The sequence below is a fragment of the Halichoerus grypus genome, chromosome X, assembly GCF_964656455.1.
Source record: "Halichoerus grypus chromosome X, mHalGry1.hap1.1, whole genome shotgun sequence".
In the NCBI taxonomy this organism is placed as follows: domain Eukaryota; kingdom Metazoa; phylum Chordata; class Mammalia; order Carnivora; family Phocidae; genus Halichoerus; species Halichoerus grypus.
In genome coordinates, this window is record NC_135727.1 from 65162017 (window position 1) to 65306195 (window position 144179).

The window sequence follows — 144179 nt, forward strand, 5'->3', positions numbered from 1 at the left end:
GGAATGGGAGAGGCTATTTATAAATAATGTATCTGATAAAGGGTGAGTATCCAAAATACATAGAGAACTTATGAAACTCAATACCCAAAAAACAAATAGTCCAGTTTAAAAAAATGGGCAGGGAACATGAATAGCCTTTTTTTCCAAAGAAGATATACAAATGGCTAACAGACCCATGAAAACATGCTTGACATCACTGATCATCAGGGAAATACAAATCAAAACTTCAATGAGATATCACCTGACACCTGTCAGAATGGCTAAAATTAACAACACAGGAAACAACAGATATTGACAAGGATGTGGAGAAGAGGAAAACTCTTACACTGTTGGGGGGAATGCAAACTGGTGCAGCCATTCTGGAAAACAGTATGGAAGTTCCTCAGAAAGTTAAAAATAGAACTACCCTATGATCTAGCAATTGCACTATTAGGTATTCACCCAAAGGATACAAAAATACTAATTAAAAGGGATATGTGCACCCTGATGTCATAGCTGCATTGTCCACTTATTGAAAGAGCCCAAAAGTCCATCAAGTGATGAATTGATAAAGAAGAGGTGGTGTATATCTACAATGGAATATTACTCAGCCATCAAAAAGAATGGAATCTTGCCATTTGCAACATGGATAGAGCTAGAGTGTATTATGTTAAGTGAAATAAGTCAGAGAAAGACAAATACCATATGATTTAATTTATAGGTGGAATTTAAGAAACAAAGCAGATGAACATAGGGGTAAAAAAAGAGAGGCAAACCAGAAAACAGACTCTTAACTATGGAGAACAAACTGAGGGTTACAGGAATGGAGGGTGAGGGGATGGGTTAAATGGGTGATGGGTATTAACGAGGGCACTTGTTGAGATGAGCACTGGGTGTTGTATGTAAGTGATGAATCACTAAATTCTACACCTGAAACTAAAATAATAATAATAATAATAATAATAACTCCAAGTTTTTAATGTGTATTGTTATCTTTTAAGCTTAGAGAAATCTTTTAGATTATAATATTCCAGCAATTTCATTTCTCTTAAACTCAAATTTAAATTTGATATTGTTATTTGGACTATAATCTCATTAAAAATTACTTCCACACAAAAAATTTAAAAATTGCTGAGAGTGGATATCCTTGTATTTTTTCTGACCTTAGGGGAAAAGCTCTCAGTTTTTCCCTATTGAGGATGATGTTATCTGTGGATTTTTCATATATGGCCTTTATTATGTGGAGGTAGTTCCCTGTAACCATACTTTGTTGTGGGCTTTTATCTTGTATAGATGTTGCACATTGTGAAATGCTTTTACTGCATCTATTGAAATGATCATTTTTATCCTTTATCTTCTTGATATGATCTATCATATTGATTGATTTGCAAATATTAAAACACCCTTCCATCCCAGGAAAAAAATCCCACTAATTATGGTGAATAATTTTTTAAATATATTGTTTGATTCAGCCTGCTAATATTTTGTTGAGGATTTTTGCATCTGTGTTCATCAGAGATATTGGCCTGTAGTTCTCTTTTTTTGTAGTGTCTTTATCTGTTTTTGTATCAGGGTAATGCCGGCCTCATAGAATGAACTTGGAAGTTTTCCTTCCTCTTCTATTTTTTGGGATAATTTGAGGAGAATAAGTATTAACTCTTCTTTAAATATTTTTTAGAAATAACCTGTGGAACCATCTGGTCTGGCAATTTTGTTTGTTGGGATTTTGTTCATTAGAGATTCAATATCATTACTGGTAATTGTTCTGTTCAAATATTCTATTTCTTCCTGATTCAGTTTTGGGAGGTTATATGTTTCTAGGAATCTATACATTTCTTCTAGGTTGTCCAAATTATGGCATATAGTTTGTCTTAATATTCTCTTACAATCCTTTTTATTTCTCTGGTGTCAGTTGTTATTTCTCCTCTTTCATTTTTGAATTTGCTTATTTGAATTCTCTCTCCCCTCCCCCCCCCTTTCATGTCTCTGGCTAGAGGTTTATTGATTTTGTTAATCTTTTCAAGGAACCAGTCCCTGATTTCATTAATTTGTTGTTTTTGTTTGTTTTCTTATTTTTTTTTTATATTTCTATATCATTTATTTCTGCTCTAATCTTTATTAATTTCTTCCTTCTACTGGTCTGGGGTTTTGTTTGTTCTTTTTCTAGCTCAATTAGGTGTAAGTTTAGGTAATTTATTTGAGATTTTTCCTGTCTCGAGGTAGGCCTGTATTGCTATAAACTTCCCTCTCAGGACCACTTTTTCTGCATTCCAAAGATTTTTGGACCATTGTGTTTTCATTTGTCTCTATGTATTTTTTTATATTTTTTCACTGGAAAATAATTTTTTCCATGTATTTTTTTTAAAGATTTTACTTTTAGGTAATGTCTACACCCAACATGGGGCTCAAACCCACTACCCCGAGACCCAGAGTTGCATGCTCTACTGACTGAGCTAGCCAGGCCCCCCCATGTCTACACATATTTTTTTATCTCCTTTCTCACTTCTTGGTTGACCCATTTATTGTTTAGTAGCATGTTATTTAATCTCTATATATTTGTGGTCTTTCCAGATTTTTTTCCTTCGTTGATTTCTAATTTCATAGCATCATGGTCAGAAAAGATGCCTGGTATGACTTGGATCTTTTTTTAATTTGTTGAGACTAGTTTTGTGGCCTAATATGTGATCTATTCTGGAGAATGTTCCATATACACTTGAAAAGGATAAGTATTCTGCTGTTTCAGGATAGAATGTTCTGAATATATCTGTTAAGTCCATTTAGTCTAATTCAAAGCCAGCATTTCCACATTGATTTTCTGTTTAGATGATCTGTCCATTGATATAAGTGGGGTGTTAATGTCCCTTACTATTATTGTATTACTATGGATTTGTTCCTTTATGTTTGTTATTAACTGTTTTATGTATTTGGTTGCTTCCATGTTGGGGCATAAATATTTTCAATTATTATATCTTCATGTTGGGTTGTTCATTTTATGATTTTTGTGTCCTTCTTTGTCTCTAGTTACAGTATTTGTTTAAAGTCTATTTTGTCTTATATAAGTATCACTGCCCTAGCTTTCTTTTAACACCCACTTGCTTGATAAATGTTTTACATTTTGTCTGTAGCAATAATTATTGCTATACTGGGGGTTTTTCACATCCATTTGCATGATAAATACTTCTCCATCCCTTCACTTTCAATCTGCCTGTGTCTTTAGGTCTAAAGTGAGTCTGTTATAGACAGCATACAGATGGGTCTTGCTTTTTTATCTGTTCTTTCAAACTATGTATTTTGATTGGAGCATTTAGTCCATTTAGATTCAAAGTAATTATTGATAGAGATGTATCTATTGCCATTTTGTTACTTGGTTTATGTTTGTTTAGTTCCTCTCTGTTCCTTTCTTCCTTTGCCCCCTTCTCTTGTGATTAGTTGGCTTTCTTTAGTGATAAACTTGGATTCTTTTCTGTTTTTTTGCATATTTATTACAGGTATTTGATTTCTGGTTGCTGTTAGTTTTGTATATAACATCTTGTGCATATAGCAGTGAATGTTAAGTAATGGTCACTTAAGTTTGAACACATTCTTTATTCCTTTCCCCCACATATTTTAGGTATATGGTGTCATACTTTACATTCTTTTATTTTGTGAGTTCCTGGGCTGATTTTTACAGATATACTTATTTTTCTGTTTTTGTGCTTCCTACTATTCATACTCTTATATTTGGTCTTTCCTTTCCACTCATAGAGTCCTCTTTAGCATTTCTTGTAGGGTTGGTTTAGTGGTCATGAATTCCTTTAACCTTTTTGTCTAGGAAACTCTATCTCTCCTTCTATTTTGAATCATAGCCTTGCTAGATAGAGTATTCCTGGCTGTAGATTTTTCCCTTTCATCACTTTGAGTATATCATGCCACTCCTTTGTGGCCTGCAAGGTTTCTGCTAAAAAAAAAAAAAATGTGCTGATAGTCTTATTAGGTTTCCCTTGTATGTAAGTGTTTTTTTTCTCTTGCTGCTTTTAAATTTTTGTCTTCATCACTACTTTTTTCCATTTTAATTAATACGTGTCTTGGTGTGGACCTACTTTGGTTGATTTTGTGGGAGATCTCTATGCCTCCTGGATCTGGATTTTTTTCCTTTCCCAGATTCAGGAAGTTTTCAGCTATTATTTCTTCAAATAAATTTTCTCCCCTCCCCCTTTCTCTCTCTTGTCCTTCTGGGATCCCTATAGTGTGAATTATAATATGCTTAATGGTGGTGCTGAGCTCCCTAAATCTATTCTTACTTTGCATTACTTTTTTCTTTCATGTGCTCAGCTTGTTTACTTATCATTACTCTGTTTTTCAGGTTGCCTTCTCGTTTTTCTGCTTTTCTGCTTCCTCTAGTCTACTATTTATTCCATCTAGTGTATTTTTAATTTCATTTATTGTGGTTTTCATCTCTGATTGGTTCTTTTTGTCTCTTTGTTAAGGGTCTCACTGATGTCCTGCACTCTTTTTTCAAGTCCAGTGAGTATCTTGGTGATCATTACTTTAAATTCTCTATCAGACATATTACTTTTCTCCATTCTGCTTAGATCATTTGCTGTGATTTTGTCCTGTTCTTTCATTTGAGACATATTCCTCTGGCTACCCATTTTGTCTAACTCTCTGTGTCTCTTTCTTGTGTTAGGAAAGTCAGCTACATGTCCTACTCTTGAAAGTAGTGGCCTTATGAAGAGACCCCGTACTGCCCTGCAGTGCAGTGTCCCCTGTTCACAAGAACCTGGTGTTTCAGGAGTGTCTACTATGTGTTTTGCATGTGCCCTGCTATTGTGGCTGAGCCACTTTTTCATTCAGTCCAAATGTCTGCAATGACTCTCTTTGCCTGTTGTGGGCTGTGTTTGGTTCCTGTGTTGTTAGTGGACCAGTCTGGGGTAGCCTTGGGCTTGATTTGAGTTTGACCAGGCATTTTTCAGAGATGCAGTAGCACCAAACTGCAGGGCCCTTTCCCTGGTTGTCCCCTGAGAAGCTTTTTTTGGTGGGCAGGGCCTGAAGTCAAACCATCTGTCTACCCCCAGCCCACTGCTGGAGCCACAGTCTTCCTTGTGTGTGTGGTTGTCTTTCCCTCTCCCTGGGGCAGAAGTCACTTTGGAGTGGTATTGGCCTCTGTCAAGGCTGCTTGCATACTGCCAGGCTTGTGGCATTGCTTTGGATGTGTCCTGGCCACAAGTTTATTGAAGGGGGCAGAACTTCAATGTTTGCAGTGTTGAGAGTTGCAGTATTAACAAGGATTTGGTGCCAGTCCTTTGCGAGAGGGGACCTGCCGTTGCAACCAAGGCTGGTTGGGTTAGAGGGGGTGGATCCACAAAGCTCATGGAGGCAGGAGGTGTGGTGTTAACAAAATGTGCGCCAGTCTTCTGTGGGGGGGAAGACCTGCACTGCCAATACTGAGTCAGGTCTGCCTGGAGGGGGTAGATTCTCTGAAAAGGGGGCAGGATGTGTGGTGTTAGCAATTTAGATAGTGAATGTTGGCACCATGCTGGTTCCTGTAGGTGGTCATGTGTTTATGCTGGAGGTTGGGTGAGGGAAACAGCACCTACCAGCTACTTTGTTCCTGGAAGTCTCTCAAAGAGCTTTGTCCCTCCAGGACATGATCTGAGATTAGTTAACAGCTCTCCCTCCCATATGACTGAAGTGTTTTTCAAATTGCTGCTTCTGTGCTGTATCTCTGGGGGCTCTTTGCTGTACTGTCTTTTTAAGTGTGGGGACTCAGTTTCCTCTTGCACTCCCAGCTCTCCCAGAACTAAGATGGCTGATTTTTAAAATTCCAGGTTTTTAAGACCTGCTGGTTGTAGGAACTCATGAAATTCAGCCCCTCTGGTTTTCAAAGCCAAATGTTATGGGAATTCTTTTTTCCTATGTGGGCTCCCCAGTGTGATAGTCTATTTTTCTTCCATCTCTGCCCTTGTGGGTCCCTCCCTCTCACAGACAATCCAGCAAGTCTGTTTAGCTCCACATCCCATGTGCACCCATCCTACCTTCTTCAATGTCACCTCTTTACTACATTAAGTTGTGGAGTTTGTTCTGCCAATCTTCAGGTCATTTTCTGGGTTATTTATACTTATGTGAGTGTTATTTAGTTGTGTCCATGGGATTAGGTGAGGTTAGTGTCCTCCTACTCTGTCTTCTTCCCAGCAATCCTCCCCAACATATAATTTTAACTTTAAAAAATTTTAGCACATTTTCCCACCAACATGTGCTTTGTGACTGGTGAGGGGGTGACCTCACTTCCTGAGCTACATTCATTCAGGGGAGAGCAGCTTTCTGCACCAGATCCTGTCCTGGTGCACAGTGGGAAACACTGAGCAGCATCAGAGGTGGAGGGTCCAGCTATCTGAGGCCAAACCAAGCTGTATAGCCCTTCCATATAATGCCTCCTGGGTGGGATTCTAACTTAGAAGCATTCAGTCATAATCCCACAAATGGTAGCTTAGCGCCATAGGCTCCTCAAATAGGCACATACAACATGAAAATTTTTTTAATTTTTTGTTTTAATGTTTTCATTTTTTTAGAAACCTTTGTATGGAGAGAGGTGACTTTCAATAGATTGCAGCAAGAAAAATGCTCTGTAGGTGACCTAGAAAATACCAAAAAATTTAATGAAAATAAACCCAAATAGAGAAAAAAGAGAGAGATTGTATTTGATGTTATAGAAAAATAATAATATTTGCTAAATAAAAATAACAGGTTGAAGAGTCCATTGATAGACAAATAGATAAGGAAGATATAGTATATATATACACGATGGAATGTTACATAGCCATAAAAAAGATGAGATTATGCCATTTGCAACAACATGGATGGATGGACCTAGAGAGTATTATGCTAAGTGAAATAAGTAAGACAGAGAAAGACAAATACCATATGATTTCACTCATACATAGAACCTAAAAAACAAAATAAATGAATAGGCAAACAAACAAAAAGCAGAATCAGACATGTAAATACAGAGAACAAAACTGATAGTTGCCAGAGAAGAGGGGGTTAGGGCAAAATGGGTGAAAGGGAGTGGGAGATACAGGTTTCCAATTATGGAATGAGTAAGTCATGGGAATAAAAGGCATATCATAGGGAATATAGTCAATGATACTGTAATAGTGCTGTATGGTGACTCATGGTAGCTACACCTGGGGAGCATAGCATAGTGTATAGAGAAAATGAATTACTATGCTGTACACCTGAAACTAATGCAACATTGTGTGTCAACTATACTCAAATAAAAAAATGTAAAGAAATCAATAACTGAAAGAAATAGGTTGATAAACAATATGTATAATGTAATCCTATTTTGATGAATATACCTATGTATATACATAAAGAAAAAAGCATAAAAGGCTATAACACATAAATATTAAGAGTGGGTTAATTTGGAAAAGTGAGATCATGGATGATTTCCATAATTGGTTTTTTATTTTTGTTTAGTGATATTTGTAATTTCATATAACTAAAATAAAATAGTCACTTCAGAAAAAAAGAACAATTTAAATTTCTTTACACTGAAATGTTAGCAATTTCTCAGATCCATTTTCCTTCAAACCTTTGGAACTCAGCATAAGAAGAGAAGCACCGGATGCCTGGAAAGCTAAAGAGATAAAGAAGGGAAAAGAGAAAGAGGATTAAAAGGTACAAACTTCCAGTTATAAAATAAGTAATTCACAGGGAGGAAAAATACAGTGTATGGAATATAGTTAATCATATTGTAATAACCTTGCAATGATGACAGATAGTAGCTACATTTATGGTGAGCATTTAAGAATGTATAAGATTATTAAATCACTGTGATGTACACCTGAAACTAATAAAGTATGTCAACTATACTTTAATATAAAATTAAAATCTAAAAAGAGAAAAGATATTTTTAAAAAAAGAAGTCAAGAAGTGCTCACTTCATTTATTTCCTAATTTTCCTCAGGGCTGATCCTTTTGTACTGACAACTTCTGAGTTAATATCACATGTGTGATAGACAAACCATGCCCCCAAGAAAAATGCAGTATGAAGAGATTTTTAGGTTTATAACCCCTTTCTTCTTTGTTTAAAATGTTCTTCTGACTTGCTGTTCTAAGTACCCAATAAGTACAACAAAACTATCTGATACACTCTTAAAAGTCTGAAAGGAGGCAAGAGTTATGCAACATGGAGTGCTTATTTATATATAATGCTATCAGTACTTCCTGCTTAAAACAGGAAGGAAGAGAAGGACTGATAATTATAAAACCAAAATGAGTAAAATGATGAGTCCTCTTTATCTTAGGAACAAAAATACAGACTCTTACAGGTACAATTTTTACTACTCCTGATGACTGCTTGTTTGTTTGTTTAAATGATATTGTATTCAAGACAGCCTGGAGATTGAATAGTCATCAGATACAAAAACAAAAAGCAGAATCAGACATGTAAATACAGAGAACCAAATGATGGTTACCAGACGGAAGGGTTACGAGAGGGGATAGGCAAAATGGGTGAAGGAGAGTAGGAGACACAGGTTTTCAGTTATGGAATGAGTAAGTCACAGGAATAAAAGGCACATCATAGGGAATATGGTCAGTGATAGTGTAATAGCATTATCTGATGACAGACGGTAGCTACACTTGTGGTGAGCATAGCATAACATAAAAAATGCAAATCACTATGTTGTACACCTGAAACTAATGCAACATTGTGTGTCAACTATACTCAAATAAAAAAAATTGAAGGTTTTATTTATTTGACAGAGAGAGAGCACAAGCAGAAGGAGCAGCAAGCAGAGGGAGAAGCAGACTCCATGCTGAACAGGGAGCCCAACACGGGGCTCAATCCCAGGCCCCTGGACCCTGGGATCATGACCTGAGCTGAAGGCAAATGCTTAAACGACTGAGCCAAGCAGGCACCCCAAAGAAAAAAAAATTTTTTTTAATTTTAAAAAGAAGTCAGTAATTCTTTAATCTATTTACCAATTGAATTTGACCTCAATATAGTTACCATCTGATTGTGTTGTGCATGTAGAAATTTTATTGACAATAAGAATAAACAAATAATATTAATGAAAAGTCCAAAGAGGAAAAAAAAGTGCTTCATTTAGAAATCAAGTGGGCATGAGAACCATTTCAGAGGAGGGAAGACACAAATAATATCTTTATGCAAATGAGAAAGTTCAACATTCTCTAACAAAAGCATTTCTCCACCAACACTAAGCTCATAACAAAAAATAATCTCAGAATTTGACAATGAATTCCTATTTTTAAAGTGCTTTCACAAACTTCATTTGAGCAACAGTGAGAAACTGAAAAACAACAGTTCAAACTCTATGTTAAGAGATGTAACAAAAGTGATCAGTTTATGTTCCTGAACACCAGATAAACCTTTACTCCTCATCCTATTAAGTGTATTTTCCTTCTACATGGAAAATGTTCAACCAACCAAGAACCACACATTTGTCCTCTTTCCTTTCCCACAAATTTTCTCTATGGGTAAGAAATTAATTGTTATGTACAATTTCATGGAAACAAAGGCAACCTGCAAACTGACAAAGTGAATTTGAGGTTGATCCATAAAAGTATGTTCCAAATCAAAAATCATGAAATAAACAAACTAACCCTTTTGTTCCATAACCATATCTATTATACTTCCAGGGATTCAGCTTAGCCCTATAAGACAAATACTATCTTTTGTGTTCTTTTAAGAACAGGGGGAAAAAATCTTCATTTTTGTTAATTTGTTTTAGTCAAGGTCAAAGCTTTGACCAGCCAATCTATGTACCAACTATTCAATAGTGAGGAGCCTTCTGGACTAAATAGAGATGCACATATTTATTAGGATATAATCAATATCAAGTAAAGCACTTCTGATCACCTGAAACCAACAGTAAAAAAAAAAATTACAGGGGCGCCTAGGTGGCTCAGTCAGTTAAGCTTCTGCCTTCAGGTCAGGTCATGATCCTGAGGTCCTGGAATTGAGCCCCACATTGGGCTCCCTGCTCAGTGGGGAGCTTACTTTTCCCTTTCCCTCTCCTCCTCCTCCTTGTTCATGCTCTCTCTCCCTCGCTCACTCTCTCTCTCACATAAATAAATAAAGTCTAAAAAAATTTACAAAAACATGTAAATTGGAAAGGCTGCGGAAATATCACTGAAAAAAAATCAAGCTTTTATTTTTATTCAAATTTGTGCCTAATATTTCCTGAGGGTTAGTTCACTTGTACAAACCACTGAAACACCAAACCAGCAAGCTTAAGATGTGGGAAAGTTCTTCACACTCCAAACCAGAAGTCATTCTTTAGGACAGTGTCTACTTCCTGGTTGGTAACTTTAAAATGTAATAACTCTGAGTGAGCAAAACCATAGTTTGAATATAAATAAAGCTATATTTATTGGAAACATCATTTGTGCCAAACACTATTGCATTGAAGCCTTGTAACAACCCCATGAGGAAATGTAATTATTGGCCCCATTTTACAGACGAGGAATCTAAGGAGCTTAGAAGTTGGATAACTTATCCAAGATCACAAATAATAAATGATGGAACCAAACTGAATTCAGTCCAGATCTGTCTGTCTCCAAAGTTCACACTATTAACTATTAGTGCATACAACCTCTAAGAATATAGTTACTTCTGCTACCCAGTACAACCTCTAAAGGAGGTGTTCTGAAAGGGATAAGGGGAATCATTGAAAATATGATTTACTTGCTTCAAAATTTTCCCCGGGCTAGTTCTTCTTGCATTTTTTGAAAGTAAGGGTGTCCCAGTAACAGAGGTGAAGCTAGGTTAAGGGCTAGACCCCTAAGTCAAATGTTTAAGTCACTTTCCCTTCTTGGCTGGAGAATTGATTGGTCCCTATTGAAATAAAGGAAATATACCAAAGGCAGCTTCTAAGCATGTCCCTGGATGATTTCTCCTGATACTTGGAAATAACAATGAATAGCTATTTACAGTTCACAAGTGCTTTCACATGCATTAGCTCACTCTGATTCTCAGTGAAGTGACATGGTGACAATTATTAATCCTTTATTGTTGTTAATTACAAACAAGAAAACAGGCTCCGAAAATTCAAATGGCTTGCTCTCTTCCAAGTCACACCAAAAGTGACGTAGCCACAATAAACCCAGGTCTTGGGACTCCATTTTCAAGTCAAATGAATGTTTTCACTTTACCTTCAGAGATCTCCAGTAACATAGACAGTTTTACAAATAACACTTCATTGGCCCATACACACAACACACACACACAAATACCCCTGGCAGACAGTGTCATTGTGGCAAACTTACCTCCAGATATAAAAAAGTGGGCTTTTGCAACTAGATCCTCAATGGCATTAATTCCCTGCCCTTGGATTATAACACCCTACAATGTCCAAAATTATGCCAAAGTTACCCAAATCTCTCTCAAAAAAATTTTATTTATGAGAACTCATGCAATATTTCAGTATTCAATATGAGATATCACCTCACACCTATTGAAATGGCTAAAATTAATAACAAGGACACAACAGATGTTGGGGCGATGCAGAGAAAGGGGAACTCTCTTACACTGTGGGAATGCAAACTGGTGCAGCCACTCTTTTTTTTTTTAAAGATTTTATTTATTTATTTGACACACAGAGAGAGCGCGCGCACAAGCAGGGGGAGCAGCAGGCAGAGGGAGAGGGAGAAGCAGAAGATGAAGGAGAAATAGTTAATGGAATAATTTTATCTGCATATTACCTTATAGTTTATAAAGCCTTTTTATGGTCCTCATTTTAATATTTTTCTTCCAAATCATTTAAATTCTTGTTAGTTAACCTATACTGTAATACTGGTTTCAGGAATAGAATTAAGTGATTCATCACTTACATATAATACCCAGTGGTCATCATAACAAGTGCCCTCTTTAATTCCCATCACCCATTTAGCCCATCCCCCACCCACCTACCCTCCATCAACCCTAGTTTGTTCTCTATCTTTGAGTCTCTTATGGTTTGCTTCCCTCCCTCTCTTTCTCTTTTTTCCCCTTCCCATATGTTCATCTGTTTTATTTCTTAAATTCCACATATTAGTGAAATCATATGGTATTTGTCTTTCTCTGACTGATTAATATTGCTTAGCATAATACACTCTAGCTCCATCCATGTCTTGAAAATGTCAAGATTTCATTCTTTTTGATGGCAGTGTAATATTACATTATATATATATATTCATATATATATACACACACACACACCACCTCTCCTTTATCCGTTCATCAGTCAGTGGACACAGATTCTTTCCATAGTTTGCCTATTGTTGATAATGTTGCTATAAACATTGGGGTGCGTGTACCCCTTTAAATCTGTATTTTTGTATCCTTTGGGTAAATACCTAGTAAGGCAATTGCTGGATCATAAGGTACTTCCATTATTAACTTTTTGAGGAATATTCACACTCTTTTCAAGACTCGCTGCACCAGGGTCTCCCAGGTGGCTCAGTTGGTTAAGCATCTGCCTTCAGCTCAGGTAATGATCCTGGGGTCCTGGGATCGAGCCCCACGTTGGGCTCCCTGCTCAGCAAGGAGTCTGCTTCTCCCTCTCCCTCTGCCTGCTGCTCCCCCTGCTTGTGCGCGCGCTCTCTCTGTGTGTCAAATAAATAAATAAAATCTTTAAAAAAAAAAAGAGTGGCTGCACCAGTTTGCATTCCCACAGTGTAAGAGAGTTCCCCTTTCTCTGCATCGCCCCAACATCTGTTGTGTCCTTGTTATTAATTTTAGCCATTTCAATAGGTGTGAGGTGATATCTCATCATGGTTTTGATTTATATTTCCCTGATGATGAGTGATGTTGAGCATCTTTTCATATGTCTCTTAGCTGTCTGTATGTTCTCTTTGGAAAAATGTCTACTCATGTCTTCTCCTCATTTTTAACTGAATTATTCAGTTTGGGGGTGTTGAGTTTGATAAGTGCTTTATAGATTTTGGATATTAACCCTTTATCATCAGATATGTCATTTGCATATATCTTCTCCTATTCCACTGGCTGCCTTTTAGTTTTGTTGATGGTTTCCATCATTGTGCAGAAGCTTTTTATTTGAGGAAGTTCCAACAGTCTGTTTTTGCTCTTGTTTCCCTTGCCTAAGGAGACCTACCTACTAAGACGTTCCTACAGCCAATGTCAAAGAGGTTGCTGCCTTTGTTCTCTATTTTAATGGTTTCCTCTCTCACAGTTGGATCTCTCATCCATTTTGAATTTATTTTTGTGCATAGTGTAAGAAAGTGGTCCAGCTTCATTCTTCTGCATGTTGCTGTCCAGTTTTCCCAAACAATTTGTTGAAGAGACTGTCTTTTTTTTATTTCATAGCTTTATGTTTTTAATTTGATTTTCTTATGTTAGTCACCATATATTACATCATTAGTTTTTGAAGTAGTGTTCCATGATTCATTGTTTGCATATAATACCCAGTGCTCCATGCAATACGTGCCCTCCTTAATACCCATCACCAGGCTAACCCATATACCCACACCCTGAGACTGTCTTTTTTCCATTGGATATTCTTAGCTGCTTTGTCAAAGATTAGTTGGCCATATAGCTGTGGGTCCATTTCTGGGTTCTATTCTGTTCCATTGATCTATGTGTCTGTTTTTCTGCCAGTAACATACTGTCTTGATCACTTCAGCTTTGTAATATAACTTGAAGTCCAGAATCATGATGCCTCCAGCTTTGCTTTTCTTTTTCAGGATTGTTTTGGCTATTTAGGGTCTTCTGTGGTTCCATACAAACTTAAGGATGGTTTGTTCTAGTTCCACGAAAAATGCTGATGGTATTTTGATAGGGGTTGCATTGAATGTGTAGATTGCTTTGGATACTATGGACACTTTAATAATGTTCTTCCAATCCATGAGCATGGAATGATTTGCATTTCTTTGTGTCTTCCTCAATTTTTCTCATAACTATTCTACAGTTTTCAGAGTACAAATATTTTACCTCTTTGGTTAGGTTTATTCCTAGGTATCTCATAGGCTTTAGTATAATTATAAATGGGATTGATTCCTTGATTTCTCTTTCTGCTGCTTCATTAATGGTGTATAGAAATGCAACAGGGAGGAGGAAAAGATGGTGGAGGAATAGGGGATCCTATTCCAACTGGTCCCCATAATTGAGCTGGATATCTACCAGACTACTGTGAACACCCACAAAATCAGCCTGAGACGTAAGAAGATACATCTGGATCTCTACAAACAGAATATCGCAGGCAGTTGGTTTTGAGGTATGAAGTGATGCCACAGGCACATATCCAAAGATAAATGGAAGGGGGAGAGAGCCATGGGGATCCTACACCGCTGGTGAATGATAGCCTCCCACACTGGGGACAGGGCACAGACTCACAGACCAGTAGCAATGGGGAAAGGACTTTAGGCCAGCCTCCGGACTGAAACCTGGAGTGGCAGGGCCATGCATGCAAACTGGGGGAGGCTGTGGTTTTAGAAGCACAAAGGGCAGAGACTTGCGCCCATGCCCCAACCTGGAGGCGAGGACTGGGAACCCCCTGGGGTGTACAACCGAGGATGCTGCAGTTTATACCAGCACAGATAAAAACAGAGATAATGTGGCATGCAGAGCTCACTGAAGAACAGACAGCAATCTCTCTGCTCTGAGGCAGAGGGTTGAAAACGATCTCTTCTGCTCTGACTCTTGGAAGAGAGGCAGAAAACCACCAGAGAAAGCCGCCAGAGAACAAAAGCCCGCCAAAACCAGTTTTAACTGAGCCCAAACACCCCCCAAACAGGGGGCAGGGCAACTCTGCCCAAACAGGATTGCCTGAGTAACAGCATGGCAAGCCTCTCCCCCAGAAGACAGGCTGCGAGAACAAGAGGCCAACAACCCTAAGGTCCCTATAAAACAGGTGCATCTTGCTTGGGTTATGATCAATAATTTAGACTGTGTACATTCCCTCAACCACCACTCAACGGAATGACTAAAACAAGGAACCCCAAAAATAGAAAAGACTCAGAGAATGTGACTTCTGCCACAGATTTACAAATGGATACAGATATAATCAAGGTGCCGGAAATGGAATTCAGGGTAGCAATTGTGAAGACAATAGCTAGAATGGAGAAATCAATTAATGGCAACACAGAGTCTCTAGGGGCATAAATGAAAGCTGCACTGGCAGAATTTAAAAATGCTATCAATGAGATCCAATCTAATCTAGATAATCTAACAGCTAGGGTAAGCGAAGCAGAAGAATGAATTAGTGATCTAGAAGACCAACTGATAGAAAACAAAGAAAAAGATGAGGCCAGGGAGAAAGAACTCAAAATCCATGAAAACAGAATCACAGAAATAAGTGACACCATGAAATGTTCTAATGTCAGAATTATTGGGATCCTAAAGGCGTGGAGAGAGAGAAGACTAGAAGATATATTTGAGCAAATCGTAGCTGAGAAGTTCCCTAATCTGGGGAATGAAACAAACATTCGTGTCCTAGAGGTAGGGAGGACCTCTCCCAAGATCAAGGAAAACAGGCCAACACCCCTGCATGTAATAGTAAAACCCGCAAATCTTAGGACAAAGAAAACCATTTTAGGGCAGTTAGGGGGAAGAGATTCCTTACGTACAGAGGGAGGAACATCAGAATAACGTCGGACCTATCCACAGAGATTTGGCAAGCCAGAGAGGGCTGGCAAAACATACTCAGGGTACTAAATGAGAAGAACATGCAGCCAAGAATACTTTATCCGGCAAAGCTGTCATTTAGAATGGATAGAGAGATGCAGAGCTTCCAAGACTGGAAGAAACTGAAAGAATACGTGACCACTAAGCTGGCCCTGAAAGAAATATTAAGGGGGGCTCTATAAAAGGAGAAAGACCCCAAGAGTGATATAGAACAGAAATTACGGAGACAATCTATAGAAAAAAAGACTTCACAGGCAACATGATGACAATAAGTTCATATCTTTCAATAATCACTCTCAATGTGAACAGCCTAAATGCTCCCATAATACGGCACAGGGTTGCAGATTAGATAAAAAGACAGGACGCATCCATATGCTGTCTACAAGAGACTCATTTGGAACCTAAAGTTACATCCAGACTGAAAGTGAGGGGATGGATATCCATCTTCCATGCCAACGGACCTCAAAAGAAAGCTGAGATAGCAATTCTTATATCAGACAAATTAGATTTTAAACTAAAGACTGTACGTAGAGACACAGAAGGACACCATATCATTCTTAAAGGGTCTATCCAACAAGATCTAACATTTGTAAATATCTATGCCCCCAACATGGTAGCAGCCATCTACATAAGCCAGCTGTTTGCCAAAATAGAGTCATATTGATAACAATATGTTAATTGTAGGAGACCTCAATACTAAACTCTCAGCAATAGACAGATCATCTTAGCAGAAAATCAACAAAGAAACAAGAGCTTTGAATGACACACTGGACCAGATGGACCTCATACATATAAACAGAACGTTCCTCCCTAAAACCACAGAATACACATTCTTCTCGAGCGCACACTGAACTTTCTCCAGAATAGACCACATACTGGGTCACAAATCAGGTCTCAACCAATACCAAAAGATTGAGATGATTCCCTGCATATTCTCAGACCATAATGCTCTAAAATTGGAACTCAGTCACAAAAAATTTGGAAAAAATTGAAGCACTTGGAAGCTAAAGACTACTCTGCTCAAGAATGTTTGGGTCAACCAAGAAATCAAAGAAAATCTTAATTAATGGAAACCAGTGAGAATGAAAACACATCAGTACAAAACCTATGGGATACTGCAAAGGTGGTCCTAAGAGGGAAATACATAGCCATCCAAGCCTCACTCAAAAAAACAGAAAAATCCAAAATTCACCAACTAACTTTACACTTTAAAGAACTAGAGAAAAACAACAAATGATGCTTAAGCCACCCATTAGAAGAGAAATAATTAAGAATAGAGATCAATGACTTAGGAACCAGAAACACAGTAGATCAGATCAACGAAACTAGAAGTTGGTTCTTTGAAAGAATTCATAAGATCGATAAACCACTGGCCAGACTTATCCAAAAGAAAAGAGAAAGGACCCAAATTAATAAAATTATGAATGAAAGGGAAGAGAACATGACTAACACCAAGGAAATAGAAATAATTATTAGAAATTTTTATCAACAACTATATGCCAATAAACTGAGCAATCTGGAAGAAATAGATGCCTTCCTGGAAACCAATAAACTGCCAAGACTGAAACTGGAAGAAATTGACAACCTGAATAGGCCAATAACCAGTAACGAGATTGAAGCAGTGATTAAAAACCCCCCAAAAAAACAAGAGTTCAGGGCCTGATGGATTCCCTGGGGAATTCTACCAACCATTCAAAGAAGAAATAATACCTATTCTACTGAAGCTGTTTCAAAATATAGAAACAGAAGGAAAGCTTCCAGACTCATTCTATGAGGCCAGCATTACCTTAATCCCCAAACCAGGCAAAGACCCCATCAAAAAGGAGAATTTCAGACCGATATCCCTGATGAATATGGATTCCAAAATCCTCAACAAAATCCTAGCTAATAGGATCTAACAATACATTAAAAGGATTATCCACCAGGACCAAGTGGGATTTATCCCCGGGATGCAAGGGTGGTTCAACATTCGCAAATCAATCAATGTGATAGAACACGTTAATAGGAGAGAGAAGAACCATATGGTCCTCTCAATTGATGCAGAAAAAGCATTTGACAAAATACAACATCCTTTCCTGATTAAAACAGAGTATAAGGATACAGGGAACATTCCTCAAGTTCATAAAATCCATCTATGAAAAACCCACAGCAAATATCAACCTCAATGGTGAAAAGCTGAGAGCCTTTCCTTAAGATCAGGAAGACGAAAAGGAAGCCCACTCTCGCCACTGTTGTTCAACATAGTACTAGAAGTCCTAGCAATAGCAATCAGACAACAAAAAGAAATAAAAGGTATTCAAATTGGCAAAGAAGTCAAACTCTCTCTTTTCGCAGACAACATGATACTTTATGTGGAAAAACCAAAGACTCCACCCCCAAATTACTAGAACTCATCCAGCAATTCAGTAATGTGGCAGGATACAAAATCAATGCACAGAAATCAGTTGCTTTCTTATACACTAACAATGCAACTGCAGAAAGAGAAATTAGAGAAATGATTCCATTTACATTAGCATCAAAAGCCATTAGACACCTCGGAATAAACCTAACCAAAGAGGTAAAAGATCTATACTCTAGGAACTACAGAACACTCCTGAAAGAAATTGAAAAAGACACAAAAAAGATGGAAAATCATTCCATGCTCATGGATCGGAAGAATAAACATTCTTAAAATGTCTATGCTACCCAGAGCAATCTATACCTTCAATGCCATCCTGATCAAAATTCCAATGACATTTTTCAAGGTGCTGGAAGAAACAATCCTAAAATTTGTATGGAATCAGAAAAGACCCCAAATCACCAAAGAAATGTTGAAAATGAAAACCAAAGCTGGGGGTATCACGCCTGATTTCAAGCTATATTACAAAGCTGTGATCACCAAGACAGCATGGTACTGGCACAAAAACAGACATATAGACCAATGGAACAGAATAGAGAAGCCAAATATGGACCCTCAACTCTATGGTCAAATAATCTTTGACAAAGCAGGGAAAACTATGCAATGGAAAAAAGACAGTCTCTTCAGTAAATGGTGCTGGGAAAATTGGACAACCACATGCAGAAGAATGAAACTGGACCACTTTCTTGCATCACACACAAAGATAAACTCAAAATGGATGATAGACCTCAATGTGAGACAAGAATCCATCAAAATCCTAGAGGAGAGGAGAAGGAAAGATGGCGGAGGAGTAGGGTACCCTATTTCAACTGGTCCCAGGAATTCAGCTGGATATCTACCAGACCACTCTGAGCGCCCATGAAACCAGCCTGAGATGTAAGAAGATCTGGATCTCTACAAACAGAATATCTCAGGCCATTGGTTTTGAAGTACAAAGCAGGGAGTTGTGATTCTGCGGGCAGATATGGGAGGATAAATGGCAGCGGGAGGGTGCCTGGCTGTGGGGATCCTACACCGCCAGTGAGCAACAGCCTTGCACACTGGGGACGGGGCACAGACTCGCAGACCGGTAGCAGCGGGAAAAGACTTTAGGGCAGTCCCCAGGGCGGAAATCTGGAGCGGCGGGGTCGCACGTGAGAACTGGGAGTGGCTGGCAGTTTTAAAAGCACAAAGGGGAGAGACGTGCCACGTCCTGGAGGCAGGACTGGGGGCGCTGCTGAGGGGTGCACAACCCAGGACGCTGCAGTTCATAGCAGCACGGACAGAAACGTAGACAGTGTGGCCTGGAGAGCTCACTGAAGAACAGACTGCAGTCTCTCTGCTCTGAGGTAGAGGGTTGGAAACAGTCTCTTCTGCTCTGACTCGTGGAAGACACGCGGAAAGCCGCCAGGGAAAGCCGCCAGAGAACAAAAGCCCCAAAAACTGATTCCCGCTGAGCACATCCCCCGCCACAGGGGGGCAGGGCAACTCCGCCCAAACAGAGTTGCCTGACTAACAGCGTGGCAGGCCCCTCCCCCAGAAGACAGGCTGGGAAAACAAGAGGTCAGCAACCCTAAGGTCCCAAGAAGACAGGTGCATCTTTCTTGCGTTCTGGTCAATAATTTGGACTCCATACATTCCCTCAAACACCCATCAACAGAATGACTAGGAGGAGGAGCCCCCAAAACAGAAAAGACTCAGAGATTATGACTTATGCTGCAGATTTACAAATGGATGCAGATATAACGAAGATGTCAGAGATGGAATTCAGGCTAGCCATTGTGAAGACAATGGCTCGAATGGAGAAATCAATTAATGGCAACATAGAGTCTCTAAGGGCAGGAATAAAAGGTGAATTGGCAGAAATTAAAAATGCTATAAATGAGATCCAATCCAATCTAGATAACCTAACAGCTAGGGTAAGTGAGGCAGAAGAACGAATAAGCGACCTGGAAGACAATATAATAGATAAAAAGGGAAAAGAGGAGGCCAGGGAAAAACAACTCAGAATCATTGAAAATAGAATCAGAGAAATAGGTGACACCATGAAATGTTCCAATGTCAGAATAATTGGAATCCAGGAGGGAGTGGAGAGAAAGAGAGGACTAGAAGATGTATTTGAGCAAACTGTAGCTGAGAACTTCCGTAGTCTGAGGAATGGAACAAACATTCATGTCCTGTAGGCAGAGAGGACTCCTCCCAACATTAAGGAAAACAGGCCAACACCCCGGCATGTAATAGTAAAACTTGCAAATCTTAGAACCAAGGAAACCATCTTAAGGGCAGTCAGGGGGAAGAGATTCCTTACGTACAGAGGGAGGAACATCAGAATAACGTCAGACCTATCCACAGAGACCTGGCAAGCCAGAAAGGCCTGGCAAGACGTATTCAGGATACTAAACGAGAAGAACATGCAGCCAAGAATACTTTATCCGGCCAGGCTTTCATTTAGAATGGACGGAGAAATGCAGAGCTTCCACGACCGGCAGAAACTGAAAGAATATGTGACCACTAAGCTGGCCCTGCAAGAAATATAAAGGGGGGTTCTATAAAAGGAGAAAGACCCCAAGAGTGATCTACAACAGAAATTTACAGGGACAATCTATAAAAACAACGTCTTCACAGGCAACATGATGACAATTAATTCATATCTTTCAATAATCACTCTCAACGTGAATGGCCTAAACGCTCCCATAATACGGCACAGGGTTGCATTTTGGATAAAAAGACAGGAAACATCCATATGCTGCCTACAAGAGACTCATTTGGAACCTAAAGATACATCCAGACTGGAAGTGAAGGGATGGAGATCCATCTTCCATGCCAGCGGACCTCAAAAGAAAGCTGGGGTAGCAATTCTTATATCAGACAAATTAGATCTTAAACTAAAGACTGTACATAGAGACACAGAAGGACACTATATCATTCTTAAAGTGTCTATCCAACAAGAAGATCTAACAATTGTAAATATCTATGCCCCCAACATGGGAGCAGCCATCTACATAAGCCAACTGTTAACCAAAATAAAGAGTCATATTGATAACAATACGTTAACTGTAGGAGACCTCAATACTCCACTCTCCGCAATGGAGAGATCATCTAAGCAGAAAATCAACAAGGAAACAAGAGCTTTGAATGATACACTGGACCAGATGGACCTTATAGATATTTACAGAACATTCCACCCTAAAACAACAGAATACTCATTCTACTCGAGCACACATGGAACTTTCTCCAGAATAGACCACATACTGGGTCACAAATCAGGTCTCAACCGATACCAAAAGATTGAGATTATTCCCTGCATATTCTCAGACCATAGTGCTTTAAAAATGGAACTCAATCACAGGAAAAAACTTAGAAGAAATTCAAACATTTGGAAGCTAAAGACCACTCTGCTCAAGAATGTTTGGGTCAACCAGGAAATCAAAGAAGAACTTAAACAATTCATGGAAATCAATGAGAATGAAAACACATCAGTCCAAAACCTATGGGATACTGCAAAGGTGGTCCTAAGGGGGAAATACATAGCCATCCAAGCCTCACTCAAAAAAACAGAAAAATCCCAAATTCACCAACTAACTCTACACCTTAAAGAACTAGAGAAAAAGCAACAAACGATGCCTAAGCCACGCATTAGAAGATAAATAATTAAAATTAGAGCAGAAATCAATGAATTAGAAGCCAGAAACACAGTAGATCAGATCAACGAAACTAGAAGTTGGTTCTTTGTAAGAATTAATAACATTGATAAACCTCTGGCCAGACTTATCCAAAAGAAAAGAGAAAGGACCCAAATTAATAAAATTATGAATGAAAGGGGACAGATCACGACTAACACCAAGGAAATAGAAACAATTATTAGAAATTATTATCAACAACTATATGCCAATAAACTGAGCAATCTGGATGAAATGGAGGCCTTCCTGGAAACCTATAAGCTGCCAAGACTGAAACAGGAAGAAATTGACAACCTGAATAGGCCAATAAGCAGTAACGAGATTGAAGCAGTGATCCAAAACCTCCCAAAAAACAAGAGTCCAGGGCCTGATGGATTCCCTGGGGAATTCTACCAAACATTCAAAGAAGAAATTATACCTATTCTACTGAAGCTGTTTCAAAAAATAGAAACAGAAGGAAAACTCCAAACTCATTCTATGAGGCCAGCATTACCTTAATCCCCAAACCAAGCAAAGACCCCATCAAAAAGGAGAATTTCAAACCGATATCCCTGATGAATATGGATTCCAAAATCCTCAACAAAATCCTAGCTAATAGCATCCAACAATACATTAAAAGGATCATCCACCACGACCAAGTGGGATTTATCCCCGGGATGCAAGGGTGGTTCAACATTCTCAAATCAATCAGTGTGATAGAACATATTAATAAGAGGAGGGAGAAGAAACATATGGTCCTCTCAATTGATGCAGAAAAAGCATTCGACAAAATACAACATCCTTTCCTGATTCAAACTCTCCAGAATATAGGGATAGAAGGAACATTCCTCAAGTTCATAAAATTCACCTATGAAAAACCCACAGCGAATATCATCCTCAATGGGGAAAAGCTGAGAGCCTTTCCCTTAAGATCAGGAACACGTCAAGGATGCCCACTCCCCCACTATTGTTCAACATAGTACTAGAAGTCCTAGCAACAGCAATCAGACAACAAAAAGAAATGAAAGGTATTCAAATTGGCAAAGAAGTCAAACTCTCTCTTTTCGCAGATGACATGATACTTTATGTGGAAAATCCAAAAGACTCCACCCCCAAATTACTAGAACTCATCCAGCAATTCAGTAATGTGGCAGGATACAAAATCAATGCACAGAAATCAGTTGCTTTCTTATACACTAACAACGCAACTGTAGAAAGAGAAATTAGAGAAACGATTCCATTTACAATAGCACCAAAAACCATAAGATACCTCGGAATAAACCTAACCAAAAAGGTAAAGGATCTATACTCTAGGAACTACAAAACACTCATGAAAGAAATTGAAGAAGACACAAAAAGATGGAAAAATATTTCATTCTCATGGATCGGAAGAATAAACATTGTTAAAATATCTATGCTACCCAGAGCAATCTATACTTTCAATGCCATCCCGATCAAAATTCCAATGACATTTTTCAAAGTGCTGGAACAAACAATCCTAAAGTTTGTATGGAATCAGAAAAGACCCCGAATCGCCAAGGAAATGTTGAAAAAGAAAAACAAAGCTGGGGGCATCACGTTGCCCGATTTCAAGCTATATTACAAAGCTGTGATCACCAAGACAGCATGGTACTGGCACAAAAACAGACATACAGACCAATGGAACAGAATAGACAAGCCAGATATGGACCCTCAACTCTGTGGTCAAATAATCTTCGACAAAGCAGGAAAAAACATGCAATGGAAAAAAGACAGTCTCTTCAATAAATGGTGCTGGGAAAATTGGACAGCCACATGCAGAAGAATGAAACTCGACCATTCTCTAACACCATTCACAAAGATAAACTCAAAGTGGATGAAAGACCTCAATGTGAGACAGGAATCCATCAAAATCCTAGAGGAGAACATAGGCAGTAACCTCTTTGACATCGGCCACAGCAACTTCTTTCAAGATATATCTCCAAAAGCTAGTGAAACAAAAGCAAAAATGAACTTCTGGGACTTCATCAAGATAAACAGCTCCTGTACAGCAAAGGAAACAGTCAACAAAACAAAGAGGCAACCCAAAGAATGGGAGAAGATATTTGCAAATGACACTACAGATAAAGGGCTGGTATCCAAGATCTATAAAGAACTTCTCAAACTCAATACCCAAAAAACAAGTAATCAAGTCAAAAAGTAGTCAGAAGATATGAAGACACTTCTCTGAAGAAGACATACAAATGGCTAACAGACACATGAAAAAATGTTCATCATCATTAGCCATCAGGGAAATTCAAATCAACACCACATTGAGATACCACCTTACACCAGTCAGAATGGCAAAAATGGACAGGGAAAGAAGCAACAAATGTTGGAGAGGTTGTGGAGAAAGGGGAACCTCTTACACTGTTGGTGGGAATGCAAGTTGGTACAGCCACTTTGGAAAACAGTGTGGAGGTTCCTCAAACATTTAAAAATAGAGCTACGCTATGACCCAGCAATTGCACTCCTGGGTATTGACCCCAAAGACACAGATGTAGTGAAAAGAAGGGCCATATGCACCCCAATGTTCATAGCAGCAATGTCCGCAATAGCCAAACTGTGGAAAGAGCCGAGATGCCTTTCAACAGATGAATGGATAAAGAAGATGTGGTCCATACATACAATGGAATATTACTCAGCCATCAGAAAGGATGAATACCCAAGTTTTACATCAACATGGTTGGGACTGGAGAAGGTTATGCTAAGTGAAATAAGTCAAGCAGAGAAAGTCAATTATCATATGGTTTCACTTATTTGTGGAACAAAAGGAATAACATGGAGGACATTAGGAGAAGGTAGGGAAAAATGAAGAGGGGGATATCGGAGGGGGAGATGAACCATGAGAGACTATGGACTCTGAGAAACAAACTGAGGGTGTTAGAGGGGAGGGGGTTGGGGATATGGGTTAGCCCAGTGATGGGTATTAAGGAGGGCACGTACTGCCATGGAGTACTGGGTGTTATACGAAAACAGTGAATCGTGGATCACTACATCAAAAACTAATGATGTATTGTATGGTGACTAACATATAACATAGTAAAACTAAATTAAAAAAAATAAATGTCTGGTAGAATTCCCCTGGGAAGCCATCCGGTCCTGGACTTTTGCTTGTTTGGACATTCTTGATTACTGATTTGATTTCTTTTGTGGTTATGTGTCTGTTCAAATTTTCTATTTCTTCCTGTTTCATTTTTGGTATTCTGTATGTTTCTAGTAGTAATTTGTCCATTTCTTCCGGATTGTCCAGTCTGTTGGCATATAATTTTTTATAATGTTCTCTTCTGATTATTTGTATTTCTGTGGTGTTGGTTGTGTTCCCTCTCTTTCATTCATGCTTTTATTTTTTTGGGTTATTTCTGTTTTCTTTTTGATAAATCTGGCTAGAGTTTTATTAAGTTTATTAATTCTTTCAAAGAAACAGCTCTTAGTTTCATTTATCTGTTCTATTATTTTGTTGTTGTTATTTCTATATCATTTATTTCTGCTCTAATCTTTATTATTTCCATTATGCTCCTGTATGTAGACTTTATTTGCTGTTCCCTTTCTAGCTCCTTTAGGTGTAAGTTTAGGTTTTGTATTTGAGACTTTTCTTGCTTCTTGAGGTAGGGCTGTATTGCAATATACTTCCCCTCCTAGGACTGCCTTTGCTGCAATACAAGGATTTGGGACTGTCATGTTTTCATTTTCATTTTCTTCCATGTAGTTTTTTATTTTTTCTTTAATTTTCTGGTTAACCCATTCATTCTTTAGTAGGATGTTCTTTAACATGCATGTATTTGTGGTCCTTCTTAATTTTTTCTTGTGGTGGAGTTCAAGGTTCATAGTGTTGTGTTCTGAAAATATGCATGGCATGATCTCAATCTTTTTGTACTTGTTGAGGTCTGATTTGTGACCCAGTATGTGATCTATTCTGGAGCATGTTCCATGGGCACTCGAAAAGAATGTGTATTCCTCTGCTTTAGGATACAATGTTCTGAATGTATTTGTTAAGTCTATCTGGCCCAGTGTATCATTCAAAGCCATTCTTTCCTTGTTGATATTCTGCTTAGATGATCTATCCATTGCTGTAAGTGTGGTGTTAACGTTCCCTACTATTATTGTGTTAATAACAATGAGTTTCTATATGTTTATTATTAATTGATGTATATATTTGGGTGCTCCCAATTTGAGGGCATAAGTATTTACAATTGTTACATCTTCTTGATGTATAGACCCCTTATTTATGATAATGCCCTTCTTCATCCCTTGTTATAGTCTTTGGTTTAAAATCTAGTTTGTATGTCTCTCATTTTATTTAATTTTTAAATTCTATAAAATAGGGAGAGCTGACCTTATCATTTTTTTCTAATAAGAACACCTAAACTCCCCATCCATAATGGATGACTTCTCTTATGAGAGTCAGTCCTTGACGGTCCTTAGTGGACCTGAATTTAAATGCATTGAAATAAAAAAGGACTCTCACTATGAAATACATTTAACAGTATTTCAGGCTTGGGGTGCCTGGATGGTTCAGTCAGTTAAGCATCCAACTCTTGATTTTGGCTCAGGTCATGATCTCAGGATTGTGAGATAGAGCCACATATCAGGCTCCATGCTCAGCGTGGAGTCTGCTTAAAATTCTTTCTCTCCCTCTGCCCCTCCCCCCCACTCACATGCTCTCTCTCTCTCTTAAATAAATAAAATCTTTTATAAAAAGGTATTTCAGGTTTGTGCTAACATATTTGGAGTAGCAAGAGCTTTGAGGAACTGTGGCTTTCTTAGATACTCCTAAAATTACTCAGTAGTCACCACTTTCAACAGAAATTTATAGTACTGTGATTTCACAGAAAATTTTTTGTTTCCCTGGAAAAACCTAAACTAGTGCACTTTTACATGGTTGTAAATAATCCCTCCAATTAAAGAAAGGCCTACTTCTCACTAAAGATCTTTGCCTAATTCCTCCATTAGTGGTCCTCCCTTGGAGCAAAAGCTGAGGTGGTTTCAAGTCCAACCAGCACCAGTTCCTAGGTTTGGAGGCTATTTGTAGGTTCCCTGACCACACACTCTCAGCATACTCTCTCTCACTTCAGTTGCCAAACTGACCCAGGCTGTTTCCCCACAAACATCCATCTCCACCTGAACTGAGGGGTATTAAATATAAGGGAGTAAAGCTGGAGTTGATCATCAATACTATACCTTCCATTTGTATAACTTTCTTTTCACTCCAGTTTTATGTATCTCTTTTTGTCCTGTTGGGGAAGAATGGTAAGAACTGTAGAAATCCATGTAAAGGAGCTCCCTCATCCATGCTAACTAGATGCTTTCCTCCTAAAACTTCAAGCCCACAAATAAAGTCACATACACACCTCATTTATGCCCATAGATCTACACTGAGATAGAAATAACTACATAGGGTGTAGAAATGAATCTGCTTACTCTTGATTGGCAATCCAGAAACCTGATTATTTTTCAAATTTTGGCACTTAATTATATGATCTTGTACTTGTGATACTTCCTATTGAACCTAGATATTAATTTTAAAATCTATTCTATTTTTTTATTTTAATTCCAGCATAGTTAACAAAGTGTTATATTAGTTTCAAGTGTACAATATAGTGGTTCAACAATTCTATATATTACTCAGTGTTCATCAAGATAAGTGTATTCTAACTCCCCTTCACCTATTTCACCCATCCTCTGACCCACCTCCCCTCTGGTTTCTGGTCTGTTTCTTCTCTACAGTTAAGAGTCTGTCTCTTAACTTTGGTTTGCCTCTTTTTTCTTCCTTTTTTTTATTTGTTTTGTTTCTTAAATTCCACATATGAGTAAAATCATGTGGTATTGGTCTTTCTCTGACTTATTTAACTTAGCATTAACTTAACATTTAACTAAGCATTAACTTAGACTAATTTAACTTAGCACTATACTCTCTAGCTCCATCCATGTTGTTGTGAATGGCAACATTTCATTCTTTTTTATGGCTAAATAATATTCTGTTATATATATATTGTCTATAAACATGTAAAAGTGTATTAGTTTAGGTTTTTCCAGGGAAGCAAAAAATTTTCTGTGAAATCATAGTACTATATATATATATTATATCACATCTTCTTTATCCATTCATCTGTCAGTGGACACACATTGGCTGCTTCCATAATTTGGCAACTATAAATAATGCTGCAATAAGTATAGGGGTGCATGTATCCCTTTGAATTAGGGTTTTTGTACTTTTTGGGTAAATAGTAATCAGTTTCCTGGATCATAGGGTAGTTCTATTTTTAGCTTTTTTTAAAGATTTATTTATTTATTTTACAGAGAGACAGAGCACGAGTGGGGGGAGGGGGAGATGGAGAGAGAGAATCTCAAGCACACTCCTCACTGAGCACAGAGCCTAACACAGGGCTCGATCCCATGACCCTGAGACCATGACCTGAGCTGAAATCAAGAGTTGGACACTCAACTGACTGAGCCACAAAGGCGCCCTTATTTTTATGGAACCTCCATACTGTTTTCCACAGTGACTGCACCAGTTTGCATTCCCACCAACAGTGCAAGAAGATGCCCCTTTCTCCACATCCTTGCCAAAACTTGTTTTTTTTTTGTGTTGCTGATTTTAGCCATTCTGATAGGTGTGAGGTGATATCTCATTGTAGTTTTGATTTGCATTTCCATGATGATGAGTGATTGAGCATCTTTTCATGTGTCTATTGGCCATCTGGATGTCTTCTTTGAAAAAATGTCTGTTCATGTCTTCTGCCCATTTTTAAATTGGATTATTCATTTGGGGGGTGTTGAGTTTCATAAGTTCTTTATATATTTTGGATACTAACCCTTTATCAGATATGTCATTTACAAATATCTTCTCTTATTATGTAGGTTGTCTTTTACTTTTGTTGGTTGTTTCCTTTGCTGTGCAGAAGCTTTTTATTTTTGATGTAGTCCCAGTAGTTTATTTTTGGTTTTGTTTCGTCTGAGGAGACATATTAGAAAAATGTTGTTAAAGAAGATGTCAGAGAAATTACTGCCTGTGTTCTCTTCTCTCTTCTTTAATCCATTTTTAGTTTATTTTTGTGTGTGGTGAAAGAAAGTGGTCCAGTTTCATTCTGTTGCATGTAGCTGTCCAGTTTTCCCAACACCATTTGTTGAAGAGACTTTTTCACATTGCATATTCTTGCCTTCTTTGTCGAAGATTAATTGACCATATAATTGTGAGTTTATTTCTGGGCTTTCTGTTCTATGCCATTAATCTATGCATCTATTTTTGTGCCAATACCATACTGTTTTGATTACTACAGCTTTATAGTATAACCTGAAATCTGGAATTGTGATACCTCCAAATTTGTTTTTCTTTTTTAAGATTGTTTTGGTATTTGGGGTCCTTTGTGGTTCCATAATATTTTAGGATTTTTTGGTAGTTCTGTGAAAAATGCTGTTGGTATTTTGATAGGGGTTGTATTAAATCTGTACAGTGCTTTAGGTAGTATGGGTATTTTAACAATATTTATTTTTCCATGGGCCTCCTGGGTGGCTCAGTCATTAAGCATCTGCTTTTGGCTCAGGTCATGATCCCAGGGTCCTGGGATCGAGCCCCGCATTGGGCTCCTTGCTCAGCGAGAAGCCTGCTCCTCCCTCTCCTACTCCCCTGCTTGTGTTTCCTCACTCACTGTCTCTCTGTCAAATAAATAAATAAAATCTTAAAAAAATACATTTATTTTTCCAATCCATGAGTATGGAGTATCTTTCCATTTGTTTGTGTCATCTTCAATTTCTTTCATCAATGTTTTAGAGTTTTCAGGGTACAGGTCTTTCGTCCTAGGTATTTTATTATTTGGGGTGCAATTATAAATGTGATTACTTTCTTAACTTTTCTTTCTGCTGCTTCATTATCAGTGTGTAGAAATGCAACAGATTTCTGTACATTGATCTTGTATCCTGCAACCTTACTGAATTCGTTTATCAGTTCTAGTAGTTTTCTTGGTGGAGTCTTTAGGGTGTTCTACATACAGTATTGTGTCATCTGCAAATAGTGAAAATTTTCCTTCTTCCTTACCAACTTGGATGCCTTTTATTTCTTTTTCTTGTCTGATTGTTGTGGCTTGGACTTCCAGTACTATGCTGAATAAAAGTGGTGAGAGTGGACATCCTTATCTTCTTCCTGACTTTATGGGAAAAGCTCCTAGTTTTTCACCATTGATTATGATTAAAATCTGTTTTAAAGCCATGCTATTCAATGCAGTAGTCACTAACCACATGTGGCTATGAGTATCTGGAAGGTGGCTAGTGTGATTGAAGGACAGAATTTTTTTATTTTATGTTATTAATTTACAATATAGTTTAAATAACCACATGTGGCTAGTGGCTACCATATTGGACAGCACAGAATAATGTAGGGATGTTGGCTTCAATGATCTGTACAGTCTGTCCTAAGTGGTTTATGTTATTCTTTTCAATAAATTTCATTCAAACTCATCTGAAATTCTGGTATTAATTTGGTATTAATGCAGGGCTCGATCCCAGGACCTCTCCAGAAATGATAAACCAGGATTGCTTTATACTCATGGGGTAGGCCCTGAAGCAGAGGGAAAGGGTTCAAAGCCGTATTTTCACAGCTAGACTGATAGTTTTTCTTCCTTATTTAAATTCAATTTAGTTAACATATAGTGTATTATTAATTTCAGAGGTAGAATTTAGTAATTCATCAGTTGCATATAACACCCAGTGTTTATTACATCAAGTGCCCTCATTAATGCCCATCACCCAATTACCCCAACTCCCCACCTACCTCCCCCTCAGCAACCCTCAGTTTGTTTCCTATAGTTAAGAGTCTCATGGTTTTCCTCCCTCTCTGTTTTTATCTTATTTTATTTTTCCTTCCCTTCCCCTATGTTCATCTGCTTTGTTTCTTTAATTCCACATATGAATGAAATCATATGGTATTTACACTGATATTTTTTATTGTCTCTGGGTTTCCACAAACTGAAATGAAAGAATGAATCAAGTCTATCCCAGTCTCCGTGAATGAATGTACATGTGTGTATATCACTGTGCTATGAGTATGGTAACATTCTTTATCTTCCTTTCAAAAGTGCCATTAGTATTGATTGTGAAATTATAATTGAAAAAGAATTTCAGTTCTGGAAGGAAAAAAATGAGTCCTCTTGATTTTGTGGTAAAATGAAGACATCTTGAGAAAGTTTCTTTCTCTCTGGACTCAGTTTCCTCATCTCTAATATAAGAGAGTTGGACTAGATTTATTTATTTGACAAACCAAACAAGGCAGTAAGCTAACTTCTTGGGACAAAATCATCAGTTAGACCTGTGTTACCCTCAGGAAATCAATTGAATAAAAAATCTAAACAAAATTATTTTAAGATCACTTTTCAGCTCTGTGAGCCCATGTAAGCTATGAATCTTGTGGCTCATAGTTAACATGTGAATGTTATATGACTGAAAATCCTTCCTTCTACCTAAGTCCTACTTCATTAAGACAGAGTCCCCATCCAGCTATATGTTATTCCCCCTCTTCCTCACCATTCCCTACTTTAGCCTCTCCAACTCAGTAATAAAGTAAGAATGGATAGAGTCTGGGGAAATGAGAAAGAGTAGAGAAAAAATAGCAGAAAGGCATCAGTTTGAGTATTTCACCATTTCCTGGAATGATAGAAGATGTTAGGATAAGTATGTAATGAAGATAAACAGAAAGGATAATAAAAGATGGAAATGTGAAGGAAAGAGATGAGTAATCTGCAGTCAATTATATCAAACATGGTATAAACTGATACAGCTATACAGGGGAAAGACCCAATTAGGGATAAGTGGAGCACTACCCTTCCCATCACTCAGGAAGCAGAGAAGCAGCTAAGGGAGGAAATAGGTAGGGGAGCACACAGGAGCAGCACAGGGCAACCCCTCTCTGTTACAGTTATTGTGGTCCTATCTTGAAGATCAAATATATAACCCCTTTCTCTTTACTTCCTTACCTGGGTATAAACTACTTTTCCACCATAGCTCAAGATGACTCTAACAGTCCAGACTAGAGGGGAAGTGACAACTCATCCTCTGCCTCCCTTATTAACTTTCCCCTGGGTCTCTGAGGATCCAAACTCAGCTGAAGAAATTCTAGTTATAATGTCACTTTAGTTAGTAAAACTCCCCAGGGGAGGATTAAAGAGTCTGGTCTTAGATCCAAATGTTATCTCCCCCTTTAATTTGCTTAGATGGCCTTTTCCTCCACCCACCCACAGCTAAGAATTCTATGAAAGAAAAAGATTTCAGAACCCTTAGTGCCCTGGCCCCAGGTTTCCTGTGATATAATTCAGGAATCTACAGATGCAAAGTTTGAGTAAATGGCTTTGTTTCTGCAGCAAGTATCAAGCCAGAAGGCTATTGCTGGGCTCCTGTTTCACTGAGTACCAAATTAATTATTAATTATTAGTTATGGGACCATGTTTAAAAGGTGTTAAAATGAACATATTTTTACCCATCCCCATATAGTCCGCCTTAATGTAACTCAATATAATTGATGTAATCAACTCACACCAGGGTCTCATCCATTTTGTTCATAACATCAAGGTGCCACCCCAAGCTCCAATCAAGACATAGCAGACTGCTATGTCCTTATTCTCCAGAAGACAGATAGAGCATCCCATTATTTCAACACCCCAGAGCCTGGCCAAAATCTAGAGTATTTACTTGCCTTCCAAATTCCTAACACAGGACCACTGACAGCAAGCCCAGTCATTCCAGGTTATTCTCAGTGTGACAGAAGTAAAATTACCTTTAATCCAGTGGAGGCAATGTCTGTTGTGGAGATTTCGTGAAATGAAACTCAAACTAAGACAATTATTTTCCAGAACATAAGGCACCAAAAAGAAAAAGGCTCTTTAGAGTGTGGATAGAGCCACAAGTATAATAAAGGAAAGAGACAGAGAGTGAAATAGAGAAAGGGGGAGAAGGGGATGAAATTTATCTTGGCTAAAATCAAGTTTCACATAATGGCAGTTAGATTAGCATATACTGGTAAGATTATCTTTCTCCGCCTAAAAATACTCTAACCACCCCCCCTCAAGTCATAAAAATTAGAGAGAACTAAGCTGGACAGAGTATACTCCTTCCTGCTTCCCATCTCAGAGCAGCTACAAGATTTCCTGAGGATTCTGTTGCTGGAGCTAAGCATAAAAGCTTATTTATATACACAACAACTTGCAAGTCTCCAATTTCTATTCTTCTTCCCTCTTTCTGCCTTCCCCTCCCCCACTTTGCACCGAGAAGCCAAATTTAGGCATGCTTTACAGTTTGAGGACTAATCTGAAAGAGGAAGAAGAATCTGTATACATTGGCTAGCAAATGTGCCCTGCCCTCTTTCTTCTTGAAAATTGCAGCAACCCATCTTTTCAAAAAAGCTTGCCTAAAGAACAGTCACCCTGTAAATGGATTGTGCTTTCAGGACCCTTCAGGGTATTCAGATTCACTGTGCAGCTAACCAAAAAGGTTAGCTCTCCAAGGGACAAGCAGATTGGATTTAATGAAGACTTGGCGCTTGCTTCTGAAAATAAATGCAAAAGGACCCCAAACTGTCAATCTTCAAGGTAGAAGGTAAGATTTGATATTTCAATGCTATGACTAAAACAGTATGTAGTAAAATTCCTGGGATTTTAACAAATTCCCAGGAGTTTAGGCATAACTAATCTACCTTGCCTGCTTTAAATTAAGCTGCTACTATGAATTCTTTCTGCTTTATTTATTGGCCAGATATTTGATAACTAATCAGTCTGTCAATAAGTATTGCTCCATTCTTCTGCTAGGAGCTCAATGTGGCAAAATATAGAGGGTACACTACCCAAGCCTCCAGCACCTTTGCAATTAAGTTAGAAATAGATGATATAGCTTAGAATCCTATTTTAAGGGCTCAGTGGGGTTTGTCTAATCTGTAGTGGCAGTTTCTTTCCTTTATGGAAAGAAAATAGTGACTGATAAAAGTAAAACAAATACTGAAGAATGACCTGGTATATTTACAAAGTAGTTTCACATTCATTATCCCACTTGAACCTCTCAACATCCTGCATTTTAGACAGGGTGAGTGTTACTATCCCTGTTTTGCAAATAAGGAAATAAACTCAGAGGCATTAACAAATTTTCTAACAAACACCATACAACTAGAAATTGACCAGCTCCAACTAGCCACTGAATAGAAAGCTCTCACAACTATAAATGAATATAAGGAAATTGCATGATCTATTTAGTAACTTATACATATTTGACATAGTCCAGGTTTACACAGAGCCAACACTTTATACATTTCAATCAAAAATCTTGGCCAGGAGCATAATTCTATCTAGCGGCAAAGAAGCTGTTTTCAAGGGTAAACAAATAAAAGAAAAAAAACTTATATCTGGTAGTTCTGCCTTGCAGTGCTCTGATTGTTTTGAAGGCTAGAAAGAGGCCATGACATCATATATTTATCAGCTGATTATTCTAAAATAAAATGTAAGTAAACCGGGACTTGGGACTGCAGTGTGTTTCAAATATATCAGTGAAATTTGCTTCTAGGTAATTTTAAGTTTACGGTATCTATTGCAATCATTCAAAAATGTTTTCTATTGTTGTTTTACTATTAATTGCCCAATTAGAACTAAAGGTGGTCTCTGTTTACATAGCAAATAAATGACCTCAGGTACCACATTTATATCTTTAATACACCCTTAATAAAAACTGCTCCCTAGGTCCCCATAATATTTAAATGACTGCACTAGCTAATCAGCTCCTGCAAATGGCATAAATCATCCTGGGAGTGAGTGAACCCAAACAGAATAGGTTAAAGAAAGTTTTCAGATTGAGTCTAGTCCAAATTCAGCATTTTGGTGTCTTCCTAGCCCAGAATCATCAATTTCATTTTTTACTACTTTTTCTCTCTTACCCTTAATCAAACTTTTGATGTGTTTAGGAAATACTTATCTGGGATAAAAGCAAGATTCTTCCATGATGCAGAAAATTATAAATTTGCCTTTGCAGGATCACTGGCTGATAATAAGGGATTAAAAGGATAGCACTGATCCTTAAGAAACATATCTAATTTTGTGGATTTGATGCCATGAAAACTAAGTATCATAATCTCTTAAATAACATAGCTCTGCATGGACCTCTACTTTGATCCATTTTGTTATTTCTTATGTTCTTATTAAAATATCTCAAATCTGCTGTAATCCAGTTAAACAAGTGTCACTTAAGCTCATTACATTATGTGGCACAAAGGCAAGATGTAGTTCCTGCCCTTAGGGAATTTACAATGTTGGTGGGCATACAAGACCTACAGAACATAAAAATATGAGACAGTAAACCAATGTTATGCTGTTTTGGGGGGGTTGTTTGTTTTGTTTTATTTTATTTTATTTTAAAGATTTTATTTATTTATTTGACACAGAGAGAGACAGCGAGAGGGGGAACACAAGCAGGAGGAGTGGGAGAGGGAGAAGCAGGCTTCCTGCCGAGCAGGGAGCCCGATGCGGGGCTCGATCCCAGGACCCTGGGATCATGACCTGAGCTGAAAGCAGACGCTTAACGACTGAGTCACCCAGGCGCCCCTGTTTTATTTTAAAGATTTTTATTTATTTGTCAGAGAGAGAGCACAAGCAGGGGGGAGGGGCAGAGGCAGAGGGAGAAGCAGGCTCCCCGCCAAGCAAGGAGCCTGATGTGGGGCTCGATCCCAGGACTCTGGGATCATGACCTGAGAGGAAGGCAGACGCTTAACTGACTGAGCCACAAAGGCATCCCACAATGTTATGTTTTTAGTGGTAAAGGAGTTTATGGAAGAAAGAGAGCACTAGGCTAGGCTGAATGGAGAAAGCTTCATAGAGGAAGTAAAATGAGATAGGCCTAAAAGAATAGTAGTAAAAGTCCTGGGATTTTAACAAATTCCCAGGAGTTTAGGGATAACTAATCTGCCTTGCCTGCTTTAAATTAAGCTGCTACTATGAATTCTTTCTGCTTTATTTATTGGCCAGATATTTGATATAAGATATGGGACCATGCTAAGCAAATTTTCTGTGCCCATAATAAGGGGTCAATATATGTTGTTTGAATTCAATTCTAGTCACAGAAATGATGTCAGAAATATATTGTATCAAGAATGAATTTGACACTTGCAGTGATTTTGACACTTACAGGGTACACCAAAGAGCCTAATCTGGCTAGGGTGAAGGGATTGATTTGAGGAGTAACAGAAAATAAATTTGGATAGAAATGTAAGACCAGATCATTAGACATCGAATTCCAGGCACTTTTTAATAGGAAATCATATCAGCAAAGTTTGAATAAATGAGAATATGATGGAAAAATGTTTTTAGTAGATGAATCTGGCAGAGTTTCATAGGCCTGACTACATTTGAAAAAACTGGAGCTGGAAAAGCTCACTTAAAGAGTAGAAATTAATGCAGCTATAAGGTTAGGTTGGTGGCAGTGGAAATGGAATGGAGAAAAACTCAAGGAGACATTTAAGAGGAATAATAGATGGAAGGTGGTGAGTGATTAGATATAGGCAGCACAGGAAAGTCAAAGCTATCACTGAAATTTTGAACCCATGGGATCTGGGCAGTGGTGCTACTACTATTCATAGAATTAGGTAACTTGGGGATGGAAGTGGGGAGTGTAGGACGTGATGAGTTGTTTCTGATCTATTGAGTTTAAGAAGATGGCAAAAATTCCAAGAAATAATGTCTTATGATGGTTGGAAACAATGGCCCTGAATATGAGTGATGAGTAAGTGGTAGAGGCCAAAGTTAAATCTGGGGAGTGTGACAGCCAAGGCCATAAGATTGGCTCCTCTTAGAGAAAGCAAATCTGAGATGACCAAAGACTGAAATTTGTGCATACAAATTTGGTCATACAGTTTTGGTCAAGAGAAAGAAGAGAGTCCTGAGAAATAAGAGCCACAAAAATATAATTCTTCTCAAAATATACCAAGAGTCTTGAGAGAAGGTATAAGGTTATTTATTCTTTTAAATTCCCTCTTCCCGACAATAACTAGCATGGTGCCTTATACATACCATGATCACCCAATAAATATTAAGTTATTCTAATATAAATAAGCATGGAGATATTTTACTTCAAGTTATCTTTCAAATTGGACTCTGTCATAAACTCTGCAACATAACAGTGGCATCTTTAAACTACCTTGCCACATGGATTTCAATGGGAAGGAAATTGGGCCAGGATGACTGGGAGTTCATCCTAGATTTGCCTTTTAATCAGCTGTGTGTTCTTTAGCAAGTTATTGAACATCAGTATTTCTTGGTTTCCTCATGTATCCAATGCAATAATGAGATTATAGAGATATTTTTTAGATCTGTTAAAATGATAAATATGAAAGCAACTTGAAAATACAAACCACCATCTAAAAGGATATTGTTTAAATTCCATTCTAGGAGAATAAGACACATAACAAAATTGATTGCATGTGGAGGGAGCAGGGCCAGTTACTTTCTGCTCCCAGTTCTACACCTCTAAACAGGGACCTCATTCTAAGTAAGCATTAGCAATCTCATCCTACTTTTAGGATGTCAGTAGGAGCCAACTCTCTGGTTACCACTAATTCTACCATACCTGTGCAAGTCTCAATGTTAATGCCAATTTGTTCATTTGCATTGAGGAAATACAACTGCTAAGAAGTCTAATGTACTCATAGCAGGTGGTGGTACATCTTCATCCTTACAGAAAAGGCAACAAAGTAAGCCTTTTAACCTGATTTGATAAATCCAGACATCTTTGGTCATCTATCTTGCTTCTTCATTCCATCCCATTCCACTCCCTCCCATCATAATTCCTCTTTTCTTTATGCCCCACCAGTTTTTCTTCAGTATTTAGGAGAGAAAATAGAAAGAAAAATATTTAAATGTTTGGGAGAAGTTAGTTAGAGAGGGGCCGTGGCAGAAATAGGGGGAAAGAGAAAAAATAGAAAAGTAAACATAGACCTTTGAGCACTTTTCCTTTTGATGAATAAAATGTCATTACCATATTTACAGTGTTTGTAGAATCAATACATCCCAGACATTTGAGCGTCTACTTAAATGTAGCTAATGGAAAAGGAAAAAGGAGCTGAGATCTAGACTTAGAATCCCCTGGAACATTCAGGCTTTCTTCTATTTTCTATCAATCCCTCTTTAAAAAAAGGAAAGAAAAATCCAATTTGGAATAACATTTTGAGATATCTAACATGTAAGACTTACCGAGATTTCTCATCTATTTCAGATTAACAGTCTTTGTTTTTACATACAGTTGTCCTTACATACAGTTGTCCTTGTGTCGTCATGGATTTAACATAAGTGGAATTAAGCTAACAATAATAGCACTCAAACATCTCTGACACTTCTTATGTACTTATTGAAAAGTTCCTAGGAAGTTCAGGTCTCAGAAAATGTAAAAAGCTTCTTTTCATTCCAAATTGGTTACCTATTAATGTTTAGTCTGACTTGAATTCTGATTTAAGACAAAGGCCTTCAATAAAAAACAGTCTCCTACAGAACAATTATCCTGCTTCTAAAATCCAGGTATCAAATTCCTAGAAGTTAGAGGCAAGCCTCAGAGTCAGCTGTGAGCAATGGCCTCAGAACTTAGGGGGATTCCAAGTTGCTGGTAATTAGGTAGAGACTTAACAGGTATCCCTGTAAGAAAGTAGGCCCTCTAGTTAGTGCTTTACAAAAAGTTTAGGAGTATGTAAGCTGTCTGTAACATATTTCCAACACCCAGACTAAGGGTAGAACTATCTTCCCACTGTGCAGTCCCACCAAACCCATGCATTCCTCAATACCTTTATTGCTATTTTGTAACTTGCATTGCCCTTCAGGTCTGTTCTTATGCAACACTTTATTCTGATTATACAGGATAAAACATTTGTGTCACAGTATTATGTAAAGGGACATACTGTGTCATTAGCTCTGAATTCCACAGTCCAGGTTCTTTTAGGGCTTAACACTGTCCTTGATTTGGAATCCAGCTGTCTGGCAAGAGTGGCCCAATTTGGTTGGTGCAATGTTCTCCCCTTAATGATAAATAAGCTATCCAAGAAAAAATATCTTAGAGTTGTCAACAATACAGTATTGACTCCCCTGTAGTTTCTAATACCAGTGAGAATGCTGCTAAGCATTTTCATGGAAATGCCAAGTTAAAAATCTACTTATTGTGACAGTAAGGCTATCATGATGACAGGCAGGTCTTTCTACTCCTCTCCCCAAAATTATTTATTGCCATGGAGGAAAGCCTCTGGAATCAAATCATTAGTACAACCCTGGTTGTTTATAGATTAAAACCCCATAGGGGATGTGTAGCTTTGCTCCAATTAATGACCAATCACTCAATAAACATTTATTGTACATTTTCTATGTGCAAAACATTGTGATAGGCTAGGTTTTGTGTTCACAGAGCTTAAGAAAAAAAAAGGCTGGACTTTTTTTTTCTTCCACCCTATAGAAGTTCACAATTTACCTAGGGAGACAAGATTCCTACACATTACAAGCTACACAATAGTAGAGTACTGACTGCCATATTATTGGTACAGGCAATAAACATAATACAAATTGAAAGAAGAGAGATATAAGTGTAGAGTGGGGTTGTCAAAGTAGGTGTCAAGAAGTGGAACCTGAGCTGAGCCTAGTATGAGTAGGAAAGAGAGTCATAAACATTTACATTTATATAGTGCTTTACAGTTTATGAAACACTTATATTTGCTGATTCTATTTATTATGCATCCATTCAACAAACACTTGCTATATCAGAAGATTAACAAAATATTGTCCCAGTTTATTAACTTGATGGGGGGACTCTCTTCACAATGTGTATGCATGTGTGTATATATACCAAGTCACCACGTTGTACACTTTAAATATCTTATGATTTTATTTCTCAATTATACCTCAATAAAGCTGGGGAAAAAATTGTCTCACCTCCTTGAGCTTACCTTTATAGGATAAACAGCACAACTAACTTTTTCCATTTGACAATAATAGGATACATGGAGAATACCAAAAAGGGCACTGGGGAGTTGGCCAAATAAAAGTAGGGCCCCACTGAGCTGTACTTTCATGAAAATTAAGCTTCCTGCATCTTGCCACTGCTCAGCAGAAGTATCTGCCTCAGAAGACTGAGCCCCAAGTCCCAACCTCCCCCACTTCCTCTTCTGCTTTGGCCCTGCCCTCATCACCCCATTCTTGTTGGCAGTCCTCCAACACATGCAGACCATCCGGTGCATGCTAGCATTTACTAGAAAGGTAAAGGAAGTCTTGGGGGAGGCATTAACTTAATACAATCATAAAACTACATCCAAATACTGATTTAATCTTTCAGTCTCTCCTGTCGGCTGAATTCAAAAACACTCATCCTCAGTTTCACCCAAACCTCATGGTCAGACACATCCTTGGGTCTTTGAATTCTCATCAATCTCTGGCCTAGACCACTTTTGAACTCTCCTTCAGTCCCAAGAAACTATGTTTCCTTTTTTTACATTTAAATGCAATTATCCAATGTATAGTACATCATCAGTTTTTGATATAATGTTTTGCTTTTTTTGTTTTAAGCTCTTTGCCTTCTGTCCCTTCCTAAATGTGTGGATTCATCTGCCCCACCCCCTTTACTTTCTTCTCCAGTGATTTGTAGTGTTCATCCACAGGTCATGGTCCCCTATACTCTTTTTGATTTTTCAGGTTTCTTTTTAATAGACTTTACCCTGCTAGTGGAGTCCATATTTCACTTCTACTCTATGCCATTATCTAGATTCCTGCACAATAGCACCTGTGCTTCCATACCAAAAACTTGCTTCTCCCTCCACCTCCCCAGACACATACCTTGAAGAATTAAGGCACTGTATTACTCAAAAACACCCAATACCACACAGTTATTTTTCAAAAGTTGCTCAATTATGAGGGGAAGAGAGCAAAACTGAATGAAGCAGACTCACTGTCATTAATAGGGCCACTGTCTAAATGGATATGACAGACATGTAAATCAAAAAGAGTGATTACAGCACTGCAATAAATAAGATAATAGAACCACAAATGAGGGAACATTTGTAACGAATAACAACTTCAACTTGAATCTTGAAGTATAAGTAGAAATTTACCAAGCTCACCTCTTTGACTATGTAAGGGTGAAATAGGATACATAGTTTGAGTATCCTCAGGTAGACAAAGCATGATGAGGTAAGGACTCTGATCTAAATTGGTGGGAGAAGGCCAGGAGATATTGAAAAATAAGAATCAACAGAACTTTGGGTTCACACATGAGGAATGAAGTCAGGGAAGATCAAATATGACCACTTGATCATATTTGCCAAAGTAACTGGAAGACATTTAATGTCAATGGAAAAAAAAAAAACAGAAAAGTCAGTTGGAACAGTTGATTTGGGAGGGAAGATAATATATTTGTCTTTAAGCATGTTGAAATTGAGGAAAAAGCATAAGATCCAGGAAGAGCAATCTTATAGGCAGTTGAAAATGAGACTAAATTTCAGGTGAGTAGTTTGTGGCTGAGACAGAGATTTGAGTCATCCACATGAAAGTGCTCTTTTTAAACCATGGGAGTTGGTAGTTATTTAAGGGAAAGAGAGAAGCAAAGAGCTAAACACCAAAACACCGAACATTTGCATTTCATAGATCTTGGATTCACTAAAAACCTCAATTGGCTATCTGAAAAACCTGTCATTGATGAAGGGAGACCAAAAAGAAGAGTAGCAGTGTGGTAGCAGAACTGGACTGAAGGTTGTAATGCCTGGGTTCTAGTTCCAGCCCTGTCATTAGCCATACAATCTTGAGCAAGTCATTGCCACTCCACTCACATTCCCAGGTTTCATTTTTTCACATGTAAAAGTCCATTGGAACAAGATTTCCAAGATCTCTTCTGACTCAAGCTGGCACTTCTTGGAATAACAAAAAGGTGCATTCTACTAATATGGCTCAATAATATAATTATCTTTTAAAAGAATGGTAACATTCTTTTTCAAAGGTCTATTCTTAGATATAAAACAAACTCACTTTAATTAAAACCTTTGCTTATAAACACATTTCCTGAGTAAGTAAAGCCTAACAAATCCAATATGAGTGAAACACTGTACCCTGGAAACAGAAAAGTGGTTGACAATGGTCATGTCATATAACCTATTGTCACTCCCACCACAACATCAAACATGCAACCTTAAACTAAGCAAAAGTTTCTAAATTTAGATACTTCCAAATAAGGCATTTAAGTTATACATAAAAGTTTAGTAAATTATTGATTATGTCTCTTAACTTTAATAATGGAATATCATGTTTAACTTGTAATCAAAATGGAAAGAAAGTTGTTATATCATGTATTACTGTACCAGGACTCAGAATTTCCAGTCTATATTTAGTTCACATTAAAATGGAAGCAAAGAGGCAAACCAAGCTAAAAATAAAATGTTCTACAGAGATGAAAAAAAAAAAAACAAGAATAGCATAGAATCTCACTAGACATTTATTATGTTCCTGCTGTGTATGCAAAGTACTATGCTAACCACTCTAGAAAAAAACTCGGAAAGTATAAAAGGAAGTAAAATGGGAAAAAGAAAACATAAAGATGTAATCCCTGTTTTCAAGGAACTTGCAATCTAGTTGAATTTACTGGCCTCCCTTTCAGCTGATCCACAGTAAATCATAACTCTGTTGTCAGACTTGTGTATCACCTTAGTTGGATGAGAAACAAGCTGTTTAAATTTAGCTCTCATACAAAGTTGTACTTATTAATTTTCTTGCTTTGGTAAAATGTTCTGAAAAAAATCCCTGTTCCTGTTTCAAAAGTTACACCAAAGGAAAAATAAGAAGTAATATAATAAAAGAACTATACATCTAAGGTGACTCAGTAAAACAATTTTGAAATGAGTTAGTCTGATTCAACACATTTATTGAGCAACAAGTGTAATGTTCCTTGCTAAGCTCTAAAGAAACTATTCATATTAATTAGATCTGGTCTTTGTCCTCAAAAAAGTCCATAATTTAGTAGTAGAGATTATGTAAATATACAAATTACTATAAGAAAACGTTTAAAAAGGTAGAAATACAAAATTGAATTCTGCAGTTGAACCACTGGCCACTGTGGTCAAATGTTCTCCAAGGTTCCAACATCTTGAGAATACCCTGTACTTTCTCCCTCCTAATTCTTCCTTCCACATCTAACCTTTCTACTAACCTCTCCTCACTATGCCCTCTAGAACCTTCTTTTTCATTATGAGTTCCCCTATATCCTAAATCTCTTCAAATAATTCTCCCACCACCTCATTGCCTTATGTGAAACCTGATCCTCCCCATCAAAAGTAAGCTGCTTATTTTTCTACATTCTATCTACTGTGAAACCTAAAGAGTCTGTTGGATGTCTCCTGGCTCCCTGGTGCCACATTAAACCATTACTCTTCTACCATAACACAAAAGCCATTCACCTATGCCACCCTTTAATCTTCCTTATTAATATCACCACCTATTGATCTTCTGGTTATTTTTCCTTAGCTCACTGAATAATTTAGCATTTGGCTTGTGGTCTCCCTCTCTACCCCAAATCCTTCTATCACCTTTGTAACTTCATCTTCCATGTAAACAACCAACCCAGTAAACTGACTTGAAATTCCTTGACTTCCTTATCTAGAGCATCCATTCACATTCCACCTTGCCTACTCATTCCATGGCCACACTTGGAGCCTCATTTATTATCACACAACTGAAATCTTAAATTCCAGTGTACCACACTCTGACCACAGACTCCTAGACTTTCAGTTCTCTCACACTCTTATTGCCACTACACCACTTCTTAAATTTCAGTAAATCTTCCAGTCCCTTGGTCACCCCCTTTTTTCCCAAACTGTTAAAATTTCTTCATAGTTTCACTGTTAACCACTCTTTTAGTAGCATCATCATTCAACTTCCTTACCCTATTGTCCTTCCATAAATTTTCTCTATTACTCTCAATCTTATATCAATGTAAGCATTTATATATTTTTTTCTCTCCTAAATCCAGGCTGTTGATAAATCCCAGGCTGGGATAAATCACACAATTGTGCAGACTAGGGCCATTAAAAACCCACACTCTCCAATTTCTCTTGGGCCTACAGTCTCTTCTTAGTCATATTTCTCTCCCATTTCCCAGAGCTACCATTCAAACCTTCACCAACTTTCCGAAGACCTGAACCCAAGTGAAGCCCTCTTTTTCTCAACATTATTTTTTTATTTTACCAAGAAAATTAAACCTCTCAGGATGACCAACCTCTATCTTTTCTGCTCCACTTCCTCTTTCCTTTATATGTCAGTATTTTTTATCACTCTGCACCCTCTAATAGCTCCCTATTCCCTAGAGGATAAACTCGAATTCTCCAGAATAGTATACAAGATTTTTAATGATCTAGTTCCTGCATTTTTTTCCAACTTGTTTTCTCACTTTTAAACCCATAGTCCAATAACATACAGATACATATACCCAAACATGCACACCTGCACACACCTTTATCTTATATTTCATCCCTATCACACTGTTATTTTTCCCTACACATGTCAGGCTATTTCTTATCTCCAAGCCTTTGCTTATTCTACTTTCTTCCCCTGCCTAAAATGCTCTTCCTACCTGCCATACTCTTCTATATTTTATGAAGCCTTTACTAACATACACACACCACTTATATTCCCATTCTGTGTCCTTTATATACTTCTATTACTGCAGCTGTAATGATGCAGTGAATTAATTTGTTAACACATCTGTGTCTCCCTCTAGTGGAGTGTAAACCTTAAATTGGCAGGGCTTGTATCTTATTTTCCAAAGGTCTAGCACAGAATTGATATATAGTAAGCAGCTAATACATCCCTTTTAATATGACTAACATATCACTGTAGTACAGAGGATCAGGAAATTTTTTTAAGGGAGAGATGATGTAAGAGATCATCTTAAAGATGGTTAGAATTACATCTGATGACAATGAGGAAAAAGCATATCAGATGAAAAAACGGCCTGAGCAAAGGAAAAGAGACGAAATAAGGGATGAAGCTGGTCATAAGTTCACATTTATATAATATACATATAATAAGCAATGGAGAGTGATGCTGTAAGGTTAAGATAGAAAATTATTGTGGTCTTAAATGGTGCATCAGGCTTAACTTAATAAGTCACTGAAGACCTTTGAAAGGGAAGTGATATGACTCGAACTGTGCTTTAAGATGCATAATCTGGCATAAGTGATAAGGACAGACTGAACAGAAGAGACACAAGAAAATTAAAAAGAAAGTTGTAACTTCTAATACTCACTAAAAACCAGTCCTATATTATAACCAAAAAGAGGACCAAGAAGTGGATCAATTCTTGGCTTTTGTGCAGTTTTTTGTTCAACTGTCATTATTTGTACCAGTATATGAGTTTGTCTTATATCAGTGTTTAGTGATAGATCTTGTGTTATCTGAAACTCAACAGTGTTGTGTATTGAAAATAGCAATGGACTGTGAGTCAGGCATCCTGACTTTGCCACTGATTCTGTGTGTTATTTTTGGCAATCATTTTATCTTTCTGGGTCATAAAGGGACTGGGGTTGGATTAGATGCTTTCTAAGTGCTATTCCACCTCTAACATTCTATAAAACTAGGTTATTCAATCACAAATAGAGATTTTAATGCCATTTCTGGAAACTTCAGTCAAGGAGTAGCTCTGTTTAAAAATTGTTTTCAGTATCATGAGACATACTTCCTTTTTATTGAAATGATTACAGTGACCTGACCTAACACTTGTGTGGGAACATAGGTATTGTCCCTTCTCATATGACTCATTCTGTGATCATGTCTGGTCTCAAATCTTCATGAAAGCCTGAACACTAGGACACTGCTAAGTTACTTTTTGTCTTGTCATTTCCTTTGTAAAGAGTGCCCAGGTATCACTGCTAGAATTTTTCAAATAATTGAATACACCTTAGAGAAGCAAATTTGTATTATGTTAAGAGATTTACAGTAACAGAAGAGACTTTTTTAAAAAAGATTTTATTTATTTATGTAACTCAGAGAGACACAGAAAGAGAGGGAACACAAGCAGGGGGAGTGGGAGAGGGAGAAGCAGGCACCCCACTGAGCAGGGAGCCCAATGAGGGGCTTGATCCCAGGACCCTGGGATCATGATCGGAGCCGAAGGCAGACGCTTAACAACTGAGCCATCCAGGCGCCCCCAGAAGAGACTTTAAGAAGCAATTTAGTATAGACTAGTGGGAAGAAATTTATATTTGCTTCTATGGTAATCAGGAAATTCTGAGGAAGGAGAATGTATGATCAAGATGGTATTAGTGAGAGCTACTTCCTCACTGCTCATTTATGAACAAATTAAAGCTTTCTTTCCACATGTATACCTAGTCCATTCTTTCTTTCTTCCTCCCTCCCTTCCTTCCTTCCTTCCCTTCTTTCTTTTTAGCCCTAATTTCAATAAAACAATACGTTTCATGGCTCATATTTAAGAAACTACACAAACTTAGGGGCAGGAGCTAAGATGGTGGAGGAGTAGGACCCTAGTCTTGCCTCATCCCTCAAACACAACTGGATAAATATCAGATCATTCTAAACACCCAAGAAATCAATCTGAGGACTGACAAAGCAAACTGCAAAACTAGAAAGAGAGAAGAGGCCATGTTGTGGAAGGTAGGAGGTGTAGAGACGTGATTTGGGGAAGAAATGGATCACAGGTGCTGTAGAGAGGAAGGAGCCCTGGTCACAGAGAGAGGGGAAAGAGAGAGAAAGAAGAGAAAGAGAGAGAGAAAGAAGCATAAAGGGGATAACACAAGGAAAACACTTCCCCAAAGCCATTAGCTGGGAATACAAGAGGGGCTGAATTTAATGAGTTTTTACAACCAGTGAGGTTCAAAGACTGGAGTTTAAGAGGTCCATAGCATGGCTAGTGTGGAGCCCTGAGGGCACAGCACTGCTCCTGTGGAGAAGGAGGGCAGATAGCCCATAGCAGATGACATGATCTGAGAATCCCCTGGAACACATTGAGAGAGACAGTTCCCCCTTCTTGCAGTGCATCTGGGAGATGTGGCATTGCCTCTGTGAGGACAAGAGAGCCAGCAGGAGCCATTACCCTCCTCTGCCTCTTAGCATGCGTGCAGAGACACCTACTGAGGACAGTTAACCTGGACACTGGCTCTTTGCTGTGCTTTATTCCAAATTCCAGGCCCCTGTGCTTTGGTGTCATTGCCCTTCTGGGACAAACGTGCATCACTCCCTGCATGGTGACTCCCTCCCCCAGAGGACCAGTATGGGTCCCCGTGATGTTAAGTCCCTAAAGCTTGGGGTTTTAAAACTCAGCCTGCCTGCCTGGGATAAAACACATGTGCAGGCAGACAGCCCAGACACAGACAGGGTGAAGGCATGGATCTGAGGGATGCCTGGAACACATGAGGGAAGACTGTACACTCATCTGGGAGGGCTTCCCAGACATTGGCAGAGATGAACACCCTTCTCCAGAATGAAGGTGGGGCTCATCATTCCTCTCTTCTGCCCCTCAGCATAAACTAACTTCAGTAAACAGCACAGTACCAACAGTAGCGACCAAAACCACTTGCATCAAGCCCTAGTTCCCTGTGCTTTGCAGGTACTACTTTTCTGGGCAAGTGTGCCTGTGAACCAGAGCAGTGGGCCACTCCACCAGAAGACCACCACAAACTCCCTTAACACAGCATGTCTACTGACCATAGAGTTCTGCAAAGCTTCAGCTCTAGTGGAAATAAAATCAAGTATCTTTTAACAAGCAGAGCAGAGCACACCTACTTAAAACTCACCCCATTCTGGCCACGGTCCAAACACTCACCTCTCCAGGCAAGGAGAAACTCTTCAGAGGACTGACCTGAGTGAAAGAGCAGCTAAAACACAGGAGCAGAGTGCACACAGAATACACCAGAGATATTTCCTGAAGTGCCAGGACTGGGATAGTATATGACCTCTTCTTTTCAAAGCCATTACTCTCAGGAGGAGGAAACATAACAGGTTTTCCCAACACAAAGAGGAAGACAGAGACCTAGACAAAATGCCAAGATGGAGGAATTCATCCCAAAAGAAAGAACACAAACAGGTCATGGCAAGGGATCAAATCAAAACAGATATAAGTAATATGCCTGATCCAGAATTTAAAGCGACAATCTTAAGGATACTAGCTGGGCTTGAGAAAAGCATAGAAAACACCAGGGAGTCCCTTACCACAGAGATGAAAGATCTAAAATCTAGTCAGGCTGAAATAAAAAATCCTGTAACTGAGATGCAAAACTGACTGGATGTAATGAACACAAGGATGGAAGAAGCAGAGGAATGAAAAAGTGATGTAGAAGGTAAAATTATGGAAAATAATGAAGCTGAAAAGAAGAGGGAAAGAAAAATATTGGATCATTCATGTAGCCTTAGGTAACTCAGTGACTCCATCAAACACAATAACATTCATATCATAGGAGTCCAACAAGAAGAAGACAGGGAAAAGGGGGGGCAGAAGTTTTATTTGAGGAAATTATAGTTGCAAACTTCCCTAATCTAGGGAAATAAACAGACATCCAACTCCAGGAGGCACAGAGAACTCCCCTCAAAATCAACAAAAGCAGGCCAAACCAAGATATATTGCAGTTAAATTTGCAAAATATAGAGATAAAGAAAAAAGTCCTAACAAAAGCAAGACAAAAGTAGTCCCTAACTTATAAGAGAAAGCAAATAAGGTTAACAGCGGATCTCTCAACAGAAACTGGCTACACCAGAAGAGAAGGGCATGATATATTCAATGTGCTGAATGGGAAAAATATGCAGCCAAGAATACTCTATTCAGCAAAGCTGTCAAGCAGAATACAAGGAAGATAGTTTCCCAGACAAAAAACAAAAAACAACAACAACAAAAAAAACACTAAAGGAGTTCAAGACCACTAACCCAGCCCTACAAGAAATACTAAAGGGGATTCTTTGAATGGGAAAGAAAGACCAAAAGCAAAGAAGACTCTAAAGGAAAAGAGAAAATCTCCAGAAACAACAACAAAGCAAGTAATAAAATGGCACTAAATTCATAACTATCAGTAATCACTCTGAATGAAAATGGACTAAATGCTCAAATCAGAAGACATAGAGTGTCAAAATGGATTAAAAAAAAAAAAAAACAAGACCCATCTATATCCTGCCTACAAGAGACTCATTTTAGGCCTAAAGACACTTGCAGATTGAAAGTAAGGGGATGGAGAAATATTTATCTTGCAAATGGACATCAAAAGAAAGCCAGAGTAGCAATACTTATCTGACAAAATACATTTTAACCAAAGACTGTAACAAGAGATGAAGAGGGTACTATAACCAAATAAAGGGGCCTATCCAGCAAGATCTTACAATTGTAAATATTTATGCCCTCAACTTGGGAGAGCCCAAATATGTAAAACAACTAATACAAATATAAGGGAATTCATTGATAATAATACAATAAGAGTAGGGGACTTGAGCACTCCACTTATAGCAATAGAGATTATCTAGCAGAAAATCAACAAGGAAACAATGGCTTTGAGTGACACACTGGACCAGATGGACTTAAGAGATATACTCAAAACATTTCATCCCAAAGTAGCAGAACACATTCTTTTTAAGTGCACATGGGACATTCTTCAGAAAAGACCACATACTGGGTCACAAATCAGGCCTCAACAAGTAAAAAAGATTGAGATTATACAATGCATATTTTCCAACCACAATGCTATGGAACTTGAAGTCAACCACAAGAAAAAAATTGGAAAGACCACAGATACATGGAGACTAAGGAACATCCTACTAAAGAATGAATGGGTCAACTAGAATATTAAAGAACAAATAAAAAAATACATGGAAAAAATGAAAATGAAACATGATGGTACAAAACCTTTGAGATGCAAGAAAAGCAGTCTTAAGAGGGAAATATATACCTATACAGACCTACCTCAAGAAGCAAGAAAAATCTCAAATACACAACCTAACCATACACCTAAAAGAGCTGGAAAAAGAATAAAAATTATAAGAAGAATTAAAAAAGAAGCCTAAAACCAGCAGAAGAAGGGGAATAACAAAGATTAGAGCAGAAATAAATTATATAGAAACAAAAAAACCCAGTAGAACACAACAATGAAACCAGGAGCTGGTGGTTCTTCTTAAGGATTAATAAAATTGATAAACCCCTAGCCAGGCTTATCAAAAAGAAAAGAGAAAGGACACAAATAAATAAAAATCACAAATAAGAGAGGAGAGATCACAACCAACATGAAGGAAATACAATTATAAGAGAATATTATGAAAAAATATATGCCAACAAAATGGGCAATGAGGAAGAAATGAATAAATTCCTAGAAACATATTAACTACCAAAACTGAAACACGAAGAAATAGAAAACTTGAACATACTGATAACCAACAAAGAAATTGAATCAGTAATCAAAAATATTCCAAAAAACAGAAGTCCAGAGTCAGATAGTTTCCCAGGGCAATTCTTTTTTTTTTTTTTTTTTTTTAAAGATTTTATTTATTTGACAGAGAGTGAGAGATAGTGAGAGCAGGAACACAAGCAGGGGGAGTGGGAGAGGGAGAAGCAGGCTTCCCGCGGAGCAGGGAGCCCGATGCGGGGCTCGATCCCAGGACCCTGGGATCATGACCTGAGCCAAAGGCAGACGTTTAACGACTGAGCCACCCAGGCGCCTCCCAGGGCAATTCTACCAAGCATTTAAAGAAGAGTTAGTACCTATTCTTCTCAAACTGGTCCAAAAAATAGAAATGGAAGGAAAACTTCCAGTTTCCTTCTATGAGGCCAGAATTACCTTGATTCCAAAACCAAAGACCCCACTAAAAAGGAGAATTACAGGCCAGTATTCCTGATGAACATGGATGCAAAAATTCTCCACAAAATACTAGCAAATTGAATCCAACTGTCATTAAAAGAATTATTCACCACAATCAAGTGGGATTTATTCCTGGGCTGCAAGCATGGTTCAATATTCGCAAATCAATCAAGGTGATACACCACATTAATAAAAGAAAGGATGAGAAACATATGATCCTCTCAATAGATGCAGAAAAAGAATTAGACAAAGTACAGCACTGATTCTTGATAAAATCCCTCAATAAAGTAGGGATAGAGGGAACATATGTCAACATCATAAAGACCATATATGAAAGACCCACAGCTAATATCATCCTTAGTGGGGAAAAACTGAGAGCTTTTACTGTATGATAAGGAACAAGACAGGGATGTCCACTCTCACCTTTATTAGTTAACATAGTACTGGAAGTCCTAGCTGGAGCAATCAGACAACAAAAAAGAAATAAAAGGCATCCAAATTGGCAAGGAAGAAGTCAAACTTTCACTATTTGCAGACGACATGATACTTTATGTAGAACACCTGAAAGACTCCACCAAAAAAAAAATTGTTAGAAGTGATACACAAATTCAGCAAAGTCATAGGATACAAAATCAACATACAGAAAACTGTTGCATTTCTACATAGCAATAATGAAGCAGCAGAAAGAGAAATCAAGGAATCGATCCCATTTACAATTGCAACAAAAACCATGAGATATCTAGGAATAAATCTAATCAAAGAGGTAAAAGACCCGTACCTGAAAACTGTAGAACACTATGAAAGAAGTTCCATTTTTTGTGTTTATCTTCAATTTCTTTCATAACACAAAGAAATGGAAAAACATTCCATGTTAATGGATTGGAAGAACAAATATTGTTTAAATGTCTATATGATTCAAAGCAATCTACACATTTAATGCAATCTCTATCAAAGTACCACCATCATTTTTCACAGAGCTGGAACAATCCTAAAATTTGTATGGAACCACAAAAGACCCCGAATAGCCAAAGCAATCTTGAAAAAGAAAAGAAAGCTGGAGGTACGACAATTCTGGAATTCACATTATATTACAAAGCTGCAGTCATCAAGACAGTATGGTACTGGCACAAAAACAGACACATAGATCAATCGAACAGAATAGAGAACCCAGAAATGGACCCTCAACTCTATGGTAAAGTCATCTTTGACAAAGCAGGAAAGAATGTCCAACGGAAAAAAAGACTGTCTCCTCAACAAATGGTGTTGGGAAAAATGGACAGCAACATGCAAAAGAATGAAACTGGACCACTTTCTTATACTATACACACAAATAAATTCAAAATGGATGAAAGACCTAAATGTGAGATAGGACACTATCAAAATCCTAGAGGAGAACACAGGCAGTAACCTCTTTGACATCAACTGTAGCAACTTTTTACTAGATATGTCTCCTGAAGCAAAGGAAACAGGCAAAAATGAACTATTCAAACTTCATCAAGATAAAAAGCTTCTGCACAGCAAAGGAAACCATCAACAAAACTAAAAGGCAATCTTTGGAGTGGGAGGAGATATTTGCAAATAACATATCTGATAAAAGGTTAGTATCCAAAATCTATAAAGTCCTAATCAAACACCAAGAAAACAAATAATCCAGTTAAGAAATAGGCAGAAGACATGAATAGACATTTTTCTGAAGAAGACATAGAGGGCCATCAGACACATGAAAAGATGCTCAACATCACTCATCATCAGGGAAATACAAATCAAAACTACAATGAGATATCACCTAATCCCTGTCAGAATGGCTAAAAACAACACAGGAAACAACAGATGTCAGCGAGGATACAGAGAAAGGTGAACCCTCCCACACTTGTTGGGAACACAAACTGGTTCAGCCAGTGTGAAGAATAGCATGGATGAATACTAAATATAGACAATTAATGACATTTGATATAGCCTTTCTTATATTTTTCAATTTTTTATTTAAATTCCAGTTAGTTAATATACAGTGTAATATTAGTTTCAAGTGTACCATACAGTGATTCAACACCTCCACACATCTCCTGGTGACTTCACAAGTGCATTCCTTAATCTCCCTCACATATTTAACCCATCCCCCCACCCAACTCCCCTCTGGTAACCATTAGTTTGTTCTCTATAGTTAAGAGTCTAAAAAAAAAGAGAGAGAGAGAGTCTGTTTCTTGGTTTGCCTCTCACTTTTTTTCCCTTTGCTCATTTGTTTTGTTTCTTAAATTCCACATATGAGTGAAATAATACGGTATTTGTCTTTCTCTGACTGGCTTATTTCACATAGCATAATACTCTCTAGCTCCATCATGTACTTGCAAATGGCAAGATTTCATTTTTTATGGCTGAATAATATTCCATTGAATATATATACCACATCTTTCTTATCCATTCATTGATCAATAGACACTTGGGCGGTTTCCATAAATTTTTTTGTTTACATAATTTGGCTCTTGTATATAATGCTGCTATAAACATCAAGGGGCATGTTTCCCTTTGAATTAGTATTTTTGCATCCCTTGGGCAAATACCTTTTAGTGAGATTACTGGATCATAGAGTATTTCTATTTTTCACTTTTTGAGGAACCTCCTCACTGTTCTCCACAGTGCCTAAAATAGTTTGCATTTCCACTGACAGAGCAAGAGGGTTCCCCATTCTCCACATCCTCACCAACATTTGTTGTTTCTTGTGTTCTTGATTTTAGCCATTCTGATAGGTGTGAAGTGATATTTCATTGTAATGGAATTTTGATTTGCATTTCCCTGTTGATAAGTGATGTTGAGCATCTTTTCATGTACCTGTTGGCCATGTGTATGTCTTCTTTGGAAAAACGTCTATTCATATCTTCTGCCCACTTGTGAATTGGATTATTCATTTTGGAGGTGTTGAGTTTTATTATCAGATATGTCATTTGCAAATATCTTCTCCCATTCCACACATTGCCTTTTAGTTTTGTTGATTATATCCTTTGCTGTAAAGATTTTTATTTTGATGTAGTCCCAATAGTTTATTTGTGATTTTGCTTCCCTTGCCTGAGGAGACATATCTAGAAAGAAGGTATTATGGTCAATGTGAAAGAAGTTACTGCTTCTGTTACCTTCTAAGATTTTTATGATTTCAGATCTCACAGTTGGGCCTTTCATCCATTTTGAATTTATTTGTGTGTATGGTGTAAGAAAGTGGTCCAGTTGCATTCTTTTGTATATTCCTGTCCATTTTTCCCAACACCATTTGTTGAAGAGACTGTCTTTTTCCCATTGGATATTTTTTGCTGCTTTCTCCAAGATTAATTGACCATATAATTGTGGGTTTACTTCTGGGTTTTCCATTCTGTTCTATTGACCTATTTGTCTATTTTTGTGCCAGTACCATACTATTTTGATTGCTACAGCTTTGTAATATAACTTGAAGTCTGGAATTGTCATGCCTCTGGCTTTGCTTTTCTTTTTCAAGGTTGCTTTCGCTATTTGGGGTCTTTTGTGGTTCCATACAGATTGTGGGAGTGTTTGTTTTAGTTCTATAAAAAATGCTACTGGCATTTTTTAAAGATTTATTTATTTTAGAGAGCATGATCAGGGGGAGAGGGAGAGGGAGAGAATCTCAAGCAGACTCCCCACTGCGTGTGGAGCCCAGTGCCAGGCTCGATCCCACAACCCTGAGATCATGACCAGAGCCTAAATCAAGAGTCAGATGCTTAAGTAACTGAGCCACCCAGGCACCCCAGAAATGCTGTTGGTATTTTGATAAGAATTACATTAAATGTGTAGATTGCTTTGAGTAGTATAAACATTTTAACAGTATTTCTTTTCCAATCCATGAGCATGAAATGTCTTCCATTTCTTTGTGTCATCTTCAATTTCTTTCATCAGTGTTTTGCAGTTTTCAGAGTACAGATCTTTCACCTCTTTGGTTAGGTTTATTCTTAGGTATCTTACAGTTTTTGGTGCAATCGTAAATGAAATTGATTCCTTAATTTCTCTTTTAGCTGTTTCATTATTGCTGTATAGAAATGAAACAGATTTCTGTACATTGATTTTGTATCCTGTGACTTTACTGAATTCATTTATGAGGTCCAGCAGTTTTTTGTTGAGTCTTTCAAATTTTCCATATCGAGTATCATGTCATCTGCAAATAGTGAAAGTTTTACTTCTTCCTTGCCAATTGCAATGCCTTTTATTTCTTTTTGTTTTCTGATTGCTGTGTCTAGGACTTCCATTACTATGTCGAATTAAAGTGGTGAAAGGGGACATCTCTGTCTTGTTCCTAACCTTAGAGGGAAAGTTCTCAGTTGTTCCCCATTGAAGATGATATTAGCTGAGGGTTTTTCATATATGGTTTTTATTATACTGAGGTATGTTCTTAATGTGATGTATCATGTTGATAGATGTGCAAATATTAAACCACCCTTACAACCCAGAAATATATCCCACTTGATCATGATGAATGATTTTTTAAATGTATTATTGGATTTAGTTTGCTGATATTTTATTGAGGATTTTTGTGTCTACGTTCATCATTTTAGTTCTATTCATTTAGTTCATTTAGTTCTCATCATTTAGTTCTCTTTTAAGTGGTGTCTTTATCTGGTTTTGGTATCAGGGTAATGCTGGCCTCATAGAATGAATTTGGAAGTTTTCTTTTATTCTCCATTTTTTGGAATAGTTTGAGAAGAATAGGTATTCACTCTTCTTTTCATGTTTGGTAGAATTCCCCTGTGAAGCCATCTTCTCCTAGAATTTTGTTTCTTGGGAGTTGATTACTGATTCAATTTCTTTGCTGATTTTCAGTCTCTAAGTTTTTCTATTTTTTCTGTGTCAGTTTTGGTGGTTTTTATGATTCTAGGAATTTGTTCATTTCTTCCAGTTTATCCCATTTGTTGGCATATAGTTTTCATAATATTCTGATTGTATTTCTGTGGTGTTGGTTGTTATTTCTCCTCCTATTCTGATTTTATTTGAGTCCTTTCTCTTTTTTTCTTGATAAGTCTGGATAGACGTTTATCAATTTTATTAATTGTTTCAAAGAACCAGCTCCTGGTTTCACTGATCTGTTCTATTGTTCCTTTAGTTTCCATATCATTTATTTCTGCTTTAGTCTTTATTATTTCCTTCCTTCTGCTGTTTTAGGCTTTGTGTGTTGTTCTTTTTTCTAGCTGCTTTAGGTGTAAGGTTAGGTTGTTTATTTGAGATTTTTCTTGCTTCTGTAGGTAGGCCTATATTGCTACAAACTTCCTGCTTAGAAATGCTTTTGCTGCATCCAAAAAGTTTTGGATCATTGTGCTTTCATTTTCATTTGTTTCCGTGTACTTTTAATTTCTTCTTTGATTTCCTGGTTTATCCATTCATCATTTAGTAACATGTTGTTTAACCTACATGTATTTGTGGTCTTTCCACACTTTTTCTTGTGGTTGACTTCTAGTTTTACAGCATTCTTGTCAGAAGAGATGTATGGTATGAGTTTGATATTTTTGAATTTGTTGAGGCTTGTGTTTTGACCTAATATGTGATGTATTGTGGGGAATGTTCTGTGTGTACTTGAAAAGAATGTGTATTCTGCACTTTTAGGATGGAATGTTCTGAATATATCTATTAAGTCCATCAGGTCCAATGTGTCATTTAAAGCCATTGTTTTCTTGTTGATTTTCTGGTTAGATGACCTGTCCATTGATGTAAATGGGGTGTTAGGGTCCAATACTATTATTATGTTATTATCAATGAGTTCCTTTGTGTTTGTTATTAATTGTTTTATATGTTTGGGTGCTCCCATACTGGGTGCATAAGTATTTACAATTGTTTTATCTTCTTGTTGGATTGTCCCCTTGATTATTATATAGTGCCCTTCATTGTGTCTTGTTACAGTCTTTGTTTTGAAGTCTATTTTGTCCAATATAAATATTGCTACTCCTGCTTTCTTTTGACATCCATTTACATGATAATTTCTCCATTCCCTCACTTTCAATCTGCAAGTGTCTTTAGGTCTAAAATGAGTCTTTTGTTGGCAACATATACTTGGGTCTTGTTTTTTATCCATTCTGACACCCTATCTCTTTTGATTGGCATGTTTAGTCTATTTACATTGAAGTAATTATTGATAGGTATTTATTGCCATTTTATTACTTTTTTGTGCTTGTTTCTAGAGATTTTCTCTGATCATTTCTTGTCTTTCTCTCTTTCATGTTTCCTGATTTTCTTTGGTGATATATTTGGATTTCTTTCTCTTTATTCTTTGCATATTTATTAGTGGTTTTTGATATATGGTTACCATTATATGTGTATATAACCTCTTTTGCACATAGCAGTCCATATTAGGTTGATGGTCATTCAAGTTTGAACCCATTCCTTTTTCCTCTCCTCATCACATTTTTGGTGTGTATTTTTATATTTTATATCCTTTTTGTGTGTGAGTTCCTTGACTGATTTTTACAGAAATGTTCATTTTTACTGCTTTTGTGTTTCCTGCCTTTATATTGTCACTTCTGGTCTCTCCTTTCCACCAAAGAGCCCCCTTTAATATTTCTTGTTGGGCTGGTTTAGTGGTCACAAACTTCTTTAGGTTTTGTTTGTCTGGGAAACTATTTCTCCTTCTATTCTGAATGATAGCCTTGATGGATAGAGAATTCTTGGCTGCAGATTTTTCCCATTCAGCACTTTGAATATATCATGCCACCTCCTTCTGGATTGCCAAGTTTCTGTTGATAGATCTCCAGCTAGCCTTATGGGTCTTTCCTTATAAGTTAAGGAATTCTTTTGTCTTGCTGCTTTTAAGATTTTTTCTTTATCACTTTTCAAATTGAATTACAATATGTCTTGGTGTTAACTTACTTTGTTGATTCTGATGGGAGTTCTCTGTGTCTCTTGGATCTGGATGTCTCTTTCTTTCCCCAGATTAGGAAAGTTTTTCAGTTGTTATTTCTTCAAATAAATTTTCTGCCCCCTTTTCTCTTTCTTCTTCTGGGACTCATAACACAAATGTTATTACATTTGATGGAGTCACTGAGTTCCCTAGGCTTATTTTCATTTTGCATAATTCTTCTTTCTCCTTTTTGTTCAGTTTTATTGCTTTTCATTACTTTGTCTAGGTCATTAATTTGTTTCTCTGCCTCTTCTAGCCTGCTGTTCATTCCATGAAGCTTGCTTTTAATCTCATTTGTTGCATTCTTCATCTCTCTGATTCTTTTTTAACTCTTTTATCTCTATGGTAAAGGTCTCCCTGATGTCTTCTATTCTTTTCTCAAGCCCAATGACTATCCTTATGATCATTTTTTTAAGTTCTTTATCAGACATGTTACTTATATTTGTTTCACTTAGATCTCTGGCAGTGGCCTTATCTTGTTCTTTCTTTTGGGACAAATTTCTCTGTCTTCACATTTTGTCTCAGTCTCTGCTTTCTTCTCTATGTTAGAAAAACCAGTTATATATCCTGCTCCTGAAAATAATGGCCTTATGAAGAAGAGATCAGGTAGTCCCCAGGGCCTGGTGCTTCAGGATGTGCCTCCAGTGTGTGTTTCATGTTCTCTGCTGTTCTCTTCTGGCTTCTCTATCCTTCAAGCCTGTCATCTGCAGAGGATTTCCTTGACTGCTGTGGGCAGGGTTTGGTCCCTGGCTTTTGTGGAAATTTTTAGCTAGGTGTGCTCTGGTCTGCTTGTGAAATGAGACTTGTCACCACCTCTACTGGAACTGAAGCCTTGCAAAACTCTCTGGTCTGGAAAATGGTGTGGGCAGGGATTTGTGCCGGTCTTCTAGTGGAGGGGTCTGCCCCACTGGGACTGAGGAAAGCATGACCAAGAAGGGCAGTTCCACCAGAGTGTAGGGGAGTAGGGCTTGGTGTAAGCAATTTAGGCAGCCAGTGTCGGTACCAATCTCCATGAATGCTGCCTCTCAGTGATGTGCTCTGAGAAAAGCAAATAATCTCCCCACTTTGTGCCCCAAGTGATCTTTGCACTCTATTTTTTTTAAAGCTTGTATTTATTCATTTGAGTGGGGGACAGAGAGCACACAAGCAGAGGGAGAGGCAGGGGGAAAGGGAGAATCGGGCTCCCCACTGAGCTGGGATCCCTATGTGGGGCTCGATCCCAGGACCTGGAGACCATGACCTGAGCTGAAGACAGATGCTCAACCATCTGAGCCACCCAAGCACCCAGGTGCTCTTTGCGCTCTTTAGATAGCTGTTCCCACCCTGTCTGCCCACCCCCACCCCCAGGTTGTTTGCCTGTCTTCTCTGCAGGAGCAGTGCAGTGCCTTCAGGGCTCTATCCCAGCCAAGCCTGGTAAACTTTTAAATTCTAGGCTTTAAGCCCTACTGGTTGTAAGGACTCATGAAAATCAGCTCCTCTTGTTTTCCACACCAATGACTTTGGGAAAACATTTTCCTTGTGCATTTCCTTGTGTGCTCATCTCTCTCTTGCCCTTATCCAAGCACCATGGCTCCTTCTCCTCCACAACACCTGCAATCTGTTTCTTCCCTAAGCCACGTCTCAGCACTTCCTGCCTTCTTCAATATGGTGTTTCCTCTCCCTTTTTTTGTGGGTTTTTTCTGTCCTTCAGGTCAATTTCTGGAGTATTTAGGATGATTTGAGAGCTTTCTAGTTGTGTTTGTGGGACAAGGCAAGCCTAGGGCCCTCCTACTCTGCTGCTATCTTCCTGCTCTTCTTTCAGTATTTACTAAAACTGATCTTGTATTTTTACCAATCTCTCATATATATATATATATATATATATATATATATATATATATATATAATATATATATATATAATTTACCAATATTTATATAGAAGTTAAACTTAGAGATTCAGTTTCTAGCCCTATCCTTCAAAAATTTCTGTTTAACCTCAGTAAGCTTAGCTGAATATCTAATAGTTTGAGGTAATTTAGACATGATGCAGCAGACATTTCATTTTTTCATTAATCAAATAATTAAAACCAGAAGAGTTTTGCTCAATTAAATTAAATTTAGTTAACTTTTCATCTACCATTTACTTACATAGTCATAGACCACTTCCAATCCACTTTATTCACTAAGAGTAGATACCTGGGGATGTACTTGCCGAAGTCTCAAAAATGTATATATTCCTGAGAAGAATGTAACTGCATTACTGTTCTGTAACATTTATGGAAATAAGGTATAGTCTGTTCCTCCACACTAAAGGCTACCCATTATTGAGCAACTGGATGATCTATTTCCCCATTGAGTACTTCTTTAATGGCATTTTGTGCCTTTTTAAAAGAGCTTCTTTCCATACTGAAAAATCTTGCCTTTATCTGGAAACCTTCAGTTGCATTCCTAGCTTTTCCTATAAGTTAGCCAGGAGACTTCACCTGGACTCGAGGCAAGATTTCCGATCATCTTTTCTGTTAGAGCATTTATATACAGACTACAACTGTTTCACTCCCACCTTGCCAGGAAAAAAATGTCTGAGATGAAATGAACACCCACTTGAAGAACTTTAACCAATCATCCTTGCATTTCTATGTATAAATCCACACTTCTAAGGCTGCCACTCTTTTGCAGATTTTTCTAGCTTGCCTTTGGACCACACTTTCCTCCCTAGAAAACCCCTCCTAGACATTTCGTCTTTGGTAGGTGGAATTTAAAGATGGCTCCAGGATTCTTTCTCCCTTGTGAACAAGCCCTATATAATCAACTCCCTTTGAGTGTGGATGGGACTATGAATATGAGAGAATTTAATTCATGTGTTAGTGTACCAATCAGTTGGTTTTCAGTTAACGAAACAAGAAGTTATCCTGGGTGGCACTACTTAATCAGGTGAGCCCTTTAAAAGAAGACCAGGCCCCCCCACCCCCACAAAAGACCTAAAGTTCATGGAAAGAATTCAGAAAGATCTGAAGAGAGAAATCACTCTCCTGATATCCTGGAAGCAAGCAAATCAAATAACCATGTTGTGAGAGAAGGGGCTTATGTGTCATGGGCCTGAGGGTAACCTCTAGGAGCTGAGAGTGGTTCCTGGCCAACAGTCAGCAAGAAAACAGGGCCTCAATCATAACAAGGAATGAATTCCGCCAACAACCAGTGATCTTGGAAAAGGATCCCTAGCCTCCAATGAGGTCAGAGTCCTGGCTGACTTGATTGCAGCTGTGTGAGACCCTAAGCAGAGGACCCAGATAACTCATACCTGAACTCCTGAACCATGGTAACTAAGAGAAAATAAGTGAGTGCTGTTTTAAGTTTATGATAATTTGTTATACAACAATAGAAAACTAATATATCTTCTTTCATCCTTTTTCTCTTTTTATTGATGATGATTATCTAAATGAGACCAAAAAGTCTGATTAAATGTTTTAACCCTTGTATTTTTGTTCTAAATTCAATATTTTATTGGAAATGTATTCTGTAATGTCACCACTGGCCTCCTAATTACCAAATCCAATCACCATTTTATGAACTTCATTCTCTTTCGTCTTTTGGAAACATTTAAAATCAATGACCACATTCTTCCTTAAGATTGTTCTTAAATCTAAATATTTTCTATTTGGACATTTTTTCAAATTCTAAACTTTTATTTTTAGATTTTATTTATTTATTTGACAGAGAGAGAGAGAGCATGAGCAGGGGGAGTGGCAGGCAGAGGGAGAGAGAGAAGCAGACTCCCCGCTGAGCAAGGAGCCCGATGCAGGGCTTGATCCCAGGACTCTGGAATCATGACTTGAGCTGAAGGCAGATGCTTAACCTACTGAGCCACCCAGGCACCCCTCAAATTCTAAACTTTAAAATAAAGTGAATTTATAACCTCACGGTGGAGTTTTGGGTATTTTAAACAACTGTAGTCCTCTTGCTTATCCATGATATAAACTGAAGAAATTTACTGCTACCCCCAACACCATAACCTACCTACCTTTCTCAAAAACATACATTTTTTTAAAACCAACTTATCTTAAAATCAACCATGTTCCTTTTCCTCTAATTTTGAATTATTTCACTGTCTCCCTATATTTTGGAAAACAAAGTAGGCTCAGTGTAAATTTCCACATTTTCTTCTTGTTCCTTATAGAATGTATATCTCTCTCCTAATGCAGGCTATTCTGGTTCCTTGGGCACTTAATAACCCAAATAAATGAATCTTTTTCCCAAGTAAAAAGATTTATAATTTGCTTTATTCCAACAAAATGCAATCAGTAGTGTAAAGTCCCCAAATTTAGATTAATACAGCTATTCTTGTTTGTGTGTTTTCAAAAATTTTCTCACAGTGTTTTGGGAGCCAAATTTCAGAATTAAGGTCATCTCCTAAGATCATTTTAAAGTCCAAACACCAGACTACAAACAAACTCCCACCTGTCATTCTCTTGATCAAAGTTGGGCCTGGCATCTCCCCTAATTAGGGTTATTAGAGACATCAAGTATACTTGACTACTTCCCAAGATATTACTTACAAGGAAAAAAATGTTTATGATTTGCTTAGATTGGATAAATAACCAGGTCAAAATAGATATTTTATTCCTCAAAAGATGGTTCAAGTAGGGTGGGGCTGGAGGTGGGCCTGGGGGAAAGGATTTGGATAAAAACCACGGATACTTATAAATGATGACAAGATAACAATAAAAACAACTTAAACTTTGGTACTATAAGGCATAATCCCAGGGAGAAAAAAGTCACTGATCTGAAGAGCAAGGATATTGGCTTACTTTGGTGGTCTCTATACTACACTCAAGGAATATGCCTGTCAAAACAATCAGAATCTTAAACCAGCATGTCAGGGTAACCTTGTCCCTAACTCAAGTTTTGCCAAAAGTCACTATTCCAATAATTAAGCTGTCACTTTCATTCTACAGCATATCTTAGTTTGAGAAAACTGTACATCCAAAAAGATGCCACAGATTATTTCAGGGCTCTCCTTAGTGTTTACTAGTGGATGTTTTCTTTCACCAACTAGTAATATTCCTTTAGCTTCTGTCATTGTTACCTTTCTCTGTAAGACAGAAGGTTGGATAGGAGACTAAGGTTATATTGTGGACGAGGTTGCCTGAAATATAGGGTTGGGATTTTATTATAGCCATTGTAGGATCTTGAGCAACCAAAAGACAAGTGCAACTGAAGGTTAAAGAATGACCAGTGTGAAAAATAATTTAAAAATTAAAAAAAAAAGAATGACCAGTGTGGCAGTAGTGTGTAAGATGATTTTGAGACAAAAGAGCCTGAAATTAATGGGGTATGAGAAACATCTCCAGGAATTACAAACAGTTCAGCATGGCTAAAATACAAGGTGCATGTAAAAAGTAGGTAATAATGTCATCTATGTATGGGGTAATGAGAGCCAGAAGTGAAGAAGTAGTAGCAGTAATCAAAAGGAATGAAGGGAAAAAAGAGTAAAACTTAGTATCAGATAGGGACACCTGGGTGGCTCAGTCAGTTAAGCATCTGCCTTTGGCTCAGATCATGTTCCCAGGGTCCTGGGATCAAACCCCACATCAGGCTCCCTGCTCAGCAGGAGAGTGTGCTTCTCCCTCTCCCTCTGCCTGCCATTCCCCCTGCTTGTACACTCTCTCTTTCTCTCTCTCTCTCTCTGACAAATAAATAAATAAAATCTTTTTAAAAAACTTATTATCAGATAAAGTCATTTTAACAGAAATTAAGGCTTGTTAGATTCTCTGTAGGATAGATTTCATGTATTAGCCAAGATATGGATGGATGTATTGTTGGTCCTGGAACCCTAACACCATATGATCAAGCATGATGTGCATCTCATACAAAAGATGACAAAAAGGAAAAGACAAAGATGACTTCAGAAGTTTCTCTGTTAGAAGATCTAAAGAATGGTGATAATACTGCCAGAACAAGAGATATTGTAACTTGTTATTGTATAACAAAAGGGGTAAGGCCAGTGAAAAAGATGCCCTAGAAAGTGGGACGACTTTACATCATAAGATTAGCACTTAGTTTAGAAACCACTGTCAAAGCTAGAACTTCTATGTTGCCTTTAGAGGGTCTGACCAAATTTGTATCCTGAGAAGAGCTAATGTAATCAAAGAGGAATTGAATATTTCTCTCAGATGTTCACCTAAAACACAGGGAACACCTACTAGTCTTAAATCAAGCTTGCAAACATTATTTGCATTATTAAAAACACTATTAAAAAACCAAGCTTTTGTCCATGTTCCTCTTCACTAAAGCCATAGATCTCTCATCCTACATGCTCTTTTTTTTTCTAAGATTAAACTAAACCAAGGAACATGATACCCTGCCCTTCATAGATTTACAGAATGGCAAACTGAAAGGAAATTCAGAGATATATAATATAAACCTATTGAATTGTAGATAAATGAAGAGATCACAAGGAGGAAGTAATTTACTCAAGATCGCACAATTAATCATCCACCATAGCCTGAAGTATGATCCAGGTCTTGTGCCTATCAGTCCTACAAACTTTCCACCATGTTCATTGTCTTTCTCCATGCAAGGATTCCCTCTGATTTTGATAAGACATTACTGAAAGTATATAGAAAATTGATTATTTCAAATCAACCAATATTTAAATAACACTGAACTGTGTAAAGCATGAAATACAGAAAGAATAAGACTTGGTTATTGCTCTTTAAGTCTAGTGGAACTGGGGTGGGAATAATGAAGACATTTACATTGAAAACCCAGAGAGATGACTATGACACAAAACAATAAATGAAAATTATCCAGAAAAGTACAAACAAAAGACTGAAGGACTTCAATGGAGAAACGTACTAAACTGGATTGAGAGGAACAGGAATGGCTATTTGTTTGACTAGAAATAAAAGAAGAAGCACTATTACTATCTTCATTTAATAGAAAACACCAGACTGGGTAGGTAGATCACCAGCTCTACCCAGACCACAAAATGTATAAGTCATTCTTGTTCATAGGTAGTTCTAATGCAGCAACATTAGGGACCTTGTATTCTCAGATTATCTCTGGATCTCTTATTTCCCTCATTCACTGGAGCTTGACCAGGTTATAGGTTCAATGGAGGCTAAAGGCTGAAGGAAAGTATACACACACACACACTCATGGACTTAAGGTGACCCAAATAAAAGATCTAAGTAACTCCTGAGTTAAATAATTAAAATCAAAAATCATATATCCACACTTTTACTTTTTTGCCTGATGTCTACCCACCCAATCACCCAGATAAGAATGGTAGAATCCAATTTTGGCAGAAGCTGCTGTCAGAGACAAGAGTCCTCTAGGAAATTGGGGGGAAAAAAAAGGCAAAGAGTGAAAGTATTGAGTGCTTGCTATATGCAAAGCTCAGAATTTCTAAATAAATAAATAATAGAAGATACCTCAGAATCTCAAATTTGAGGAAACACTGCTGCTCAGACAACATGACATGTAATCACTTGTGCATGTACAGTGAACTAAACTATAATTGTACAGCTACCATGGATATGGATAACTAGTACATTAGCCTAGTAATATTACACTTCTCATAGGTGGGTCTTAGAAATTCACAAGCTTTCTTTCTCTTTCCACACTAGGAAAAAATATAAGCTTTGTTTAAACATAAAATTGTGATAGAGCAAAGTTAATTTTCTCCATAGATGAGTGAAATCATTTAATTTTAGGCTCAGAGATTTTTTTTCATTCGATATTCAGTCAGTATACCTTTATTAATGATTACAAAGACCTAGGACAAGCTAAAAAAAAAAAGCTTACTGACTGAGTAAAAAAATATAAAAGCCAACTCAGTTTGACTAGTTCCCCACCTGCAGCCCATACTTCACCCAGACTGCTAGTAGTAAGTTACATATATCAATTCTTTACTGGGAGAAGGAGGGGAATTCAGAAAGGGAAAAGAAATTGGAGAAGATCTAAAAAATTATCTGAAAACAGAGTGGACTCAAACAGCAATATTATAGCTGCAGGCTCATATTCCTACTTTTATTTTTTTTTTTAAAGATTTTATTTATTTATCAGAGAGCGAGAGAGAGAGAGCACAAGCGGGGGAACAGCAAGCAGAGGGAGAGGGAGAAGCAGGCTCTCTGCTGAGCAGGGAGCCCAATGCGGGACTCGATCTCAGGACCCTGGGATCATGACCTGAGCTGAAGGCAGCCGCTTAACCAACTGAGCCACCCAGGCACCCTCATATTCCTACTTTTAAAACTTGTCTACATTTTATATTTTTTAATTTCCTTTATTTTCCTTTTTATTTCCTTTTTTTTCAGCAGAGTTCCCTTAGAAATGTCTGGTGTGTTTATACTTGCTAAGAATAAACTGGAAGGTATTTATTTTTTGGTACTTAGGCCACAGATAAATGAAAAGTGGCCAACCTGTGTGGTCCCTGCAGACAAGGATGAAAATTGCCATAGGGGAATACAAACTTGGCAGGGGGCGGGGGGAGTGTTCATGTTGCTACCATTTCACAAAAGCCCTTCTCTGTTCATTTCCTGGAGATTTGTTATACTTTGTTAGATTTTTCTGATATAGTTTAATTGAAGGGAAGAAGGATATACTCATGAAAAGTTAACAATACAAACTACAGAAGAGTTGATTTCTGAAGGTATATAATATATGTCAAATTAGTGGTATAAACAATAACTGACATTATGAGATTTTAGGGAGAAGGGTCCGAGGTCTTCTAACCCATCGTTCCTTCAAGGAAAACCATCCCTAAGCCATTCCAGACAGATATATTTGATATTTTTAATGTGCTAACTCTTCTTCCTAGCAAACTAAATCCTTGGATATGAACTTCCAAATTATTTCCCCTTTGAACTTAATAACAAACAGTTTAGAAGAGAAAATAGGAAAAATATAATGGTTTCATAGAAAGAGGAGTATTTTTATAACACTGGGTTCATCGTTAGATACAGAAGCTTCCTGCACACAGCAACAAAAATCTGTAATCAGCCCTGGTCATTATTAAAAGTTCCACCCCCATCCCCGGGGGATGTAATAATGAATGTAGGAGAAAGAAGGAGGCATGGAAGTCGGGGAAAGATGGAGGAGGAGTAGGGCACCCTATTTCAACTGGTCCCTGGAATTGAGCTGGATATCTACCAGACCACTCTGAGCACCCATGAAACCAGCCTGAGATGTAAGAAGATCTGGATCTCTACAAACAGAATATCGCAGGCGGTTGGTTTTGAGGTACGAAGCGGAGAGCCGTGATTCTGCGGGCAGATATCGGAGGATAAATGGCAGCGGGAGGGTGCCTGGCCGTGGGGATCCTACACCGCCGGTGAGTGACAGCCTCACGCGCTGCGGACGGGACACAGACTCGCAGACCGGTAGCGTCGGGAAAGGACTTTAGGGCAGCCCCTGGGGTGGAAAACCAGACCCGCGGGGTCGCACGCACGTGAACCCCAGCCCCCCAGACAGAAACCGGAGCGACGGTCGCGTGCACGCGAACTGCAGCCTCCGAGACAGAAACCCGGTGCGCCGGGGTCGCACCGGTGAACTGCAACCCCCGGGGTGGAAACCCCAAGCGGCGGAGTCCCGCCCGCGCGAACTGGGAGCGGCTGGCGGTTTTAGAAGCACAAAGGGCAGAGACGTGCCCCAACCTGGAGGCAGGTCTGGGAGCGCTGCGGAGGGGCACACAACCCAGGACGTTGCAATTTATAGCAGCACGGACAGAAACGGAGACAGTGTGGCCTGGAGAGCTCACCGAAGAACAGACTGCAATCTCTCTGCTCTGAGGCAGAGGGTTGGAAACGGTCTCTTCTGCTCTGACTCGCGGAAGAGACACAGAAAACCGCCAGGGAAAGGCGCCAGAGAACAAAAGCCCCAAAGACTGATTCCCACTGAGCCCATCCCCCGCCACAGGGGCGCAGGGCAACTCCGCCCAAACAGGGTTGCCTGAGTAACAGCGTGGCAGGCCCCTCCCACAGAAGACAGGCTGGGAAAACAAGAGGTCAGCAACCCTAAGGTCCCAAGAAAACAGGTGCATCTTGCTTGGGTTCTGCTCAATAATTTGGACTCTATACATTCCCTCAAACACCCATCAACAGAATGACTAGGAGGAGGAGCCCCCAAAACAGAAAAGACTCAGAGATTATGACTTATGCTGCAGATTTACAACTGGATGCAGATATAACCAAGATGTCAGTGATGGAATTCAGGCTAGCCATTGTGAAGACAATGGCTCGAATGGAGAAATCAATTAATGGCAACATAGAGTCTCTAAGGGCAGAAATAAAAGGTGATTTGGCAGAACTTAAAAATGGTATCAATGAGATCCAATCCAATCTAGATAATCTAACAGCTAGGGTAACTGAGACAGAAGAGAGAATAGGCGACCTGGGACAATATAATAGATAAAAAGGGAAAAGAGGAGGCCAGGGGAAAAAAACTCAGAATCCATGAAAATAGAATCAGAAATGTGACACCATGAAGAGTTCCAATGTCAGAATAATTGGAATCCCGGAGAGAGTGGAGAGAGAGAGAGGACTAGAAGATGTATTTGAGCAAATCGTAGCTGAGAACTTCCCTAATCTGGGGAATGAAACAAACATTCGAGTCCTAGAGGCAGAGAGGACCCCTCCCAAGATAAATGAAAACAGGCCAACACCCCGGCATGGAATAGTAAAACTTGCAAATCTTAGAACCAAGGAAACCATCTGAAGGGCAGTTAGGGGGAAGAGAGTCCTTACGTACAGAGGGAGGAACATCAGAATAACGTCAGACCTATCCACAGAGACCTGGCAAGCCAGAAAGGCCTGGCAAGACATATTCAGGGTACTAAATGAGAAGAACATGCAGCCAAGAATACTTTATCCGGCAAGGCTTTCATTTAGAATGGATGGAGAGATGCAGAGCTTCCACGACCGGCAGAAACTGAAAGAAGATGTGACCACTAAGCCGGCCCTGCAAGAAATATGAAGGGGGGTTCTATAAAAGAAGAAAGACCCCAAGAGTGATCTACAACAGAAATTTACAGGGACGATCTATAAAAAAAACGTCTTCACAGGCAACATGATGACAATTCATATCTTTCAATAATCACTCTCAACGTGAATGGCCTAAACGCTCCCATAAAACGGCACAGGGTTGCAGATTGGATAAAAAGACAGGACCCATCCATATGCTGTCTACAAGAGACTCATTTGGAACCTAAAGATACATCCAGACTGAAAGTGAAGGGATGGAGATCTATCTTCCATGCCAGCGGATCTCAAAAGAAAGCTGGGGTAGCAATTCTTATATCAGACAAATTAGATTTTAAACTAAAGTCTGTAATAAGAGACACAGAAGGACACTATATCATTCTTAAAGGGTCTATCCAACAAGAAGATCTAACAATTGTGAATATCTATGCCCCCAACATGGGAGCAGCCATCTACATAAGCCAACTGTTAACCAAAATAAAGAGTCATATTGATAACAATACGTTAATTGTAGGAGACCTCAATACTCCACTCTCAGCAATGGACAGATCATCTAAGCAGAAAATCAACAAGGAAACAAGAGCTTTGAATGATACATTGGACCAGATGGACCTCATAGATATTTACAGAACATTCCACCCTAAAACAACAGAATACTCATTCTTCTCGAGCGCACATGGAACTTTCTCCAGAATAGACCATATACTGGGTCACAAATCAGGTCTCAACCGATACCAAAACATTGAGATTACTCCCTGCATATTCTCAGACCACAATGTTCTAAAACTGGAACTCAATCACAAGAGAAAATTTGGCAGAAATTCAAACACTTGGAAGCTAAAGACCACTCTGCTCAAGAATGTTTGGGTCAATCAAGCAATCAAAGAAGAACTTAAACAATTCATGGAAATCAATGAGAACGAAAACACATCGGTCCAAAACCTATGGGATACTGCAAAGGTGGTCCTAAGGGGGAAATACATAGCCATCCAAGCCTCACTCAAAAAAAATAGAAAAATCCTGAATTCAGCAACTAACTCTACACCTTAAAGAACTAGAGAAAAAGCAACAAACGACGCCTAAGCCATGCATTAGAAGAGAAATAATTAAAATTAGAGCAGAAATCAATGAATTAGAAACCAGAAACACAGTAGATCAGATCAATGAAACTAGATGTTGGTTCTTTGAAAGAATTAATAAGATTGATAAACCACTGGCCAGACTTATTCAAAAGAAAAGAGAAAGGACCCAAATTAATAAAATTATGAATGAAAAGGGAGAGATCACAACTAACACCAAGGAAATAGAAACAATTACTAGAAATTATTATCAACAACTATATGCCAATAAACTGAGCAATCTGGATGAAATGGAGGCCTTCCTGGAAACCTATAAGCTGCCAAGACTGAAACAGGAAGAAATTGACAACCTGAATAGGCCAAGAACCAGTAATGAGATTGAAGCAGTGATCCAAAACCTCCCAAAAAACAAGAGTCCAGGGCCTGATGGATTCCCTGGGGAATTCTACCAAACATTCAAAGCAGAAATAATACCTATTCTCCTGAAGCTGTTTCAAAAAAGAGAAACAGAAGGAAAACTTCCAAACTCATTCTATGAGGCCAGCATTACCTTAATCCCCAAACCAGGCAAAGACCCCATCAAAAAGGAGAATTTCAGACCGATATCCCTGATGAATATGGATTCCAAAATCCTCAACAAAATCCTAGCTAATAGGATCCAACAATACATTAAAAGGATCATCCACCAGGACCAAGTGGGATTTATCCCCGGGATGCAAGGGTGGTTCAACATTTGCAAATCAATCAGTGTGATAGAACACATTAATAAGAGGAGGGAGAAGAACCATATGGTCCTCTCACTTGATGCAGAAAAAGCATTTGACAAAATACAACATTCTTTCCTGATTCAAACTCTCCAGAGTATAGGGATAGAGGGAATATTCCTCAAGCTCATAAAATCCATCTATGAAAAACCCACAGCAAATATCATCCTCAATGGGGAAAAGCTGAGAGCCTTTCCCTTAAGATCAGGAACACGTCAAGGGTGCCACTCTCACCACTGCTGTTCAACATAGTACTAGAAGTCCTAGCAACAGCAATCAGACAACAAAAAGAAATAAAAGGTATTCAAATTGGCAAAGAAGAAGTCAAACTCTCTCTTTTCGCAGACGACATGATACTTTATGTGGAAAATCCAAAAGACTCCACCCCAAAATTACTAGAACTCATACAGCAATTCAGTAATGTGGCAGGATACAAAATCAATGCACAGAAATCAGTTGCTTTCTTATACACTAACAACGCAACTGTAGAAAGAGAAATTAGAGAAACGATTCCATTTACAATAGCACCAAAAACCATAAGATACCTCGGAATAAACCTAACCAAAGAGGTAAAGGATCTATACTCTAGGAACTACAAAACACTCATGAAAGAAATTAAAGAAAACACAAAAAGATGGAAAAATATTCCATGCTCATGGATCAGAAGAATAAACATTGTTAGGGCGCCTGGGTGGCTCAGTCGTTAAGCGTCTGCCTTCGGCTCAGGTCATGATCCCAGGGTCCTGGGATCGAGTCCCACATTGGGCTCCCTGCTCAGCGGGAAGCCTGCTTCTCCTTCTCCCACTCCCCCTGCTTGTGTTCCTGCTCTCACTGTGTCTCTCTCTGTCAAATAAATAAATAAAATCTTTAAAAATAAATAAATAAATAAATAAATAAAAATTAAAAAAAAGAATAAACATTGTTAAAGTGTCTATGCTACCCAGAGCAATCTATACCTTCAATGCCATCCCAATCAAAATTCCAATGACATTTTTCAAAGTGCTGGAACAAACAATCCTAAAATTTGTATGGAATCAGAAAAGACCCTGAATCGCCAAGGAAATGTTGAAAAAGAAAAACAAAGCTGGGGGCATCACGTTGCCCGATTTCAAGCTATATTACAAAGCTGTGATCACCAAGACAGCATGGTACTGGCACAAAAACAGACATACAGACCAATGGAACAGAATACACAAGCCAGATATGGACCCTCAACTCTATGGTCAAATAATCTTTGACAAAGCAGGAAAAAACATGCAATGGAAAAAAGACAGTCTCTTCAATAAATGGTGCTGGGAAAATTGGACAGCCACATGCAGAAGAATGAAACTCGACCATTCTCTAACACCATTCACAAAGATAAACTCAAAGTGGAGGAAAGACCTCAATGTGAGACAGGAATCCATCAAAATCCTAGAGGAGAACATAGGCAGTAACCTCTTTGACATCGGCCACAGCAACTTCTTTCAAGATACATCTCCAAAAGCTAGTGAAACAAAAGCAAAAATGAACTTTTGGGACTGCATCAAGATAAAAAGCTTCTGCACAGCAAAGGAAGCAGTCAACAAAACAAAGAGGCACCCCACAGAATGGGAGAAGATATTTGCAAATGACACCACAGATAAAGGGCTGGCATCCAAGATCTATAAAGAACTTCTCAAACTCAACACCCAAAAAACAAATAATCAAGTCAAAAAGTGGGCAGAAGAGATGAACAGACACTTCTCTGAAGAAGACATACAAATGGCTAACAGACACATGAAAAAATGTTCATCATCATTAGCCATCAGGGAAATCCAAATCAAAACCCCACTGAGATACCACCTTACATCAGTTAGAATGGCAAAAATGGACAGGGAAAGAAACAACAAATGTTGGAGAGGTTGTGGAGAAAGGGGAACCCTCTTACACTGTTGGTGGGAGTGCAAGTTGGTACAGCCACTTTGGAAAAGTGTGGAGGTTCCTCAAACATTTAAAAATAGAGCTACGCTATGACCCAGCAATTGCACTCCTGGGTATTTACCCCAAAGACACAGATGTAGTGAAAAGAAGGGCCATATGCACCCCAATGTTCATAGCAGCAATGTCCGCAATAGCGAAACTGTGGAAAGAGCCGAGATGCCCTTCAACAGATGAATGGAGTAAGAAGATGTGGTCCACATATACAATGGAATATTACTCAGCCATCAGAAAAGATGAATACCCAACTTTTACATCCACATGGATGGGACTGGAGGAGATTATGCTAAGTGAAATAAGTCAAGCAGAGAAAGTCAATTATCATATGGTTTCACTTATTTGTGGAACATAAGGAATAACATGGAGGACATTAGGAGAAGGAAGGGAAAAATGGGCGGGGGGAATTGGAGGGAGAGATGAACCATGAGAGACTATGGACCTGAGAAACAAACAGGGTTTTAGAGGGGAGGGGGGAGGGGGGATTGGTTAGCCCGGTGATGGGTATTAAGGAGGGCACGTACTACATGGAGCACTGGGTGTTATACGAAAACAGTGGATCGTGGATCACTACATCAAAAACTAATGATATATTGTATGGTGACTAACATAACATAATAAAATTAAAAACTAAAAAAAAAAAAAAAAAAAAAGAAGGAGGCATGGAATCCAATAACTAGCCCTAAATCTGTCAGTAAAGCTGTGATGTCCCATGACACACCTTGGATCTGTACTTAAGGCCACTAAGTTCCCATGACCCTTCTGGACTGCTTCTAAGGTCATTGACTTCCTTTTCAATCTTGTGATGTCATCTTAGGCTTCATCGGAAATTACATCATAAGAAGCACTGACCACTAACTAGGAACATTCGTGAAAAGCACTGCAGTGTCAGAAAGAGGTATGGTTCCATTTTCTAAATCAATCTTGTTTCTTCAACCGGCAAATTATCTAAACAAAGTAACTTCCTTTGTCATCTGCACAAAAAAATTCATTTTATGTGTTTATTGCTTGTTTATATTAACCAATTAATAGCCCATTTGCTTTGTTCTAAGATAGTTCTTACCATACTGTATTGTAACCTTTCCATATTTCTGAGTTATCACTCCTCTCCCCCACCAGACTATGAGGGGCTTGAAGGCAGGGCTATCTCTGAATCCATATATTGTGGGTCTCATTATTTGGGGATCACAGTAAATTCTATAAAAATAAATTAAATGCTGTTAAAGACAAGCAAAGCCATAATTTGTGAAATGAGTGGCTTAGACTAAATGATCTCTATCCCTCTAGGATTCATTACTTGATTGAAAGTTTTACAATTTTCTTTTTATGACCTAATATAAGTCATTGACTTGACTTAGTTATAAATAAACAATTGAACCTAAATACCAACATTACTAGGAAAGCTTATTTTGGTCTGTAGCACTGGAGAATTTATTAATGGGACTAATGACCATCTGTTTTCCATTAATTTATTTATCAGTTTTATTAGGCACCTTTCATTCAAAGATCTGGGAATGTCAAATTTATAATATTTAACAGAAAAACAAATAAATGATTATTCTGTGTCAAGATATGAATGTTTTTTAATCTTACAGTTAGCATTATGATTTAGTTCCTTCCTTAATACCTTAGGAAGTAACTTTACTTTAGGCTCTGAGGCTGGAAAGATTTTAAATGATACTGGAATACAAAGATAACTCTAAGTGGTTTTGAATGATAACTACTTTAAAATGACAAACTTGTTCATCATTCATTTATTCATTCACTCAATTAGCATTTATTGAGCACTTATGGTCAAAGTACATATGTCTTAGCCCTGTGTGACATGCCTTCTTATATATCAACCAGATGGTCTGTAAGGGAAGATAACATATGCATACAAATCATTGATCTGAAAGAAAAATTTAGAGTTCCCTACAAAGGAAAATGATAGAAATTACTTTGGAAGGAGGATGAAGAAAGTCTTAAAGTCTTTACACCCAAAAAGGGTGTAATTTGAGCTAAAGGGTGGGTAGTTTTTGCATATATCTAGATGGAGGAAAGAGTATTTCAGGAAAAAGAAATAGCATGAAAAAGGACAGGTGAGAAAACATGTAGCACATGTCCCTAGCATAGTAAAATAGTTGTTTCATTGAACTACAGGGTGTGCAAACGAGAAAAGTGAGAGAGAAGCTAGGAAAATTTAGTTGCAACTAGACTATAGAGAGCCTTAAATATCAGGCAAAGAAGTTTGGATTTTGTTCTGAAAGCCCTCAGACCATTGAAGGTTTTAGAACAGAATATGATATAATTGGAAGAAACTCCAATATATGGAAAATTTTTCTAGAGTTTTTAGGAGGATGTAGTGAGGATTGATGGTGGTAGGAAAGACAGATGGTAATTATCTAATACCTTTCAAGTGTAGTTCTTAAAACAAAGCTTATAGCAAAAATCTCAACAGCGCCATCTAGTGCCTCATCATAACTGCCCAATTTGTGGAACCCTAGTAACAAGGCTAACAGAAGACTTGATTAAGTTTAGGCAGTTTCCCTCTTTTCCACAATTGCACTTGAGTTCAGGGAACCAATGGTGAAAGAGGCAAGTAACCGGAAAGCAAACTAAGAAATAATGCAGAAGTTGGGAATAGTCGACTCATTTTTCTCTTTGATCTTAGATATCCACCCTCAGAATGATTCATCCTCAATTTCTTGTCCATATACCAACAGTTCTTGGTGCAAAATTATGACATTTTTTAATTAAAGGAAAAAATGAAGCAACTAGCCAAGTTGTTAGCAGTAGTAAACCTGGAAGTTATATCCCACCTACAACCACTACTATAACTGTTTGTTTCTGTATCTATAATTCAGAGACAAGATCAGTCTCTTCCATTGCTTGGAGTTCTTGCATGTTCAAGCAGTCTTTCCACCTTACAAACCCCAACTCTCTTTTACTAGGGAGAAAGAGCTGTGTAAAAGGCCAAGAAATCAGACTTCAATCAAATATTATCCACCCCAAAAAAAAGATTATCCACCATATTCTGTATTGATGAGTTGCTCCCACTTTCTTAAAGAATAAAAAAATCTGGAGGAACGCTAGAAATCATTATTTCCACATTGTCTCATCCCTAGATCTGTCTGATCAGAGCTTGTTTACTGACTTAATTGACTGTCTTGATGTAGCTTAACTAAGCTAGACCAAGTAACAACCTCTTGGTATAAAAGAAATGACCATGTGTGGTTGAATAGTATGGTTTTGAGAGTGAGTCTAGGAAGAGAACAAAAATAAACAGCTACAACAATATCCCTACCCAGAATGTATATTTTAACTAGTTATGCTGCATCTTTCCTCAGAGCCTTAACTTATGGTGCAGATTTTTCAAAATGTGTTTTACCTCTTTGGAACTGTTTTCTCTCATCAAAACAATTAGATGAGCATCAACCAGCAGATGTTACCTAGAAGCCCTCTTCTTGAACGAACCAAGCATTTTCACCTAGACTTTATTCTCCAAGAGAATTCAATGCTCTTCCAATAGATAGATGATGATAGATAGATAGCTGTAGATAGATAGGTAGATGATAGATAGATGGATATTTATATTTATGAAAAACGACTATCCTTAAAGCTTTTATCTAATAGAAAAACTCAATTAAAAAGAAGATTTACAGAATAGTACTAGAGTAATATGACTTAAAGAAAAGCAGAGCTATTTTAGCTAGGTTTTAAAGATTAAGAGGAAGTCCATTAGGCAAACTTGGGTGGAAATGAGGGAAAAAGAGTTTTCTTGATGCCTATAGGACGCAAACTCTTCTCCTGGAGGCAAGGTGCAGCTGAATCCTTCTTTATTGCCCCACTACCTGTACTTCCTGCCATGGTCAAAAAGTATATATAATGACAATATAAAGTGAAATTTTAGTAATTCCTGTAATTTATTGTCTGATAAAAATTGACAAGAATTTTTATATATATATGTATGTATGTATTTATGTATGTATATATTGCAGGCACCAAGCAGACATTCCTAGAGAAACATGGATGGAGTCGGGAATCTGACAGTATCTTCTGCCAATAATAACACGTGCAATGACACTATTGATGACTTCCGCAATCAAGTGTATTCCACCTTGTACTCTATGATCTCTGTTGTGGGCTTCTTTGGCAATAGCTTTGTGCTCTATGTCCTCATAAAAACGTATCATGAGAAGTCAGCTTTCCAAGTATACATGATTAATTTAGCAGTAGCAGATCTACTGTGCGTGTGTACCCTGCCTCTCCGTGTAGTCTATTATGTTCACAAAGGCATTTGGCTTTTTGGTGACATTTTGTGCCGCCTCAGCACTTATGCCTTGTATGTTAACCTCTATTGTAGTATCTTCTTTATGACAGCCATGAGCTTTTTCCGATGTATTGCAATTGTTTTTCCAGTCCAGAACATTAATTTGGTTACACAGAAGAAAGCCAGGCTTGTGTGTGTTAGCATTTGGATTTTTGTGATTTTGACCAGTTCTCCATTTTTAATGTCCACATCTTACAAAGATGAGAAAAACAATACCAAGTGCTTTGAGCCTCCACAGGACAATCAGGCTAAAAATCATATTTTGGTCTTGCATTATGTGTCATTGTTTATCGGATTTATCATTCCTTTTGTCATTATAATTGTCTGTTACACAATGATCATTTTAACCTTACTTAAAAATTCAATGAAGAAAAATCTATCAAGCCGTAAAAAAGCTATAGGAATGATCATAGTTGTGACAGCTGCTTTTTTGATCAGCTTCATGCCATATCATATTCAACGCACCATCCACCTTCATTTTTTACACAATGAAACTAAACCCTGTGATTCTGTTCTTAGAATGCAGAAGTCAGTGGTCATAACCTTGTCTCTGGCCGCATCAAATTGTTGCTTTGACCCTCTCCTATATTTCTTTTCAGGCGGGAACTTTAGGAGAAGACTGTCTACATTTAGAAAGCATTCCTTGTCCAGTGTGACTTATGTACCCAAGAAAAAGGCCTCTTTGGCAGAAAAAGGAGAAGAAACATGTAAAGAATAATTTAAACCCATTTCCAATGAAAATTAATAAAGAGTTTCCCAAACAAGTATTACCTCAAATTATCTACAATAAAAATGAGTATTTCTATTAATAATTTACAAATACTTAACTAAACGTATGCCTATAAATAGATCTCATTTATGAATCCACACTGTTACAGGCCCTAAAGATATTTTAAGTGTTAAAAATTCAGTCCACAACTATTAACTAAATTATAAGTGGTTTTTTGATCATTCACTGAAAGGTGAAGAATATTTTTGTCTTGGCATTGTAAAAAAATGGATCTGAGACCAAATAAAAGCTTCAGAAAGGATAAGAACTAGCCCTTTAAGATACAATCATCCTAACATATTCCTTTGCATGCATACCATCAGATGAGAACTGGAATGACCCAGGAGCTACATAAAATGTCCTGTCACCCTCTTCCTTTGAAGTATTGACTGACTAGGCAAAGTAAGGCCATTTCTTCTAAAACAGAATATGCAAGTGCTAGAACACCTTAGTATCCAGCCAAATGGCCCTAAAGACTCCATGCAATGTGCAATCGGAAACTGAGGAGTATGAACTTGGTCAAAAGCCAGTTTGTGTCCAATTTTCTTCTGCTCCTGACCCAGACCCTCAAAAGAGAATGGTGGAGTTTTTGTTGCTTATTGAAGTTCTTACAGGGAATTCTCTCCCTACATGACATACAATCTTCCTTAAGAACCAGACAACTGACACTCCCATATATGAATAGAAGTAATTTAAACTTTATCTAAAGCAGAGGGAAAGGGTTCTACTTTTCTACATGCTTATTATTGGGATCAAAACTAGCTACAGTGGGTTTCTGAATAAAATTTGAATGTTGCTATTACAAGTTGTTTTAATAAGTATTTATATTTATATAACTATGTCAGAGATTTTGTTCCATGATATGCATTTATGAATGGAAGTTAATTACAAGTTTTATTATTATTTTATACTTTTTCTTCTCTATTGGCATGTTGACAGGAATATCAAGGAGATGTTTACAGTGGGTTTTATATTACAGTGGAAACTTTGTTCTTAAAATACAACAACTTGATTATGGCTGAAATATAATATTCATGGGCAAGCTTTTGCTGAAGTGTGGTCTGTTCCTTTATTCTGTGTTTCAAAAGGCACATTACCTCAGAGGAAATCAATGATAATGGTGAAGAAAAAAACTATGAAAGGATTCTATCTGAATCTGCCATGTGTATGTTATTTCTATTTCACTTCTAATGTTGCAACCCCTTAGGAAAACACTCAAAACAAAAAGAAAGAGGACCTCTAAGGCATAGTATAACTAACTAGTGCCCATTTATTTTGAACATACCTGAGATTTGGCAGTATCTACACTTTTATCCTATACCATTTTTTCCTTGTTTGAGGTGACAATCAAACATAATATCTATCAAAACATTCAGTCCTAATTTCTCGTGTTCTAAGCTTTCTGCTACTCAGTAAGTATAGTGTGATAGAAGAGCACTAAATTGAAAGCTAGAAGACCTGGTTGCTAATCGGGTCTCTATTACTTACTAGTGGTGTAACTTTAAGCAAGTGACATAAATTCTGATCCTCAGCTTCCTCATTTGTAAAATGATAATAATAATACTTGTCTTGCCTTTTTTTACTGGGCATTTTTGAAACTCAAATGTGATCGTAACATACACACATATATTAACATATATGTTAAAGTTTTACCTTTAAATAATTTTAAAGTACTTATAGATGGTTTTGTTACTTAAATATACTGATTCATATTTACAACATGGATTCTAAATTTTTAAAGATTTAAACAAAATATGGGCATAGTTAAATTCTAATGCACATAAAAGAACCTTTTGTCTTACTTATTCACACTTCCAGGTGTTTTCCTATGTTCTCACTTCTGCTAGCAGTCCCACTTTGTCCCACACAGAAGCATACTGACAAGCTAACCACAAATTTGTTGTTATCCTTTACATCATTTATGTTTATATCTTATATGAAACTGTTTAATACTTAATTATTTTCCAGTTTTTTCATATGTGTAAGTATTTTCTCCCAAAGTGGAATCATCACTTTATGGAATTATCAATTCCTTCAGGTTGAAAACTATGCCTTTAAATTATGGTACCTAACGATTAATGAGCTTTTATTCTGTTTTAAGTGTTTTATCTGTATCACCTCATTTAATACTTATAATTGCTCTGAAATATATATACCATTCTTATTCCTATTTTGCTGATTTAAAAACTGAGGCACAAAGAAATTAAGTAACTTGCCCATTGTCAGACAGCTAGTAAGGATCAGAACTAGGATTCAAATCTAGGCAGTCTGACTCCAGAACTCAATTTCTTAATTTGCTATGCTATCGTGCTGGACCATTTTCTACCTTCAAAATAAGAAGTAGAAGTGAGGGGGTTTTTTTTCAATGATTTGTTTATTTTACAAAACAGGTTTAAATAAACTATATGCTTAATTTTTTAAATACATGAACACAGGAACCATGAACTAAAGCTTATGATTTTATTTGGAAAAACATCTTAAGAATATTGTATACTATCCTAGAATATTGACATTAGAAGGACTTTAATGTTTATAATTTCTAATGTCTATATAATACCCTGTGGCATTCCCATGCCACAGTCTTCACACACATTCCTTTGGTTTCTAACAGTCCTTTGAAAACTCATCAGCTATTCAAGCTCATTTTCATTATACACTTGGCTTCTTTATTTTGTTCAGCCAATATAGGTTCAGTACCTCAAAAAATAATTTCAAATATTAAGGCAATGCTTTGTATTTTATTCTACAGAATAAACATAAATGGTTTTGTATACTCATCTCAAACTGTAAACTTTGGTTTTCTTCGTTTTCAAAATCTCCTGGCTTTCACTCTAATAATATGATTTTTCATTTTTAATTGACTTTTAATGGTCTTTTGAGATAATTAAATATATACCTCAATATCTAACTTTACTAATGCTTTAGAAACTCCAACAGTGAAAAATTCAGAAGCTTGAAAGGTGAGATTGGATTTCAGAGCAATGTAAATTTGTGGGCCCTTTTTAGTAAGCACCACTGCACTAGAGGTATGAAAAGAAGCTCACTTATTCTATTCTTCCTCATGTGCATAACCTGGGTTAGATTGCCTTTTTCTGATACTAAAGGAGCTAAATGGGAGAGAGCTTGGGAAGATGGCAGAGTAGGAGGATCCTAAGTTCACCTCATCCCATGAATACAAGTAAATAACAGCCACATCAGTGCAACCAACCCAGAAAATGACCCAAAACTGACAGAACAGACTTTTCACAGCTAACTGTAGAGAGGAAGCCACATCAAAAATGGTAGGAGAGGCAGAAACACAGTTGGGAACCAAACTTCTGGTGATACTAACCACAAATGGGAGGGATACCATAATTTCAAAGAAGGGAGAGGAACACACCCCCAAACTAGACACCCCAGACATGAGGGACCTTCAATGGGAAGACAAGCCCACATAACATTTGGCTTTGTAAACCAGTGGGACTTAACTTCATGAGTTGTTACGATAAGTGGGGCTTGACTTCAGGTACTTTAAAAATCAGCAGGCTCAGCTCTGGGAAAGCTGGAAGGTGATAGGAAAATGAATCCCTACCCTTAAAGAAACAACATTATAAACAACTCTGGCAAGATACAGCATAGAAGCAGCAGGTTGAAAAACACCTGGGTATAGGAAAAGGAGATTTATTTACTAATCTGAGAACTTGCACTGGAGGGTCAAGGATCTTTAAGAGATTTATCCAAGAACAAACAAGCTGACAGGTGCCATTTCTGTAACCCACCCTCCAACCTAGATACACAGATACCTGCAGGAACCAGCATAAACACTTGCCACATAACTTGCTAACACCAAGCTCACCACACCCATGGTCCCCTACAGATTTGCCTCTTCCAACCCAACCCACTTGGAAGGAGTTCCTCCAAAGTGGCTCTGGCCAGTTCTCATTCTATAAGCCCCAGTAGTAACTAGCACCACTCCAAAGTGATACTTGCCCTCCCTGGAAAGAGGGGAAGATAACATCCCACACCAGTATAACTGCAGCCCCAGTAGTGGTCTGGGAGAAGACATCTGAACTGACTGTTGGCCCTGCCCACCAAAAAAAACTCAGAGAAGGAAACATAAGGAGAGAACCCTGTAGTTCGAGATCATTGAAAACTCAGCAGATGGACTGGGGCAGACAACTTGTCTGACAGCAGGACCTGCCCACCAAGAAAAGCCTCTCAGGAGATGACACAGCAATAGTACCCTGCAGTTCAATGCAACCCAAGCCTCAGCAAAGGAGCTGAGGGCAAACTTCTGGTCTGATACAAATATAAGCCCAAGGTGCCCCAGACTGGTCCCTTAAAAGCACAGGGAAAAACCATGTTTGTAACAGCAAAGAGGACCATTGCAGCTGACTGAACTGAAGGCAAACACAACCAAACAGTAGGGCACATGCAACACACATAGGAGACACCACTGAAGCACCTGTTTCTGGTGCACAGGGAACATGGCACTACAGGGCACTATAGGACCTCTTCTTCCCAAGGCCAACAGTTTCAATATCTGGAGACATGGCTGATTTTTTAAATACATAGAAACAAACAGAAAGTTAGACAAAATAAGGAGATAGAAGAATATGTCCCAAATGAAAGAAAAGGGGAAAAAATAGAGCCAAAAACCTAAATGAAACAGAGATAAGCAATATACCTGACAGACAATTCAAAATAATGGTCATAAAGATACTCACTGGACTTGAGAAAAGAGTAGAGGATCTCAATGAGACATTCGATGGAGATAGAAAATATAAAAAAGAAACAGAGATGAAGAATAACAGAAATTAACAATGTATTAGAGGAAATAAATAATAGACTAGAAAATGCACAAGATTGGATCAGTGAGAAGGAAGACAAAATAACGGAAAGCAATCAAACTGAACAGCAAAAAATAATAATAATAAATTAAAATAGGTTAAGGGAAGTCAGTGACATCAAGTGTAATAACATTTGCATTATAGAGATACCAGAAAAGGAAGAAAGAGAAAAAGGGGCAGATAATTTATTTGAAGAAATGATAGCTGAAAAATTCCTTAATGTGGGAAGGAAAACAGACATCCAGATGCAGGAGGCACAGAGAACCCCCAACAAAATCAACCCAAGGAGGACCACACGAAGATACATAGTAATTAAAATGGCAAAAAGTAGTGATAAAGAGAATTTTAAAAGCAGCAAGAGAAAACAGTTACATACAAAGGAAATCCCATAAGGCTATCAGCTGGTTTTATAGCAGAAAATTTGCAGGCCAGAAGGGAGTAGCATGATATAGTCAAAGCACTGAAAGGAAAAAAAACCTGCAACCAAGAATACTTTATCCAGCAAAGCTATCATTCAGAATAGAGGGAGAGATAAAGATTTTCCCAAACAAAAGTTAGAGGAGTTTATCACCACTAAACTAACCTTCCAAAAACTTTAAAGATAATTCTTTAAGTGGAAAATAAAGGCCATAATCAAAAGTAAGAAAATTGGGAAAATAAAAAATTTCACAGATACATACCAACATAATAAAAATAGTAGATCAATTATAAAACCAGAATAAACATTAAAGCACACAAAAGTGGTAAAATAAATCATATCTACAAAAATAACTCAAGAGATTCACAATATAAAAGGATGTAAAGTACAACATCATATACATAAAACATGGTGGGAGGCAGTAAAAAAATTTAGTGCTTTTAGAATGGGTTCAAACTTAATTGACCATCAAACTAATATAGACTGTTATATGCATAAGATGTTACATATCAACCTAATGGTAACCACAAATCAAAAACATGTAATAGAAATGCAAAAAAAAAATTAAAATAAAAAGGGAAAGAAATCATATCACTAAAGAAAGCCATTAAACCACAAGGGAAGAGAGCAAGACAAGAGTGGAACAGAGAACTACAAACCAATCATAAAACAAGTAACAAAATGGCAATAATTACTTTGAATGTAAATGACTTAAATGTTCCAATCAAAAGTCATAGGGTGACTGAATGGATAAAAGAAAATATAGGCAATAATCACTTTGACATCAGCCATAGAAACATTTTTTCTAGATATGTCTCCTCTGTCAGGGGAAACAAATTCAAGATTAAACTATTGGGACTATGCCAAAATAAAAGCTTTTCCACAACAAAGGAAACCATCAAGTAAACAAAAACACAATCTGCTGAATAGAAGATGATATATATAAATGATGTATCCAATAAGAGGCTACTATTGAAAATATAAAAAGAACTTATAGAACTCAACACCAAAAAAAAAAAGAAAAGATAAGAATCCAATTTAAAAATGGGCAGAAGAATTTGCAATGACATGGATGGAGCTAGAGTGTATTATGCTAAGCAAAACAGATCAGTCAGAAAAAAAGACAAATAACATGATTTCACTCATATGTGGAATTTAAGAAACAAAACAGATGAACATAGGGGAATGGGGGAAAAAAGAGAGGGAGGCAAACCATAAGAGACTCTTAACTATAAAGAACAAACTAAGGGTTGATGGAGGGGAGGTGGGTGGGGGAGGAGCTAAATAGGTGATGGGTATTAAGGAGGGCATTTTTTTTTTTGAGGAAAAGCAAAACTCTTTTATTATGTTATGTTAGTCACCATACAGTACATCAAAGAAGGGCACTTTTGATGAGCACTGGGTGTTATATGTAAGTGATGAATCACTAAATTCTACTCCTGAAACCAATATTACACTATATGTTAACTAGAATTAAAAAAAAAAAAACTTGAAACAAACAACAAAAAAAAAAACAGAAGGCCTCTCCACTACTTGTCTGAATTATACTTATGCAGAAACTTGGAGAATACAGAGAATTTAAAACATAAATAAATAAATTTTAAATAAATTAATGTTATTTTATTAAAATAGGAAGAACTTAAGAAGACATTTTTCTTTTTTAAGGATTTATTTATTCATTTTAGAGAGTGTGTGCACACAAGTGGCAGGAAAAGCAGAGGGAAAGAATATCAAGCAGACTCCCTCTGAGCATGGAGCCCATGAAGTACTCCATCCCACAACCCCAAGATCATGAACTGAGCTTAAATCAAGCTCAACTGACTGAGCCACCCACATGCCCATAAAAAGACATTTTTCTCAAGAGGACTTACAGGTGGCCAACAGACATGAAAAGATGCTTAACATCACTAACTGTCAGGGAAATGCAAGTCAAAACCACAATGAGATATCACCTCACACCTTTCAGAATGGATAAAATCAAAACCACAAGAAGTAATAACTGTTGGTGAGGATGTGGAGAAAAAGGAACTCTCATGCACTACTGGTGGCAATGTAAACTGGTGCAGTCACTATGGAAAATAGGTTCCTCAAAAAATTAAAAATAGAATAACCATATGATCCAGTAATTCCACTATTGGGAATTTACCCAAAGAAAACAAAAACACTTATTCAAAAAGATGAATGCACACCTATGTTTATGGCAAAATCATTTACAATAGCCAAGATACAGAAGAAATCCAAGTGTCCATCCATAAATGAATGGATAAAGAATATTGTACAATATAGTGATTCAACAGTTGTATGCATTACTCAGTGCTCATCAAGAAAAGTGTACTCTTGGGGCACCTGGGTGGCTCAGTCATTAGGCGTCTGCCTTCAGCTCAGGTTCCTGGGTCCTGGGATCAAGCCCTGTTTTGGGGTCCTGCTCAGCAGGAAGCGTGCTTCTCCCTCTCCCACTCCCCCTGCTTGTGTTGCCTCTCTCGCTGTCTCTCTCTCTGTCAAATAAATAAATAAATAAAATCTTTAAAGAAAAAAAAAAGAAAAGGGTACTCTTAAGCCCCGTCACCTGTTTCACCCATCACCCCACCCAACTCCCCTCTGGTAACCCTCTGTTTGTTCTCTATAGTTAAGAGTCTGTTTCTTGACTTGACTCTTTTTTTCCCTTTGTTCATTTGTTTTGTTTTCATTCTTTATTGTAGATGACTGATATTCCATTGAAAATACAGATGGTATTTTCTTTATCCATCCAGCTATTGATAAATATGGGCTGCTTCCATAATTTGGCTATTGTAAACAATGCTGCAATAAATATAGGGGAGCGTGTATACTTTCAAATTAATGCTTTGTATTCTTTGGGTAAATACCCAGTAGTGTGATTACTAGATCATACAGTAATTCTATTTTTAAATTTTTGAGGAATCTTCATACCATTTTGCACAGTAGCTACACCAGAGTGCATTCCCACCAACAGTACACAAGTGTTCCTTTTTCTCCACATCCTCACCAACAGTTGTTGTTTCTTGTGTTGTTGATTTTACCCATTCTGATATGTGTGAGGTGATATCTCATTGTAGTTTTGATTTGAATTTCCCTAATAATCAGTAATGTTGAGCATCTTTTCATGTGTCTGTTGACCATCTGCATGCCTTCTTTGGAGAAATGTCTATTCATGTCTTCTGCCCATTTTTTAATTTGATTATTTTTGTGTGTTGAGTTGTATAAGTTCTTTACGTATTTTGGATACCAACCCCTTATTGGATATATAATTTGAAAATAACTTCTCCCATTCAGTAGGTTGTTTTTTAGTTTTAGTGATTGTTTCTTTTGCTCTCCCAAAGCTTTCTATTTTGATGTAACCCCAATAGTTTATTTTTGCTTTTGTTTCCCTTGCCTCCAGGAAACATATCTAAAAAATTGTTGCTACGACCAATGTCAGAGAAATTACTCCCTGTGTTCTCTTCTAGGATTCTCATGGTTTCAGGTCTTATATTTTATACAATGGAATATTAATCAGCCATAACAAAGAATGAAATCTTGTCATTTGCAACAACTTGGATGGATTTAGAGGGTATAATGCTAAGTGAAATAAGCCAGTCAGAGAAAGACAAATACCATATGATGTCACTCATCTGTGGAATTTAAGAAACAAAACAAACAAAAGTGACAAAAAAGATTCTTAAATATAGAAAACTATTGGTGGTTGCCAGAAAGGAGTTGGGTGGAAAGAGGAGTGAAATAGGGGAATGAGACTAAGAGTGCACTTATGGTGATGAGCACTGAGTAATATATAGAATTGCTGAATCATTACATGGTACACCAAAACCAATAAAACATTGTGTTGATTATACATGAATAAAAATTTTAAAAATTAATTTAAAAAAATAGCAAAATGTTTCTGAGAGGCCAAATCCAAAACATTTTCTTTGATTCATCCTAGAACTCTGCTACCCCAAATAAATTAGAAGACAAATTCTAACTCCTCATTCATCTGTTTATTTCTACTCTTTTCTCTGAACTATATAAATCCCTTCATATAATCTCTTCCATGATAACTCCACCAAATCACAAGTACATATTTCTACCCTAAATTACAAAAGCACAATTAAATTTTATCAAACATATTTACATAAAACACTTCCTCAATTGACATTTAAATTTGTATCCCCAAGCACCTGATCTTTAGTTTTTCTTATGAAGCTAGTCACTTGACCTAAGAAATGTTTTACATGTCACTAGCACCAAATTTGAAATTTAACACAACTAAATTACCCAATGGAAAATTGTCCTTTTGGCAAAGAAAGTTATATTATTAACTAACCAAAGCAGAAAAATAAATGTTTTCTATTGCCAGTGTCATTGCATTATAGGTAGACAAAAATAACAATTTTAATTCTTCCTGAATACTCACAATACTTTTATTTTGGTGTGCTGGTTTTTTTTTTTCTGGTCCTAACTTGAAAGATTAATGGTCTCTTACAATCACAGACAACATTAAAATTAAAGATTAGGGGGAACAGATAAGATGGCAGAGGAGTAGGAGGATGCTGAGCTTGTTTCACCTCTCAAAGACAGCTAGTTATCAAATTATTCTGAACACCCAATAAGTCAATCAGAGGTCTGAGAGAACAAAAACTGCAAATCTACAAGTAGAAAAGCAACCACCTTATGGAAGGTAGGAGGTGCAAAATTCACTTGGGGGAGACATAGCTGTGGATGTGGCAGTGGGGAGGGACCCTGCTTATGTAGGCTACTGTAAAGTATCAGAAGTGGTGGAGCGCAAAATCTGAACTTTTAAGTTCACTACCATGGGGGAATGGGCCTGGTTGAGAGGTGTTCAGGTGGCAAAAAGGGGCAGAATCCCAGTAGTGAAACCATCGTCTAAGGATCCTCCGGGTCACAATAAGAACAGGTGGTGCCAAAGTGCTGTGCTATTCCCACACATAGGAGCCGGGAATCCAGCAGAGAGCAGTTGGTCTTGGTGCCGGCTTTCTGCTATAAACTGCAAACTGACAGGCAGTCATGAGACCACTTTCCCGGGATGGGTCCACAAACAAGTCAAGATTCACCTGGAGAACAGTGCTGGACCCCACAACAGGCATCCCTGAGATTTGCAGTTTTGAAACTCAGTCATATGTCTGAGATAAAAAGGCTCAGACATGGGTAGGATTCAGATGGAAACTGGGAACACAAATAGGGTGATTGGTTTCTTTTCTGTGAAGGCTCACTGAAGAGCAGGGGGTGTCAACATTCACCTCCCAGGCTAGCGAGCCATTTTCATCCCTTCCATCAGTGCTGAAAGACTTCAAGGAGCAAAACAGCGCCACCTAGTGAAGGCCAAGATGAACACACCAAGACCCGCGCACCTGCTGCCTGGAGAAGCATTTCCACTGAAACAAGTCGGCCTGAAAATCAGCTCAGCAGGCTCCTCCCCCAGAAGACCAGCACAAACAACTGGCTCAGGCCAAGTTTATTGATCATAGAGTGCTGCAAAGCTTCAGCTCTAAGGGAAATAGGCTCAAGCTTCCTGTTTACTTTTATTTTATTTATTTTATTTTTATTATTTATTCATTTATTGGCTTATATTTTCAAATTCCTTTTTTGAATTTTTTATTCTTAATTTTTAAAAAAATTATATATATATACTTTCCATATATCTTTTTCTCTACATTCATTTTACTATATTTCATTGTATTTTTTTTATTTTGGAATCTACATTCTTTTAACAAGCACACCAAAACACACTCAGGATCTAGTTAGGTTTTTTTTCTTGTTTTGTGTTTTCGTTTTCCTTGTTTTTTCTATTTTTCTTCATTTTCTTTGTTTTTTGTGTTGTTTTTGTTTTTTGTTTGTTTTTTGGGTTTTTTCATTTGTTTTTTGGTGGGCTTTTTTTCTCTTTCTTCTTTTCTTTTCTGAACAAAATGACAAGATGGAGGAATTCAACCTCAAGAAACAACACAAGATAGAACTCATGGGCAGGGATTCAATCAATACAGATATACTTAAGATGTCTGAACTAGAATTTAAAACAAAGATTGTAAGGATATTAGCTGGCTTCAGAAAAGCATAGAAGACACTAGAAAATCCCTTATTACAGAGATAAAAGAACTAAAATCTAGTCAGGTCAAAATTAAAAATGCTGTATCAAGATGTAGTCCCAAGTCAGGTCAAAATTAAAAATGATGTATCAAGATGTAGTCCCAAGTAGAGGCCATAAAAATGAGGATGCATGAATCAAAGGAGCAAATCAGTGATGTAGAATTTAAAAATATGTAAAATAATGAAGCTGGAAAGAAGAGGAAAGAAAGGTAATGGACCACGAAGGTAGACTTAGGGAGTGCAGAGACTTATTAAAATGTACTAACATCTGTATCCATAGGAGTCTCAGAAGATGAAGAGAGAGATAAAGGGACAGAAGGTTTATTTGAACAAATTATAGCTGACAATTTCCCAAATTTGGGGAAGGACACAGACATCAAAATCCAAGAAGCACAGAGAACTCCCATTAAATTCAACAAAAGTGGACCATTGTCAAGGCATATCATAGTCAAATTCACAAAAACACAGACAAGGAATTAATCCTGAAAACAGCAAAGGAAAAAAAGGTCCTTAACCTACAAGGGAAGACAGAATAGACTCACAGCAGATCTGCCCACAGAGACATGGCAGGCCAGAGATGGTGGAAGGAAATATTCAATGTTCTGAATGAGGAAAATATGCAGCCAAGAATTCTTTATCCAACAAGGCTATCATTCAGAATAGAAGGAGAGATAAAGAGTTTCCCAGACAAATAAAAACTAAAGGAGTTTGTGACCACTAAACCAGCCCCACAAGAAATTTTAAAGGGGATACTTTGAGGGGAGAGAAAAAGACCAATAGCAACAAAGACTAGAAAGGATGAGAGGATGTCACCAGAAACACCAACTCTACAGGTAACAAAATGACACTAAGTTAATATTTTTCAATAATCACTTTGAATGTAAATGGACTAAATGTGCCAATCAAAAGACATAGGGTATCAGAATGCATTAAAAAAATGAGATCCATCTTTACACTGCTTACAAGAGACTCATTTTAGACTTAAAGACACCTGCAGATTGAAAGTGAGGTGACGGAGAACTATCTATCATGCTAATGAACATCAAAAGAGGCCAGGGAAGCCATACTTACATCAGACAACCTAGATTTAAAACAAAGATTGTAACAAGAGATGAAGAAGGACACTATATCATAATTAAGGGGTCTATCTATCAAGATCTAACAATTGTAAATATTTAAAGAAGAGTTAATATTTATCCTTCTCAAACTGTTCCAAAAAATAGAAATGGAAGGGAAACTTCGAAACTCATTCTACAAAACCAGCATTACCTTAATTCCAAAACTAGACAAAGACCCCACCAAAAAAGAGAATTACTGGCCAATATCCCTGATGAACATGGAGGGATAAATTCTCAATAAAATACTAGCAAATCAAATTCAACAGTACATTAAAAGAACTATTCACCACAAGCAAGTGGGATTTTCCTAGGCTGCAGGGGTGGTTCAGTACTTGGAAATCAATCGTTGTGATATACCATATTAATAAAAGAAAGGATAAGAACCATATTATCCTATCAATAGATGCAGAAAAAGAATTTGACAAATATAGCATCCTTTCCTGATAAAAATCCTCAACAAAGTAGGCCAGAGAGGATGGAAGCAAATATTATAATGTACTAATGTACTAACATACAGCGTAGGGATAGATGGAACATACCTCAATATCATAAAGGCCATATATGAAAGACCCACAGCTAATATCATCACCAATGGGGAAAAAACTCCTGGTCAGGAACAAGATAAGGATGTCCACTCTCACCGTTACTATTTAACATAGTACTAGAAGTCTTAGCCTCAGCAATCAGACAAGAAAAATAAATAAAATGCATCCAAATTGCCAAGGAATCTGCCAATTTGCAGATGACCTGATACACTATGTGGAAAACCCAAAGACTCCACCAAAAAATTGTTAGAACTCATATATGAATTCAGCAAAATCACAGGATATAAAATCAATGTGCAGAAATCTGTTGCATTCCTATACACAAATAAAGAAGCAGCAGAAAAAGAAATCAAGGAATCAATCCCATTTGCAATTGCACAAAAAACAATAAGATATCTAGAAGCAAATCTAACAAAGTAAAAGATCTGTATTCTGCAAACTATAGTACACTTATGAAAGAAATTGAAGAGGACACAAAGAAATGGAAAAGTATTCCACGTTCATGGATTGGAAGAACATTGTTAAAATGTCTATACTACCCAAAGCAGTCTACATATTTAAAGCAATCCCCATCAAACACCACCAGCATTTTTCACATAGCTAGAACAAACAATCCTAAAATTTGTATGGAACCACAAAAGACCCCAAATAGCCAAAGCAATTCTGAAAAAGCAAAACAAAACTGGAGGCATCACAATTCCAGATTTCAAGCTATATTACAAAACTGTAGTCATCAAGACAGTATGGTACTGGCACAAATACAGACACACAGATCAATGGAATGGAATAGAGAACCCAGAAATGGACCCACAACTATATGGTCAACTAATCTTTGGCAAGGCAGAAAAGAATATCCAATGGAAAAAAGACAGTCTCCTTAGCAAATGGTGTTGGGAAAACTGGACTGCAACATGCAGAAGAATAAAATTGGACCACTTTCTTACACCATATACAAATATAAATTCAAAATGGATGAAAGACCTAAATGTGAGAAAGGAAACCAACAAAATCTTAGAAGAGAACACAGGCAGCAACCTCTCTGACCTTGGCCATAGCAACTTCTTACTAGACATGTTGCTGGAGGCAAGAGAAATAAAAGCAAACATGGACAATTGGGACTTCATCAAGATAAAAAGCTTCTGCACAGTGAAGGAAACAATCAACAAAGCTAAAGGGTAGGTATCCAAAATCTATAAATAACTTATTAAACCCTCCCTCCGAAAAAAATAATCCAGTTAAGAAATGGACAGAAGACATGAATAGACACTTTTCCAAAGAGGAACTCCAGATGGCTAACAGACATATGAAAAGATGCTCAACATCACTATCATCAGTGAAATACAAATCAAAACCACAATTAGATACCACCTCACACCTGTCAGGATGGCTAAAATTAACAACACAGGAAACAACAGGTGTTGGCGAGGATGTGGAGAACGGGAAACACTTTTACACTGTTGGTGGAAATGCAAACTGGTGCAGCCACTCTGGAAAATACTATGGGCTTCCTGAAAAAGTTATAAATAGAACTAAGCTATGACAGATCAATTGCACTACTAGGTATTTACCCAAGGGATACAAAAATACAGATTCAAAGGGGTGCATGCACCCCGATGTTTATAACAATATTATCAATAATAACCAAACTATGGAAAGAGCATAAAGTGTCCATCAACTGATGAATGGATAAAGAAAACGTGGTGCATATATACAATGGAATATTGCTTAGCCATCAAAAAGAATGAAACCTTGCCATTTTCAATGATGTGGATGGAGCTAAAGAGTATAATGTTAAGCAAAATAAGCAGTTAGAGGAAGACAAATACCATATGATTTCACTCATACAGGGATTTTATTAAACAAATCAGATGAATATATGGGAAGGGAAAAAAGAGAGATGGAAGCAAACTCTAAGAGACTCAATGATACAGAACAAACTAAGGGTTGATGGATGGAGGTTGTGGAGGGATGGGCTAAATGGGTGATGGGTTTTAAGGAGGGCACTTGTTGGGATGACCACTGGGTGTTATATGTAAGTGGTGAATCGTGAATTCTACTCATGAAACCAATAGTACACTATATGTTAACTAACTAGAATTTAATTAAAAATTTGGAAAACAAATAAATAAAAGCGAATTGATATGAATAGGTGTCAGACTCTTCAGGATTGTTTTAAGGGAATACACTGTGGATAATTATTAAGTAACCAAAGCCAAAAAGGAGTAATACTCTGAATGATCTGAAAAGGAAAGAAAAGAGCTTTAGTATTCAGACTATTTCCTTGTAATGGTATTGCACCTAGATATTGGATTTCTGGGTTTTAGAATTTATGATAGCAAAATTCAAAGGTTATTTGAATAATTTTCTATACTGGTCAACACCTTAATTGAGTTACGCATCTTGTAAATAAGGCTAATCTAATTGCCAAATTTATTGTAAATAATAATTAATAATTTCTCAAATGAGTAATTAATATCAAGCTTTTCTCATGTGCCGTTTTATTTAATGTTCAAGTTAAACTGTAATTGAGATATAATTATTATTTTCTAGGTAAAGAAAATGATACTTTAATTATTAACCTTGCAAAGCCAATACCACCAGTAAATGGCAAAGCCAGAATCAAATTTGAACCCATGTCCCTATTACTAATACCAATGCCTCTGCTCTCTTCTATGGGCTTTTGCCTTCAGAGTACGCTGCTGCTACCTGAAAACTTAATAGTGTCAAGGTGATAATCTTGAGAAATAATGAAATAAGGTGAGAAAACTAGATAAAGACTAGAAGAAAAATAGGATTACTAAGCACTTTTATCAGGAGCTACTTAGCATTTTTAAAAGTTATTCCACAACTGAAATAGGAGCTAGAAATACATAAACAATCTAGAAGTAAGTGAACCTTGAGTGAAGCAGGTAAGAAGTCCTGAGTCACTCTTCTCACTGGGAATCCAAGAAAATCAATTAAAGGAAGTGGATATGATAGCAGCAACTAATTTAAAGCATTAGTTTTTATGTCTCTTTGAGATGATATTTCAGTAGAGGTTTGTTTCAAATTCATTTTATGTGTTGGAGTGATAGTCTCTTTAAGAAGATGTAACATAAAATCCATTCATCCAACAAAGGCTTATTGATCACAGCTGTGTATGATACTCTGTGCTTGGTGATACTGGATATGCAAAGATGAAAAAAATATAGTCCTTGCCCTCTAGAAAGGAATGTAGAAAAATATACAAATTGAAGAATTATAGCATGTAAAAAGTAGTTTATGATATTTACAACAAAATGGAATGTAATTGATGCTGAGAGTAAGAAAAATTCAATACTACAGTAATAATCTTGAAATTTTATTTTTGTTATCTGAGGTATTTTTTTATTATGTTCAATTAGTCAACATATAGTACATCATTAGTTTTTGATGTAGTGTTCAACAATTCATTAGTTCCATATAACACTCATATCCTGGGTATTTTAAAGTATTTTTTGTAATCTAGTTCAACACCAGTGGAAATATGTAAAAGAGTAAGTCCAAAAAAAAAAAAAAAACCCTCAAGTTTAAACTTGAGCATTAATGGTAAAAGTTTGAGTTAGAGTGACATCACTGAATATGGCAGAGTAGGGAACTCCAGGGCTCTGTCCCCTCCAAAAAAATAAATAAGTAAACTGGAAAAAAACTGCAAGAATCACATTTTGTAGAACTGTAGAATCTATTCAAAAACTGAGAACAACCAGGGGAAATTTTAATGATGAAAGAAGCTACTGTATTCTGCAGGGAAGCACTATGGCACTCAAAATTTTTGCTTACCATCCCCCACTCCCAAGTCTGGCATGGTCTGAAGACAGCAGCCCACAGTCTCGCAGAGGTTGCTACTGATAGAGGGATAAATACAGGCTTTATATTTTTTTAATTGTGGTTGTGTGTTTTGAACTATCTGGTGGCTTCTTAATGACCATTGGAAATTCTTGGCTGTTTTCACTGACTTGGAGCATTATCAGTACTGGGATGGCTTCCTGGTCATCTTTTGTCAAAAGGATTTTAAGGCAAAAATATTGGACACAATAGCCTGGGCCAAGAAAAAACAGTTGGGACAAGCAATAGACAGATCAGAAAGCCTGGCAATGAAAATGATGGAAAGGCAAATTGGGGAGGAAAAGAGGCTTTTTAAAGCTTTAGTGTATACTGGTATATGGGGGTATCAAGAATGTCACATCCATAAACAAAGTGAAAAGAAAACTCATGGACTAGGGAAAAAAATATTTGCAGAGTATATATCATATAAGGGGTTAATATCCAAAACATATAAAGAACTCATACAACTGAATAGCAACAAAACAAATAACCCGATTTAAATATGGGCAAAGGACCTGAATAGACATTTCTCCAAAGAAAATATATGAAGGCCAACAGGAAGATGAAAAGATGCTCAACATCACTAGTCATTAGGAAAATGCAAATCAAAACCACAATGAGATATGACCTCATTCCTGTTAGAATACCCATCACCAAAAAGAGAAGAGATAAATGTGGATGTGGAGGAAAGGGAACACTTGTACACTTTTGGTGTGACTGTAAATTGGTATAGCCACTATGAAAAATAGCATGGATCATCCTCAAAAAATTAAAAATAGAACTACCATATGATCCAGCAATTCAACTTCTGAGAATATATTCAAAAGTAATGAAAACACTAACTCAAAAAAGATATCTGTACCCCATGTTCATAGCAGCATTTTTTATAATAACCAAGACATGGAAACACCTAAGTGTCCATCAATGGATGAATGGATAAAGTAGCTGTGGTATATATAAAATGGAATATTATTTAGCCATAAAAATACAAGGAATTCCTACCATTTGTGACAACACGGATGGCCCTTAAAAGCATTATGCTTAGAGAAATAAGTCAGACAGAGAAAGACTAATACTATACTATCTTACTTATATGTGGAATCTAAAAAAAAAAAAAAAACTTATAGGAAAAGAGATCAGACTTGTGTTATCAGAGACAGGGAGCAAAAATCGGAGGAAGGTGATTAAAAGGTACAAAATTCCAGTTATAAGATAAATAAGTACTAGGGATATAATTTACAACCAGATGACTGTAGATAACACTGTTGTATGCTTTATGGTTAACACTTGAACAATGTGGGAGTTAGGAGTGCCACCCTCTGTGCAGTCAAAAAGCTGCATATAACATTTGACTCCCCAAAATTTTAACTATTAACAGCCTAATGTTGACTGGAAGCCTTACCAATAACATAAATAGTAGATTAACACGTATTTTGTATATGTATTACATACTGTACTCTTACATTAAAGTAAACTAGATGATCTTTAGCTAGTGAGTGTCTATAATAAACAGGCAGCTCAAAAAAGATAAGCATAGGACAATAAGCATAGGAACACGTGCTAAATATTATTTTGCAGGGAAATTAAAATAAAACTTTAGAACGAGAATACTTAAAATTTAAAAACCTAACAATATGTTGGAGAGGATGTGGAGTAGCTGTTAATCTACCATATCATTGATATAAGTGAAATATTATATATGTTTTTATTTTAACAGGTTTTTTTGAGGAAATTAACATACAATAACTGCATTTATATAAAATAGATAATTTGATAATTTTGACACATGCACACACATCTGTGAAATCATTCCAAAATCAAAATAATGAACATTTCCATCCTCCCAAAGTTTCCTCATGCTCTTTTGTTTCTCTTCTCTTCCTCTCTTCCCTGCTCCTTGGACCTTAAAAATCATTGTTACACTTTACAATACTATAAGTTAGTTTGAATTTACTTAAATTTTATAAAAATTGAATAATATGTATGTTTTTGGTTCCAGTTTATTTTATCAGTTAGCACTATTTTGAGATTCATCAATATTGTTGGGTATATTAATAGCTCATCACTTTTCATTGCTGAATAGTATTCTATTATATGGATACATCACAGTTAATTTAACCATTCACATGCTAATTGGCATTTGGGTTGTTTCCGATTTTTTATTATTACAAATAAAGTTGTTATTAACATTTAAAAAAGTAAACTAGAGACAATAAGATAGTATTTAAGAAAATCATAAGGAAAAGAAAACACATTTATAGAAGTCTACTGTATTTATCAAAAGAAAAATCCACATGCAAGTGGACCTATGCTGTTCAAACCCATGTTGTTCAAGGGTCAACTGTATAGGAAAGTGTTAAGAGAGTAAGTCCTAAGAGTTCTCATCACAAGTAAAACATTTTTTCTTTTTTTTATTCTTTCTTTTCTTTTTATTGTATCTATATGAAAAGATGGATGTTAGCCGAAACTACTGTGGTACTAATTTCACAATATATGTAAATCAAACCGTCATGTTGTATGCCTTAAAATTATACAATGAAGTATGTCGTTATTTCTCACTAAAGCTGAAGTGGAGAAGAATGTGACATTCATACCTAGGGCTGAATACCTGTTCAGAAAAGACCTGAGAAGAGCCTAAGCTTTCAACTATGGCTCACCTTTAGATTTGGTGCAAACAGGAAATAAATGCTAAAGTAGAGTTGTAAATATCCGGGCTAAGCACTGAAAGAGTATTCCAATACAGAACCAATCTTCAAAGAATAGCAAAGTATTTTTTTTCATTTTCTCTTTTTTTTTCTTGGCTCCAAACATTAAAAAAAAATTTTTTTTTTAAGATTTCATCCATTTATTTGACAGAGAGAGATAGTGAGAGCAGGAACACAAGCAGGGGGAATGGGAGAGGGAGAAGCAGGCTTCCCACTGAGCAGGGAGCCCAATGCAGGACTTGATCCCAGAACCCTGGGATCATGACCTGAGCCTAAGGCAGATGCTTAATGACTGAGCCACCCAGGCGCCCCCTAAAAAAATTTTTTTAAAAAAACAGTTGACCACTGGGACACCTCAGTGGTTCAGTTGGTTAAGTGGCTGACTCTTCATTTCAGCTCAGGTTGTGATCTCAAGGTCCTGATATCAAGCCCCGCTTTGGGCTCTGCACTCAGCAGGGAGTCTGCTTCAGGATTTTCTCTCTCCCTCTCCCTCTGCTTGTCCCCCCACTCACTCTCTCTTGTGCTTTCTCTAAAATAAATAAATAAATCTTTTAAAAAAATAGTTGTCCACTAAGATAATGGAATACTAACTTCAGTGCCTAAACACCACAAAGAATACAGACTTTAAACAAAGAGCTTACAAAAAAACCACTAAATAAACAACACACAATGAGTAGCAACAATAAACCCCAGCGAGAGAGGAGAATCTGACTTCCATAATATGATTTTCAGAGTTGCCATATTATAATATTTGAACTGTCCATTTTTTAACAACAAAAAAAAATTATATGGAACAAAGAGAAACAAGAAGGTATGAACCAGTCAGGAAAAAAAATAAATGAATAAAAATTATCTCTAAGGAAGCCCAGACATTGGCCCCACATGAAAAAGTTTTTAAATCAACTGTCTTCAATATATTCAAAGAACCAAATGAAACAGGGAGAATGATGTCTCACCAAATAGAAAATATCAATGAAAAGATTCAAAAAGGAGCCAAATAGAAATTCTGGAACTAAGAAGTGTAACTGAAATAAAAAATTTACCATAGGGATTCAACAGCAGATTTGAGCAGGCTGAAGAAAGAATCAGAGAACTTAATGATAGGTCAATTGAGATTATCCAATCTGAGGAACAAAAGAGAAAATACAGAAAAATAAACAGAACCTGTGGGATACCCTAAAATACATCAATATACACATAATAGGAGTCCCAGAAGAAGAGAGAGAAAAGGGATTTTTAAAAATCTAAAAAAATAATGGCCAAAATATCACAAATCTGATTAAAGATATTAATAAACACATCCAAGAAGCTCAACAAACTTCAAGTAGGACAAACACAAAGAGATCTATATCTAGACACAGTAGTCATTTTGTCAAAAGACAAAGACAAAGAAACAATCATAAAAGAAGTGAAAGAAGAAATTTAATTTTTACAAGAGATGCTCAATAAGATTATCAGCAAATTTCCTTCCAGGAACTATGGAAGCTACAAGGCAGTGACAGGACATATATAATGTACTGAAAGAAAAAAAAACTGTCAACCAAGAAATTTCTACCTAGCAATCCATCCTTTAAAAATGATGGAGAGAGAGGCGCCTGGGTGGCTCAGTCGTTAAGCATCTGCCTTCGGCTCGGGTCATGATCCCGGAGTCCTGGGATCGAGCCCCGCATCGGGCTCCCTGCTCGGCGGGGAGCCTGCTTCTCCCTCTTTCACTCCCCTTGCTTGTGTTCCCTCTCTCACTGTGTCTCTCTCTATCAAATAAATAAAAAATCTTTAAAAAATAAATAAATAAATAAATAAAAATAAATAAATAAAAATGATGGAGAAATGAAGATATTCCCAGATAAACAAAAAGTGAGAGAACTTATTGCTAGCATACCTTCCCTACAACAAATATGAAAGGAACTCTTGCAGATAGAAATAAAACAATACTAGACAATAACTCAGTCATCTGACAAAATAAAGAACAGTAAGGTAACAAAAATAGATAAATACAAAAACTGGTATTGTTGCAATTTTGGTTTGTGAATCCTCTTTATTTCCAATAATATTTAAATAATGAATGCATTAAAAATAATTACAAATCTATGTTAATGAATACACAATGTATAAAGATATAATTTGTGACAATAGTGAGTGGGAGTTAGAGGATGGCAGTGAAAAGGAGGACCCTAGACTCACCTTGTCCCACAAATACAACTAGGTAACTATCAAATCACCCTAAATACTCAAGAAATTGACCTAAAGATTGGCAGAACAAACTCCACGGCTAAAGGTAAGGAAGAGGCCATGTTGAAGAAGATAGTAAGTGTGGAGACTCACTCTCTATCACTAATGAAAGTCAGAAGAGAGAAATGGAATCACTACAGTGGGGAGGAAGTCACAGTTATGGAGAAGGGTGAGAGACAAACTAATACACAGAGGAGCATAGGGAGAAAACAAATTCCCTGACAATTTTCTTGGAAATCAAGAGGGGCTGGATTTCATGAATTCTTGCAACCATCAGGGTTTAAAGCCTGGAGTTTTAAAGGTCAGTATGTTTGGCTCTGGGAGAGCTCAGAGGACATTGGGGCTGCTCTTGGAGAGAAAGCAGGGCAAAGAGCCAGGGAACATACAGTGTGGAAACGGTGATCAGAAGAACACCTTGGGCACAGAGTAGAGAGGTTATTACCTCATCTCAGAGCACATCCCAGTGCTAAAATGTTCACAAAGAGACCCCCTCCAGGAACAAGGGAACTGGTCAGTACCATTTTCCTTCCCTTCAGCATGAACACAGAGGCACCTGTGGGAACCAGGGCAGTGCCAACACTTGCTACCTAACTTGCTCACACCAAGCCCTACTCCCCCAGCACACCATAGAACCACCCTCCCAGTCACGTTGCCTCAGTCCCAGCATAGTACACCCCCAGAAGACTAGCCCAAATCACTGCCAACACCATACCTCCTTACCTGGGAGTTTTGCAAGACCTCAGTTCCAGGGACAGCAGTGACAGGTCTTATTTCACAAGCAGACCAGAACACATCTAGTTACAACATACTACATTGAAGCCAGTGACCAAACACTGGCCACAACAGGCAAGGAGAGCTTCTGCAGACTATTGGCCTGAAGGATAAAGCAGCAAAAACAAAACATCAGAGCACACACAGCACACACTGAAAGATACTTCCTGAAGTGCCAGGCCCTGTGGAATAGGAAACAGCACACAACAAGGAACTACAGAACCTCTTATACATAAGGCCATTACATGCAAGAACAGGAGACATAGCTGACTTTCCTAACAAATGAAAATGGACACAGAAACGTAGACAAAATGAGAAAACAGAGAACTTTATCCCAAATGAAAGAACAGGGCAAGGCAATGGTTAGAGATCTAAGCAAAACAGACACAAGTAACATGCCTCATGGAGTATTCAAAGTAATGATCATAAAGATACTCACTGGACTTGAGAAAAGAGTGGAAGACATGAGTGAGACACTTAACATATAGATAAGAAAAACACAGCAGAGATAAAGGGCTCAATAAATGAAATGAGGAACACACTTGATGGAATGAACAGCAGGCAAGAAGAAGCAGAGGAATGAAATATGAAATAGTGACCTAGAAGACGAGTAATGGAATTAATCAAGCTGAACAAAAAAGAAAGAAAAAAATTATGTGAAATGAGAATAGATGTAGGGAATTCAGTGACTCCATCAAATGAAATAACATTAGTATTATAGGACTCAGAGAAGAATAAGAGAGAGAAGAGGGGGTAGAAAATTTATTTGAAGAAATAATAGCTCAAAACTTCCTTAATCTGGGGAAAGAAACACACATCCAGATCCAGTAAGATCAACAAAAACAAATGCACACCAAGACATATACTAATTAGATTGTCAAAATATAGTGATAAAGAAATAATTTTAAATGCAAGAAGACAAAAGAAGACAGTAAGTTACAAAAGAAAACCCATAAGGGAAGGGGGAGAATTCTCAGCAGAAAGTTTCCAAGCCAGAATGAAGTAACATGATATATTCAAAGTGCTGAGTGGGAAAAATTGCTGCCAAAAATATTCTATCCAGTAAGGCTAACATTCAGAATAGAAAAAGAGATAAAGTTTCTCAGACAAACAAAAACTAAAGGAGTTCATGACCACTAAACCATCCCTGCAAGAAATATTAAAGGAGACTATTTGAGTAGAAAGGAGAGAACAAGTGACAGTACAAAGGTAGGAAACACAAACACAGTAAAAATGAGTATTTCTGTAAAAAAAACATTTAAGGAACTCACAAAATAAAAGGATGTATTATATAATAACATATACCTAAAATTTGGGGAGGAGAGGACTAAAGAAATGGTTCCAACTTAAACAACCATTAATTTAATATAAAGAGCTATATGCAGAAGAGGTTATATACAAACCTAATGGTAACCATATATCAAAAGCCACTGATAAATATGCAAAGGATAAAGAGAAAAATCCAAATATATCACTAAAGAAAGTCAAAAGAGAGAAAGACAAGAAAGGCTCAGAGAAAATTTTCAGAAACAATCACAAAGCTAATAATAAAATGACAATAAATCATATCAATCAAAAATTACTTCGAATGTAAATGGACTAAACACTCTAATGAAAAGACATAAGGTGACAAAATTGATTTAAAAAAAAAAACTCACCTATATGCTGCCTAAAAGAGACTTATTTTAGACATACAGTCACCTGCAGTTTGGAAGTGAGGGTATGGAGAAACATCGATCGTATAAATGGATGTCAAAAGAAGGCTGGAGTAGCAATATTTACATCACACAAGATAAACCTTAAAACAAAGACAGTAAGAAGAGACAAAAGGACAATATATAATAACAACAGGGACAATCCAACAAGATACAACATTGGCAAATATTTATGCACCCAACATAGGAATACCCAAATACATAAACAGTAAATAAAAATCATAAAGGAACTAATTGATAATATTACAGTGTTAATAGAAACTTTAACACCCTGCTTACATCAATTGACAGATCATCTAAACAGAAAATAAACAAGGAAATAATGGCTTTGAATGACAGACTGGAACAGTGGATTTAACAGATACATTAAAAACAATCCATCCGAAAACAGCAGAATACACATTCATTTCAAGTGCACATGGAACATTCTCCAGAATGCATCACATAGTAGGCCACAAAATAAATCTCAACAGACTCAAGAAAATCAAAGACATATCATAAACTTTTTCAGACCATAATGTTATGAAACTGAAGTCAATCACATTACAGGGAAAAAATTCTGGAAAGACCAAAAATACATGGAAATTAAATAACATGCTACCTGGGGCACCTGGGTCCCCAGTCCTTAAGCATCTGCCTTTGGCTCAGGTCATGATCCCAGGGTCCTGGGATCAAGCCCCGCATCGGGTTCCCTGCTCAGCGGGAAGCCTGCTTCTCCCTCACCCACTCCCCCTGCTGGTGTTCCTGCTCTCGCTATCTCTCTGTCAAATAAATAAATAAAACCTCACAAAAATGATTTTAAAAATTACTTTATAAAATAAATAAATAAATAAATAAATAATAAATAAATAATAAATAACATGCTACCAAACAATGAATAAGTCAACAGGATAAAAGAAGAAATTTTTTTTAAAGATTTTATTTATTTATTTGACAGAGAGAGAGACAGCGAGAGAGGGAACACAAGCAGGGGGAGTGGGAGAGGGAGAAGCAGGCTTCCTGCCAAGCAGGGAGCCCAATGCGGGGCTCGATCCCAGGACCCTGGGATCATGACCTGAGCCGAAGGCAGACACTCAACCGACCGAGCCACCCAGGCGCCCCAAAAGAAGAAATTTTAAAAGTACATGGACACAAATGAAAATGAAAATAAAACAGTCCAAAATATTGGGATAAAGCAAAAGCTGATCTATGAAGGAAGTTCATAATAATACAGGCCTAACTCCCAAAGCAAGAAAAATCTAAAATAAACAACCTAACATTTCACCTAAAAGAGCTAGAAAAAGAACAACAAACAAAACGTATAACAAGCAAAAGGAAGGAAATAATAAGGATTAAAGCAGAAATAATTGATATAGAAACTAAAAAACAATAAAACAGATCAATGAAACCAGGAGCTGGTTCTTTGAAAAAAATCAATAAAATCAATGAAACTTTAGCTAGAATTATCAAGAAAAAAAGAAAAGACTCAAATAAATAAAATCAAAAATGTGAAGAGAAATAACAACCAACACCGCAGAAATACAAACAATTATAAGAGAATATTATGCAAAACTCTAGGTCAACAAATTGGACAACCATGAAGAAATGGATAAATTCTGAAATGCATACAAACTACCAAAACCAAAACAGGAAAAAATAGAAAACTTGAATAGACCAATTGAATCAGTAATCAAAAAAGAAATTGAATCAGTAATCAAGAAACTCCCAGCAAATAAAAGTCCAGGGCCAGATGGTTTCACAGGTGAATTCTAACAAACATTTAAAGAGGAGTTATTATCTATCCTTTTTTTTTTTAAGGATTTTATTTATTTATTTATTTGACAGAGAGAGAGACACAGCGAGAGAGGGAGCACAAGCAGGGGGAGTGGGAGAGGGAGAAGCAGGCTTCCTGCTGAGCAGAGAGCCCGATGTGGGGCTCGATCCCAGGACCCTGGGGTCACAACCCGAGCCAAAGGCAGACGCTTAACGACTGAGCCACCCAGGCACCCCTATTCTTATAAAACTATTCCAAAAAATAGAACAGGAAGGAAAACTTTGAAATTCACTATATTAGGCCAGCATTACCCTGATACTGAAACCAGACAAAGGTTCCACTATAAAAGAGAACTACAGGTCAATATCCCTCATGAACATGGATGCAAATGTTCTCAATAAAATACTAGAAAAACAGAATCCAACTTCATATTAAAGAAGCATTCACCATAATCAAGTAGGATTTATTCCTGGGTTGCCAGGGTGGGTCCAATATTCGCAAATCAACCAACATGATACATCACAACAATAAGAGAAAGGATAAAAAAAATGGTCATTTCAATAGATGAAAAAAAGGATTTGACAAATTACATCTATTCATGATAAAAACTCTTAACAATGTAGGTTGAGATGAAACGTACCTCAGCATAATAAAGGTCACATATAAAAGCCCACAACTAATATCATCCACAATAGAGAAAACTGAGAGCTTTTCCTCTATGATCAGGAACAAGACAGGGATATCCACACTCACCACTGTTATTTAACATAGTACTGGAAGATTGAAAGTGAGGGGGTGGAGAACCATTTATCATGCAAATGGACATCAAAAGAAAGCTGGAGTAGCAATCGTCATGTCAAACAAACTGGATTTTAAACCAAAGACTGTAATAAGAGATGAAGAAGGACACTATATCATAATAAAAAGGTCTATCCAACAAGATGAGCTAACAATTGTAAATATTTATGCCCCTAACTTGGGAACAGCCAATTATATAAACCACTTAATAACAATATTAAAGACTCATTGATAATAATACAATAATAGTAGGCAACTTTAACACCCTACTCACAGCAGTGGACAGATCATCTAAGTAGATCAACAAGGAAACGATGGCATTGAATGACACACTGGACTAGATGGACTTAACAGATACATTCAGAGTATTTCATCCTAAAGCATAAGAATACACATTCCTTTCGAGTGCACATGGAACATTCTCCAGAATAGATCACATACTAGGTCACAAATCAGCCCTCAACTGGTAAAAAAGTTTGATATTATTCCCGCATATTTTCAGACCAAAATGCTTTAAAACTTGAAGTCAACTACAAAAAAAATTGGGAAGGACCACAAATACATGGAGGTTAAAGAACATCCTACTAAAGAATGAATGGGTCAACCAGAAAATTAAAGAACTTAAAAAATACATGTAAGCAAATGAAAATGAAAACATGACAGTCCAAAATCTTTGGGATGCAGCAAAGGCAGTCCTAAGAGGGGAGTATATAGCAATACAAGCCTTTCTAAAGAAACAAGAAAAGTCTCAAATACACAACCTAACATTAAACCTAAAGGAGCTGGAAAAGGAACAGCAAATAAAGCCTAAATCCAGCAGGAGAAGAGAAATAATAAATATTAGAGCAGAAACCAATGATACAGAAAAAAAAAAAAAACAGAACAGATCAATGAAACTAGGAGCTGGTTCTTTGAAAGAATCAATAAGATTGATAAACCCCTAGCCAGACCAAAAAGAAAAGAGAAAGGACTGGGGCGCTTGGGTGGCTCAGATGGTTAAATGTCTACCTTCAGCTCAGGTCATGATCCCAGGGTCCTGGGATTGAGCCCCACATCGGGCTTCCTGCTTGGCGGGGAACCTGCTTCTCCCTCTCCCTCAACTGTTCCCCCTGCTTGTGTTCTCTCGCTCTGTCAAATAAATAAATAAAATCTTTAAAAAAAAAAAAAAAAAGGAAAAGAAAAATAAAAAAGAAAGGACCCAAATAAATAAAATCATAAATGAAAGAGGAGAGATCACAACCAACACCAAAGAGATACAAACAACTATATGAGCAACTATGTGCCAACAAATTAGGCAATCTGGAAGAAATGGATGCATTCCTAGAAACATATAAACTGCCAAAACAGGAAGAAATAGAAAACCTGAACAGGTCCCATGACCAGCAAAGAAATTGAATCAGTAATCAAAAATTTTCCACCAAAAAAAGTCCAGGGTCAGATGGCTTCCCAGCAGAATTCTACCAAACATTCAAAGAATTAATACCTATTCTTCTGAAACTGTTTCAGAAAATAGAAATGGAAGGAAAACTTCCAAACTCATTCTATGAGGCCAGCATTACCTTGATCCCAAAACCAGACAAAGACCCACTAAAAAGGAGAATGACAGACCAATATGCCCGATGAACATGAATGCAAAAATTCTCACCAAGACACTAGCTAATCAGATCCAAGAGTACATTAAAAGGATCATCCACCACGACCAAGTGGGATTTATTTCTGGGCTTCAATGGTGGTTCAACATCTGCAAATCAATCAAAGTCATACACCACATTAATAAAAGAAAGGAAAAGAACCATAGGATCCTCTCAATTGATGCAGAAAAAGCCTTTGACAAAATACAGTATCTTTTCCTGATTACAACTTTTCAGAGTGTAGAGATAGAGGGAACATTCCTCAATACCATAAAAACCATCTATGGAAAGCCCACAGCGAATATCATTCTCGATGGGGAACGACTGAGAGCTTTTCTCCTAAGGTCAGGAACACAACAGGGATGTCCACTTCTACCACTATTGTTCAACATAGTACTAGAAGTCCTAGTCTCAGCAATCAGACAACAAAAAGAAATAAAAGGCATTCAAATCAGCATATAAGAAGTAAAACTTTCACTCTTCACAGATAACATGATACTCTATGTAGAAAACCCAAAAGACTCCACCAAAAATTTGCTACAACTGACACAGGAATTCAGCAAAGTCACAGGATATAAAATCAATGCACAGAAGTCTGTTGCATTTCTATTCACTAACAATGACGGAGAAGAAAGAGAAATCAAAAATTGATCCCATTTACAATTACACCAAAAATCATAAGATACCTTGGAATAAATCTAACCAAAGAGGCAAAGGATCTGTACTCAGGAAACTACAGAATACTCATGAAAGAAATTGAGGAAGACACAAAGAAATGGAAAAACATTCCAGTCTCATGGATCAGAAGAACAAATATTGTTAAAATGTCTATGCTACCCAAAGCAATCTACACAATCAGTGCAATCCTTATCAAAATACCATCAAGATTTTTCACAGAGCTGGAATAAACAACCCTAAAATTTGTATGGAATAAGAAAAGACCCCAAATACCAAAGGAATGTTAAAAAAAAAAAAAAATCTGGTGGCATCACAATTCTGGATTTCAACCTCTATTACAAAGCTGTAATCAAGACAGTATGGTACTGGCATAAAAACAGACATATAGATCAATGGAACAGAAATGGACCCTCAACTCTATTGTCAACTAATCTCCAACAAAGCAGGAAAGAATATCGAATGGAAAAAAGACAGTCTCATCAACAAATGGTCTTGGTAAAATTAGACAGCCATGTGCAGAAGAATGAAACTGACCACTTTCTTCAACCATACACAAAAATAAACTCAAAATGGATGAAAAACCTAAATGTGAGACAGGAATCCATCAAAATTCTAGAGGGGAATGCAGGAAGCAACCTCTTTGACCTTGGCCACAGCAACTTCTTGCTACACATGCCTCCAAAGACAAGAGAAACAAAAGCAAAAATGAACTTTTGAGGCTTCACCAAGTTAAAAAGCTCCAAAGCATGTACATTGGATAAACTGACCAGTGTGTTTGTCCCTAATCCATTTACTGGTTCCCATAAGCTGAGAGAATGTCTCTCTCTCATCATTTTTCCTAAGGAACAGACTTAAGTATGCCCTAACAGAAGATGAAATAAAGATCTGTTTGCAGTATTTTATCAAGAGATTAATGGCAGGGTCAGAACTAATATCACCCACACTGGTGGTTTTATGAATGTCACCAGCATTGACAAGACTATAGAGAATTCTCACCTCATCTATGACACCAAAGGTCACTTTGCTGCTCATCATATTACACCTGAGGAGGCAAAGTATAAGTTGTGCAAAGTGAGAAAGACCTTTCTGGGGACAAAAGAAATCCCTTATCTGATGACCCATGATGTTCATACCATCTGCTATCCTGATCCCCTCATCAAGGTTAATGACACCATTCAGATTGATTTTAAGAGTGTAAAGATTACTGACTTGATCAATTTTGACACTGGTAATCTCTGTATGGTGACTAGAGGTGCTAATCTGGGAAAAATTGGTGTGATCACCAACAGAGACACTCTCTGGTTCTTTTGATGTAGGTCATGTGAAAGATGCCAATGGCAACAGCTTTGCCACCTGGCTCTCCAACATTTTTGTTACTGGCAAAGGCAAAAAACCATGGATTTCTCATCTCCATGGAAAGGATATCCACCTCATCATTGCTGAAGAGAGAGCCAAGAAACTTATGGCCAAACAGAGCAGTGGGTAAAATGGTCTGTAGGTGACATGACTGGAAGCCCTTCTACTTAAAGATAATGCAGCTAACTGAAAATAATAATAATAATAAGAAGAAGAAGATAATGCAGCACACAACACAAAAATAAAGATGTTAGTTGTAATCCCTAGGGTAACCATGAAGAAAAAAAAGTTTTAAGATATACAGAAAAAGAAAGAAGGCAGTAATAAAAATGCTACACAAGAAAAAAAATCATAAAACAAGGTTTTAATGAAAAATTTAAAAACGTAAAAGGTATGGCATTATAGAAAACAAATTACAAATGGCAGATGTAAATCCTTACTTATCAGTAATTACTTTAAATTTAAATGATTAAAGACTCCAGTTAAAAGTCAGAGCTTGGTAGAAGGGATTTTAAAAAATGATTCAACTATATGATGTCTGTAAGAGTTTCACCTTAGATCCAAAGATACAAATAGTTTGAAAAAGAAAGGATGGAAAATAGATATCCATGCAAATAGTATCAAAAAGAGATCTGGTGTTGCTATACTAATATCAGACAAAATAGACTTTAAGTTAAAAATTGTTATGAGATGAAGAAGGATATTATAGATTGATAACAGGGTCAATATATCAAGGAAATGCATCAATTATAAATATATTTACATCTAAAAACAGAACCATAAAATATATGAAGCAAAAACTGACAGAATTGTAGAAACAGTTCTATAATAGTAGGAGACTTTGATACCCCACTTTCAATAATGAATAGAACAGCTCAACAGAAGATAAATAATGAAACAGATGACTTGAACAACACTATAGACCAATTGGGCCTAACAGACATATACAGAACACTCCTCCTACCAACACTGAAATACATGTTTTCCTCAAGTACACATGGAACATTCTCCAGAATAGACCATTTAAGGCTGCAAAAACAAGTCTCAATGCATTTTAAAATACTGAAATCATACCAAGTATCTTCTCCTACCACAATGGAATGAAACTAGAAATCAATAGCAGTAGGAACACTGGAATATTTGCAAATATGTGTAAATTAAATAACACACTCTTAAATAACCAAATGGTCTAAGAAGAAATTACAAGCAAAATCAGAAAATAATTTGAGATGAATAAAATGAAAAGACAACATACCAAAATGATAATTGTGTTTGCAGGAATTTTTAACAGTGATACCTATATCAAAAATGAAGATCCCAGGGCGCCTGGGTGGCTCAGTCATTAAGCGTCTGCCTTTGGCTCAGGTCATGATCCCAGGGCCCTAGGATCGAGCCACGCATCAGGCTCTCTGCTCAGCAGAAAGCCTGCTTCTCCCTCTCCTACTCGTCCTGCTTGTGTTCCCTCTCCTGCTGTGTCTCTCTCTGTCAAATAAATAAATAAAATCTTTAAAAAAAATAAAGATCCCAAGTCAGTAACCTAACCTTATACCTTAAGTAGGTAAAAAAAGAAGAGAAAGCCACATTCAAAGCCAGTAGAAAGAAGGAAATAATAGAAATTAGAGTAAAGGAACAGAAAAGTGACCACTTTCTGGAAGGTTGGACGTGTGGAGAAGTGAATCTGAGGCGATATTCAGGAGGATAGACGGTGGGGGAGGGGCCTCCGTCGGCCGCTTCTGGCAAGTGATAGAGCCGCGGAGCACAAAATCGGAACTTTTAGCAGTCCGCTCCGCTGAGGGACCTCACTCTGGTGGCTAAGCGGGGGGTGGAACCCTCGTGGGACAGTGTGGTCTCAGGATCCTCAGGGTCACAGAAAGACCGGGGGTGCCTGAGTGCGGCAGAGCTCCCAGGTATCAGAGCGGGGAAGCCGGCTGCAGAGACGGAGCCGAGGAGCGGGCTCTCAGCTCGGGGGTGTCATAAACCATGATCCGGGGCACAGTCGGGCCACTGCTCCTCCAGCAGGGACCCAACAAGCACCAGATCCGGGGAGACTCACCTTCCTCCCCCGAGAGGAGAGGCACAAGAGTGCACCACAGGGATCTGCTGGGTTTGGAGACTCCACACGGGGTCGGGCGCCAGAGATAGAAACGCGCGGTCACAGGCCAGGTGAGCACGGAGTGCGGCCGGAGACCGGGGAGACGGGAGGGACTGACTGCTTTTCTCTGGGGGCGCACTGAGGAGCGGGGCCCAAGTTCTCGGCTCCTCAGGGGCGGAGATTGGGAGGCCGCCATTTTCACTCTCCGCCTCCAAAGCTGTACGGAAAGCTTGCAGGGAACAAAAGCTCCCGAGAGCAAACCCGAGTAGATTACTTAGCCCGGATGGGGCAAGGGCGGGGCAATTCTGCCTCCGGCAAAGACATTTGGGAACCACGGCAACAGGCCCCTCCCCCAGAAGATCAGCGAGAACAGCCAGCCAAGACCAAGTTTCCCGATCAATGAGAACTGCAGAACTCCAGCTCTAGGGGAATACTGCACATAGAATCCATGGCTTTTTTACCATGATTCTGTAGTCTTTCAAAGTTAATTTTTTTTAACTGTCTTTTTTTTAAACTGTCTTTTTTTTTTGAATTTTTCTTTTTCCCTTTTTCAACCAACATCTTATCAATCCCTTTTTTAAAAAACATTTTTATTTTTCATTTTTAGAGACATATTCTATCCCTTCATAGTAGTTACCCTTATTATTGGCATATATATATAAGTTGTTCTCTCTTTAAAATTTTGAATAGTTTCTTCTAACAGATCAAAATATACCCTAAATCTCTAGTGTATGGTTTTTTTCTACTCCCCTGCCTGATCACATTCTCTCCCTTTTTTTTTCTTTTTTTTTAAATCCTCTTCTTTCTTTTTTCAAACAACTTCTTATCAATTCCTTTTATAAAATTTTTTATAATTTTCATCTTTACAGTCATATTCCATCCATTCATCATATCAACCGTTATTTTTGTACATATATAAGTATTTCTTTCTTTAAAATTTTGGGAGGCACTTTCTTCTAACAGACCAAAATACACCCAAAATCTAGTGTGTGGCACTAATCTATGTACCAGCCTGATCACATTTGATCATAATCTTTTTGTTTGTTTGTTTTGTTCTGTTTTTGTTTCTTTTTATCTTTATCTCTTTCTTTTTCTTTTTTTTTCTTTTTCTTTTTTCTCTCTTTCCCTTTCTTTTCCCCCTGCTTCAGGTCTTTTCTGATTTGTTTAGAGTATATTTTCTGGGGACGTTGTTACCCGGCTAGCATATTGTTCTCTCATTAATCTGTTCTCCTCTGGACAAAATGAAAAGACAGAAAAAATCACCTCAACAAAAAGAACAAGAGGTAGTACCGACTGCCAGGGACCTACTCAATACAGACATTAGTACGATGTCGGATCTGGAGTTCAGAATCATCAATTTAAAGATACTAGCTGGGCTTGAAAAAAGCATGGAGTTATTAGAGAAACACTTTCTGGAGAAGTAAAAGAAATAAAATCAAACCAAGTAGAAATCAAAAAGGCAATTAATGAGGTGCAATCAAATTTGGGGGTGCTAACTGCTAGGATAAATGAGGCAAAAGAAAGAATTAGTGATATAGAGGATCAAATGATGGAAAACAAAGAAGCTGAGAAAAAAGAGAGCTAAATGACTACTGGATCACGAGAGCAGAATTCGAGAGATAAACGATACCATAAGACAAAACAACATTAGAATAATTGGGATCCCACAAGAAGAAGAAAGAGAGAGAGGGGCAGAAGGTATATTGGAGCAAATTATAGCAGAGAATTTCCCTAATTTGGGGAAGGAAACAGGCATCAAAATCCAGGAAGCACAGAGATCACTTCTCAAAATCAATAAAAATAGGTCAACACCTCGATATCTAATAGTAAAATTTATGTGTCTCAGAGACAAAGAGAAAATCGGAAAGCAGCTCAGGAGAAGAGATCTGTAACCTATAATGGTAGAAACATTAGATTGGCAACAGACCTATCCACAGAGACCTCGCAGGCCAGAAAGGACTGGCAGGATATATTCAGAGCACTAAATGAGAAAAATATGCAGCCAAGAATACTATATCCAGCTAGGCTGTCATTGAAAATAGAAGGAGAGATAAAAAGCTTCCAGGACAAACAAAAACTAAAGGAATTTGCAAAAACGAAACCAGCCCTACAAAAAATAGTGAAAGGGGTCCTCTAAGCAAAGAGAGAGCCTAAAAGCAACATAGACCAGAAAGGAAAACAGACAATATACAGGAACAGTCACCTTACAGACAATACAATGGCACTAAATTCATATCTTTCAATAGTTACCCTGAATGTACATGGGCTAAATGCCCCAATCAAAAGACACAGGCTATCAGATTGGATTAAAAAACAAGACCCATCGATATGCTGTCTGCAAGAGACTCATTTTAGACCCAAAGACACCCCCAGATTGAAAGTGAGGGGGTGGAAAACCATTTACCATGCTAATGGACACCAAAAGAAAGCTGGGGTGGCAATCCTTATCTCAGAAAAATTAGATGTTAAAACAAAGACTCTAATAAGAGATGAGGAAGGACACTATATCCTACTTAAAGGGTTTATCCAACAAGAAGATCTAACAATTGTACATATCTATGCCCCTAACATGGGAGCAGCCAATTATAAAAGGCAATTAATAACAAAAGCAAAGAAACACATCGACAACAATACAATAATAGTGAGGGACTTTAACACCCCCCTCACTGAAATGGACAGATCATCTAAGCAAAAGATCAACAAGGAAATAAAGACTTTAAATGACACACTGGACCAAATGGACTTCACAGATATATTCAGAACATTCCATCCCAAAGCAACAGAATACATATTCTTCTCTAGTGCCCATGGAACATTCTCCAGAATAGATCACATCCTAGGTCACAAATCAGCTCTCAACCAGTACCAAAAGATTGGGATCATTCCCTGCATATTTTCAGACCACAACGCCTTGAAACTAGAACTCAATCACAAGAGGAAAGCTGGAAAGAACTCAAATACATGGAGGCTAAAGAGCATCCTACTAAAGAATGAATGGGTCAACCAGGAAATTAAAGAAGAATTAAAAAAATTCATGGAAACAAATGGAAATGAAAACACAACTATTCAAAATCTTTGGGATGCAGCAAAGGCAGTCCTAAGAGGAAAGTATATAGCAATACAAGCCTTTCTCAAGAAACAAGAAAGGTCTCAAGTACACAACCTAACCCTACACCTAAAGGAGATGGAGAAAGAACAGCAAATAAAGCCTAAACCCAGCAGGAGAAGAGAAATAATAAAGATCAGAGCAGAAATCAATGAAATAGAAACTAAAAGAACAGTAGAACAGATCAACGAAACTAGGAGCTGGTTCTTTGAAAGAATTAACAAGATTGATAAACCCCTGGCCAGACTTATCAAAAAGAAAAGAGAAATGACCCAAATCAACAAAATCATGAATGAAAGAGGAGAGATCACAACCAACACCAAAGAAATACAAACAATTATAAGAACATATTATGAGCAACTATATGCCAGCAAATTAGATAACCTGGAATAAATGGATGCATTCCTAGAGATGTATCAACTATCAAAACTGAAGCAGGAATAAATAGAAAATCTGAACAGACCTATAACCATTAAGGAAATTGAAGCAGGCATCAAAAATCTCCCAACAAACAAAAGCCCAGGGCCAGATGGCTTCCCAGGGGAATTCTACCAAACATTTAAAGAAGAATTAATACCTATTCTTCTGAAACTGTTCCAAAAAATAGAAATGGAAGGAAAACTTCCAAACTCATTTTCTGAGGCCACCATTACCTTGATCCCAAAACCAGACAAAGCCCCCATCAAAAAGGAGAATTACAGACCAATATCCTTGATGAACATGGATGCAAAAATTCTCACCAAAATACTAGCTAATAGGATCCAACAGTACATTAAAAGGATTAATCACCACGACCAAGTGGGATTTATCCCTAGGCTGCAAGGTTGGTTCAACATCCGCAAATCAATCAACATGATACAATACATTAACAAAAGAAAGAACAAGAACCATATGATCCTCTCAACAGATACAGAAAAAGCATTTGACAAAGTACAGCATCCTTTCTTGATCAAAACTCTTCAGAGTATAGGCATAGAGGGTACATACCTCAATATCATAAAAGCCATCTATGAAAAACCCACAGCAAATATCATTCTCAATGGGAAAAAACTGAGAGCTTTCCCCCTAAGGTCAGGAACGCGGCAGGGATGTCCACTATCACCACTGCTATTCAACATAGTATTAGAAGCCCTAGCCACAGCAATCAGATAACAAAAAGAAATAAAAGGCATCCAAATCGGCAAAGAAGAAGTCAAACTCTCACCCTTTGCAGAGGATATGATACTTTATGTGGAAAACCCATAAGACTCCATCCCAAAACTGCTAGAACTCATACAGGAATTCAGTAAAGTGGCAGGATATAAAATCAATGCACAGAAGTCAGTGGCATTCCTATACACCAACAACAAGACAGAAGAAAGAGAAATTAAGGAGTCGATCCCATTTACAATTGCACCCAAAACCATAAGATACCTAGGAATAAATCTAACCAAAGAGGCAAAGGATCTGTACTCAGAAAACTATAAAATACTCATGAAAGAAATTGAGGAAGACACAAAGAAATGGAAAAACATTCCATACTCATGGATTGGAAGAAAAAATATTGTGAAGATGTCAATGCTACCTAGAGCAATCTACACATTCAATGCAATCCCTATCAAAATACCATCCACTTTTTTCAAAGAAATGGAACAAATAATCCTAAAATTTGTATGGAACCAGAAAAGATCCCGAATAGCCAAAGGAATGTTGAAAAAGAAAAACAAAGCTGGCGGCATCACAATTCCGGACTTCCAGCTCTATTACAAAGCTGTCATCACCAAGACAGTATGGTACTGGCACAAAAACAGATACATAGATCAATGGAACAGAATAGAGAGCCCAGAAATGGACCCTCAACTCTATGGTCAACTAATCTTTGACAAAGCAGGAAAGAATGTCCAATAGAAAAAAGACAGTCTCTTCAACAAATGGTGTTGGGAAAATTGGACAGCCACATGCAGAAGAATGAAACTGGACCATTTCCTTACACCACACACAAAAATAGACTCAAAATGGTTGAAAGACCTAAATGTGAGACAGGAGTCCATCAAAATCCTAAAGGAGAACACAGGCAGCAACCTCTTCGACCTCAGCCGCAGCAACTTCTTCCTAGAAACATCGCCAAAGGCAAGGGAAGCAAAAATGAACTATTGGGACTTCATCAAGATAAAAAGCTTTTGCACAGCAAAGGAAACAGTCAACAAAACCAAAATCAACTGACAGAATGGGAGAAGATATTTGCAAATGACATATCAGATAAAGGGCTAGTATCCAAAATCTATAAAGAACTTATCAAACTCAACACCCAAAGAACAAAGAATCCAATCAAGAAATGGGCAGAAGACATGAACAGACATTTTTCCAAAGAAGACATCCAAATGGCCAACAGACACATGAAAAAGTGCTCAACATCTCTCAGCATCAGGGAAATCCAAATCAAAACCTCAATAAGATACCACCTCACACCAGTCAGAATGGCTAAAATTAACAAGTCAGGAAATGACAGATGTTGGCGTGGATGCAGAGAAAGGGGAACCCTCCTACACTGTTGGTGGGAATGCAAGCTAGTGCAGCCACTCTGGAAAACAGTGTGGAGGTTCTTTAAAAAGTTGAAAATAGAGCTACCATACGACCCAGCAATTGCACTACTGGGTATTTACCCCAAAGATACAAATGTAGGGATCCGAAGGGGTACATGCACCCTGATGTTTATAGCAGCAATGTCCACAGTAGCCAAACTGTGGAAAGAGCCAAGATGTCCATCGACAGATGAATGGATAAAGAAGAGGTGGTATATATATATATACAATGGAATATTATGCAGCCATCAAAAGGAATGAGATCTTGCCATTTGCAAAGACGTGGATGGAACTGGAGGGTATTATACTGAGTGAAATAAGTCAAACAGAGAAAGACATGTATCATATGACCTCACTGATATGAGGAATTCTTAATCTCAGGAAACAAACTGAGGGTTGCTGGAGTGGGGGGTGGGGTGGGAGGGATGGGGTGACTGGATGGTAGACACTGGGGAAGGTATGTGCTCTGGTAAGCACTGTGAATTGTGCAAGACTGTTGAATCTCAGATATGTACCTCTGAAACAAATAATGCAATATATGTTAAGAAAAAAAAAAGATAACAGGAGGGGAAGAATGAAGGGGGGAAAATCAGAGGGGGAGACGAACCATGAGAGATGATGGACTCTGAAAAACAAACTGAGGGTTCTAGAGGGGAGGGGGGTGGGAGAATGGGTTAGCCTGGTGATGGGTATTAAAGAGGGCATGTTGCATGGAGCACTGGGTGTTATGCACAAACAATGAATCATGGAACACTACATCTAAAACTAATGATGTAATGTATGGTGATTAACATAACAATAAAAAAATTTTTAAAAAAAGAAATTAAAGCCAAAATAAATGAAATAGAGAATAGAAAAATGAGAAACAACAAAACAATAATTTCATTTTCTGGAAGATTAACACAATGACAAAAATTTACCTAGATTGATCAAAAAATATAATACTCAAATTATTAAAATCAGGAATGAAAGAGGGGACATTACTACAGAGTTTACAGAAATACAAAAGATTATAAGAAAATATTTTGAAGAATCATATGCCAAAAAATTAGATAACCCTGATGAAATGGACAAATTCTTAGAAACACACAAACCACCAAAACTGACACAAGGATTAATAGAAAATCTGAACAAACCTGTAACAAGAAGAGAGACAGGATCAGTCATCAACAAATTCCCAATAAATCACATCACCAGATGGCCTCATTGGCTAATTCTACCTCACAATTATAGAGAAATTAAAACCTAGCCTTCTCAAACTCTTCCAAATAATAGAAGAGGAAGGAACATTTAACATATTCTATGAGGTAAGCATTACTCTGATACCAAAGCCAAAGACACTGTAAGAAAACTACAGGCAATTATCCCATACAAATATAGATGCAAAAATCCTAACAAAATACTAGCAAACAATCCAGCAGCATATTAAGAGGTTGTACATCATGATCATGTAGTATATCCCAGAAAAGCAAGGATGATTCAATATACATAAGTTAGAATAACACCCCACATTGATAGAATTATGGAAAAACACCACATGATCATTTAAACTGACACAGAAAAAAATTTGACAAAATACAACACACATTAATGATAAAGACACACAATAAAATAGGATTAGAAGGGAACTTCTTCAACATGATAAAAGGTATTTATGAAAAACAAATAGTTAATACTTTCTCAATGCTCAAAGACTGAAACCTTTGCCCTTAAGACCAGGAACAAGACAAGGATGTCCACTTTTACCATTCTGTTCAACATTGTGTTGGAAGTTTTAGCCAAGGCAATTAGGTAAGAAAAAATAAAAGGCAACCAAACTGGAAAGAAAGAGTAAAATTATCTCTATTCACAGATGACATGATCTTATATATAAAAAAATCCTTTAAAATCCATGAAAAAGTATTCAGCTAATAAATGAATTCAGCAAATTTGCAGGATACAGTAACAACACACAAAAATCAGTATATTTTTATACATTAGCAATGAATAATTTGAGGAACTTAAGAAAACAACTCCATGTACAATAGCATCATAAAGAATTAAAAATTTAAGAATAAATTTAAGCAATAATTTGCAAGACTTGTATATACACTGAAAACTACAAAACAAATCATGGAACACTACATCAAAAACTAATGATGTACTGTATGGTGACTAACATAACATAATAAAAAAATTATAATAAGAAAAGTTCCACCAAAAAAAAAAGAAAACTACAAAACATTGCAGAAAGAATTTTTAAAAGACCTAAATTAATGGGAAGACACCCCATGTTCATGGGCTAGGAGACGTAATATTGTAAAGATAACAGTAATTCCCAAATTGAACTACAGAATCAATGCAATTTCTGTCAAAATCCCAACAGCCTATTTACATAAATGGAAAAGCTAATCCTAAAATTCATATGGAAATACAAGGGGACCTCAAATATTCAAAACAATCTTGAAAAGGAAAACAAAGTTGGAGAGTCACATTTCCCAATTTGAAAACATGCTACAAAATTACAGTAGTCAAAACATTTAGTAATGACATAAGGATAGATATATAAACCAATGTAACAGAATTGAGAGCCCAGAAATAAACTAATAGATCTATAGCCCAATGATACTGATAAGGTACAAAGAGTATAAAGAAGACTCTCCTCAGTAAATGCTGCTGGTTTAACTGTATATCCATAAACATAAAAAAATAAGTGGATCCTTACATCACACTATATAGAAAAATTAAATCAAAAAGGATCAAAGATCTAAATGTAAGCTAAAACTAATAAAACTTTTAGGAGAAAACATAGGAGTAAATCTTCATGACCTTGGTTTTAGCCCTGGAATCATAGCTATGACATCAAAAGCACAAGAAACAAAAGAAAAACTTGGACTTCATTAAAATAAATATTATATCCACCAAAGGACACAAAGAAGAAATTGAAAAGAAATCACAGAGTAGAATAAAATATTTCCAAATAATATAAGATATGGGATTAATATTAAAAATATATGTGATCAGAGGAGCAAGATGGCAAAGGAGTAGGAGACCTAAATTTCATCTGGTCCCAGGAATTCAGCTAGATAGGGATCAAACAATTCTGAACACCTACGAACTCAACAGGAGATCGAAGAAAAGAATAGCAGCAACTCTCTGAACAGAAAAGCGACCAGTTTCTGGAAAGTAGGACGTGCGGAGAAGTGAATCCAAGGCGATCTTCGGGAAGATAGACAGTGGGGGAGGTGGCCTCCATCAGCCGTTTCTGGCAAGTGATAGAGCAGCAGAGCACAAAATCAGAACTTTCGGAAGTCTGCTCCACTGAGGGACGTCACTCCAGTGGCTAAGCAGAGGTGGAACGCTCTCTGGAACAGTGTGGTCTCAGGACCCTCGGGGTCACAGGAAGACCAGGGGTGCCTGAGTGCGGCAGAGCTCCCAGGTGTCAGAGCAGGGAAGCCGGCTGCAGAGACGGAGCCGAAGAGTGGGCTTTCAGCTCGGGTTGCCATAAACCGTGATCCACAGGACAATTGGGCCACTGCTCCTCCAGCAGGGACCCAACAAGTGGCAGATCCAGGGAGGCTCCCCTTCCTCCCCCGGAAGGAGCAGCACGGAAGTGCACCACAGGGATCTGCTGGTTTTGGAGACTCCACATGAGGTCGGGTGCCAGAGATAGAAATGCTGGGCCACAGGCCAGATGAGCACGGAGCACAGCTGGTGACCTGGAAGACGGGATTGATTGACTGCTTTTACCTGGGGGCGCACTGAGGAGTGGGGCCCCAAGTTCCCGGCTCCTCCAGGGTGGAGATTGGGAGGCTGCCATTTTCACTCTCCGCCTCCAAAGCTGTCTGGAAAGCTTGCAGGGAACAGAACTCCAGAGAGCAAACCCAAGCAGATTCCTTAGCCTGGACCTGGCAAGGGCGGGGCAAATCTGCCTCCTGCAAAGACATTTGAGAACCACTACAACAGGCCCCTCTCCCAGAAGGTCAGCAAGAACAGCCAGCCAAGACCAAGTTTACCGATCAATGAGAACGGCAGAACTCCAGCACTATAGGAGAATACAGCACATACAATTCATGGCTTTTTTCCCCATGATTCTTTAGTCTTTCAAAGTTAATTTGTTTTTAACTGTCTTTTCTTTTTTTTTTTAATTTTTCTTTTTCCCCTTTTCAACCAACATCCCTCTTTTAAAAAAATATTTTTTATTTTTCATTTTTAAAGCCATATTCTATCCCTTCATAGTAGTTACCCTTAGTTTTGGTATATATATATAAGTTGTTCTCTCTTAAAATTTTGAGATACAGTTTCTTCTAACAGACCAAATATACCTTAAATCTCTAGTGTATGGCTTTGTTCCACTCTCCTGCCTGATCACATTCTCTCTTTTTTTTTTAATCCTTTTCTTTCTTTTTTCAACCAACTTCTTATCAATTCATTTTATAATATATTTTATAATTTTCATCTTTACAGTCATATTCCATCCCTTCATTGTATTTACCCTTATTTTTGTACATATATAAGTTTTACTTTCTTTAAAATTTTGAGAGGAACTTTCTTCTAACAGACCAAAATATGCCCCAAAACTAGTGTGTGGCACTGATCTGTGCACCAGCCTGATCATATTTGATCATATTCTGTTTTTTGTTTGTTTGTCTGTTTGTTTGTTTTTCTTTTTTTTTCTTTTATCTTTCTTTTCCTTTATTTTCCCCCAGTTTCAAGACTCTTCTGATTTGTTTAGTGTATATTTTTCTGGGGTCATTGTTACCCTGTTAGAATTTTTTTCTCTCATCATCTATTCTCCTCTGGACAAAATGACAAGATGGAAAAAATCACCTCAAAAAAAAAGAACAAGAGGCAATACCAACTGCCAGGGACCTAATCAATACGGACATTAGTAAGATGTTGGAACTAGAGTTCAGAATGACGATTTTAAAGATACTAGCTGGGCTTGAAAAAAGCATGGAAGATATTAGAGAAACCCTTTCTGGAGAAATAAAAGAACTAAAATCTAACCAAGTCAAAATCAAAAAGGCTATAAATGAGGTGCAGTCAAAAATGGAGGCTTTAACTGCTAAGATAAATGTGGCAGAAGAGAGAATTAGTGATATAGAAGAGAGAATGATGGAAAATAAAGAAGCTGAGAAAAAGAGAGATGAACAACTACTGGATCACGAGGGCAGAATTCGAGAGATAAGTGATACCATGAGATGAAACACTATTAGAATAATTCAGATCCCAGAAGAAGAAGAAAGAGAGAGAGGGGCAGAAGGTATATTGGGGCAAATCATAGCAGAGAACTTGCTTAATTTGGGGAAAGAAACAAGCATCAAACTCCAGGAGGCACAGAGAACCCCTCTCAAAATCAATAAAAATAGGTCAACACCCGACATCTACTAGTAAAACTTACGAGTCTCAGAGACAAAGAGAAAATCCTGAAAGCAGCTCAGAAGAAGAGATCTGTAACCTACAATGGTAGAAACATTAGACTGGACCACTCTGAGCCCCCACGAAACCAGCCTGAGATGTAAGAAGATCTGGATCTCTACAAACAGAATATCGCAGGCAGTTAGTTTTGAGGTATGAAGCGGGGAGCTGTGATTCCGCGGGCAGATATCAGAGGATGAATGGCAGCGAGAGGGTTCCTGGCCGTGGGGATCCTACACCGCCGGTGAGTGACAGCCTCACGCGCTGCAGACAGGGCACAGACTCGCAGACCGGTAGCGGCGGGGAAAGGACTTTAGGGCAGGCCCCAGGGTGGAAATCCAGAGCGGTGGGGTCGCGCTTGCGAACTGCAGCCTGTGGGATGGAAACCCGGAGTGGTGAGGTCGTGCGTGTGCCAACAGGGAGCAGCTGGCAGTTTTAGAAGCACAAAGGGCAGAGACGTACTCCGTCCGACCGGGAGGCAGGACTGGGGGCACTGCGGAGAGACGCACAACCCAGGACGCTGCAGTTTATAGCAGCACGGAGAGAAACAGAGACAGTGTGGCCTGGAGAGCTCACTGAAGAACAGACTGCGGTCTCTCTGCTCTGAGGCAGAGGGTTGGAAATGGTCTCTTCTGCTCTGACTCGCGGAAGAGACGCAGAAAGCTGCCAGGGAAAGCCACCAGAGAACAAAAGCCCCAAAAACTGATTCCCACTGAGCCTATCCCCTGCCACAGGGGTGCAGGGCAACTCCGCCCGAACAAAGATGCCTGAGTAACAGCGGCAGGGCCCTCCCGCAGAAGACAGGCTGGGAAAATAAGAGGCCAGCAACCTTAAGGTCCGAAGAAAAGAGGTGCATCTTGCTTGCATTCTGGTCAATAATTTGGACTCTATACATTCCCTCAAACACCCATCAACAGAATGACAAGGAGGAGGAACCCCCAAAACAGAAAAGAGTCAGAGATTATGACTTATGCTGCAGATTTACAAATGGATGCAGATATAACCAAGATGTCGGAGATGGAATTCAGGCTAGCCATTGTGAAGACAATGGCTCGAATGGAGAAATCAATTAATGGCAACATAGAGTCTCTAAGGGCAGAAATAAAAGCTGAATTGGCAGAAATTAAAAATGCTATCAATGAGATCCAACCCAATCTAGATAAGCTAACAGCTAGGGTAACTGAGACAGAAGAGAGAATAGGCGACCTGGGACAATATAATAGATAAAAAGGGAAAAGAGGAGGCCAGGGGAAAAAAACTCAGAATCCATGAAAATAGAATCAGAAATGTGACACCATGAAGAGTTCCAATGTCAGAATAATTGGAATCCCGGAGAGAGTGGAGAGAGAGAGAGGACTAGAAGATGTATTTGAGCAAATCGTAGCTGAGAACTTCCCTAATCTGGGGAATGAAACAAACATTCGAGTCCTAGAGGCAGAGAGGACCCCTCCCAAGATAAATGAAAACAAGCCAACACCCCGGCATGTAATAGTAAAACTTGCAAATCTTAGAACCAAGGAAACCATCTGAAGGGCAGTTAGGGGGAAGAGATTCCTTATGTACAGAGGGAGGAACATCAGAATAACGTCAGACCAATCCACAGAGACCTGGCAAGCCAGAAAGGCCTGGCAAGACATATTCAGGGTACTAAATGAGAAGAACAGGCAGCCAAGAATACTTTATCCGGCAAGGCTTTCATTTAGAATGGATGGAGAGATGTAGAGCTTCCATGACCAGCAGAAGCTGAAAGAATATGTGACCACTAAGCCGGCCCTGCAAGAAATATTAAGTGGGGTTCTATAAAAGGAGAAAGACCCCAAGAGTGAGATACAACAGAAATTTACAGGGACAATCTATAAAAACAACGTCTTCACAGGCAATATGACAATTAATTCATATCTTTCAATAATCACTCTCAACGTGAATGGCCTAAACGCTCCCATAAAACGGCACAGGGTTGCAGATTGGATAAAAAGACAGGACCCATCCATATGCTGTCTACAAGAGACTCATTTGGAACCTAAAGATACATCCAGACTGAAAGTGAAGGGATGGAGATCCATCTTCCATGCCAGCGGACCTCCAAAGAAAGCTGGGGTAGCAATTCTTATATCAGGCAAATTAGATTTTAAACTAAAGTCTGTAATAAGAGACACAGAAGGACACTATATCATTCTTAAAGGGTCTATCCAACAAGAAGATCTAACAACTGTAAATATCTATGCCCCCAACATGGGAGCAGCCATCTACATAAGCCAACTGTTAACCAAAATAAAGAGTCATATTGATAACAATACGTTAATTGTAGGAGACCTCAATACTCCACTCTCAACAATGGACAGATCATCTAAGCAGAAAATCATCAAGGAAACAAGAGCTTTGAATGATACATTGGACCAGATGGACCTCATAGATATTTACAAAACATTCCACCCTAAAACAACAGAATACTCATTCTTCTCGAGTGCACATCGAACTTTCTCCAGAATAGACCATATACTGGGTCACAAATCAGGTCTCCACCGATACCAAAAGATTGAGATTATTCCCTGCATATTCTCAGACCACAATGCTTTAAACCTGGAACTCAATCACAAGAGAAAATTTGGCAGAAATTCAAACACTTGGAAGCTAAAGACCACTCTGCTCAAGAATGTTTGGGTCAACCAGGAAATCAAAGAAGAACTTAAACAATTCATGGAAATCAATAAGAATTAAAACGCATCGGTCCAAAACCTATGGGATACTGCAAAGGTGGTCCTAAGGGGGAAATACATAGCCATCCAAGCCTCACTCAAAAAAATAGAAAAATCCCGAATTCACCAACTAAGTCTACACCTTAAAGAACTAGAGAAAAAGCAACAAATGACGCTGAAGCCACACATTAGAAGAGAAATAATTAAAATTAGAGCAGAAATCAATGAATTAGACACCAGAAACACAGTAGATCAGATCAACGAAACTAGAAGTTGGTTCTTTGAAAGAATTAATAAGATCGATAAACCACTGGCCAGACTTATCCAAAAGAAAAGAGAAAGGACCCAAATTAATAAAATTATGAATGAAAGGGGAGAGATCACGACTAACACCAAGGAAATAGAAACAATTACTAGAAATTATTATCAACAACTACATGCCAATAAACTGAGCAATCTGGATGAAATGGAGGCCTTCCTGGAAACCTATAAGCTGCCAAGACTGAAACAGGAAGAAATTGACAACCTGAATAGGCCAATAACCAGTAACGAGATTGAAGCAGTCATTAAAAACCTTCCAAAAAACAAGAGTCCGGGGGCCTGATGGATTCCCTGGGAAATTCTACCAAACGTTCAAAGAAGAAATAATACCTATTCTCCTGAAGCTGTTTCAAAAAAGAGAAACAGAAGGAAAACTTCCAAACTCATTCTATGAGGCCAGCATTACCTTAATCCCCAAACCAGGCAAAGACCCCATCAAAAAGGAGAATTTCAGACCGATATCCCTGATGAATATGGATTCCAAAATGCTCAACAAAATCCTAGCTAATAGCATCCAACAATACATTAAAAGGATCATCCACCACGACCAGGTGGGATTTATCCCCAGGAAGCAGGGTGGTTCAACATTCGCAAATCAATCACTGTGATAGAACACATTAATAAGAGGAGGGAGAAGAATCATATGGTCCTCTCAATTGATGCAGAAAAAGCATTTGACAAAACAACATCCTTTCCTGATTAAAACTCTCCAGAGTATAGGGATAGAGGGAACATTCCTCAAGTTCATAAAATCCATCTATGAAAAACCCACAGTGAATATCACCCTCAATGGGGAAAAACTGAGAGCCTTTCCCTTAAGATCAGGAACACGTCAAGGATGCCCACTCTCGCCACTATTGGTCAACATAGTACTAGAAGTCCTAGCAACAGCAATCAGACAACAAAAAGAAATGAAAGGTATTCAAATTGACAAAGAAGACGTCAAACTCTCTCTTTTCACAGACGACATGATACTTTATGTGGAAAACCCAAAAGACTCCACCCCCAAATTACTTGAACTCATCTAGCAATTCAGTAATGTGGCAGGATACAAAATCAATGCACAGAAATCAGTTGCTTTCTTATACACTAACAACGCAACTGTAGAAAGAGAAATTAGAGAAACAATTCCATTTACAATAGCACCAAAAACCATAAGATACCTCGGAATAAACCTAACCAAAGAGGTAAAGGATCTATACTCTAGGAACTACAAAACACTCATGAAAGAAATTGAAGAAGACACAAAAAGATGGAAAAATATTCCATGCTCATGGATCGGAAGAATAAACATTGTTAAAATGTCTATGCTACCCAGAGCAATCTATACCTTCAATGCCATCCCGATCAAAATTCCAATGACATTTTTCAAAGTGCTAGAACAAATAATCCTAAAATTTGTATGGAATCAGAAAAGACCCTGAATCGCCAAGGAAATGTTGAAAAAGAAAAACAAAGCTGGGGGCATCACGTTGCCCGATTTCAAGCTATATTACAAAGCAGTGATCACCAAGACAGCATGGTACTGGCACAAAAACAGACATGTAGACCAATGGAACAGAATAGAGAACCCAGGTATGGACCCTCAACTCTATGGTCAAATAATCTTTGACAAAGCAGGAAAAAACATGCAATGGAAAAAAGACAGTCTCTTCAATAAATGGTGCTGGGAAAATTGGACAGCCACGTGCAGAAGAATGAAACTCGACCATTCTCTAACACCATTCACAAAGATAAACTCAAAGTGGATGAAAGACCTCAATGTGAGACAGGAATCCATCAAAATCCTAGAAGAGAACATAGGCAGTAACCTCTTTGACATCGGCCACAGCAACTTCTTTCAAGATATATCTCCAAAGGCCAGTGAAACAAAAGCAAAAATGAACTTTTGGGACTTCATCAAGATAAAAAGCTTCTGTACAGCAAAGGAAGCAGTCAACAAAACAAAGAGGCACCCCACAGAATGGGAGAAGATATTTGCAAATGACACTACAGACAAATGGCTGATATCTAAGTTCTATAAAGTACTTCTCAAACTCAACACCCAAAAAACAAATAATCTAGTCAAAAAGTGGGCAGAAGATATGAAAAGACACTTCTCTGAAGAAGACATACAAATGGCTAACAGACACATGAAAAAATGTTCATCATCATTAGCCATCAGGGAAATCCAAATCAAAACCTCACTGAGATACCACCTTACACCAGTTAGAATGGCAAAAATGGACAGGGAAAGAAACAACAAATGTTGGAGAGGTTGTGGAGAAAGGGGAACCCTCTTACACTGTTGGTGGGAGTGCACGTTGGTACAGCCACTTTGGAAAACAGTGTGGAGGTTCCTCAAACATTTAAAAATAGAGCTACCCTCTGACCCAGCAATTGCACTCCTGGGTATTTACCCCAAAGACACAGATGTAGTGACAAGAAGGGCCATATGCACCCCAATGTTCATAGCAGCAATGTCCACAATAGCCAAACTGTGGAAAGAGCCGAGATGCCCTTCAACAGATGAATGGATAAAGAAGATGTGGTCCATATATACAATGGAATATTACTCAGCCATCAGAAAAGATGAATACCCAACTTTTACATCCATATGGATGGGACTGGAGGAAATTATGCTAAGTGAAATAAGTCAAGCAGAGAAAGTCAATTATCATATGGTTTCATTTATTTGTGGAACATAAGGAATAACATGGAGGACATTAGGAGAAGGAAGGGAAAAACTGGGGGGGGGGGAATTGGAGGGCGAGATGAACCATGAGAGACTATGGACTCTGAGAAACAAACAGGGTTTTAGAGGGGAGGGGGGAGGGGGGATTGGTTAGCCCAGTGATGGGTATTAAGGAGGGCACGTACTGCATGGAGCACTGGGTGTTATACGAAAACAATGGATCGTGGATCACCACATCAAAAACCAATGATGTATTGTATGGTGACTAACATAACATAATAAAATTAAAAAAAAAAAAAAAGAAAAGAAACATTAGACTGGCAACAGACCTATCCACAGAGACCTGGCAGGCCAGAAAGGACTGCCATGATATCTTCAGAGCACTAAATGAGAAAAAATATGCAGCCAAGAATACCACATCCAGCTAGGCTGTTATTGAAAATAGAAGGAGACGTAAAAAGCTAAAAGTGTAGGAGGGTTCCACTTTCTCCGCATCCCCGCCAACATTCATGAGAGACTGTAGACTCTGAAAAACAAACTGAGGGTTCTAGAGGGGAGGGGCATGGGGGGATGGGTTAGCCTGGTCATGGGTATTAAGGAGGGAATGTACTGAATGGAGCACTGGGTGTTATATGCAGACAATGAATCATGGAACACTACATCAAAAACTAATGATGTATGGTGATTAACATAACATAATAAAAGAAAAAAAAAGGAAAGCCTGAGTAGTAATACTTATATCAGACAAACTAGATTTTAAAACAAACTCTACCAAGAGATGAACAAGGGCACTATATCATACTTAAGGGGTCTATTCATCAAGAAGATCTAACAATTATAAATATTTATGCCTTTAACTTCAGAGCATCCAAATATATAAATCAACTCATAACAAACATACAGAAACTCATTGATAATAATACAATAATAGTGGGGGACTTTAACACCCCACTCACAGCAATGGACAGATCATCTAAGCAGAAAATCAGCAAGGGAACAATGGCTTTAAATGACACATTGGACTAGATGGACTTAACGGATGTGTTCAGAACATTTCATCCTAAAGCAGAGTAATACACATTCTTTTCGGGCACACATGGGACATGCTCCAAAACACACTGGGTCACAAATCAGGCCTCAACAAGTACAAAAAGATTGAGATTATACTATGCATATTTTCAGACCACAGTGCTAAGAAACTTGAAGTCGACCACAAGAAAAAAATGGGAAAGACACAAATACAAGGAGATTAATGAATATCCTACTAAAGAATGAATGTGTTAACCAAGAAATTGAGAAAGAAATTTTAAAATATATGGAAAAAATGAAAATGGAAACAGGACAGTCCAGAAAACTTGGGATGCAGCAAAGGTGGGCATAAGAGGGAAGTATATAGTAATACCTCAAAAAGCAAGAAAAGTCTCAAATACACAACATAAACTGACACCTAAAGGACCTAGAAAAGGAACAACAAATAAAGCATAAAGCCAACAGAAGAAGGGAAATAATAAAGATTAGAACAGAAATAAATGATATAGAAACAAAAAAAAACCCCAGTAGAATGGATTAATGAAACTAAGAGCTGGTTCTTTGAAAGAATTAATAAAATTGATAAGCCCCTAGCCAGACTTATCAAAAAGAAAAGAGAAAGGACCCAAATAGATAAAATGAAAGAGGAGAGATCACAGCTAAAACCACAGAAATATAAGTAATTATAAGAAAATATTATGAAAGATTACATACCAACAACTTAGGCAATCTGGAAGAAAAGGATAAATTACTAGAAACATATTAAGTACCAAAACAATATTACTCAGCCATTAGAAAGGATGAATACTTATCATTTACATTGACATGGATGGAACTGGAGGGTATTATGCTGAGCGAAATAAGTCAATCAGAGAAAGACAATTATCATATGGTTTCACTCATATGTGGAATATAAGAAACAGTGCAGAGCATCATAGGGGAAGGGAGGGAAAACTGAATGGGAAGTCATCAGAGAGGGAGAAAAACCATGAGAGACTCTTAACTGTAAGACGAAAACTGAGGGTTGCTGGAGGGGAGGTGGGTGGGGGTATGGGGAAATTGGGGAGTGGGCATGAAGGAGGGCATGTGATGTGATGAGTACTGGGTATTATATGCAACTGATGAATTGTTGAACTCTACATCTGAAACTAATGATGTACTATATATTGGCTAATTAAATATAAATTTTTTAAAAGTACCAAAACAAAAACAAGAAAATATAGAAAAGTTGAACACAGACCCATATCCAGCAAAGAAGTTGAATCAGTATTCAAAAATCTCCCAACAAAGTCCAAGGCCAGAAGGTTTCACAGGGGAATTCTACGAGACAGAGTTAATAACTATTCTTCTCAAACTGTTCCAAAAATAGAAATGAAAGGAAAAGATCCAAACTTCTTCTATGAGGCCAGCATTACCTTGATTCCAAAACCAGACAAAGACCCCACTGAAAAAGAAAATTACAGGGGCACCTGGGTGGCTCAGTCGTTAAGTGTCTGCCTTCGGCTCAGGCCATGATCCTGGGGTCCTGGGGATTGAGCCCTGCATCGGGCTCCCTGCTCAACGGGAAGCCTGCTTCTCCCTCTCCCACTCCCCCAGCTTGTGTTCCCTCTATGCTGTCTCTCTCTCTGTCAAAAAATAAATAAAATCTTTAATAAATAAATAAAGAAAAGAAAAAAGAAAATTACAGGCCAATATCCCTCATGAACATGGATGCAAAAATTCTCAAAAAGGTCCTAGCAAATCAAATCCAACTGTACAATAAAAGAATCATTCATCACACTCAAGTGGGATTTATTCCTAAGCTGCAAGTACGGTTCAATATTCACAAATCAAGCAATGTGATACACTACATTAATAAAAGAAAGGATAAGAATCATACGATCTTCTTAATAGGTGCTAAAAAAGCATTTGAAAAATCACAGCACTCAATTTTTATTAAAAAACCTTCAAAAAAGTAGAGATAGAGGGAACATACCTCAACAACATAAATGCTACATAGGAAAGACCCACAGCTAACATCATCCTCAATGGGAAAAAACTGAGAGTTTTACATCTATGGTCAGGAACATGACAGGCATGTCCACCCTTGTCATTGTTATTTTACATAGTACTGAAAGTCTTAGCCTCAGCAATCAGACAACACAAAGAAATAAATGCAACCAAAATAGGCAAGGAAGAAGTCAAACTTCCACTATTCACACAGAGCACGATAATCTATGTAGAAAAGCCAAAAGACTCCACCAAAAAGTTGCTAGAACTGATACAGGAATTCAGTAAAGTCACAAGATAAAAAAATCAACATACAGAAATCTTGCATTTCTTTTTTTTAAAAGATTTTATTTATTTATTTATTTGACAGAGAGAGATAGCAAGAGCAGGAACACAAGCAGGGGGAGTGGGAGAGGGAGAAGCAGGCCTCCCACTGAGCAGGGAGCCCAATGTGGGGCTCAATCCCAGGACACTGGGATCATGACCTGTGCCAAAGACAAACACTTAATGACTGAGCCACCCAGGCGCCCCAGAAATCTTGCATTTCTATACACCAATAATGAAGCAGTAGGAAGAGAAATCAAGGAATCAGTATCATTTACAATACACCAAAAAATATAAGATACCTAGTAATATACCTAACCAAAAGGGTAAAATATCTGTACTCTGAAAACCATAGAACACTTATGAAAGAAATTGAAAATGACACAAACAAATGGAGAAACTTTCCATACTCATGTTTTGAAAGAACAAATATTGTAAAAATGTCTACACTACCCAAAGCAATCTACAGCTTTAATAAAATTCTTATCAAAATACCACCACCAGTTTTCATAGAGCTAGAACAAACAATCCTAAAATTTTATGGAAACACAAAAGACATTGAAGAGCCAAAGCAATCTTCAAAAAGAAAATCAAAGCTGGGACATCACCATTCTGGACATAAAGCCATATTACAAAGCTGTAGTCATCAAACAGTATGGTGATAGCACAAAAACAGGCACATAGCTAAAAGGAACAGAATAGAAAATTCAGAAATGGATCCACTACTTATGGTCAACTAATTTCTGATAAAGCAGGAAAGAATATCTACTGGAAAAAAAGACAGTCTCTTTAACAAATGGTGTTGGGAAAACTGGACAGCAAAATGCAGAAGAATAAATTTGGACCACTTTCTTACACCATACACAAAAATAAGTCAAAATTGATGAAATACCTAAATGTGATACAGAAAACCACCAAATCCTAGAGGAGACATAGGCAGCAACCTCTTTGACCTCAGCTGTAAGAACTTGCTAGATACATCGCCAGAGGCAAGGGAAGCAAATGCAAAAATGAACTATCGGGACTTCATCAAGATAAAAAACATCTGCAGAGCGAAGGAAACAATCAACAAAAGTAAAAGACAGCCTATGGAATGGGAGAAGATCTTTGCAAATGGCATATCTGATAAAGGGTTAGTATCCAAAATCTGCAAACAACTTATCAAACTCAACACCCAAAAAACAAATAATCCAGTCAAGAAATGGGCAGAAGATATGAACAGACATTTCTCCAAAGAAAACATCCAGATGGCCAACAGACAAATGAAAAGATACCCAACATCACTCATCATCAGGGAAATACAAATCAAAACCATAATGAGATACCACTTCACACCTGTCAAAATGGCTAAAATTAATAACAGAGGAAAAACAGATGTTGGCCAGGATACAGAGAAAGCAGAACCCTCTTACACTGTTGATGGGAAAGCAAACTGGTACAGCCACTCTGGAAAACAGTATGGAGGTTCCTCTAAAAGTGAAAAATAGAACTACCCCATGACTCAGCAATTGCACTATTAAGTATTTACCCAAAGGATACAAATATACTGATTCAAGGGGACTCATGCACCCTGATGTTTATAGCAGCATTATCAACAATAGCCAAATTATGGAAAGAGCCCAAATGTCCATTGAGTGATGAATGGATAAAGAAGAGGTGATATATATATATATATATATATAAAATATGAAGTAGAATATTACTCAGTCATCAAAAAAAATGAAATCTTGCTATTAGCAAGGGCATGGATTGAGCTACAGTGTATTATGCTAAGTGAAATAAGTCAGTCAGAGAAAGAGAAATACCATATGACTTCACTCATATGTGGAATTTAAGAAACAAAACAGATGAACATATGGGAAGGGGAAACAAGAGAGAAACAAAACATAAGAGACTCTTAACTATAGAGAACAAAGTGAAGGTTGATGGAGGGGAGGTGGGCTGGGGATGGGCAAAATGGTTGATGGGTAACAAGGAAGGCACTTGTTGTTTGAGCACTGGGTGTTACATGTAAGTGATGAATAACTAAATTCCACTCCTGAAAGCTATATGTTGACTAACTAGAATTTAAATAAAAATTTGAAACAAAAATTAGGAGATGTAGTGTTAGTGTAAAAGGTACACTAACAACTTAGTACAAAAACAGAACTTATAATGTCTCATTAATAATAATAGTGATTACAGATTGAAATGATGTTATTTTGGATATATTGTGTTAAATAAAAAATATTAAATTTTTTAAATGCCACCAGAAGGAAAAAAATAATGCAAATTAGACCAGTGGGGCACCTGGGTGGCTCAGTGGGTTAAGCATCTGCCTATGGCTCAAATCATAATCTCAGGGTCCTGGGATCAAGCCCCGCATCAGGCTCCCTGCTCTGCGGGGAGTATGCTTCTCCCTCTCCCTCTGCCACTACACCATCAAATAAATAAATAAATAAATAGTTTATTCTTAAAAAATTAGACCAGAAATAAATGACAGAAAAACTAAAATCAATAGATAAGATTATGAAACCAGGATTGGGATCTTTGGAAAAATTAATAAAATTGATAAACCTCTAACCAGACTTATCAAAAAGAAGACACAAAGAATGCAAATAAATAAAATCAGTAATGAGACAGGAGAAATAACAACCAACACCACAGATAGACAAACTATTATAAGAGAATATTAGGAAAAAATTTATGCCAACAATTTGGACAACCTGGAAGAAATGGATAAATTCCTAGAAACATATAAATTAGCACAATTGAAACAGAAAGATATAGAAAACTTTAACAAACTGATAACAAGCAAAGAAATGGAATCAGTAATCAAAAATCTCCCAACAAACAAAAGTCCAGGGCCAGATGGCTTCACAGGTGAATTTTATCAAACACTGAAAGAAGAGTTCATACCTATTTTTCTCAAATTATTCAAAAAAATAGAAATGGAAGAAAAATTTTGAAACTCATTCTGTGGCCAGCATTACCTTGATTCCAAAAACAGACAAAGACCCACTAAAAATGAGAACTATAGACCAATATCCTTGATGAACATGGATGTAAAAATTCTCAACAAAATACTAGCAAATCAAATCTAACAGTAGATTAAAAGAATCATTCACCATGATCAACTGGAATTTATTTCTGGGTTGCAGGCATGGCTCAATATTCACAAATCAATCAACATGATACACCACATTAATAAAAGAAAGGATAAGAACCATATGATCCTCTTAATAGATGAAGAAAAAGAATTTGGCAAAGTACAACATCCATTCATGAAAAAACCCTCAAAATAGTAAAGATAGAGGGAACATACTTCAACATCATAAAGCCTACATACAAAAGACAAATAGCAAATATCATCCTCAGTGGGAAAAAACTGAGAGCTCTTCCTTTATGGTCAGGTACAAGACAGGGAATACCACTCCCACCAGTATTATGTAACATAGTACTGGAGGTCCTAGCCTCAGTAATCAGACAATACAAATAAATAAAAGCAATTGAAATAGGCAAGGAAGAAGTCAAACCTTCATGATTCACAGATGACATGATACTCTATGAAAAACCCAAAAGACAGCACTAAAAAATTGTTAGAACTGGTACATGAATACAGTAAAGTCACAGGATAAAAAATCAATGCACAAAAATCTGTTGCATTTCCATACACTAATAATGAAGCACCAGAAAAAGAAATCAAAGAATCGATCTCATTTTCAATTGTGCCAAAAACCATAAGATATCTAGGAATAAGTAAACAAAGAGATAAACAACCTGTGTTCTGAAAACTATAAAACACTTATGAAAGAAATTGAAGATGACACAAAGAATGGAAAAAGATTCCATGCTCATGGATTGGAAGAACAAATATTGTTACAAGGGCTATATTACCCAAAGCAATCTATACATTTAATGCAATCTGTATCCAAATACTACCACCATTTTTCATAGACTTAGAACAAACAATCCTAAAATCTGTATGGAACCACAGAAGACTCTGAAGAACTAAAGCAATCATGAAAAAGAAAAGAAAAGCTGGAGGCACCACATTTCTGGACATCAAGATATATGACAAAGTTGTAGTTATCAAAACAGTATGGTGATGGCACAAAAACAGGCACATAGATCAAAGGAACAGAATAGAAAACCCAGGAATGGACCTACAACTATATGGTCAACTAATCTTCAACAAAGGAGGAAAGAATATCCAATGGAAAAAAGACAGTCGCTTCAACAAATGGTGTTGGGAAAACTGGACAGCAAAATGCAGAAGAATGAAACTGGATCGCTTTCTTACACCATGCACAAAAATAAATTCAAAATTGATGAAAATCCTAAAGGTGAACATGGGCAGTATACTCTTTGATATCAGCCATAGCAACTTCTTACTCTGAATATCACCAGAGGCAAGGGAAACAAATGCAAAAATGAACTATTGGGACTTCATCAAGATAAATATTTCTTGGGGAGCCTGGATGTCTCAGTCGTTAGGCATCTGCCTTCGGCTAGGGTCATGATCCCGGAGTCCTGGGATCAAGCCCTGCATCGGGCTCCCTGCTCTGCAGGAAGCCTGCTTCTCCCCCTCCCGCTCCCCCTGCTTGTGTTCCCTCTCTGGCTGTCTCTCTCTCTGTCAAATAAATAAAAACTTTAAAAAAAATTTCTGCACAGCAAGGGGAATAATCAAGAGTAAAAGGTATGGGGCGCCTGGGTGGCTCAGTTGGTTAAGAGACTGCCTTCGGCTCAGGTCATGATCCTGGAGTCCCTGGATCGAGTCCTGCATCAGGCTCCCTGCTCGGCAGGGAGTCTGCTTCTCCCTCTGACCCTCCCCCCTCTCATGTGCTCTCTCTCATTCTCTCTCTCTCAAATAAATAAATAAAAAATCTTTAAAAAAAAAAAAAGAGTAAAAGGTAGCCTACAGAATGGGAGAAGATATTTGCAAATGATATATCTGATAAAAGGTTAGTATCCAAAATCTACAAACAACTTACCAAACTCAGCACCCAAACAAAATATAACCCACTTAAAAAATGGGCAGAAGACATGAATAGACATTTTTCCAAAGAAGACATCCAGATACATGAAACAGATGCTCAACATCACTCATCAGGGAAACACAAATCAAAACCATGATGAGATACCACCTCACACCTGTCAAAATGGCTGAAATTAACAACACAGGAAAAACAGATGTTGGCCAGGATGCAGAGAAAGGGGAACCCTCTTACACTGTTGGTGGGAATGCAAACCAGTGTAGCCTCTCTGGAAAACAGTATGGATGTTTCTCAAAAATTTAAAAATAGACCTAACCTATGATCCAGCAATTGCACTACTAGGTATTTACCCAAAGTACACAAAAATACTAATTCAAAAGGACACAAGCACCCTGATCTTTATAGCAGCATTATCAACAATAGCCAAATTATGGAAAGAACCTAAAGGTCCATCAACTGATGAATGGATAAGGAAGATGTGGTATATATATATATACACAATGGAATATTACTGAGCCATTTAAAAATTGCATATTTGAGAGAAGTTAAGATGCTGGATATGTAGGGGGACTCTGGGCTTTCCTCCTTCCTAGTACACAGCTGTATTGATGTCAGATCACTTGGAACAGCCAGGAAATGTATCTGAGAATTGGAAGAAGGATTTCCACAGTTGGAGGGAGACAGTGTGGCAAGTGCAATGTGAATGGAAGTGAATTGGGGGAGAGAAAAGCTGTCGTGCCACAGAGGGGAGGGAACCCTTTCCTCAGGTAGAGAAAAAGGAGTGAGGGAGAGAAGGGTTGAAAGAGTGTGGCATCAGGTTCACACAAGAAAACCTCTTGGACCACAGACTGGGGAGCTAGGGGAACTGAGTGCTGTAAATTCTTTGCAAATAGTGAGTGGAGCTCAAGCTCTGGAGGTTTGGAAGTGCCCGACTTTCACCTGATCAGAGCCTCTAGCATGCGCTTCTGGAGAGAAGGAGGGCGCTGGCTGGGGAGCTTGCACAAAGTAGTATAGCACTGGAAGAGATAGTTCCCCTACCGGGAGTACATTTGGAAAAGGCTATATTGCCTCTCCAAGGACAAAAGACCCTGCAGGCCCCAGCAATCGGCCTTTCGTGGGCATGGGACAAAGGCAGAGAGTGGATAACCTGTTTGCTATTTTTCATGGTGACACACCATAGATTCCGCACACCATGCAGGTGGGGGACTATTTTTCTCGGACAAAGAGCACTAGTCAGAGCACAGTGAGCCTCTAATCCAAAGGAGAGAGAGGATCTGAGTTGTGCTGGCTCCTTTAAGATTTGAGGTTTGAATCCCAGCTGCCCAAAGATCAAACGAAGGAGAGCTGGGTGCTGGGTGTATTGACAGCCCTCACTTTTCTGTGAGGGCTTCCTGAAGAGCAGGGGGTGTAAGATCTCCTGTCTAGGGACAGGCGAGTGGGGTGTCACCATTTCATTCCCACTGACAACATGGTCAAATATCAGAGAGCAACCCAGTAGCCCCCAGTGGAGGTGGGAGCCCCTAACATCAAGATCCGCCCCCCTGTGCTTGGCAGCCACTTTTTTTTACTGGGGCAGGATTGACTCTAATACAGTACAATAGACCTCTCATCCAGAAGAGCAAAATAGGCAGCACACTGCATGTACCAAATCTACTGATCATAGAGTGCTTCAAGGCACAGTTCTGGTGGAAATAGGATGAGTCTGTATTTTTTTTTCTTATTCTTTTTTTCTTTTTACTTTATAATCAGGCTTATAGTAATTCGTTAGTTTTTTCATTTCCATTTCTCTATTTTGAGGATCAGGCTTCTTTTTATTCTTTTCTTTTTCATTATGTTTTTTCTTTCTTTTTCTTTGGAATCAGGCTTATAGTTTTTTTGATTGTTTGGTTATTTTCACTCGGTTCACTTTCCTATTTTGGGGGGGGCAAGGTGTTTCTCCTGTCTCTTTTTTCTTTTTCTTTTTCTTTCTTTCCTTTTTTTCCAGGCTTTCTTCCACAAACAAATCAAAGCACACCTAGATAAAGATCCAAACACTCCCCACTGCAAGCAAGGGGGAGCTCTGCAGAGGACTGGCCAGTGGAAAAGAGCAGCCAAAACAGAACAGCAGAGTGCACAGAGAATAGAGCAGAAACACTTCTTGATGTGCCAGGCCCTAGACAGTGTGTGACCCCTTTTAATAGAGCATTACTCTGAGGTGCAGGAAATGTAACAAGCTTTCATAACACACAAAAGATAGAAACTTAGCCCAAATGACAAGATGGAGGAATTCTCCCCAAAGGAAAGGTCAGGAAGATATCACAGCCAGGGACTTGCTAAAAACAGATACAAACAATATATCTGAACAAGAATTTAGAACAGTCATAAGACTACTAGATGGGCTTGAAAAGGCTTAGAAGACAGCTGAGAAACCTGTGCTGCAGAGATAAAAGACCTAAAAACTAGTCTGGCTAAAATTTTCAAAAATGCTGTAACTTTGCAAAACAGATTGGAAATAATCACAATGAGGATTGAAGAAATGGAGGGGAGAATAGGTGATACAGAAGATAAAATTACGGAAAATAATGAAGCTGTAAAGAAGAGGGAAAGAAAACTATTAGAGCTCAGAGGGAGACTTAGGGAACTCAGCGATTCCATAAAGCAAAACAATAACATATCATAGGAGTACCAGAAGAAGAGTGGGAAAAGGGGACAGAAGGTTTATTTGAACAAATTATAGCTGAGAACTTCCCTAATCTGGGGAAGGAAACAGGCGTTCAAGCTCAAGAGGCTCAGAGAACTCCCCTCAAAATCAACAAAAGGAGGTCAACACCATGACCTATCATAGTGAAACTTACAAAATACAAAGAGAATTCCAAAAGCAGCTAGTGAAAGAATGTCCTTAAACTACAAGGGCAGACAAATAAGGCTAGCAGCACACCTGTCCACAGAGACTTGACAGGCCAGAAAGTAGTGGCATCATATATGCAACATGCTAAATGAGAAAAATATGCAGCCAAGAATATTTTATCTAGCAAGGCTGCTATTCAGAATAGAGGGAGAGATAAAAAGTTTCCAAGACAAAGAAAAGCTAAAGGAGTTTGTGAACACTAAACCAGCGCTTCAAAAATTATTAAGGGGGAGCCTTTGAATGGGAAAGAGAGACCACAAGTAAAAAGATTGGCGGGGGGGGGAGGAGAGGAGCAAGATGGTGGAGGAGTAGGAGACCTAAATTTCGTCTGGTCCAAAGAATTCAGCTAGTTAGGGATCAAACCATTCTGAACACCTACAAACTCAACATGAGATTGAAGAAAAGAATAGCACCAACTCCCTGAACAGAAAATGATCACGTTCTGGAAGGTAGGACGTGTGGAGAAGTGAATCCGAGGCGATATTTGGGAGGATAGACTGTGGGGGAGGGGCCTCTGTCAGCCGCTTCTGACAAGTGATAGAGCCACGGAGCACAAAATCGAAACTTTTAGAAGTCGGCTCCGCTGAGGGACGTCGATCCAGTGGCTAAGCAGGGGGTGGAACCCTCGCTGGGACAGTGTGGTCACAGGGCCCTCGGGGTCACAGAAAGACCGGGGGTGCCTGAGTGTGGCAGAGCTCCCAGGTATCAGAGCAGGGAAGCTGGCTGCAGAGACGGAGCCGAGGAGCGGGCTCTCAGTTCGGGGTTGCCATAAACCATGATCCTGGGCACAGTCGGGACACTGCTCTTCCAGCAGGGACCCAACAAGCGGCAGATCCAGGAGGGCTCCCCTTCCTCCCCCGGAAGGAGCGGCACGGGAACGCACCACAGGGATCTGCAGGGTTTGGAGATTCCAACCGGGGTCGTGACCCAGAGATAGAAATGCTCCGTCACAGGCTGGGTGAGCACGGAGTGCGGCCAGAGACCAGGGAGACAGGAGTGATTGACTGCTTTTCTCTGGGGGCACACTGAGGAGTGGGGCTCTGAGTTCTCAGCTCCTCTGGGTGGAGATTGGGAGGCTGCCATTTTCACTCTCGTCCTCCTAAGCTGTGTGGAAAGCTTGCAGGGAACAAAAGCTCGCGAGAGCAAACCCAAGCAGATTACTTAGCATGGCCCCGGCAAGGGCGGTGCAATTCCGCCTCCACCTCCGCCTCTGGCAAAGACATTTGAGAACCACAGCAACAGACCCCTCCCCCAGAAGGTCAGCAAAGAACAGCCAGCCCAGACCAAGTTTACTGATCAATGAGAATGGCAGAACTCCAGCACTAGGGGAATACTGCACATAGAATTCATGGCTTTTTCCCCATGATTCTTTAGTCTTTCAAAGTTATTTTTTTAATTTTCTTTTTCTTCTTTTTCTTTTTCTTCTTTTTCTTTTTCCCTATTTCAGCCAACATCTTATCAATCCCTTTTTTAAAAAATGTTTTTTATTTTTCATTTTTAGAGTCATATTCTATTCCTTCATAGTAGTTAACCTTATTTTTGGTATATATATATAAGTTGTTCTCTCTTTAAAATTTTGGGATACAGTTTTCTCTAACAGACCAAAATATACCCTAAATCTCTAGTGTATGGTTTTGTTCTACTCTCCTGCCTGATCACATTCTCTCCCTTTTTTTTTTTTTTTTTTTTTTTGGGTAAATCCTCTTCTTTCCTTTTTCAACCAACTTCTTATATTAATAATTCCTTTTATAAAATCTTTTATAATTTCCATCTTTACAGTCATATTCTATCCCATCATTGTATTTACCCTTATTTTTGTACATATATAAGTTTTTCTTTCTTTAAAATTTTGGGAGGCACTTTCTTCTAACAAACCAAAATACGCCCAAATCTAGTGTGTGGCATGGATCTATGCACCAGGCTGATCATATTGGATCATATTCTGTTTCTGTTTTTTTAATCTTTTTCTTTTTCTTTTTTTTTTCTTTCCCTTTCTTTTCCCCCAGTTTCAGGTCTCTTCTGATTTGTTTAATGTATATTTCTCTGGGGTCGTTGTTACACTGTTAGCATTTTGTTCTCTCATTCATCTATTCTTCAATGGACAAAACGACAAGACAGAAAAAATTATCTCAACAAACAAAGACCAAGAGGCAGTACCAAAAACCAGGGACCTAATCAATATAGACATTAGTAAAATGTTGGAACTAGAGTTCAGAATGATGATTTTAAAGATACTAGCTGGGCTTGAAAAAAGCATGGAAGATATTAGAGAAACCCTTTCTGGAGAAATAAAAGAACTGAAATCTAACCAAGTCAAAATCAAAAGGCTATTAATGAGGTGTAATCAAAAATGGAGGCTCTAACTGCTAGGATAAATGAGGCAGAAGAGAAAATTAGTGATATAGAAGACCAAATGATGGAAAATAAAGAAGCGGAGAAAAAGAGAGATAAACAACTACTGGATCACGATGACAGAATTCGAGAGATAAGTGATACCATAAGATGAAATGATATAAGAATAATTGGGATCCCAGAAGAAGAAGAAAGAGAGAAAGGGGCAGAAGGTATATTCGAGCAAATTATAGCAGAGAACTTCCTTAACTGGGGGAAGGAAACAGGTATCAAAATCCAGGAGGCACAGAGAACCCCCCTCAAAATCAATAAAAATAGGTCAACACCCTGACATCTAATAGTAAAACTTATGAGTCTCAGAGACAAAGAGAAAATCCTGAAAGCAGCTCGGGAGAAGAGATCTGTAACCTACAATGGTAGAAACATTAGATTGGCAACAGACCTATCCACAGAGACCTGGCAGGCCAGAAAGGACTGGCATGATATATTCAGAGCACTAAATGAGAAAAATATGCAGTCAAGTATACCATATCCAGCTAGGCTGTCACTGAAAATAGAAGGAGAGATAAAAAGCTTCCAGAACAAACAAAAACTAAAGGAATTGCAAACATAAAACCAATCCTACAAGAAATATTGAAAGGGGTCCTCTAAGCAAAGAGAGACCCTAAAAGCAACATAGACCAGAAAGGAACACAGACAATATACAGTAACAGTCACCTTACAGGCAATACAATGGCACTAAATTCCTATCTTTCAATAGTTACCCTGAATGTACATGGGCTAAATGCCCCAATCAAAAGACACAGGGTATCAGATTGGATAAAAAAACAAGACCCATCGATATGCTGTCTGCAAGAGACTCATTTTAGACCCAAAAACACCCCCAGATTGAAAGTGAAGGGGTGGAAAACCATTTACCATACTAATGGAAACAAAAGAAAGCTGGGGTGGCAATCCTTATATCAGACACATTAGAGTTTAAACCAAAGACTGTAATAAGAGATGAGGAAGGACACTATATCATACTTAAAGGGTCTATCCAACAAGAAGATCTAACAATTGTAAATATCTATGCCCCTAACATGGGAAAAGCCAATTAATAACAAAATCAAAGAAACACATTGACTACAATACAATAATAGTGGGGAATTTTAATACCCCCTCACTGAAATGGACAGATCATCTAAGCAAAAGATCAACAAGGAAATAAAGACTTTAAATGACACACTGGACCAAATGGACTTCACAGATCTATTCAGAACATTCCATCCCAAAGCAGCAGAATACACATTCTTCTCTAGGGCCCGTGGAACATTCTCCAGAATAGATCACATCCTAGGTCACCAATCAGGTCTCAACCGGTACCAAAAGATTGGGATCATTCCCTGCAAATTTTCAGACCACAATGCTTTGAAACTAGAACTCAATCACAAGAGGAAAGTCGGAAAGAACTCAAATACATGGAGGCTAAAGAGCATCCTACTAAAGAATGAATGGGTCAACCAGGAAATTAAAGAAGAATTAAAAAAAATTCATGGAAACAAATGAAAATGAAAACACAGCTGTTCAAAATCTTTGGGATGCAGCAAAGGCAGTCCTACGAGGAAATTATATAGTAACACAAGCCTTTCTCAAGAAACAAGAAAGGTCTCAAATACACAACCTAACCCTACACCTAAAGGAGATGGAGAAAGAACAGCAAATAAAGCCTAAACCTAGCAGGAGAAAAGAAATAATAAAGATCAGAGCAGAAATCAATGAAATAGGAGCCAAAAGAACAGTAGAACAGATCAACAAAACTAGGAGCTGGTTCTTCAAAAGAATCAATAAGATTGATAAACTCCTGGCCAGACTATTCAAAAAGAAAAGAGAAATGACCCAAATAAATAAAATCATGAATGAAAGAGGAGAGATCACAACCAACACCAAAGAAATACAAACAATTATAAGAACATATTATGAGCAACTATATGCCAGCAAATTAGATAATCTGGAAGAAATGGAGGCATTCCTAGAGATGTATCAATTACCAAAACTGAACCAGGAAGAAATAGAAAACCTGAACAGACCTATAACCACTAAGGGAATTGAAGCTTAATTCAATCTCTAGTGTATGGTTTCCAACCACTAAGGGAATTGAAGCTTAATTCAATCTCTAGTGTAGTGTATGGTACTCAAAAATGTCCCAACAAACAGAAGCCCAGGGCCAAATGGCTTCCCAGGGGAATTCTACCAAACATTTAAAGAAGAATTAATACCTATTCTTCTGAAACCGTTCCAAAAAATAGAAATGGAAGGAAAACTTCCAAACTCGTTTTATGAGGCCATTACCTTGATCACAAAACCAGAAAAAGACCCATTCAAAAAGGAGAATTACAGACCAATATCCCTGATGAACATGGATGCAAAAATTCTCACCAAAATACTAGCCAAGAGGATCCAATAGTACATTAAAAGGATTATTCACCACGACCAAAAGTGATTTATACCTGTACCACAAGGTTGGTTTAACATCCGCAAATCAATCAATGTGATAAAATACATTAATAAAGAAAGAACAGAGGAGCTTGGGAGCAAGATGGCGGAGGAGTAGGAGACCTGGATTTCGTCTCCTCTCAGGAATTCAGCTGGATAGGGATCAAACCATTCTGAACACCTACGAACTCAACAGGATATCGAAGAAAAGAATAGCAACAACTCTCTGAACAGAAAAGCGACCACTTTCTGGAAGGTAGGACGCACAGAGAAGTGAATCTGAGGTGATATTCAGGAGGATAGATGGCGGGGGAGGGGGCCTCCGACGGCCGCTTCTGGCAAGTAATAGAGCCACAGAGCACAAAATTGGAACTTTTAGAAGTCAGCTCCACTGAGGGACGTTGATCCAGTGGCTAAGCGGGGGGTGGAACCCTCATGGGACAGTGTGGTCTCAGGACCGTCGGGGTCACAGAAAGACCAGGGGTGCCTGAGTGCAGCAGAGCTCCCAGGTATCAGAGCAGGGAAGCCAGCTGCAGAGACGGAGCTGAGGAGTGGGCTCTCAGCTCCGGGTTGCCATAGACCATGATCCATGGCACAGTCGGGCCACTGCTCCTCCAGCAGGGACCCAACAAGTGGCAGGTCTGCGGATACTCCCCTTCCTCCCCAGGAGGAGCAGCACAGGAGCGTACCGCAGGGATCTGCTGGGTTTGGAGACTCCACACGAGGTTGGGTGCCAGAGATAGAAATGCTCGGTCACAGGCCAGGTGAGCATGGAGTGCAGCCGGAGACCAGGGAGACAGGAGTGATTGACTGCTTTTCTCTGGGGGCTCACTGAGGGGCGGGGTCCTGAGTTCTCAGCTCCTCCAGGGTGGAGATTGGGAGGCCACCATTTTCACTCTCGTCCTGCAAAGCTGTGTGGAAAGCTTGCAGGGAACAAAAGCTCCCGAGAGCAAACCCGAGCAGATTCCTTAGCCTGGACCCGGCAAGGGCAGGGCAATTCCACCTCTGGCAAAGACATTTGGGAACCACAGCACCAGGCCCCTCCCCCAGAAGATCAGCAAGAACAGCCAGCCAAGACCAAGTTTACTGATCAATGAGAATGGCAGAACTCCATTGCTAGGGGAATAATGCACACAGAATTCATGGCTTTTTTCCCATGATTCTTTAGTCTTTCAAAGTTAATTTTTTTTAACTGTCTTTTTTTTTAACTTTTCTTTTTCCCTTTTTCAAACAACATCTTATCAATCCCTTTTTTAAAAAATATTTTTTTTATTTTTCATTTATAGAGTCATATTCTATCCCTTCATAGTAGTTAAACTTATTTTTGGTATATATATATAAGTTGTTTTCTCTTTAAAATTTTGAGATACAGTTTCTTCTAACATATCAAAAAACACCCTAAATCTCTAGTGTATGGCTTTGTTCTAGTCTCCTGCCTGATCACATTCTCTCCCTTTTTTTTAAATCCTCTTCTTTCTTTTTTCAACCAACTTCTTATGTTATCAATTCCTTTTATAAAATCTTTTATACTTTTCATCTTTACAGTTATATTCCACCCCTTCATCATATTTACACTTATTTTTGTACATATATAAGTTTTTCTTTCTTTAAAATTTTGGAAGGCACT

At 37.8% G+C, this 144179-nt stretch overlaps 1 protein-coding gene and 1 pseudogene across 1 annotated transcript; both read left to right on the forward strand.

Moving 5' to 3' along the window:
* Window positions 1-32994: 32994 nt before the first annotated feature.
* On the forward strand, window positions 32995-78239 carry CYSLTR1 (cysteinyl leukotriene receptor 1). Its single transcript, XM_036081004.2, has 3 exons — window positions 32995-33241; window positions 72922-73002; window positions 76085-78239. Exon 3 carries the CDS (start codon window positions 76112-76114, stop codon window positions 77132-77134), a length of 1023 nt encoding a protein of 340 aa, XP_035936897.1. The 5' UTR covers window positions 32995-33241; window positions 72922-73002; window positions 76085-76111; the 3' UTR covers window positions 77135-78239.
* A 16418-nt stretch (window positions 78240-94657) lies between these two features.
* Window positions 94658-107800, forward strand: LOC118519661 (small ribosomal subunit protein eS4, X isoform-like; annotated as a pseudogene).
* Window positions 107801-144179: the final 36379 nt, after the last annotated feature.

What these genes read in the sequence shown, in the direction of transcription:
- CYSLTR1 (XM_036081004.2), top strand. Translation starts at nt 76,112, where the DNA reads ATGGATGGAGTCGGGAATCTGACAGTATCTTCTGCCAATAATAACACG.